This window comes from Pinus tabuliformis, chromosome X, assembly GCF_031772625.1.
Source record: "Pinus tabuliformis cultivar Carrire ecotype Pingquan chromosome X, CPIR1, whole genome shotgun sequence".
Classification (NCBI taxonomy): Eukaryota; Viridiplantae; Streptophyta; class Pinopsida; order Pinales; family Pinaceae; genus Pinus; species Pinus tabuliformis.
This window is the reverse complement of record NC_142308.1, coordinates 1,612,716,363-1,612,860,541: the sequence shown is the minus strand read 5'-3', so window position 1 is coordinate 1,612,860,541 and position 144,179 is coordinate 1,612,716,363. Positions and strand designations below refer to the sequence as shown.

The following is a 144,179-nucleotide window of genomic DNA, read 5'->3' as shown; positions in this document are numbered from 1 at the left end:
CCTCATCCTTTCTTGAGAGTGCATCTGCCACCACATTTTGCTTCCCTTTTTTGTAGATGATTTCAAAGTCATAACCCAACATCTTTGTGACCCACTTTTGTTGCTCTTCAGAGGATAATCTTTGTTCTAAAAAGTATTTAAGGCTATCATGATCCGTTTTTACCTTGAAGTGTCTTCCCATTAGGTAGGGTCGCCATTTCTTAAGTGCATGGAGTATTGCCAACATTTCCTTCTCATAAATAGCTTTGCTTAAAAACTTTCCCTTGATTGGACGACTTTCAAAAGCAATGGGTCTTTCATCTTGCATTAGAACAGCACCAATTCCATTTCCTGAAGCATCACATTCCACAATAAAGGTTTTTGTGAAGTCCGGTGTAGCTAAGACTGGTGCTTGGCACATTGCCTCTTTAAGATGTTTAAAGGCCTTTGTTGCTTCCGGAGTCCATGAAAATGAATCTTTCTTCAATAATGTTGTTAGAGGTGCTGCTATTCTCCCATAATTCTTAACGAACTTGCGATAATACCCTGTCAACCCAAGAAATCCTCGCAGATGCTTTATGGATGTGGGGATTTTCCATTCCTTAATGGCTTTAATTTTGCTAGGGTCTACCTTAACTCCTTCATGAGATACAATATGACCCAAATATTCCACCTCCTGGACTCCAAAGAAACATTTGGATCTTTTTGCATATAATTGTTTCTCCTCCAATAGTTGTAGCACCTTGTCAACATGTTCAACATGATCCTTCCAAGACTTGCTGTAGATTAGTATATCATCAAAAAATACCAACACAAATTTTCTAAGGAATGGTTTGAAAATTGAATTCATCAAACCTTGAAATGTTGAAGGTGCATTGGTAAGGCCAAAAGGCATGACCAAAAATTCATAATGACCCTCATGAGTTCTAAATGCCATTTTCGGAATGTCTTCAATCTTCATTCTGATTTGATGATATCCCGAACGAAGATCCAACTTGGTGAAGTAAATTGATCCATGCAATTCATCCAGTAATTCATCAATGACAGGAATGGGGAACTTATCTTTAATAGTGAGCTTGTTGAGCTCCCTATAATCTGGACACATGCGCCATGATCCATCCTTCTTGTGCACCAATACTACTGGAGCTGAGAAAGAACTTTGACTCGGTTGAATTATACCAGCCTCTAGCATTTCTGCAACCATACGTTCAATTTCACTTTTTTGGACATATGGATATCTGTACGGCCTGATGTTTGGAGGAACACTTCCTGGAATCAGATGAATAGCATGATCATGATCACGCATAGGTGGGAGACCTTTGGGAGTCTCAAATACCTTGGAATGATTGTCCAGGACTTTTTGGAGATCTGGAGAAATAGATGATTCCAATGTGGAAACATCTAGCGAACATAATTGTGCAATTACACCTCTTTGCTCCTTTTTTAGAAGCTTTTTCATGCCATTAGAGTTGATTATCTTTCCTGGTTTCCCTGCAATACCCCTTAATTCAACTTCCTTTCCTTCCACAGAAAATTTCATGAAAAGTTCTTGAAAATTAAAAGCTATTGTACCCAAGGATTGTAGCCATTGGACTCCTAGTACAACATCAGCACCTCCCATTGGAATGGAAAGCATTGGGCTAGTCAATACATATTCTCCCATGGATAGCTTGATATTATGGCACTTTCCAGAACAATTTATTGTTCCTCCATTTGCAATCATCACTTGACACTCTGGTGCTGGATATAGGAAGCAATTCAATTCTTTTGCTACCCTACAATGAATAAAATTGTGGGTGCTTCCTGAATCAATCAACACTATTTCCTTTTTCTTCTTGATTTGTCCTTCTATCTTGATGGTTTGAGGAGTGGTAATTCCAGCCAATGCATTACAAGATATGGTCGGATTTATTTGTTCTTCATCTAGGCTTTGTTCCTGGAATATATCCTCTTCTTTTGACCTTTCTTGCTCCTTTTCTTCTTCCTCTTCACAATCTATGTAGAATAATTTCTTCTCACCACATTTATGACCCTTTGTGTATTTGCTATCACAATTGTAACAAAGCCCTTTTGCTCTTTTTTCTTCCAATTGTTGTGGTGTCAACCTTGTAGGTTGTGGAAGACTATGGGCAACAACACTTCCGTCTTTATAGTTGTGAATGGTATGCTTCCTAGTTGCCATAATTTTGCTTTCCATTTTTCTTGCTAACCTGAATGCCTTCTCTAATGAATCAGGTTCCCAAAGGCGCACATCATGTTGGATATTATCCTTTAAAGACCCTATGAACACATCAATCCTATGCTCCTCTGGAATATCTTTTACCCTTATGTTCAATTTTTGGAACTCCTCAATGTGCTCCATTATTGAACCCTTTTGTTTGAGACTTATCAATTGGCTAAAAAAAGTGTTGTTTTTTGTATAATCATAATGTGCTATCAATTCTTCTGTAAAAATTGCCCAAGTGATAAATTGTTTACGAGAACAAAGCCATTGATACCATACAAACTGATTTGGTTCCAAATATAAAGTTGTCATACGTACCTTTTGTGTGTTTTGCACATTATTGAGATCGAAAAATTGCTCCATCTGTAATATCCATGTGGCGGGATCCTTGCCATCAAACTTCCTCATATCGATTTTTGGAACATGGTGAGTCTTCGATCCAACATTAGAGTCTATGGAATCATGATTAACATTTCTTTTGTTCTCATCATGAGTTTCCTTTAGTACTCTTTCACCCTTAGTGACCATTTCTTGTAGCAACTTATTCATATTTATCTTCAATTCTTCCATCTTATCATCCATGCCATCAATTTTAGCGTCCATGCCATTCACCTAAGCTTCCATGCCCTTTATCTTAGATTCCACGCCATTTATCTTAGCATCTGTTAGCTTTTGTGAGCGTGACATTTGTTGCACTTGTTCTTGTAATTTTGATATATCATGTAGCATTTCTTCCTCTTCTTCATGAGTCATGCTAGAGCTTTCAGGTTCCTTACTAGGTGTTTGCATTTTCTTTCCTCGGGGCATCAGTTACCGATAATAATGCTTTACTATGCCCTTTGAATTCCTTCAAACCAAGCTTATGCAAAAATTAAAAAAAAACTACACACCTTTTTTTACTTTGTAGAAGCCTGATATTGAATCTGATGTATCTCTGTAATTTTGAATCATCTAGTTCTGAGGTTGTGACCTGTAGTATCCTTCTATGTCCTCTTTCCAATGCCACTAGTTTGATCCAAATTGGATTCTCCAAGAAAGAGTTATGCACAATCCCCCGCAGTGACCTGATTATAGACTAGTTCAGTAGAGCGAATTTGTATGAAGTTCCACGTGTCACTGTTTCCACCTTTGACTCTAAAAAATATATAAAAGAAAACTACAGTCCGTCCTCTTTCTTTACCTTCTTACGAAATTTCAATCCGATGCTCAGAAATAAAGTTATGACGATTTTCCCCAGGTCACCTGTTTTGAGTGTAATTCAGGAGTCTGAAAAAAGACCAACTTCCTCAGATCATATCTCCGAAAATATCGCGCGAAAAGCTCTGAAATTCGGACACAAGGTTCAGCGCGATTTCTTCTCAAATGGGTTTTTTTTGCGACTTCTGAAACGTCACAGAAAAAAAGTTATAGCGAAAATTCCACGATGACCTGTTTGGAGCAGCGAAACCCTAGAATCCAAAGCTCTGATACCAAATGTTATGAAACCAGCTCAAGAAAAGATAGAAAAGAGAGATCAACGCCTTAGAATTCAGCCTCTTCGAGGGGGCAACCTCCTTTACATTACATGAATGAACAATTCTTGGATGATACAAATGACAAAACCTCCTTTCTATATGTAGGAGTCTAAGGAGTCACAATATAATCCAGCCGACCTAACAATAATAATATAAAGCCACAAAAATAACAATAGAGGGATTCTATGGGCACAGAAATAATAATATGGGGGTAATAGGGGCACAACAATATAAATAAGGGGTATAACTACAATAGTAATGGGGTAATTACTAGTATTATAGGGACCCAACATCGCGGGCCAAGGAAAAGTATAAATAGAGCAAGGCTCTATGAGGGAAAGGCAGAAAACTTTTGGGTTTTTGGTCTGAATATGTAATGGGTGAATAGTCTGGGAGCAGTTGTAATTCTGATTCAAGGGATTAGGGTAGAAGGTAGAGGCTCTGCAGCTGTGTGCGCAGAGGCCTGGAAAGTCCGCAGCTGTGTGCGCGGACCCCTACAACTGAGTGTGTAGGGTGGATCTGGATGTATTGTTAAAGAGTGATAATAAAGATAATTTCTTCTGAATTCTGTGTTGATTGCAACTTTACTCTTTTATGATAAATGAACTATTATGATTTCTGCATTTTCTACAGTTGAACACATGTGAACTGGGTTAATATTAATGCATGAAGTAACCAAAAGTAATAAATGTTTGCTTAAAGACCGTTTTAACTAGATCAAACCAGTAATAAGTGATTCAATCTGTAATAAGCGCGATAAGGGTATTCCGATATGCGTGGATCTGGCGTAGCGCGAGGCTGAGGAACAGTGCGCGAGCCCCATCTCACATCCAAGACATCCCCAGGGTGCGAAAACCTGGTTCCAACACCCTCCCTTGCTACCTCGGGTGAGACTTCAGTCTGCGCTTCGCAAGCTGTTGCCGAAAGGGCCGGTAGCTGCGGGATTTGTTTGGCTAAATAATTCTTCTGAACCTGGGTCAAGCCCAAATAAGCCAACAAATGGTTCCATTGCCGGGACCGGGATCTGCTTAAGGGGTGTCTAATGTGGGAACACTGGAATCCTACAAAGAAAGAGCTCGAAGATTGGTGGGATCTGAAGCTCCACGAGTTCGCGGTTCAAGAAAATAGGAACTCATGGGTATCAAAGGAACAGTGGTTGGATCACTATATCTTCACAGACATACATGAGATCTTCTTCGTAACATTCCCAATAGAATTGTATGAGTGGATCGCAAAGTTAGCTGATAGTGTGGGAAGGTGCAGATTAGACCAGCCGATAGTGTGGACCCCAGAACTGGTGCATAGACTAGAAGCCACTGAAGACAAACTCGTGTGCGCGGTCGATCACTGGGTAGATCGAATCATTGGAGGATTTATCACTGAATTCGCAATAGATACCACTGTAAGCTACAGCGAAGCGAAAAGAAAATTTCTCCAAGGACCGCGGGGTCGGTACATCAAGTCATTAAACACTTGGATTAAGATGTTGTTGTGCGAAAAACAGATTATGCGTATAGATTAATGTTTGGGGTAACGCGGAGTGGAAGAGGTTACCGAGGAACGGGAGGAGTGAGGAACATTCCTCTGATTTCTATCTTGCGGGAAAGTGAGGAAGATCTCGCTAGGTTCTTGCCTAGAAGTGCAGTCCAGTTGATTACATAACGTCTTCTGCTGATACCAGCTCCATCTACGCCATCACCCCCATCACCCACGTCACGTCCACCCACACCACCTCAACCCTCACCACCCCTTCCACCATGTTATAGACATATTTGGGCAATGCAACCCCAATCTTATATGTTGATAAAATAGGGCCCTTTAACCCCTAAAAGTGTTGTTTCATACCCTAAAGGATCATGGTCAACTGATTACATCAGTCCCCAGAAGTTCCACCTAAAAAACCACTCATAACTGGCCAAAACAGGACCATACTGACTGCTCCACTGTCAGGGTGCGATGCATACTAACTTCTAGACTAGCCAGGTGTGATGCATACTAAAGAGGCCTTCTGTAGGGTGCAATGGGCAAGGATGGACAAATGTCCGAGATAGTTTTCTAAGTGGATGCTCATGGAATCTTCCAGAAACTTCTCCTATGACACTTACCTCTCTGAATTTTCCCAAGGATGAGTAAGAGATCCAAGAAATCTCCAAGTGGAACCAAGAACAACAAGTGGAATGACACTAATCAAAAACCCAGAGATGACTCACACCCTTGCAGACATCTATAAATGGATCCCTCCTCTGAGAGATCTGGAGGCTGGAATTTTGTAATTTGTAAGGAAGTGTTGATAGTTTGTCTTTGAGAAAGAGCATTGTATTGTTGGGTGATTTTGCTTTTCATGAGGTGAAGAGGGCTTTGATTTTGGGAGGATGATGCTGGGTCAGACATCTGGGTTGTAATTCTCCCTTCTATTTTAATAAAGTTCTTTGAGTTTTCCTCCATACAATCGTGTATTTGTGAATCTTGTTATTTGTGAATGCTCTTGCATGTTCAATGTATTTTTGATTCTGCATTGTTTATGATAGAATAGATCGAGATGCTTTCATGGTGTTTTGTTACTTTGTTTCTACAGGTATTCTCTAAGTGGGACCAGTAAGAGAGGAGTTGCAAGCTCTATCAAGGGAGAGAGAAATCAAGCAAGGAGTCAAGCGGAAGATCCAGGTTGGTCCTTTGCTTCTCTCTTATCTATCATACATAGAGGAAATCGCAAATTGCTTTGATTGTTTGTTTCTAGGATAGCTGCCAATCCTAGGGGGGCTAACAAATCGAAAAGACACTAGTTTTCCCAGAAGCAAAATGGCGACTTCACTGGGGACCGAATATTTTGTTTGCTTCTTGTTGTTGTTTGCTTTATAAACTATAGACGGAGCCTGAAGTTAGCCAGATAGCCTTCGAACTGCTCTTGCTCTACAATTGCAAAGTAGATGAATGCTACTTCAGTCAATCTCCGGTTTAGTTTATGAATTGAACATATAACTTACAAGCATTCTAGATGCCCTATTGGTAGCTTAGTAACCTCTCGAGATCATTCCTTTGTACTTTTCTCTTTACTGTTCATCATGGCTCAGCGTAAATCATTGAAATCAGCTGCAAATTTGAGCCAAAACCCATCTCAGTTCCACTCCCTAGCCCATTGCGTTGTCTGTAACTGTTTACCAGTATGCATCGCGCCTCCCAAGTTTGAAAAGTGTGATGCATCATTGTTTCTGTGAAGCCCAAGTGCGATGACGGACTGAGCCTATTTCCCTTCTTGAAATTTGGGGTTTTTGTCCTTGTTTTCAGCTTTGTTTAGTTGTTTTGTTGCTTATGAGCAGTACCTCATTACTGAAGCCTCCTTGCGTCAGATAAATCAGCCTCCATTGATCAGGATTAGTAAATGTTTTTATGTATTTTTCTGTCATTTACAATCCTTTGTCAAAAAGTTGCTTAAATTGATCTGTTGTTTTGGTACAAAAAGTGTCGTAACTGTCGTTTTGTGTCAAAAAGAGAAGTGTCATGGAGTCTTCCTTCTCTAGATAGTCAGTGGAACTGTTGTCATGTACTTGATTTGATTTGTTGATGTTTTAAGTGTCAAAAGCATTTTCTATTCGAAATCGAAAAGTGTTGTTTAGTCTTCCTTTCTATTTTGAAAAAGAAATTGACAAAATGTCGCTTTGAGTAAAAATATTTCAGATCTTTGTTACATTCAGTTTTCTTTTTGGCATTTTCACATTAAAGAGAACAAAAACAAATACATGCATTTGCATTTGCATTTAGACTGTGTGTGAAAAATGATTTAGGAAAAGTGCATTTAGTGTGTGCTCTTTGCTCTTTGTTTGAAAGAAATTGAATCTTCTTTCCTTAGTAGCTAGGATTTTCATTGCTCAAAATAAACATTGATTGTTTATCATTGTAGATTGCATTTTTAGGAATTTTACATCTACATCACGCGGTGAACCATTGAAAGGCAAAATTCTAAACAAGATCAACTCTAAAATAAATTTCAATTAACTTAACAACGCTTTGGAACCTAATGCAACACATCGAGAGGTTTAGGCTAGAGACGTGTTCCGGCGTCGTAAAATCTAGTAACTATCGTTTTCTTTGAAGGTTGGGTGATTCCTCCTCCTTGATACGACAAGTGCTAGCACGGACTTGTGCTCCCCGTATCGTCGCATATATATTGGGAGACCATAATAGGCTTATATCCTTTATCCATAGGAAGCCGTGTCTGCCGCCCTATCGATCGCAATGCACTGAACACAGCATTCGCGAAGATTGACTATCGTACAGAAGTCCTTGGTAATTTCTCTTTAATTTATCACCAAGGTTTATTTTACAGTTTTTTGATTGGTTTGGTAATCCCTCTATCTAGATTTCCAGAGTAGTCACTTTCGTTCATTTTCGACTCTTTAAAAGAAAAGGTCCATCTGAGCACTTGTCACTTCAGGCTCATTAAAAATCAAAGGGGACTAGAGTCATCTTTAGCTTTTTCTCGACTCTTAAAAATTGAAAAAACAAAGTTGTGTCAAAGCGTCATTAAAATTTATTAAATTCGGAATAACATCCCTGTTTCCTTCGTTGATCTTAGGTTGAGATAATGGAGTCCACCAATCAAGGAATCCCTCTCGAGGGGAATCCTAGTCCCTTTACATCTTGGGGAAATATTGGTGCTCCTCATATGGCCACTTTTTCCCTTCCAGGACTTACCATTGGCCTGCCAGTATGGCTGTTCTCGACCTCTGGTTCAAAATAACGTGATTCCTCAGCAATCGAATTAGCATCCAATTGATACTAAAGTCGAACCCTCACCTTCCTTTTCATTTGTTTCTCCCTCCCCTTCTTCATCTTCGCTTGGCGAAAATAGTGATGCTAGTAACCAAGTGCCTGAGAAGAAGAAGAAAGGGAAGGAGAAGAATAAGAAGTCAGTTAAGCAAGGGGGAAACCATGCAGCGTCTGGTGAAAATCCGCACACTAAGCTCTTCAAACCTAAAGATCCGTGCATAGTTTGTAGAGGAGACCATTTACATCGAGAATGTCCATGCATTCCTCGGATCTTGAGAGAATGGTCCCCCGTTCACACCAAGTAGTGTCGTCAACCTCTGGTGATAAAGTTGACAGCACACAATCAACTAGTAATAATGGGTAGAGAAGAAAGGTCAAATTCCATGTAAGTTATGTGAAGGGGACCATACCTTTCCCCATTGTCCTTTTTTGGATGAAGGCAAAGGAGTCTTGCATAATTGTCCTGCTTCACCATAGCGACTTCCATCTGGATACAGGAAACTCTCCCCAAGTCCTTTACTAGTTGAAAATCTGATTGACTTAACTGAACTGTCGGTCGAAACACCTATCATTGAAAGTGAATCTTCTGAGTCCATACCAGACCAAAGTCAACAGGTCGAGATGGTAGTCGACCCAGCTTTACCTTCAGAAGATCATATCCTTCCCAAAGAGAATGAGAATGATACAGTTCAAATTCTTTTTGTTACTTCAGAGTCCAATGAACTTGGGGGAAATCCGCCCATTCCCTCACAACAGGAAGAGAATCCCACAGTTCCCGCTACTCAAGGGATTAATTCAATCGTTTATTCGGTACCCCCTCCAAGCAGTCTGGTCACTTCATTTGATTGGAATCGACTAGCAAGATCCCGCCTTCCTTCTAATGTACCATTCCGGATCATAGTACAAGTTTACAAAATGATCGTGTCTGGCACTATTATAGATGAAGGGGCTTCAGTGAGTATCCTTTCCTCAACTTCTTGGAAAGTGCTTGGTTCACCATCGCTTATGCCTGTTACACAGAATTTGTCAGGCTTTAACAAAGGAACCAGTCGACCGTTAGGGATCCTTCCTAAGTTACCAACTACTTTGAGAAATAAAACCATTCACTTGAACATGATGGTAGTCTAAGGGCCATTAGATCACAATCTACTCCTTGGGCGTGACTATGTTTACAACATGGAGGCTATTGTTTCAACACTCTTTCGAGTGATGTGTTTCCCACATGAAGGCAAAATTGTCACTATTGACCAGCTTTCATTTCCCGGTTCAAGCATAGCTCCAAGTCAATCATCATCCCTAAATGGTCCTTTTATATCAATGGTGTCTCTTCAACCTTCATTCCATCCACCTAATTACCGCGAGTATTCCGGTGAATGTAACGAAGCTTAGGGGGCATGCACCCTGGTCTGCTTCAGCGAATGAACCCAGCTGAAAATATAAGTTTCCCTATAGTTTATGTGATTGGAAGTGTTATCTCACACCATTCACCTTTGTCTATTTGATGGACAAAGCCCAGGAAGTGTTTTGACCACCGATTAAAACCATCCTGCTTAATGACAGTGATTTCCATATGGTTACTGGAAACTCTCCTTTTCTTGATGCCTGGGGGCATGCAAACCTTTTGATGCAAGCTAAAAACGACCAATTTCATTTAGCAGTTTTTTAGCTTTTTAGCTTTTTAGTTTTTTAGCTTTTTAACTTCTTAGGTTAGGTGATTGGTCTGACACACCATTCACCTTTGTCTGCGCCGCAGATGAAGCAAAGGAAATGTTTTGTCAAATTGCTGATGAAAACATCCTACCTAACCTCAATAGTTCATTAGCTTTCTAGTTTTTCTAACTTTTTTAGCTTTTTAGTTTCGTCATTTCTAGTTCGCATAAAAAGAAAAACCAAAACTGAGCATACTTTCCGCAAGGTTCGAGCTCGTTAAAAAATGAACCCGCATCCCACTAAGCATATGTTTCCACAAGGTTCAAGCTCATTAAAAAATGAAACTGCATCCTACTGAGCATATGTTTCCGCAAGGTTCAAGCTCGTTAAAAAATGAACCCGCATCTCACTGAGCATAGTTTCTCCCGGTTCAAGCTCGTTAAAAAATGAATCCACCCTCGGTAAATAACCTTTGTGATTGCCATCATATCAGCCTTTTGAGCCTTGGTTGTGTTCCTACCATCACCTCCATTCTTTTGGCTGATCATACGCTTCCACTTGATTGTTTACCTTTTTGAGAAACAGCTGCGAAGAGTGGTCCTGTTAGCCACCCTCTTCATTTCACCATGTTTTGAGAAGTTCCACGCTTACCCAGAACTAGTTGCTACCGTAAACGCCACTCGTTCCTCAAAAACGAGTCCCCTTTAAACTCTTTTCAGACTCGTTAAATATGAAAAGATTGTCAAGCTATTGGCCTTTCCAGCTCGTTAAAGTAAGGGGAAGTGCCATCCCTCCTATATATTTTAATATTTTTCAAACCTGAGGGATTATCTCATGAAAAAGTTCAAGCACTTGTCTTTTTCAGCTCACTAAAGTGATCGAAAAGTCATCCCTTTCGTATTATTTTATCCTTTTTCGGACTTAAGGGATTATGCTACGAAAAAGAATTGTTGGAGTTTCCTTTTCGTCCCTTTTCAAACTCTCTAAACATGAAAAGGACCGAGTTGTCTTTGTCGTTAAACTCATTAAAACAATAGCGACAAACTTGTCCACCCAGACAAGAACAAGTTTCATTGTCGCTAGGCTCGCTAAAACATAGCGACAGGTTTTCCCGAAGGGAAAATTATAGAACAAGCATATGTTATCCTCCTCAAGCTTGAAAAATAAAAAGAGGTACTAGTCAGCAATTACTGGGGAAAAATGGAAGAAAACTTGAAGAATTTTATTGGCAGCAGGTCGCTCTTGAACATGACACTTTCAATCCATCGCCATGATTGAGTCAGGTTGGGTTATTTCGTTCACCGGTCATATCACCATTGGTCCTCCACACCATCCATTTTTTGGGGTTAACACTACCAATCCATCTCAGTGGTGCCGATATGTTCAAGAGAAGTCATTCAAAGAATTCACCATCCAGTTAATGCCTCATCCACTACAATACCTTCACCCTCCATTTTTCATGACCGCCATTCCTGAACCTTGTGTCGTCAGATCGTTTTCACCTCCAGAAAATCATTTGCTTCGTTTCATGTCATAGATGTAGGATATATTAAGGCCCTCCTATGACGAGTCACTTCTTTTCAACATCAGTTCATTATCCAAGAAGTTGACTTAGAAACAACCCTTTCAGTACTTTGAAGCTTGCATGCCTCAATGGTAAGTTTCTCACTTCCGGCGACAAGTTGACACCAATGGCCTTCGACCAAAAGATTTTGCATGGTGTTTGACATCGGATCATATATTCACACCACGTGAATTATACTGTAGTACCTTGAGGGTCATTATCATTATTGGTGATTCCTCTCGCGTATGTTAATGGCTTACATTATTGGCTGGTAATCAGACGATGTCTTTCCATGTTCGACTTCAGGACATCTTTTCACATGGATTGACTTGTACATCGGGTGAAGATTGAACAAGTTTGAAGACCCCGGATCTAGTTTCATCCATCCGGGCTGTGATATATTCAGGAATATAAAGACATCAAATGTACACAGAAGCTGCACAGCTGGTCATCCAAGCCAAGGATGATGACTCTACACATAAAGAATCACCAGTTTGCAACTGCAGACGATTATTTGTTCTATGTACATGAAAATGAATTTATAAAGTTGAGCATGGGAATTCCCGCCTCAGCTAGATCATGAAAATAATATGATGATGATGTATTGTATTGTATGTTATACAGGTCACCTTCCAGTTCGAATACCTCAGATCCTCATGATAAAGCATTTCACCCGACATCAAAGATTTACGACTTCATGCTTTAGGGGGAAAGTGTTATAGACATATTTGGGCACTGCAACCCCAATCTTATATGTTAATAAACTAGGGCTCTTTAACCCCTAAAAGTTTTGTTTCATACCCTAAAGGATCATAGTCAACTGATTACATCAGTCCCCAGAAGTTCCACCTAAAAAACCACTCATAACTGGCCAAAACAGGACCATATTGACTGCTCCACTATCAGTGTACGATGCATACTAACTTCTACACTAGCCAGGTGTGATGCATACTGAAGAGGCCTTCTGTAGGGTGTGATGAGCGAGGATGGACAAATATCCGAGACAGTTTGCTAAGTGGATGCTCATGGAATCTTCCAGAAACTTCTCTTATGACACTTGCCTCTCTGAATTTGCCCAGGGATGGGTAAGAGATCCAAGAAATATCCAAGTGGAACCAAGAAAAACAAGTGGAATGACACTAATCAAAAACCCAGAGATGACTGACACCCTTGCAGACATCTATAAATGGATCCCTCATCTGAGAGATCTGGAGGTTGGAATTTTGTAATTTGTAAGGAAGTGCTGATAGTTTGTCTTTGAGAAAGAGCATTGTATTGTTGGGTTATTTTGCTTTTCATGAGGTGAAGAGGGCTTTGATGCTGGGAGGATGATGCTGGGTCAAACAGCTGGGTTGTAATTCTCCCTTCTATTTTAATAAAGTTCTTTAAGTTTTCCTCCATACAATCATGTATTTGTGAATCTTGTTATTTGTGAATGTTATTGTATGTTCAATGTATTTTTGATTCTGCATTGTTTATGATATAATAGATCGAGATGCTTTGATGGTGTTTTGTTACTTTGTTTCTACAAGTATTCTCTAAGCGGGAACATTAGGAGAGGAGTTGCAAGCTCTACAAAGGGAGAGAGAAATCAAGCAAGGATTCAAGTGGAAGATCCAAGTTGGTCCCTTTGCTTCTCTCTTATCTATCATACATAGAGGAAATCGCAAATTGCTTTGATTTTTTGTTTCTAGGATAGATTCCAATCCTAGTGGGGCTAGCAGATCGAAAAGACACTAGTTTTCCTGGAAACACACCACCTCCTAGAACAGGGATGGTGCCTGTAGTCAAGTTACCAACCTTTCAAGGTATAGGGAATGAAGATCCAAGCGGTTCTGGTTTGTGATAAACTCTGTATGGGACGCGCAAGGTATAACGGATGAAAACATCAAAAAGGCTACGCTGGTCAGTGCACTCCAGGACCGCGCGCTGACATGGTATATAAAACACTCAACCAACCATCCGAATGAAGGACTAGCAGCTATACAGGATGCGCTTAATAAGGAGTTTTGCCGACCAAATTCTGAGAACCAATCAATCAATGGGTTCAGGGAAAGAGCAATGCTGCCTGGTGAAACCCGTGGGATCTGGACCAAAGGTTAAAGAGTACTATTCGTGAATCTAATATGACGTTGACCGATGGATAGCATTGCGCATGGTTTATGGCGTCGTTAACACCCCATCTAAGGACGACTCTGTCACAACAGAAGATCTCAACCCAGGTCGAGGCACTAGAGACAACTATGAGGTTATATGCGACCCTAATTCCGGACCCAGGGTTGGGAGTTCAGCAACTCCACGCGCAACTTTAGAACCTAAGTTTCAAAGCAAGGATGAATGCCTCGATTAGGGGTACAGCCAGAGGCACGGTGTATTAAATGTAAAAGCCACACACACGACAAAGACCATTGCCCGATCTTCGCAAACTATTTGGCGGGAGGAGGCCTAATGCCATTACAAGTGGAAGTCCAGACAGGACAAAATGTCACGCCTGCGCTCTGGTGCGCGATTTGCCAGGTGGGAGGGAAACATGCAATAGATAACCGCCATCTATTACAGAAGTATACCCAGACCTCACAACAATTATATTGCATTTTTTGTCGATTAGTAGGACACGATGAGCAAAAGTGTCGAAGTTACGACTTAATGATGGAATGGACCCTGGCCTACAGGGTACAGGCTAAAACATGGGGAGGATTTCAAGGACGAGGTTGGGGAAGAGGATGGGGACCTGGCCGAGGTCGCAGACAAATAACTTGTTATAATTGTGGTGAACAAGGACACTATGCTAGCGAGTGCACGAACTCAACTAGGATCTCATGTCCTTATTGTGAACAGTTCGATCATGAATTGGTAGATTGTCCAACATTTCTTGCCCAATTAAACGAGAAAGGGGTGCTTCAACCTCCGCCAACCCAGAATGTCCAGATGATGCGTGTGGAACCCTGCAAAGAGGACACTAGTATAAATATGGTGCGAAGGAACGGCGTAACAGAAGGAGGGAACACAAGAGGGGCACAAGTCGACCCACCTATGGGGAACTGTACTGTTGAACTAAATCAAGGAAGGGCGAGGCCAAACGAAGATCAGCTGAGCTTCGCGAAAGCCGCTACCTTAGGTGAGAAGGACCAAACAGAAGCCAAAATGGACCCCTACATGATCACCTCCTTTCTTGACGCATGCATGAAATTACTGTGGAATCAGAAGGCTGTCCAAGGGCTACAGGAGTTGATTACCAAGAGCGTCGAATTCAGCAAACCCCAGGTGGTCCGGAGGATAGGATGACATGCTCTACGCACTGGACGAGAAATGAGAATGACGGCGCAAATAGGAGATTATGAGATGGATCAAGTCATCCTGGATTTAGGCTCGGATGCAAATATACTACCTAAGCAAACTTGGGAGTGTATAGGCAATCCCATATTGCAATGGTCCCCAATACAACTACGGATGGTTAACCAGCAAAAAATCTTACAAATGGGCCGATTGCAAGGGGTGACGGTGGATATCGATGGTGTAATGACCCAGACCGACTTCGAAGTCATAGAGCTTATCGATGATAGCAATCCTTACCCTGCTTTGCTCGGGATTGATTGGGCCACCGACATGAAAGGAATCATCAACTTGAAAAGGCACACGATGATTTCCGAAAAGAAGTTACCTCACATAGTAGTTCCGCTAGACCCAGCAGAAGGGGAGTGCTACACAAAACCCGTCTGTGATGAGGAAAATAATGATGAACTGGATTGCCTTTATCAGATAACGGCGCAAGACCCCGGTCAGATGCATTACAACGACAATAGAAGAACCTCATGGGAACGTGAGAGTATCTGCACTATCAATTTTGAGGAGGAAGCGAAGCACTGGTGGAATCGATTGCAGGGAGTTACAACACTCAACTGTAATAGGGTGACTCAATCGGCACGATGTGAAGAAAGACACCACCCAAAAGAGCAGGACGCGACCACTGAAGACCAGCTCACATGTGTAGTACAGGAACTGCCTAGTGCGTCGGCAGATAGGGTGCGCGCACCAATAGAAGGATCGAGGAAGCTCAGATCCACGAGAAAGTTTTGACTCCGAATTGGAAGATATGCGCAGTGGTTAAGTTGGCACAAAACGGTAGCACGAAGAATACGGGTGTATGGCAAACGACCAACACCTCAAACAGACCAGAGTGGACCACAGGATCATCAGGCTAGAGGGAACCTCCCCCATACGGCCCAATCAGCCACTATAGGCATAGCTTCTCCCACTAGAGACAGTGTCTGCGACACGGTTTAGCAATTGTGGACTGCCATTCGACGTGCAAAACGACGACTTGATGAGTTGGAACAAACTGAGGCCCGAATCCGTGACCATAGTGTGAAGTTGGACAAATCCATCGAGAAATTTCAATTAGAAGTAGCCACTCTAGATGACGAAAAGGAATGGCCCAAGGAAACCAACATAGCTGGCTTTCCTACCTTGATATGGCTGCACCAGAAGCCACAGGGGCGCGCACACCATAATTTCATGATAGAAGCAGGAGGACATCTAGGATGCTCGTGACTCGAGTCAGTGAGGAACTGGGGGACCCGGAGGAAGGGTTCACCCTTCTGACTAGCCATCGAGGGTTCAGTCCCAGCACCCCAAATAGTTGGAAGAGGGTGCGCGACTATAAAACAGGTTGTTGTACAATCGTGTGATATGACCACCGGCCCCTTGCAGAAACCGCATCTGCGACCTTAGGGATTCGTGGCTGCAAAGGAAAGATGGAAAGTAACCTTTAAAGATACTGCTCATGGTATGATGGCGCATTTAAAGCACCGTGAAGCAAGCGGCGAGCCATTAAGGAAAAATCATAACCATCCACATTGCATTTATGAGTTATCACAAGAACAAGCCGCTGGTTTTTGGGTTCAATCGATATATAAACAGCGCAAAGATCACACCACCACATCGTACTGTCTGGCAAGAAAATCAACCCATATTACCTACATCATGAGCAACAGGGAAGTTGAAAACAGTCCGTGGTTTCTGGCATTGCCACAACAATACAAAGATGTCATCTTGAAATCTCAAAGGCCTACCACCGATAGTCCACAACCAGAGTCACCGCAGGAAGCAGAACACTCTAAATCCCCATGGACGCCAAAGACCAAGAAGAAACCTCCACTCCCAGAATCAGTTCGGCGGTCACCACAACACTTGTAGGTTGGCAAGTCCACAATGAAGGAAAAAGGTAAAACTGTTATCATCGATATCGAGGAAGAAACATAAGAGTCTCCCACAAGGATCGAAGAGAACATCTCTAAGGAATACCCTGTATAGCCGGTGCGACGACCCGAGTATATGCCTCCAAGTAAGGGTATGAACAAGGTACCCACAAACCTGGACGAATTCAGCAGTATAATCACTACCCCCTCTCTCCCGAAAGACGTCCCAGTAGAAAATTCGGTGGTTGGTCGTGTCGCCACAATGAAGTTCGACAATTGCGACCTTGTAGATCAAACAAAATTTCCCCATCTAGCGACGGATGCCTTAATGGACCATACGATAGAAGGCATGGTGACCACTCTATAGCCAAAGGAGTGGCTGCAAAAGGTGGATGAAGCTGGATTACTTTGTCTCCTGGCAATTCTGCACTTTCTCCAGACCCCTCTTACTATGCCAGTCATCAAGCAGTTGCTTTGTCTAGTGCACGAAGATACACTATGGGTCGGTAAACCCGTCTGTATCACAGCAGAACTTGTTCACCTGGTCTCACATCTACCCTGTGTCGGACGGAACCCTCGTGAAATTACAACCAAAAGTAACGATGCGGGAATGATAGAACGACTAAAAAAGACGTATAAGCTTGCCAAGGGAACGCGAGGGTACGTCATTGACAGTATCTCCAACAACGCAGTTCGGGTGGCCACTCAGTTGCTAGCAGGAAAAGTAATGAGAAAATGTCAGAGCTTTGAGGTCTCCGTCGTAGTTATCACACTGGCTGAAGAATGTGCTGCTGGTGTATGATTCAATTGGTCACAGTTTCTTTGTGAAGTCCAAGAAGAAGGCAAATTGTTCTATTATTTATGGCTGCTACTATCCCTCATGCTGGTCGCTACTGAGTTGCCTGACAACAGCCAGTTTCCTATTTTAATCCCAGAATGGCCGAAAGCTGTGCAGTATGTGTCCCTCTGGGTGACCAAGGACGCAAGCAAAATTCAAGGAATTAAGATCTTTTGGGTATTGATGGACACGACTATGCATTAGTGGATCAATACGTTACCACGCTTAACAAATGAAGTTTATGAGAGTATGAAGCACAATGTGGAATGATATGCATCACGTCTACATCCGGGCGAAAGGACCTAGCCCAAACATGGAACACTCTCCGGTACATTGTCACTAACGACGTTGTTCACAAGATTGTCGAGGCTTGGCCTGCGGCTTAGCGAGGACCCGCGGCAATGGAACGAGACGAGGTTTCAATTCAGAAACAAAAAGAGGCAACCAAGCACGCCACACAACAAAAGAAGAACGAACGGTATGCTGCACAGGTTAAGGCAGTGCGAGAGGTAAAACTTGTAGCAATGGACAAAACAGTACTAGGCGCGCAGACACTAGCAAAGGACAAAGGCACTCAGAAGGAAACCACTCAGCCGGCCGCAACGGGTACCCCACTAAAGCGCTCAGCCAACCAGAGCGACTGAAGGCACGAAAGAAAGAAAAAGCATCTAAGCCTGACAGTGAAGTTACCACCCTAACGAAGGGCAATCTAAATGACATCGAAAACATTGTTCGCGAAGCTACTTGGGAGGCAGTCGATGAGGCTATGTCGGAACAACACATTGTGTTGGGGGAGCTCCGGACACAGTTACGTGAATTGGGATCAAGAATTGCGCAGGTAGGCCCTAGCATTTCTACAGAAGCCTCCAGTATGACAGCTACAGAACCATTGCTCAGAGCCCAGGTTGCTCAGTCTACTCCGATCCCGGCAGGCGCGTTGGTCACCAACCAACCGGAAGAACGAGCAATACTAGAATGTCTTACTGGATTGGGACTGAACGTGGCTGCACTCCCACGTGATAGTTTGCAACAACTCCACGACAGCATCACAATCGAACTTCGCACAAGGGCCGACCACGTTGACCAGATACTCCAAGAGTAGAAAATTAATATTGAACAGCTACAGCTCCAACACGATGAAGCAGTCACACAAAAACAGCAGATGGAAAAGGTAGTAGTCGAAGCCTGTTTGAGTGCTCAGGTGTTAGATATTACAGGGGACTTGCCTGTTGAAGCACAGATTCGTACGTTAGCTACAGAGTTCCGAAGGAAAAAATAGTAGGTCGCACGGCTGCAGCTTGAACTCACCGTGCAGATCGCCGAGTTGAAATTGCAGGTCCCACCACCAATGCCCCCAGAGGTCGTAGTACAGTGCAAGAACATTATTGATATGGGGCGTGCAATGCTTGCACGGTCACTCGAAGAATGTACCGAGTTTCTAACTCAGTCAATTGATATATTCACTGTTCTTCAGGAAGATCCCACACTCCGCAGGTTGGAAGCAGAGGCCCAGGAACTTCAGCACACCTATGATCAACTCCAGGGAATCGCGCAGACTGTTTTTATCCCGCAATGGTTGGCTAAGATGAGGGAGGTGCAGGACATGAAAATCCAAACAGAATCCGCAAGACAGAGGGAAGTCGTGGTAAAAGCTCGTATCTAGCCCATGGTTGGATGAGGCATTTGCAGTTTCAACCACCATAGAGCATAAGGTAGCACACATGAAGGCCGAATGTGCTACGATGGATACAGCCGAGATAGGGGCAGAAATATTGGCACCATAGGTGGAACGGATGCAGTGCATGACGGAAGAATTTGCTGCTAGTACCAGCAACGCATTGAAGTTATTGACCGACCTCTGCGCAAAGATGGACGCACCAGCTCAGTGACTCGTGATGAGTCACGATGATTGTGTTGGGGGACTGTTGGGTAGCGGAAGCCCCGCGGAACAAGTATGGGGTGCAAAGCCCGGAATTTTGGGTAATAATAGGGTAAAAGACTCCACAGAAAGCGCAGAGCACACACTATAGTAGGTTGAGTCAAAGGGTAGTCCGCCCGAAAATAATGTAAAGAAATAGTAATAGAGTCAGCCCGCGGTGGGATTGCGGGCCAAGGAAAAGTATAAATAGAGCGAGGCTCTATGAGGGAAAGGCAGAAAACTTTTGGGTTTTTGGTCCGAATATGTAATGGGTGAATAGTCTGAGAGCAGTTGTAAGTCTGAGTCAAGGGAGTAGGGTAGAAGGTAGAGGCTCTGCAGCTGTGTGCGCAGAGGCCTGGAAAGTCTGCAGCTGTGTGCGTGGACCCCTGCAGCTGAGTGCGCAGGGTGGATCTAGATGTATTGTTGAAGAGTGATAATAAATATAAGTTTCTTCTGAATTTTGTATTGATTGCGAATTTACTCTTTTATGATAAATGAACTATTTTGATTTCTGCATTTTCTACGGTTGAACACATGTGAACTAGGTTAATCTTGATGCGCGAAATAACCAAAAGTAATAAATGTTTTCTTAAAGACCGTTTTAACTAGATCAAACCAGTGATAAGTGATTCAATCTGTAATAAGCGCGAGAAGGGTATTCCGATCTGCGCAGATCTGGCGTAGCGCGAGGCTGAGGAACAGTGCGCGAGCCCCATCTCACATCCAAGACATTCCCAGGGTGCGGAAACCTGGTTCCAACACCGTCCCCTCTACCTCGGGTGAGACTTCAGTCCGCACTTCACGGGCTGTTGCCAAAAGGTCCGGTAGCTGTGGGATTTGTTTGGCTAAATAATTCTTCCGAACTTGGGTCAAGCCCAAATTAGCCAACAGGGTGCACTACCACGAGTTGTGAAAGCTAATGAGGAAGGATGTACTATAGGTTCGAGTGTTGTTGGGATTTTGATACCTTGGAATATTACCTTTTTGGAGTGATTTTTGGACCTTAGTGGCTTTAGGAATCCTTTTCCCTAGTCAAGTCATATCCCTATCTTAAGGGAGACCCACTGTTGAGAGAGTATGAGCAATAAAACCTATGGTTGGATGGAACATGTGAGTTTTATAGCCATTTGGTGCTTCATTTAGAAGGTAACTGTTATTATTATGTTTATTTGTTTTCCATGTGTTTATTTCATGTATTTACACATTTTGCATATGGTTAATGATTGTATATACATATATCATTCTTTTACTATCATGTGTGTGTGCATTGCATGATAGAATGCATTATACATGCATGATAGAGGGTGTATGAATTGAATTTAAGGAAGAATTTTATATCTTAGGTTTACATAGATAGTAATACACTCAAATTGTGGGAGTGTTACATTTTTGGAAACAAAAGTCTAAAGTAAGATGACTCAAATATGGTGACAAAAACATGCTTTTCTTCCATCACACTGCTATGAACATGAGGAATCACAATAAAATTTTATTCCTAATAAATGTGCAGGGAAATAGAGTAAAGGAGCATGAAGACAAGAAAAGAGCTTAAAAACTACTTCAACGACCTTCTCACTATCCTACAAATGACAAAATCCAAGCCATTGAGTATATCACCAACCCAATACCCAATATGTTTTTTGAGGAGCATAATGATCTAATATTGAATGTTAGTTTTGTTGTGCTAATTTCAATTACAGATTTATAAATATGTGCTTTTTCATTGCTTCCTGTGCATAGATTTTCTTAGGTTGTTTGGTGATTGAAACAGGTAAATTTCATCAAGTTTTACGTGATAGACTTGAACAAAATAGATTCAAATACAAGTATTGAACAGAAGACCTTCAAAGTACAACAAACCTTCAAAGAGACACTTTAACACAGTGTTTTAATGAAGGGGTTCACCACTCCTGGGCTACATCTCCTTGGTCCAGCTTCCATGGCTTGGGCCTCTATATTAGCTCAATATGGAAAAAATGTTTTTTACAAAGCTCTACTTCTCCTGATACCTGCACCAATGTGTTCAGAATGTCGAAATTAGCTAGGAACACCTTTTCCTGAGCTCAATTTGGTCGAAAATTGCTCCAGTTATGCCTCTGACAGTTTTTCCCTTGAAAAGCTCCTCCAAATCTGGAAAACTCCGATTAGGGCCACTAAATTTGGGGATGGCGCCGAAATTTTCGAAGTCCGCTAAAACAACGCTAGTGTAAACTTGGAGTTAATTAAATATGATACAGGTTTAATTAACCACTAATCCGCAATTAGCGCGCTAAGTGCGCGATTAGGGCTAACCGTAACCCGGCAGTTTAGGAGGAGCAGACACATGGCATAACAAATGTCAATGTTTATTAACCACATTGTCCATCGTTGGATAGACCTCCACTGTAGCCATCGAATCCGTTCACATGATGACCATTACAGTTTTGGACCCCGGCGGTTAACATAACCATAACTGCATACCTTTACACGCGTTCACATGTGGCCTAACCGTTGCGGTGAATGTTTGTGGAGCTGTTTGACATAGCCATTTTCATAAATGATTGTGGTGATTGTCGTTGTGTTCACATGGGGAGGGTTTGCCCTCCCCTAATCGCCAAACTTGAATCTGTTAAACGTTAAATATATGCGAAATACAATATGGTTAAGAAACACATGGTAGCGGAGACGGTTAAGACTTGTGGACTGTGTACCAGAGGTCGCAAGTTCAACCCCGACCCCCACCAAATTTTTGGTTGATCAGTGTCGAACCCTAGGTCATTGGAAGGTGTCACGTAGCGGCCTTCGGGCTTGCGACGTGGCATTCTTTCATTGGTCCACAAACTAACCAATAAAATTCCGCCACATCACCACCTTTGCAACCAGTCATATCACGACACTTGGTGAACCATGATTGACCTGTTGACCGAATTGACGCTTCCTAGTCACTTGCCACGTCAGCAGTACGCACTGCTGACTCTGCAATGACTCGGCATTTTTTTGAAAATTTCACATGTTTTGCAAAGCAAACAGAACAAAATAACTTCCTCATACGAACTCGGTTTTCAGTGAAACGAGTTGTGTTAGGTTCATTTTTCCGAGATAGGCGCGAGCATTCAGGTTTCAAGCCATTCTAATAACTTTGATTTTTGAGCTAAATACTCAGCGCCTAATCATTTCTCCCCACTAAAAGCCTTTTGGACCCCAAAAGATACTATCAATTTTTCAGCAGGTGAGGGTACAAATCCCGCACCTTCTCGATCTGCAGCCATTTGGCTTTAGAAGGCTTTTGTCCCTTGAGTCCCACTCTAAGGTATTCGACATTCCCTCTTTTCGAAGTCCTAATTCTTTTGTCAAGTATGAGATCCTGTTGAGGTTCATCAAGATATTCTGGTGAGAAATAATCTATTGATGGCAGCTGAACATGATCTCCTTGATCATCAATCAAAGGAGACTCAAACAATCTCAAATTCTCAACATTAACAACAGAGTATATTTGCATATAAGGAGGCAAATCAAGCTTAAATGCATTGTGACCAATCTTTTCTAGAATCTTAAAAGGACCATAACGGATTGGCTTAAGCTTTTTACCTTCTCCTTGAAGTCTCTCTTTGCTAATATATAACCAAAGTTCATCGCCAACTTGAAATTTGTGATCAACCCGGTGTTTTTCATGCCTTTCCTTGTAGCTGATTTGAATTTTCTCAAGTTGTCCCTGCACTATATGATGTATCAACTAAATTTTCTCTATGAACTTCTTGCCTTATCGATGTCACTATGACCATCAATTGCGAAATCTTTCTCATGAAGTCCAATGGAAATCTTGGCAAGTATCCATAACATGCCTCAAATGGCGATGTATTTGTGGAAGAATTCTTTGCCCTGTTGTATGCATGTTATATGCAATGAAATTGTTCATCCCACAACTTGGGATGTTTGTTGCAACATCCTCTAAGAAGATGAATGATTGTTCTATTGACCACCTCGGTTTGTCCATCTATTTTTGAATGACAGGTTGTACTCTTCTTCAACTTTGTGTCCATCATGTCCCACAAATTCGACAAAAAATTCCTGACAATTCAAGAATCTCAATCACTTACAATAGAAGTAGGAAGACCAAAATGAACCCAAATGTTTTGGAAGAAAAGATGAGTTGTTTGTTCAGTTGTAATTTTTTGTTTACATGGTATTAAAATGCACATCTTTTTGAACCTGTCTACGACTACATACAAGTAATCATGACCTTTCCTTGACAATGGAAGACCTCCTACAAAATCCATTGAGATACTCTCCCATGGATGTGAAGGTACCGGAAGTGGAGTGTACAATCCAAGTTTCCTATTGCTAGGCTTACTTGTTGCACACAAAGAACATCCTCTTATGAAACGAGAAACATTATCAAACATGTGTGGCCAATAACAATACCTTTGGAGATTCGCTATTGTCTTGCCTACACCAAAGTGTCCAGCAATCAATGAAGTGTGTGCCTCCCTTATGATATTGTTTCTTTCTCCCTGTGGAATACACAACTTGCCCAAATGATACAACAAACTGTTATGTACATGATAATCCAACTCTTCAATTTGGTTTCCCTAACTCAAGCTTGCATACACATCTTGAAAGTCACTATCATATCAATATTTTTCAATGTAAATTTCATGCAAAACAAAATTATGCTTGAGTATAACATATGAATTTACAATAGGCCTTGAAATCATATTAGCTACCTTATTGTAGATTCCCTTTTTATACCTGATAACCAAATGAAATTGTTGTAGAAAACCCATCCATCTAAAATGTCATGGTTGCTGCAACTTTGATTGTGATTGTAAGTACTGCAATGGTTGATGGTTGGTACGGATAATGGTCTCTTTCCCCATCAACTAGTGTTTCCATTTCTTAACACTTTATACCAATGCGTAAAGTTCTTCGTCATAAATGGGATAGTTAGTTACAGCGCCATTAAAAATTTCAGAATGAAATGAAAAGGGCTTACCATGCTACGTAAGAATTACTCCCATGGCGTAATCACTAGCATTCGTTTGAATATCAAATGGATGTCTAAGATCCAGAAGTGCCAATACCGGTGTTAAACTGATCTTTTGCTTCAAAGCATCAAATGCTTTCTGCTGTACATCTCCCCAATGGAAGACTTTCTTGACACTTTTCAATGCATGTAATGGAGCTGCAATTGAAAAAAATTAGCAATAAACTTTCTCCAATATTGTGTTGCCCCTAAAAAGCTTCTTACCTCTGTAACTATATTGGGCTTGGGCCAATTCAGAATGACCTCAAATTTAGAGGGGTCTATCTTCAGCTCACCTCCTCCAACAATGTGTCCCAAATACACTAAAGAAGTCTTGCCAAATTCACACTTTGACATCTTTAAAAACAATTGTTCTTTTCTCAAGACATCAAGTACTTTGTTTACATGCATGACATGTTCATCTCTGGATTTGTTGAATATGAGTATATCATCTAAGTACACAATGACAAAGTCATCTAGAAATGGTCTCAATACATCATTCATTACTCTCATGAATGTAGCTGGAGAATTTGTAAGACCGAAAGGCATAACAAGCCACTCAAACAATCCTAGTTTAGTTTTAAATGTGGTTTTCCAAATGTCCTCTTCAGTTATTCTAACTTGATGATAACCACTTCGTAAATCTAACTTAGTGAAATACTTTGCATACCTTAACTGATCAAGCAAATCATCAATTCTTGGGAGTGGATAACGATTCTTTACCGTGATTTTGTTAAGTGCACAGAAATCCACACATGGGCTAAGTCCCATCCTTCTTTGGCACCAAAACAATGGGTGAACCACATGGAAAAGTGTATGGGCGTATGATACCTTTGTTCAGCAGTTCTTGAATTTTCTTCTTGATTTCCATGCTCTCCATATTAGACATGCGATACATGCCAATGTTTGGAAGTGGAACATCTTGCTGCAGTTGTATCTCATGTTGAATTCCCCTCTTGGGAGGTAACCCCTTTGGTTCCTAAAACATCTCGCCATGCTTGTTTACCACATCAAACAAATCAAATTTCAATTTTTCATCACAACCTTCAAAAGATTCATAATCAATATCATTCTTTTTCTTGATCATGAGAAGCACAAAATTTTTACTTGCATTTACCAGCCTCTTCATCTTCCCTGCATTAACCAAAGAAATGTTCAGCTTTTTGCGATGGCCTCTCACAATGTACTCCACCCCATTCTTGAGCAATAAGTATTTTTTTTCATGGTGATAAAATATTGCCTTCCTATCATACAAATAATGACTACCAAAAATGATTCATGAGATGCCAAGTGGAACTACATCTAACTCAACTTCATCAATGAACTTTTCAGTAATGGCGAACTCAAACAAACACTTCTTTGTAACCTATAAATTTGCATTGTTAACTATCCAACCCAATGGACATGGCTCATGATGAGATACAGTTTTAAGGTTTAGTTTTCTTACCAAGTCTTCTGAAATTAAGTTTGATTGTGAACCACTATCGAATAATGCATCAATATTTGTATGATTTGAAATTACCCTCACATGAAACAACTCTATTCTTGATTCTGCATTTGGAGTATCGTTTTGAATATGTGAGGAACTAGTGCTTGCAACAGCTTCTTTCCCTTTTGTGACCATGGCTGAAATCTTGGTCTCATCACCAGAATCTGAACCAAGGTCATGTTGTGTGGTAGTGGTCGTCTTTTGTTTTCCCTTATTGTTTTGTTTCTTGGGCCTTATTTCGGGATGTAATTTCCAACAATGGGCTTCATCATGCCCAACTTTGGAACAATGTTGGCATATGGTTTTCTCCCCTTCTTTCTTCACACTTTCATTTTTCTTTCCCTTCCATTTTCCACCCTTCTCTTTCTCCTTACCCTTGAATGGCTTCTTCTTACTACCCTCTTCCTGAAGGTTCTTGCCCATTGCTTCAAGGTGCGTGGCTTGCACACATACCTCATCCAAATTGCTTGGATTGAACATAAGGATAGTATGTTTCAAATAGGAATGTAAACCCCCAATATATTCCAACAATGTATCATGGGAATTCAAATTTACTCCTAACAACAAAGCCCTCTTTCTAAACTCCTATGTATAATCTTGGACTGTTTGGCCTTTGAGCTGCCTAAAATTATGCCAACTCATAATGGAATTTTTCATATAGGTTAAAGGGTAAAACTGTCTTTTAATTGCAGAAACAAATTCAACACAAGAAATGGATATATTACCATGAATTCACATTTCCTCTTGAGTCTTTGCTTCCCACCAGACTAACGCTACTCCTTCTAGCCTCAATGAAGCCAACTAGATCTTTATATCATCTTCTTGAAAGTTCTGAATTCTGCATTATACCTCGAATTGTCGAATCCAATTGTCTAACTTTTCTACATTCACTTCACCATTGTACATGGGAAGTTCGAAACTATTGTCCAATTTGAGTAAGGGAGTTTTTCCTTTCGGGGTTTTTGAATGAGTATGGACAGTTTCGGTGGTTGTAGTGGAAGATGACATTGTGTGAGATAATGAAGATAATGAGAAAGATGATGAGGATGGTGGAGATGGAGGTGGCTTTCCACCATTACCTTCTGAATCCTTCTTATCATCTTTTTATCCTCTCAACTTCCTTCTCCATATGGAGGTTTATAACTCTCTCCAACCATTCTAGTGTTCCTCTCTGCATAGAGGACTTTAACCATGTCAGTTAAAGTGAAGAAAGCTTTCTTGAATTCTTCCTCTTCTGAAGAAGGACCTTCAGGCTCTCTTTCTCCATACATAATGGCTGTGGATTCAGGCTCAGAAACAGGTACTGCTTGTACCTCTTCAATCTCAGTTGAAGGAAAAAATTGAGGAGTTTCAAGTGAAGCTGGAATTGGAACTTTGGGTGGTGGAGATTGTGGCCTTGTGGCTCTCCTTCTTCTGGGCATAACCTCAGGAGTTGCAACCAATAGTTTCCCTTCTCCTCTCTGCAACTTTAACCTTGTAAGCATCACAATTTTGCAACCATTAAAACCCTAATTTCACAAAACTCAAGCAGTCAAGAAAATCAACCTTTGCTCTGATACCAACTTGATCTATTATTGAATGTTAGTTTTGTTGTGCTAATTTCAATTACAGATTTATAAACATGTGCTTTTTCATTGCTTCCTATGCATAGATTTCCTTAGGTTGTTTGGTGATTGAAACAGGTAAATTTCATCAAGTTTTATGTGACAAACTTGAGAAAATAGATTCAAAGACAAGTATTGAACAACAGACCTTCAAAGTATAGCAAACCATCAAAGAGACACTTTAACACAGTGTTTTGATGAATGAGTTCACCCCTCCTGGGCTACATCTCCTTGGTTCAGCTTCCATGGCTTGGGCCTCTGTATTAGCTCAATAAGGAAAAAAATGTTGGTTACAAATCTCTACTGCTCCTGATACCTACACCAATGTGTTCAGAATGCTAAAATTAGCTAGGAACACCTTTTCCTGAGCTCAATTTGGTCAAAAATTTCTCCAGTTATGCCTCTGACAGTTTTTCCCTTGAAAAACTCCTCCAAATCTGGAAAACTCCAGTTATGTTTGCTAAATTTGGGATGGTTCCCAAATTGTCGAAGTCCGCTAAAACATCACCAGTTTAAACTCAGAGTTAATTAAATATAACACAGGTTCAATTAACCACTAATTCGCAATTAGCGCACTAACTGCGCGATTAGGGCTAATCGTAACCAGGCAGTTTAGGAGGAGTGGACACATGGCATAACAAATGTCAATGTTTATTAACTGCATTGTCCGTCGTTGGATAGACCTCCACCGTAACCATCGAATCCGTTCACATGATGACCGTTACAGTTTTGGAGCCCGGTGATTAACATAACCATAGCCACATACGTTTACACGCGTTCACATGTGGCCTAACTGTTGTGGTGAATGTTTGTGGAGCCGCTTGACATAGCCGTTTTCATAACTGCTTGTATTTTCATTGCGTTCACATGGGGAGGGTTGGCCTGCCAGTTGGCCCTCCCCTAACCGCCAAACTTGAATACGTTAAACGTTAAATATATGCGGAATACAATATGGTTAAGAAACACATGGTAGCGTAGACAGTTAAGACTTATGGATTGTGTGCTGGAGGTCACGAGATCGACCCTGACCCCCACCAAATTTTTTGTTGAATAATGTCGAGCCCTAGGCCGTTGGAAGGTGCCACATGGCAGCCTCCAGGCTTTCCATGTGGCATTCTTTCATTAGTCCAAAAACTAACCAATAGAACTATGCCACATCACCACCTCTGCAACCAGTCATATCACGACACTTGAAGAACCATGATTGACCTATTGACCAAATTGACCATGCCTAGTCACTTGCCACGTTAGCAATACGGACTGCTGACTATGCAGTGACTGTGCATTTTTTTTTGCAAATTTCGCATGTTTAGCAAAGCGAACAGAACACAATAACTTCCTCATACGAACTCGGTTATCAGTGAAACGAGTTGCATTAGGATTGCATTTCCGAGACGGACGCGGTCATTCAAGTTTCGAGCCGTTCTAAGAACTTTAATTTTTGAGCTAAATACTAAGCGCCTGATCACAGAATTATTTCTTCATGATCAGTGTTTCACTTTCAAATGTGGAAGGAATGGTAAAAGATGGTGACAAGCAAAACCCAATCCTAGAAGATGCGATAGCATAATTCTTCCAAGCCTGCTAGCACATTTTGTGAAGAGGTTTGCAAGATGGTGTAATATTGAAGAAGATTTGGTGTCGTCCTTGAAGTTCTTAATGTTTTTTTTCTTATTCACCGCAAAGAAAGTGAAGCAAATTCTATTGAGAAGTTTAGGCCCATTAAGGAAACAAGTGGAGATTATTGAATTCAAATAGATGAACTTTGTAGTTGATGATTATTCTGCACATAATGCATATAATTGGGATAATAATTACATCTACAATGATATATGTAAATAAAATCCAAATAAGGGTAAATCAAAGGCCAATTCATTCATTTATAAATCATCACTAATATTTATCGAGAATGACATCCCAAGAGGAGACAAGGAAAAGACTAAGGAAAACGGAATAGAACACATACCAATGAAAGAAAGAACCCATTCCTAGCCAAATTCATGAACCTCAAACCCAACAAAGGGCTCCCAAAAAAATTAATCAGAGACAAAATGTAGGATCCATCAAAGACTCAAACATAGGGAAACCATTAATGAGCACAACTCTAGAAATGACTCTTGACTTAATCCATGTGTTGTCAAACTTGAAATGTTATTTCCTTCATGGAATTGGCCAAAATTCCTAAAAGAGAACTAAATAAATTATTAATGGAATAACATAATGAATATTCTCCTATAGTTTATATTCCATGAGTGAAATGAGATAAAATGAAAATTACAACCCTTTCTTCATTTCGTTGATGGTAAATTATTTGTTGCTTCCTAATTGCAATTGCATGATTCATTATAGTGTATCAACCAACTTCATGCCTCTCAACGTTATCAATCAATTGGGACTTAGGATCACATGACCTTATAAAAATGTATGTGGTATCAATTCAAGAGTTATTAAGGTGTGTCGTTTAATAATTTTTTTACAAGTGAAGTCAATTGCATACCCCAACATATCAATGTTGATGAATATAGCTTTTATAGATGTTCTTGATGCTTGAAGCTTGTTTTTATAATCTGTTATCACTCAAGTTGTCCCTTGGCTCCTTAAGGGATACGGCCGAGGTAACCACAAACCAATCTTTGGGCTGCAGGTCCTAGCCTACCTGCAGTCAGAGAGGGCTCTCTCTTTATGATTTAACTTTGTTTTGGGTTGATTTTAGGCTAGTTATGGTGTACATGGGTTTTGTTTTGATTTTGGTGGGAAGGATGATGTTTTCAAGCAGAGTTGGGATGCATAGTGTGAGAAGTTCAAACCATTGGGCATGGAGTCATGGATTAGGGCTTGTTGTTGTGTTTTCTTGGTCACAAGAGGAGTACAGAGCAGGATAGCTACACATAGAACAATATCAGGCTGGAATAAAGATGGAATGAAGGTCAGAGATGAAAGGCAACTAAGAATCTTTCATTAGCTAACAAAGAGGGAAGGTGGATGAAATTTTATCTAGGAGCAGTCAAGAATTCCTAAATAACAGTCATATGTGAAAGAAACAGGGTAAACATGATCATTTAAGTATGCATATTCATAACCATTTCTGAAGAAAACATATAGAAATAACAAGAACTGAGCATAGGGTGTAGTCAAGCAAAACCTAAGCTATTTTTCTTTCTTGCTATTTAGATGGTAACACAATGGTGCATAAACATATGTAAATTGTAAATAGAGGTAGGAAAACACTTATTGAGCCATGTAGTAGCACGGGAATTCCACAGTCACTCTTTGGCCATTTAAATGACACAACAGTCAGTTCTTCATCCAAAGCATTCCAGCAGTCTTTGATTATAGAGCTCTCAAAATATACAACGCAAGTCTAGAATGAGGATTATCAACCAACCAACCCCTTTAAACAATGAATTAGGGTGGTTTATATAGAGAAAATATCCAAAAATATCTATTACAGTAGATCTTAAACAGATCTGAGGGAAATGAGTTCTTTAATCTAATCTTGTCCTGAAATTAATGCAAGAAGATATTTATTTGAGCTGCGTTGGAGGCAGCTGCATCAAAATGATTTAATATGGTGTCCTTGGCGGCTCGGTGCAGTGTTTCTGCAATAACTGTGCCTTGTCTTTTATCTGTACCTCTTAGGCGGTTCTGCTGCTTTTGGGTGGCTTTAATGTGCACTAATTTCGATCCGATGAGCTTTGAATGGCCTTTACTGCTTCTTTGACTTGGATGGAGGCCTTTAATGTTCACCTGCTTTAGTATTGCCGATCTGATACTCTTTGTCGCTTCACTGATACTCTTTAATTTAATCTGGGCTTTATCTTTCCTCTGATACTCTTTAACACTTGAATCGGGCCACTTTCTCTTCCTTGATACGCTTGAAACTGTCAAATCGCCCCTTTTCTGCCCTTTCAAGGAAAAAATAACTGTTGCAAATGTTTTTCGTGGCCTCTAGAATGCTATCGGAGCTGGCCGATTGAATATGAACATACATGAAGAAATCCTGTTGCCTCCCGCTAATTTTTGGGTTTTGCAAATAGCCGAGCAAGGAAGCTCTCCATTTTGAGCAATTTTTCTTAGCTAAGCGCTAATCGCGCATCGAAAACTGCCTCAGTTTCTCATTCTGGGAATTCTTTGCTGCGATTTTCACCCTTCGCGCCTTTTTCGGTGATGACGTTAGCGGTGGATCCCGGTACGGTAGGGTGACGTGGCAGCGACGTGGTGCTGACGTCAGGGGCGGAGAGACAGAAGGTGATGCGTGCTCCTTAAGGGATACGGCCAAGGTAACCACAAACCAATCTTTGGGCTGCAGGTCCTAGCCTACCTGCAGTCAGAGAGGGCTCTCTCTTTATGATTTAACTTTGTTTTGGGTTGATTTTAGGCTAGTTATGGTGTACATGGGTTTTGTTTCGATTTTGGTGGGAAGGATGATGTTTTCAAGCAGAGTTAGGATGCATAGTGTGAGAAGTTCAAACCATTGGGCATGGAGTCATGTATTAGGGCTTGCTGTTGCGTTTTCTTGATCACAAGAGGAGTACAAAGCAGGATAGCTACACATAGAACAATATCAGGCTGGAATAATGATGGAATGAAGGTCAGAGATGAAAGGAAACTAAGAATCTTTCATTAGCTAATAGAGAGGGAAGGTGAATGAAAGTTTCTCTAGGAGCAGTCAAGAATTCCTAAATAACAGTCATATGTGAAAGAAACAGGGTAAACATGATCGTTTAAGTATGCATATTCATAACCATTTCTGAAGAAAACATATAGAAATAACAAGAACTGAGCATAGGGTGCAGTCAAGCAAAACCTAAGCTATTCTTCTTTCTTGCTATTTAGATGGTAACACAATGGTGCATAAACATATGTAAACTGTAAACAGAGGTAGGAAAACACTTATTGAGCCCTGTAGTAGCACAGGAATTCCACAGTCACTCTTTGGCCATTTAAATGACACAACAGTCAGTTCTTCATCCAAAGCATTCCAGTAGTCTTTGATTATAAAGCTCTCAAAATATACAGCACAAGTCTAGAATAAGGATTATCAACCAACCAACCCCTTTAAACAATGAATTAGGGTGGTTTATATAGAGAAAATATCCAAAAATATCTATTACAGCAGATCTTAAAAAGATCTGAGGGAAATGAGTTCTTTAATCTAATCTTGTCCTGAAATTAATGCAAGAAGATATTTATTTGAGCTGCGCTGGAGGCAGCTGCATCAAAATGAGTTAATATGGTGTCCTTGGTGGCTCGGTGTAGTGAGGCGGTTCTGCTGCTTTTAGGTGGCTTTAATGTGCACTAATTTCGATCCGATGAGCTTTGAATGGCCTTTATTGCTTCTTTGACTTGGATGGAGGCCTTTAATGTTCACCTGCTTTGGTATTGCCGATCTGATACTCTTTGTCGCTTCACTGGTACTCTTTGATTGAATCTGGGCTTTATCTTTCCTCTGATATGCTTGAAACTGTCAAATCGCCACTTTTCTGCCCTTTCAAGGCAAAAATAACTGCTGCAAATGCTTTTCGTGGCCTCTAGAATGCTATCGGCGCTGGCCGATTGAATATGAACATACCAGCATACCTTTAGTTCTCTAGTTCTGTTTATGTTGTCTTTTCTTTAGTTTCTCTGTTTTCAGCGTTGCCTCCCGCGAATTTTTGGGTTTTGCAAGTAGCCGGGCAAGGAAGCTCTCCATTTTGAGCCATTTTTCTTAGCAATGCACGATTAGCGCTAAGCGCACTAATCGCGCATCAAAAACTGCCTCTGTTTCTGGTTTCGGGCATTCTTTGCTGCGATTTTTGCCCTTCACACCTTTTTCGGTGATGACGTCAGCGGCGGGTCCCGGTACGGCAGGGTGACGTGGCAGGGTGACGTGGCAGCTGACTGGTTCAACGACGTGGCACAGGACATGGTGGCAGGGTAGGGACGAAGGCAGATGCGGTGGCTTTGACACGTAGCAGTGTCGTGGCGCTAACGTCAGGAGCGGAGAGACAAAAGGCGGTTTATGGTTTTATCGACCGCCTTCTGTACGAGGGCAGTATGTGTTAGAGGGGCTCCGATACAATCGCATGGAGACACGTGTCTTTTGTACGGTGGGGAAACCGCTAGCCTATCGGAGGCTAAGCGTCAGACGTCGGGGCGGCTCCGAAATGCACCTGGGCCGTTGGATCTGGGAGGGCGGATCGGAGGGCCGACGGAGCGCGGAGCTGGCGGCAGGTTAGTGTACAGGGGCCCGCCATATATTTGATTTATTTATGTGGTGGGGGGGGGGGGGGGGGGTCAAAACTTTGGGTTTGTGGGTTATGGTATGTGCGCCGGGGGTGGAGTTTGACTGTTTAAATCAAATAATTAAACAAAACCCGAAAATGTGAGCGCGCAGGGTAAAACATTAAGGTTTATGGGTAAGAGAGGGGAAGGAATGGTTATTAGTTTAACCAGAGGTTAAGCTAATTCCAGGTTAAGACGCGGAAGGCTAATGCTAAGCCCCAAATGAACTCAGCATTTCCCCAAACTGATGTTATAGGGTTATAGTGCCAGGGGATGGGAATATGTACATAGGGGAGCTATTTAGTGCTTTTTAGTAAGGGGAAGGGGAAATAGATAGGGATTTACGTAATAATGTTAGAAGTTAATATGAAAATGACAAGAAAGCGCTAAGTTCAGAGATCTTAGGCCACTTAAAAGGGGAAAATGACTTATAGAGTGAATAAGGGTACTCCTAAGAAAAGCAAACCTACTTAGGCCAATGACATGACAAATGATGAAACTTAAGAGATATCAAGCAGATCTTGACCTCTTTGGGGAGGTTAGTGAATGATTTGGGGAATAAGAAGAAGGGGGAGTTAGACATGTCTCGCTTGAGCTCCTCCAAATGAAAAACTGCCTCATAACTGTGATCTGAATAGATATAACACTTGAAAACATGAAATGGATCACATAGCTTGATTCTGCAACCACAAAACTACTTACCCAGCCTACTTACCTAGCATTTTTTCTTCTTTTTGGTTTGGGTGCACTTGAACTTGCAGACCCTGATTATCCTCTTTTCTTTTGATTGCCCTCCTATCTAAATCTACCCTTATCTCTTCCAAGGGCCCAGATTAAGCAGTTGGGCTCCTTCATTTCTCTACCTAGCTACTGATCTACCAAGCTTAAGCTGTTTGGATAGATATTCATTCTCTATCTTCTAAAACAAGCAATTTAAACCTAGGGAAGCCAAGATTAAGCTATTTGGCTTTCCATTATCTGTAAAACTCTTCAAAAATGGTATGATTCTTCAAAATGAAACTTCTTGGAAATATGGAACCTTGCAGCATGACAAGATGACATATTTGGCATGTAAAACAGTCAATCATGAAATATGAAACCTATTGCAATAGGAGGCTAACATAATCTATGAAATGGATTGCTAACTTGGGTGGTGGTATCCAATTAGACCTATCCTACACTACCATTCTAACACATGAAGGCACCTTTGTCATGTTGTATAGAGAGCCTCCTAGGAGATCGTGTGGAAGACCCCAAAGTACCAATGAACCACTTAGTGTGCACTGAGGAATATGAATCTAGTAATTAATTTATCCTTGCATATTCATAAGCCCTTGAAGTAAAATAAGAATCATGAGAGAAGCAAAAGAACTTGGAAAATGCAGTTTGATGGAGCACTTTCTAGATCAGGTTCTAGTGCAGCCAACATTTTCACCTCTCCACAAGGGGAATCACAAGGGGAAATGACATTAGTAAAACATAGCAAATACTAACCATGGCCACTAATCATTAGCCCAAAAGAAATGGAGAGTGGATTTAAATACATCTACACATATTCACGGTTCACTTCCTATGGATTTGCATGATTGTTTCTTCAATAGTCATGGGGATTTGTAGTAAGTGAACTATGTGCATATGCATTTAAACCCAATTTCCGTATTTTTTCCACTTCTTTTGGGTTTATTAATGATTCATGGCCATGGGTTACCTTTTCTATGATGTACTAATGTTGTTTTTTATGATCACTTGTATAGCTTTGTGAGGGAATTTTAGATGATAACTATTTTTTCTTATAGACTTGAATTTGACACCACCAAAAATGTGGTTGAATGTGAATTTGTCTTACTTGGTCTTGAGTTGGCAAGAGATATGGGAATTAGAGCGTTGGTGGTAGTTGGTGATTCTAACCTTATGGTTAAACAAGTAAAAAATGAATTTTCGGTAAAGAACAATAAGTTGAAATGATACCTTCATATTGTTTGGGACACTATAAATTTATTTGATGCATTTAACATTAATGTAGTCCCAAGATACCAAAAATCCCATGTTGATTCCTTGGTGGTAAGCACTTCTACTCTTTAACCTAGTGATAACCTTGTCTTAGGTGAATTCAAAATGGAAGTTGTTTTAAGACCTATTTTCCCTAATAGTATAGAACATTGGAAAGTGTTTTTTGATGATAATCAAATCATTAGATTCATGAGCAACTTGCAAGGATTTGAAAATTACATTTTTTTTGGAGGGATGAGAAATGAAAACCTTGAGATGGGGGAGATCGAAGAACATAAAGGAAATGAATTTCAAAGGGCCTTATCCCATTATAAAGAATATTTGATATATATGATATGTACAAAAAATGATGTGACCAAACCAAAGGATTGTGTCAAGGTTATAAGGAGAGTTCTAAACTCATCATCAAAATAGGAAAGAACCTTTTAACAAGGGAGAAGAAAATGATAGAAAACTTAGTGGGGGAGTATAGAGATGTACTTGCATGAACCTACAACAATCTAAATCCACATAAGGGGGATATTATTCAACATATCATTCCTCTCAAGGAAGATGGCAAACCATTTACACAAAAACTTAAAAAAAATAAAACAACTCTAAATTGGCTCCCTTATCCAAAAAGAACTCCAAAAGATGCTAGATGCAAAGATCATTGCACCAACCAAACATTCATCTTGGGTGGTGAACCTTGTTGTAGTGAGAAAGAAAAATTATTAAATAGTAATATGTTGACTTTAGAAACTTGAATTAGTTATTTTTAAGGACAATTTATCAATCAACCAATATGGAAAACTTGTTATAAAGGGTCATAAATTTGGATATGTTGTCTATGTTAGATGATTTTTCAAGTTATACTCAAATGTTGTTCAAGGATGAAGATCAGCACAATACATCTTTCACTAAACCATGGGGAACATTTGAGTATTTGAGAATGTCCTTGGGTTGTTGAATGTTGGATCCACCTTTCAAAGGGCAATGGATTTTGCATTCAAGAACTTAGTTCGAAAAATCATAAAAATATACAAAGATGATTTGATTGTTTTCTCTAAGGAGAGGGATGAACACATTCATTGTGTAAGGTAAGTTATTAAGAAATGGAGGAAAATATGGGATTTTTTTAATGTTGGAAATATTGAGAAGGGGGGTCAATTAGTATTTATTTTTACAATTTTTATTTTACACTAGTTAAGATCACTTAAAAATAGAACACAAATGAACAACAAAAAATAACATTATTAACCAAAATGGCAAGGACTCCAATCCTCTTTTTACATCAATCAATTTGTACAATAAGAATTCTAATATCTTCAGGGATCCAACCCAAGATGAAGACTCTAGTCTTCAAATACAAACCAAGCTCCAAGCTATACCTCACCAAGCTCCAACTTGGTCTAAATGAGGACTCCAATCCTCTCAACAATTCCGGCTCCAACCTAGTTTTCCACAAGGTTCCAAACTTGTGTGAGGACTCCAATCCTCTGCAGCTCCAACCCTCTGCTCCAATTCTTCAAAAAGGTTTTAGTACTACTTCAGGACTTCCAATATTTTCTTCAACAAGTCCTTAATGATATTTCCCACAAAGTCTTCAAAAAATGTCTCCAATAATGTCTGCAACCAAGGGAGTCTTCAATGGTTCTCCAAATAATGTCTCCAATAGGCTTCAACAATGCTCTATGGATTGCTTCAACAAGGTGTTAATTCTTCAATGGTTGCTTTAAAGGATCTCCTACAATTCTGCTCCAAAGATGAAATTCAACTCCACAAGGCATAGAAGGAATCTCCAAACATATTCATGTCTGCTTCAATTAATCTTCTATAAGGTTACATCACCAAGGCTTCAACAATATTTCTTCTAAGGTTGTCTTCAAAAATTTGATCCAAAGGATGTCCTTCAACATCTATGCACAAGGTACTTTAGAATTCCCTGCTCGAAATCTAAGTATAATTATGTCTTCAAGATCTCTTCTACAATCTGGTCTTCTATAATACTTCTCAAGTGTCCCCAAGGTTGCCTCCTCTTATAGTCACATTGTTGCTATGATAATAAGTCTATACCTTGATCAAATTGTCTTCTTCAATTCTTAGGGCTTACTCAATAGGTCTTTAACAAGCTTAAAAAATACTCCAATTTAGCCTTCAACAAGTCTGCTTCAACAGGTCATCTTCAACATCTCCTCTAGTTCAGCTTCTCAAGTGTCTTTCAATGATGCTTATTGATTTATGTTTGTGACAAACCTCTATGCAAAAAAAAAGAGACCAAATTACTTGTAGCATATTCTCTTTGAAAAAAGGCATAGAACTATGACATTTCTATAGAATTGAAGCAAGGAAATGCGGATTTGAGGCAAGTGTTCTGAGGAATTTTCTATGACAAAACTTTCAGACTAGTGCCTAATACATCAAGCTCAAACTTGTGCATCTTCGACCTTGTTGCAGAGAAGTTTGGACCTATAAACTATGCTCAGATCTGTGGATAGAATACCTCAAACCTACTTGTAGAAGCTCACAACTCATACCTTCCTGTAGTATATGTAACAATGCTCAGACCTATGTGCTCGCACCAATGGAAAACAATCCTTGAGCCTGTGGCAATTCTCAGACCCGTGCAATCAATTGTAGCTCAAACCTATGCAATCAACTGTGTCTCGGACTTGTGGTCACTTCTGAACGTGTAGAAACCTATGATATGTGGACAAAAGGAGCTCAAATCTATTATGTTTTACCTATCTTAAGGGAATACCTTTAAGTGTTCAAACCTCTGGCAGCAAATTTTTGATCTATTTGGATTCAATAGATCAACAATCCACTGCCAAAGGTCTGAACACTTAAGGGTATTCCCTTAAGATAGGTAAAACATAATAGGTCTGAGCTCTTTTGTCCACATACCATAGGTTTCTACATGTTCAGAAGTCACCACAAGTCCGAGACACAGTTGATTGCATAGGTCTGAGCTACAATTGATTGCACAGGTCTGAGAATTGCCACAGGCTCAATAATTGTTTTCCATTGGTGCAAGCACACAAGTCTGAGCATTGTTACATATACTATAGATCAACAATCCACTGCCAGAGGTCTGAACACTTAAGGGTATTCCCTTAATATAGGTAAAACATAATAGGTCTGAGCTCTTTTGTCCACATACCATAGGTTTCTACATGTTCAGAAGTCACCACAAGTCCGAGACACAGTTGATTGCATAGGTTTGAGCTACAATTGATTGCACAGGTCTGAGAATTGCCACATGCTCAAGAATTGTTTTCCATTGGTGCGAGCACACAAGTCTGAGCATTGTTACATATACTACAGGAACATATGAGCTATGAGCTTCTACAAGTAGGTTTGAGGTATTCTATCCACAGGTCTGAGCATAGTTTATAGGTCCAAACTTCTCTGCGACAAGGTCGAAGATGCATAGGTTCGAGCTTATTGTATTAGGCACTAGTCTGAAAGTTTTGTCATAGAAAATTCCTCAAAACACTTGCCTCAAATCCGCATTTCCTTGCTTCAATTCTACAGAAAATATGTCACAGTTCTATGCTTTTTTTCAAAGAGAATATGCTACAAGTAATTCGGTCTCTTTTTTTTTGCATAGAGGTTTGTCACAAACATAAAAACTTCCTAGAATTTATTCCTTCTTCAAAAATCAGAGTTTAGTTCATTCTTCCTTGTTTTATATATCAAATCTGAATCTTTTCTTTGTTTTACTGAATTGGTGATTGATTGAAGTAGTCCGACTATATATTTAATTTGCATATGTGAAAGGACATGTTTGTTGACTTGGATAGGGCCAAATTGGTAGGCTATATAAAAATACATTTTTGTCTTTATTCTTTCACAATTTTATTTGTTGGTGATTTAAACAAAGCATCTTGGGGAAGATCAATGTATGCATAGTCTGCTCCAATTTGGGATAAGCCTTAGATTTTAAAGCATGTAACTTTTTGGATTTGATTTTGGATTTTCAAACAACTTAAACTCTTCAACAAGGTCAAGAGATATGATAGAAGATAAGATTTTGATAGTAGTGTCGGGACCTGGTGGAAAGATATCTTGAATGACTTCTTCACAATTTTTTTGCACATTTGTACCAACTACAATGATCCAAGATAATCCTTTTGATGTAGCATCCATATCAATTATTTCAAAAACTTTTAGCACCATGGCATATATTGCTAGGGCTTCATTTATCATGCTTAGGGCTTCCTTCATGTACCTATGGTTTCATTACCATATATTTTTCATCTAGGGCATATTAACGCGTTCTTCAACAAGAGCTAGTTTCAACTAAGGTTTCAAAAATGTAAGGGAACTACACCATATTTACATCAATGACAACTTTATCTCCCTTGCAATGCTCTCATTAACAATGAGAATATTTTTTCTCCTCTCCCCCTTTGACATCAATGGCAAATGGGGTTCTTTTCTTTTCTAACAGTGTTTTCTCATCAAGTGCCTCCCTTATCATTACTCCCCCTATCTTCATCAAGGATAGCTCCCCCTGACAGTATGTTTCTCCCCCTATCATGATGTTGCTCTTCTTGTCATAGAGCTACTCCCCCTAATAGTATGCATGATATTCCTCTATCTAATAGGCAAAACCTCAACATCAAACTTGGAGGAACATGGTCTATGCCTATGATGTACACATTAGATAAGCAGTAAGGCTTAATGCCTTGAACATTCAAGGCACACATAAGATGTTCTTTTTCTGGTTCAACATGCTTCCTTCTTCAAACCTTTGTGAATATTTTTCCATGCTTGGTTGATAACCTTTCAGATTGTCTAGGAACCCAATTCAAGTTGCAATCTCGAGCTATATGTCCAACATTATGGCATTTGAAGCATTCAATTATGGACTTGAATGAGGGAGAATAATTTATGTTGTTGAACACATTGAAGTATCTCCCTACAATTTATTTCTAGGGAACTGATAGGAGTCTTCGTAAATGTATTTGTCATATGCTATCCAATCCTTTGCAAGGTGCCCAAAATTTGTACAAGAGTAACAATAACCAAAAAATATAGTTTGATACCTAGAAAATGAGGATTGTCTTGGTGCACTTTTGAAGTTGTTTTATCTTGAGATTATTTGATGATATTTATTGCTACTTGTATTTCTGACAGCATCAACATATCTTCTTGGAGCATAGGTTCTTCTAATGTTATTTTGACTTCTTTCCTTGCTTCTACTAGATTTGGGGGTACAAATTTCAAGCTTCTCCACATTCTTGTTCTTTGATGCTTTAGGGTTTGCATCACTTTTGCTAGAAGGCTCACCTACATATCCAAGACCAAATTTGTCAAGTGGTGATATTTGACGACTTAGGATGTCATCCAAGACTTGAGAACTCTTCAAATTCTTAGATAACTTGTTGAATTCATTTCTCAAGAAAATAATCCCTTTTTCAAGAATTTCATAGTCTTCTTCTCTTCGTTACCTGGATCTTTATTACTTGTTCTACTTTCTTTGCTTCCTCTAGGGAGTTGACTTCTTCTTCATGTTGACCAATTTTTGCTTCAAATTTACTCAAGTCCTCAAATATTTGTTTGAGATGACTTGTCAAAATGCCTTCCCTTCTCTATGCTTCTTCTAATTGAGTTTTCATGGAGATGACTTCTTCATTATGTTTCTTCTCATTCTGATGGAATTCTTCCTTAAGTTTGTTGAGATTCTCAGTTCTTTCTTGTACTTGACTCCTTAAAAGGACAACTTCTTCCTTTGTTTTGACATGGTCATGATCAACATCTTGTACCCGCTTCTTGAGTTCTTCATTTTCCTCTTTGAGTTAGGCTATTTTTTTAAGGGAAACTACAAGATCTCCTTTGAGGTCTTCTTCATTCTCTTCATCTTCTAGGTCTTCCTTGATTTTGGTGTCTTCAATTTTGTTTTCAGCTATCTTCTCTGGTTCCGGATTATCTTTGTGCTCTTTGTCACCATCTTCTAGATCTGAGGTCATGAGCAAAAGTTATTTTGAGTGAAGATATTGAAGATTCTCCCAAAGCTCTTTTGTTGATGAGCATTTCTCCATTTTAACTTTTATAGGGCCTCGTAAGCCACTTAGAATGGTTCTCATTTCTTTTGTATCAGATTATATTGTAGATGTGTCTTCACTAACAATTGTTCCCCATACTTCATACCCTAGGGTCGTCAAAAAGGTCTCCATTCTTCTTGTCCATATCTCAAAATTTGTTTCAATGAGTATGGGAGCATTGCACATCTAATTGTATTTTTATTTCTTGAGTAAGGAGGAGACACCTTCAAAGGGATTGGAGGCCTTCTTCCTTGATTTTTTCATATGTGTTCTAAGGATCTACCTTCAAACTGTTAGGTTGCGTATGAAGGTACTGGCTCTGATTCCAATTGATGGAAATACTGAGAGGGGGGTGAATCAGTGTTTCTTTTAACAATTTTTATTTTATACCAATTAAGATCACTTAAAAATATAACACAAAATGAACAACAAAAAATAACTTTATTAACCAGAATGGAGAGGACTCCAATCATCTTTTTACATCATTTAATTTGGACAATAAGACATTACTCCAGAGATCCAACCCTAGATGAAGACTCCAACCTTCAAATGCAAAACAGGCCCCAACCTGTACCTCACCAAGCTCCAACTTGGTCTAAATGAGGACTCCAATCCTCTCAAAAATTTAGGCTTCGGCCTAGTTTTCCAAAAGGCTCTAACCCTCTGCTCCAATTCTTCAAAAAGGTTTTAGTGCTACTTCAAGACTTCTAGTATTTTCTTCAACAAGCCTTGAATGATACTTCTCACAAACTCTTCAAAGAATGTCTCCAAGAATGTCTTCAACCAAGGGTGTCTACAATGGTTCTCCAAATAATGTCTCCAATAGGCTTCAGAATGCTCTATGGGTTGCTTCAACAAGGTGTCAATTCTTCAATGGTTGTTTTAAAGGATCTTCTACAATTCTGCTCCAAAGATGAAATTCAACTCCATAAGGCATAGAAGGAATCTCCAAATATCATCATGTCTGCTTCAAGTAATATTCTATAAGGCTAAATCACCAGGGCTTCAACAATGTTGCTTCTAAGGTTGTCTTCAAAAACTAATCCAAAGGATGTCCTTTAACAAATCTACACAAGGTACTTTAGAGTTTCCTACTCCAAATCTGAGTATAGTTATGGCCTCAAGATCTCTTCTACAATCTGGTCTTCTATAATACTTCTCAGGTGTCCTCAAGGTTGCCTCTTATTGTCACATTGTTGCTATGACAATAAGTCTAGACCTTGATCAAATTGTATTCTTAACTGATCCTCTGGTTCTCCAAATATTTCAATACTTAAGGGTTACTCAATAGGTCTTTAACAAGCTTCAACCAAACTCTAATTTAGCCTTCAACAAGTCTTCTTCAACATGTCTTCTTCATAGCTCCTCTAGGTTAGCTTCTCAAGTGTTTTCAATGATGCTTCAACCAATCTTCAATGAATGCTCCTATAATTCCTCCAATGGAGAGTTGGTCCAAATAGTCTCTCAAGTTTAGTTCAAAAAAACAAAACCAAACTCTGGTCCAAAGGTGTCACAAGGTAACCTTAACCAAATGCCCAATAGTCTACTCAAATAATGTATGGATTCATGAGATCAACAATCCTCTTCCAAAGGTCTCAACACTTAAGGGTTTGCCCACAAGATAGGTAACACAAAAGGTCTGAGCTCCTTCTGTCCATAGATCATAGGTTTATACACGTTCAAAAGTCACCACAAGTCCGAGACACAATTGATTGAACATGTTTGAGCTATAGTTGATTGCACAAGTCCAAGAATTTCCACAGGTTCAAGAGTTTTTTTTCCACTGGTGCGAGCACATAGGTCTCTTTACACAGGTCTGAGCATTGTTATATATACTACATGAAGGTTTGAGTTGTGAGCTTCTACAAGTAGGTTCGAGGTACTCTATCCATAGGTCCGAGCAAATTTTATAGGTCCAAACTTCTTTGCAACAAGGTCGAATATGCACAGGTCCGAGCTTGATGTATTAAGCATAAGTCTGAAAGTTTTGTCACAAAAAGATCCTTAGAACTCTTTCCTCAAATATGGATTTCCTTACTTCAATTCTACATAAAATATGTCACAGTTCTATGCCTTCTTTCACTAAGAGTATGCTACAAGTAATTCGGCTTTTTTCTGCACAGGGGTCTGTCACAAAGATAAAAACTTACTGGAATTTTGTCTGTTATGAATATAATTTATGTAAAAGTACTTAATATAAATAATAAATAATAATCATAATAATATGTAAATAAATAATAATTAGTTAAACAAAGAGGCATGTCTAAAGAGACATGACCGTTCATAAAGGGCACATGATTGGTATATAAGCAGGCCCCTCACTCTCATTTGTAACATATTCTTATTCATTTTTAATATATATTCTTGTATCTTCAATGGAGATCTTTATATTCAAAATCTTCTGGAGTAATTAACTTGAAGAACGAACTTTGTTCGTTACATTTGGTATCAAAGCAGTTCGATCCTCTGGCCGCTCAACCATTGCACAGAGCCATATTCTCCGATCCAGGGCTTTGGCCATCAACATTTCGTCAACCTTGTTGCCATACAATTGAAATGTTCCGCTCATAATTTGGGAGTTTCTCATCTTCTCTGATTCGCTAAGCCTTTGCTATTAAAATTAAAAGAACGAAAAATAATTAATTAATAATTTAAAAAAAAACAAACAAACTAAGATATTTTTTTACATTTATAAAAAAAAAAACAAAACAAAAAAAAACAAGAATTTAAATATATATATATATACAAAAAAGAACGGCATAGCCCCAACACTGTAACGCCCTCACAGTATGCATATTCGAAAATTTTCGTTTATCTATTTGACCAGACGAAAAACTTATGCGCTCAACTTATACTCACTGCCTGTCACAGATCCAAAAATTAAAATCACGGCAACATCAGGAGAGAATCTAAATCATTAAGAAAAATCGTGGATTGTCTGCAGTGGAACTGAATTACCCTTTATGTCCAACCTGGTCAATTGGAGTAAAAACCCGCTTCAGAAAAACTAGGCCAGGACTTCGCCGATCCTCAGACCCTCGAACTGCTTCAGAGTGAACTTTGCCTCAGAGTGACCCACGTCTAGCGTCAAATACAGGGAAAGAGAAACACGCTCTTGCTTTCTACAGGGTCAGTCTAGAGTAATTCGATGATCCAACGGATTTCTGAGAACCGATTGCAGAGCATCCTAGGGAAAGAGAAGGGGAAATTATAAATTTAATACTTACCATGTAAAAGTGAAAAAGTGAGTAAATGAAAAAGGAATAATTTCCAATTAAAGCATTTAAAAAAGGAAAGAAATGCAACTAATTGAATCAATAGAATATTTTAAAATTACAAGGGTATTTAACGTTTTTCTTGAAAGAGAGACAAATACAAAAAATACAAAAAGTATTATTTTAAGATTCAAAAGGGTCATTTTTCTTCAACAGTGAACTGGAGACTAGTGATGAAAGATTTCCTAAAACCTTTAGTATATGTATCAGTGCGCTACTTAAAATCAAAAAATCACTTGCGGGAAATGATGTTATCATCTCTATTGATCTTACTCAAAATAATAATTATGTTAGTACTAAATGTGCTAACCAATTAGTGATACCTGAATCAAATATAATCAAAACGAATTTTGTTGAACAAGTGACAAACAATATGACATAAGCAATTTACAACTAAGTATTGGAGGCTATACTTTTGTCTCGCAATTCATCACTAAAACCTTATTTTGCGACAATATTGATATAATTCTAAGTTCGCCTTGGATGGAATCACTAGGGTCCTTCATCCTAAATTACGAAAAAGAAGTTTTTGACATTTTCATACAAAAAGACAAAGATAGCATTACAAGATGTTACAATGAAGCCAGATTTCGTAACACCAAAATATATGCAAAATATCTCAAAAGTAATTTTTCAAGAAATTAAAAAAACACTGCAAAATATGCAAAAGAGAAGCTGATAAGATCACTATTGAAAAAAATGAAAATGTTTTGCGACTTAAAGACCATAGCAAAAAACCACTGACACAAATTAAGAAGTTTAAAAAGGACAAGAAGTCATTGGAAAATAATGTACAACAGCTTATCAAGAAAGAAGCATTGATCTGGAAGTCCAAGTTGAAGAGAAAGGAATAAATATTGATCCAATGAATATCATAACTCAAGAAGAAGGCAAACTGGTTCAAGAAAAGACGCACTTAGATGTTGCAATTCAGATGATAAACAACCCAAGTGAAGGCTCTGTAACCAACTCAACAACATCGTCCCCTGAAGTAAATCAAGATACCGCCACACACATAATAGGGGAAAGACATACCAAAAGTAAATCAAGATACCACCACACACATAATAGGGGAAAGACAGACCAAAAGAACACTTTATCTACATCCAAATCACAAGAAAAGACATCTCAATCAATCTACGAATCTGCATCACTTTGAACATAAACAACAAAATTATGTTCCGAAGACTACTAATGTCGATACAATTCAGTGTTGTAATAACAATTCACACGAAGTATCCAATAACCACAAAATTCCACAGAAGATTAATTTATGATGGTCAGATCCTTTCTCAGTTTGACAGTTTTATTTATCACTCCAAGGATCATATCAACTTGTATCAATGAAGATGACAGTTCTAAGACAAAAAAACATTCGAAACAAAAAAAAAAAGATCAAGCATTTTCATCAACAAGCTTTAAGCACAGAGCTTTTTGAAGATGAAAGCAATATTATGAATATAATTTATGTAAAAGTAATAAATATAGATAATAAATAATAATCATAATAATATGTAAATAAATAATAATTAGTTAAACAAAAAGGGATGTCTAAAGAGACATGACCGTTTGTAAAGGGCACATGCTTGGCATATAAGCAGGCCCCTCAATCTCATTTGTAACATATTCTCATTCATACATTCTTAATATATATTCTTGTATCTTCAATGGAGATCTTTATATTCCAAATCTTCTAGAGTAATTAACTTGAAGAACGAACTTTGTTCGTTCCATTTTCCTTCTTCAAAAATCATACCTTAGTTCGTTCTTCCTTGTTTCATATCTCATATCCGAATCTTTTCTCTGTTTTACCAAATTGGAGATTGATTGGAGGAGTCCGACTCTATATCTATACTTGTTTGCATATCTGAAAGGGTGTATTGGCTTGGATAGCGCTGACTGGTTAGGCTATATAAAAAAATTCATTTTGTCTTTATTCTTTCACAGTTTTATCTGTTGGTGATTTAAGCAAAGCATCTTGGGGAAGATCAACGTATGCATAGTCCTCTCTAATTTGGGATAGGCATCGGATTTCAAATTTAAAGCATGTAACCTTTTGGATTTGATTTTGGCTTTTCCAACAGCTCAAACTCTTCAACAAGGTCAAGAGATATGACAAACGCTGGGTTTTTTATAGTAGTGCCGAGACCTAGTGGAAGGATATCCTGAATGGCTTCTTCACAAATTTTCCACACATTTATACCAATTACAGTGATCCAAGATAATCCTTTTAAGGTAGAATCCATATCAATTATTACAAAAACTTTTGGCACCATGGCATATACTACAATTGCTTCATTTATCATGCTTAGGGCTTCTTTCATGTACCTAGGCTTTCATTACCATATATTTTTCATTTATGGCATATTAAGACATGCTTCAACAAGAGCTAGATTCAACCAGGGCTTCAAAAAAGTAAGGGCTTGACATCCTATTGACATCAATGACAACTTTATCCAACAATCTTGTTGGAAATCAGGATTATCGTTAGACCAAAACCCGCAAGTGTTAGCCAACGATCGCATCACTATATATGAGATTCCATGAGAGGCAATTAGTCCATGTTACAACACAAACGGAGAGTGTTGGTTTATGCAATGCCCAACAATCTCCCCCCACCGTAAGCCAGGTTGTATCGAACTCGTGATCTATGTTTTGATACCACTTTTGGAAAATCACGATTGTCATTAGACCAAAACCCACAAGTGTTAGTCAACAATCGCATCGCCAGAGATAAGGATCCATGAGAGGCAGTGATTCCATGTCATGGCATACACGGAAAGTGTTGGTTTATCCAAAGTCCAACAATTAAACCCTAAGAACTCTATTTTGGGGGTAGAGGAAGGAAACTTTTAGGCCACATTATCTCAAAGGATGGAATAAAAATCGACCTAAGTAGAAGCCATCCAAAATATCCCCTTTTCTGGGTGTAAGAAAGTTTTCCAAACTTTCTTTGGGAAAATCCCTGGGTGTAAGAAAGTTTTCCAAACTTTCTTTGGGAAAATCAAATTCATTAAAAGGTTCATACATAAAATTGTGGAAATCACCAACCCCATCTCAAACTTTTTGAAGAAAGACACAATTTTGAAATGGAATGAACTTTTTGAAGAAAGACACAATTTTGAAATGGAATGATGATAGTAGGGAGGCTTTTAACATAATCAAAGAAGTCCATGCAGCCTCAACATTAGTGATCCCAAATTACAATCAAGAGTTGTGTCATTTAAGGACATTATTGTAGGAGTGTGTGGCTCCAAAAGGATGATGAGAATATGGAGCAACCCATAGAATTTATGAGTAAAGCACTCAAGGATTTTGAACTAAAGTACTATATAATGGGAATCTATGCTTTAGTTCAATCCTTGAAACATTTCAGAAGCTATGTCAAGTACCCAAAAATTATAGCTTATGTTCCTTGCATTGCAACATGATTGTTTGCACATTCGAGGGAAATGTGTTTCCTCAATTCGGAATATGACATGAGGTTGAGCTAATAAAATTGGTAAAGGGTCAATGGCTGTCCAAGATGCTCATTGAACGGAATGAAAGAGTCTTGGGTCTAGAAGAAGAAGGTGGTAGAAAAATAGTGTACATTATCTTGGATGATTTTGATCATCATAATTGATATTTGAATATTGTGCGTTACTTAAAATTACATGTTTGAATGGTTTCGCAATCATCAAAAAAGGACCTTGAGACTTAAGACATTTTGATATTGTATGACTCAAGCAAGATTGTGTTAGGGAGATCTAGATGGGTTGGTCGTAAGGTGTGTTGATGACATTCAGTCTTAAATATTAACGTCAACGTTGCATGATGACCTTTGTGGGGAGGGCGGAGAGGGGAGCATTTTTCAACTAAAACCAAAGCATATAAAATCTTGAACGATGGATATTATTAACCTATTGTGTTCTCCAATGTGCATAAACTTGAATCAACACTTAGCTTCTTTGCCCTCGCAACATGTCACGATTTCAACAATTGGGCCTTGATTTTAATTGTGAATTTAAAGAAAAATCAAGCAATAATTTCACAATACATTACTTCACACAATGGGTAGAGGCCATTCCTACTAAGAGAGCCGAATAGTCATTAATTTCCATGAAGAGAAGATTATTACTATTCGATGTACCATCAAGAATTTACCATTGACAATGCCAACATTTTCAATTCTACAAAATTGCCCAAATTTTGTTTCAAATATGGCATTTTCCCATCCCATGCATCAAAAAACTACATACAGGGTAATGGTCTTGCCGAATCAAGCAACAAGAACATTATGATGATCATCAATAATACTGTAAGGGGAAATAAAAAAAAATGGAACAGTAAATTGAAGTACGCTTTATAGAACCAATACAACATAGAATAAACCAGTTAATTGAACTTGATGAGAAGAGGAGGGCATTTGATAACCTTATACAAAAAAGCCAAGAGAGACTAATGGAAACATTTAATAAGAAGGCTTGTCCAAGGGAGTCAAGGAAGGGAGATTTGGTTCTTATGTGGAACAAGAGGGATGAGAAACCTGGAAAACATGGGAAATTTGACAGTTTATGGTTGGGCTATTGCAAAATCGAAGAGGTTGCTGGTTTGACTCTTTCTACCTTCATCAATGATCTTGGTGGAGAAAAGTCACATTTCCCTGAAAATGGTGAAGTTTTCAAATTGTATTATAGTAATGCTTAGTATCATATAGGCATAGATAATAAAAAAAAAACATTCTAGAAAGTAAATGATATAGATTGTAGTTGCATTTCATACCAGGGTTTTGATTATGTTGTCTTTCATTCCTTTTGAGCCTTGCATTTAATGAGTTACAGTTCATCTGTTACGTTAACCCTTTATTTCATTTAGAATATGATGGCTCATCTGGTTACTTGACGTTGCATTTAATGAGTTACGATTCATCTGTTACATGAACCCTTTATTTCATTTAGAAAATGATGGATCATCTGGTTATTTCATGTAGAATAGATATCTTAGAGAAAGAATGTTTAGAATGGCTTTGTTGGACACCTAATCCTAAAGGGTTAGTGTGGAAGCCGAAAAGACTAAGCAGTCCAAGAGACCTTGGGATCTGAAACCCAAGAGTCAAATATTGTACTATAAATGTAAATCAATTGTTAATAAAAATTGCATTGCATGATTTATCCTTCATATCTTTTGTGTTGTCCATGTGTGTTTAACATGGTATCAGAGCCACTTGTTTTTCTGTGGCCTGTTATGTGCATGTCAGCCCTGGCCCTCTGCGATATTCTTTTCCAGCGCTCCTGACATGCTGCCTCTGCCATATAACGCATCTGTCCAAGCCGTTCTGAGATGTCTGTCTTCCATATTCTATTTATGAGACCTGCGTTCACTGTTCATAAACGCTTGCCAGTAGGTGACTGTTCGCTGCTCCTCTCTGCCATATGGTATTTTTTTCATTGTCTGCACTCTGCACTCACTGAGCTAAACATAATTGCCTGACTGCATTCTGGAAACGCTCTCTGACTCTGTCGTTCTGTCGCTGCCTCTGTCCTGAGAGACTGCGCATCCGTTTTCTCTGCACATTCCTGCCTCTGATCTGCCATATATGTCCATATGCCAACGCATTTGCCATTATTGTAATGAAGACTGCGTTTTTTATTTCTGCCAAATTCCTGTCATCCTCAGTCTTCGAGTGATTCTCGCTCCCTGGCGCGTATGAACGCCCGTTCTGCGTTTTTTGTTTTGGGCGTTTGAAAACCGGTGTGGAGACTAGGTCGAGGCGTTACAAACTATTGCGGTACGAGAATTGAACGTTGTACATTGAGGCTAAAGATGTGTTCAACTCACAATACTCTTCCCACAATTTGTAGTCATTTGCAATCGTTGGCATCTGTAACCCATCCACACGCAGGCCCACGACCTGGAATGCAGTGATCTGAGAATGCACAATTGTTCGTATGTGAAGTTCCAAGTATATGTCTTGTACCTTGAATGGTTTTTAAAACACCGTGAATGCTGTTGACAAGTCTCTGAAGCCCGTATGTTGTGATGCATTGTTGTTTTATATATGAGAGTTTTATTGCGCTACTGTCATAACAAGTTTGTGCATTGATTATATTGACGGAGATAGGCAGGGGATCTTCGTTTGATAGTTTGTCTGGATTAAAGAGAAGAAGATGGCATATAGTGCCATGGGCAGTTAGATATTTTTGTGGCTTAAGGTAATTTAAGATACCTGATTCAGTGCTTCGAATATGGGATCCGCGTAACATTTGAATGCTGGGATGTAAGATGGTTAAAACCTTGAAGTCGAAGAGTTGAAACAATGGTTTGCAAATTTGAATCTTTGTGTTCAAATACTGGTGCGTTGGTTGCATTTCGTGGGTTTTTGTAGGGTTGTACTGCATTCACCGCTTTTAGATCTGGGGTTGCCGCCAGTTCATCGTGAGGCTTAGTAGGTCACACCTCTGCTCCTCTCAAGGTTTTGATTACGGAATGTCTGCACCCATTTTCCTTATTATTTTCCAGCTGGATTTGTTGACCAATAATGCATGAGTGGGTGCCCTTCTTTGGCCTTTGTACGATGCTTCTTTGGGTTTTTTAAGCAAGTCTACATTCCTGTTTTTATTTTTTCACAATCTCGTGGCCTAAGGTTTTGAACGTAAAACATTGTCCCTCAATGTGGATGTTGAATGCTTACCAGAATGCACTCACTTTGTACATAAGTTAAATGTAATTTTATTCTTCTATGATGAATACAATTACACACCATCATACCACGTTCCCTTTCGAACACTGGTATTAAGAGAGGCAGCGGTATTAAGAGGCACGTTGACGCAGTTTTTGAGACATTGTTTGGTGCAGTTTTTGAACGTTGTCCATATCTATTTCTGAGTTGTCTACTTCTTGCGAGGTGGGTTCTCGAGGATCCGTTGTTCAGAATTTTCGGAATGAAAGTATCATAAGTATCAGAAAAATGTGGAACGAAATCTAGTCCCAGGGATTGACCAATCACAAATATATGAAGCCCAAGTCCATTCACAATCAAGACATTCTTGACAATTTCTCTGATGAGTATCTTTATCTTTCCTGCGTGGCTTTTGTGAAGAAAGTGAAGAAGGGTCATTTGGCGGAGCATTCGCCCATGATCGATGATATCAGCGCTGTGCCGAATTGGGGCAAGGTGAATAGTGGGATGCTGAAGATGTATAAGGCTGAGCTGCTGGAGAAGGTGCCCATCATGCAGCATTTCTTGTTTGGATCGCTTATTAAATGGTGAGTTTAATCAGATAGTGTTTTCTTTTGGATGTTTATAAAGAAACTACTCCAGCGGGGCTGCACATTCTTTGGTTTAAGTGCCAGGTCTGAAAGGCATGCATTCCACCAAAATCATCAGGTCCTATGCCCGTGGCGCAGCGGAAACCTGGTGGACGGCCTAATTCTCTGTTGATCACACTAGTAAACTGACATCGGTTGGCAATTAAAACAAAGTTTTGTTTTAGACAGAATCTTTGATTTTTATGGTCACCAGTATCTGTTGTTTTTGTTTCAACAGAATCCGGCATATCACGGTCACCGTTGACCGATGGACTGATTTCTTATAAGATATAACAAAGTTGCCCTCGATCTTTAAGTACCAGGACTTCATGGACAAACATTAGAATATGCCTTTTGTACATTTTAGCAATATCTTACTATTTCCAACTGATAAAATATTGTCAAAATGGTCAGTGACAGCCTGACAGGTATAATGCCTACTAAATTCTAAAAGCGATATATATTTCCTCCATTAGAAAGGCCGAGTGCATACTTTGGTGGTTGATAAATCACTGTTGGAAAGTCGAATGCTTTGTATTTTGCACAAGTCCATATTATCTTTGTTGTAGCAGACTTTTTTAGAGATGCCAAGTTGAATTGGTTAAATGATTTTGGTGATTGAAGTCGAGGAGTTCTTGCCTGTTCATTTTCAGAAACTTTGTTTCAGTCCTGTGGCTTTAATTTGAGAAGACAGTTGGTTCCAGGCCTAAAGCAATCTTTCTAAAGTTGGTTCGTGACCTGCATAGGCCAACTTTGTATTTTCTACAGCGACTTCCATAAAGAATGATCTAGCCCAAGGCTACAAACTTGTGTTTTCTGTGGTTGTTTCAGTTGAGCAACATATCTATTGTATCTGTGTTGGAAGGACTTTGAGCCTCTCATTCTTGCTGTGAAATTTCTACAGAATTTAAAGAACAGAATCTCTGAAAGTCTGGTGATATTTGTATAATTTTGACAGTTTCAAGATATCTCTGGTTGATTTTTCCCTTTAAGCTATAGGGCTCTCTTGTGCAACTTGAAGATATTTAGCAGCTTACATTTTTCTGTGGGATTTGGAGATTTTTAAGGTGTAGAAAAATGGCTAAGCTTGAAAGAACATTAGAATTATTGAGAACTCTAATCATGTCCACTGCTAACAGCACAGTCAAAATTAACAAAGCATCTCTTTCAGACATTCAAACATGTCTGCAATATGCACAAGAAAAGATAGAGTTTTTGCAGCTTGAATCACAACTGCAGCAGGAAGAATTACAGCAGTGGAGTCATCATTCTGAACCTGTTTCTGTTCAGAACAATGAAACAGACTCCCATGAACAGCATGTTAATAATGGTACAGTTCATTCAAATAAAGCAGCAGTTGTACATGCAGATGCAGAAACTCAGTCTGCATTTCCCAAGCCCATCATCAGACCTTGGGAACAGCTTGTCCACAACAAGCACAGAACTGGTCTTGGATATGACAAGGACTTGTCCTTTCATATTCCAGACTATGCCAAGCCCATTCAGTTTCAGAGTGCTGGATTCATTCATGACAGTTCACCTGCTTCTCATGACAGCTCACCTCCAGCTGTTCCAGATTCTGCCCCTCTTCCACAGCAACAACAACAACAAAAACAACAGATCGTGAAATGCCAACACTGTGACCGAGTTGGCCATCTGAAAGATCACTGTTTTGATCTTCATCCATGTGAGCACTGTCATAAAACCAGCCATTCTTCACAAAGGTGCTTCAAAAACAAACGTCCTGCAAGAACAAAGATTCATCTTGGATGGATCGCTTCTTGGCAATGGGCATCAACAGCCAAGAAGATATTCCAAACACATGTCAGAACTTGTTCCAGAGTATTGAACAGTCTTGCAGTTGAGTTTTCTCCATCTTCTCACCTTGTATCTGACAGGGGGGGAAATGATGGTCATCTACAAGCTTCAAAGCCACATCAAGCGAGCCTGAGCCACAACCTGCCACACCAGTTTCAGAGTTGCAGCCAGAGACAAAGATGCCCAAATTGAGAACACTTCCTCTAGCAGAAGACTCCAGCTTCTTGCCAGTTTTGGAAGAGTTCCAGAGTTGTTGGTCATCCTTAAACCATCACAGATTGAGAACACTTCCTCTAGCAGAAGACTCCAGCTTCTTGCCAGTTTTGGAAGAGTTCCAGGAATTGCATTAAGCATTCCAGAGTTGTTGGTTATCCTTAAACCATCACAGGTTGAGACTTCCCTTTTCAGGTTGAAGTTTTACCTTTTATGCGGGGTGAGACCTCCCTTTTATGGTTGAAGGTTTCCCTCTTTGAAACAATAGGATCACTTCCTCTAGCAGAAAACTTCAGTTTCTTGCCAGTTTTGGAAGAGTTCCGGAAACTGCACTAAGCGTTCCAGTGTTGGTGGTCATCCTTAAACCACCGCCCTTTTATACCAACATTTCATAGAGCACATTCAGCCTAGTGCTGCCATGTATTTTTTGCACATTTTGTATTACAGCTCTCTTCTTGGACTCATACATAACCCTTCGGATTAAGGGGGGGAATGTTGGACACCTAATCCTAACAGGCTTTAAATTGCATCTTTCCTATTATATGAGCTTTGCATTTTGGCATCATACTGACATGTCAGTCTGAGATTTCCACCTTGTCACTTGCTCTTATTTTGTCATGCTAAGCTTCAAAAAGTACCAGATATTTACGGTTCTCGTGTACTCCAAGAAAGACTACATAGGGTATGTCCCTATGTTGGACCCTATTATTACACCATATATCATATGGGGTGTCTGAGGTGCAATTTATGACACTCTGCAGGATAACACCTAAACTTTATATGTACTAGTTGTTAATCTTGGGTGCTTGGGGGCACTTTGTTATGCACATGGTATTTTGTGCTACATTCATTGGATGTGTAACCCTTGGCCAACCAAGTGGGAAGGTGACATTGTCACAGGATGACCTGGCAATATCATTTTCATGCTCCTTTGTTCATTTCATCTTATCTGATCTGGTGGTCATGTATTGTATCATTACTTGGGGTTTCATCAATGACGAACATACTCATTCCGCTTGTTGCAAGTGTTCATGATTTATCACTGGTGAAGAAATCTCCCATCTCCTTGTGCTTATGATACTCTTATCACTATTTTCTCTTGGTTGTTTCATGGTGGGTTCAATCCTTTCCAACTTACGAATATATGAATGTTTGCAAAGGTCAATCCAGTGTTATTCGTGCATTAATAATAATGCATAGCAGAAGAAAAAAGGAACTTGATAAGAAGATATGGACCTCCTGCAAAAAATGTGACGTTCTCATGCATACTTCTGCCTTTGCATATTAAAGATCAAATGGCGCCTCCTGCAGCACCACTGTAGAAATGATAGCACCAGACTTTCAAATGTAAAGCAGTGTGGAGAAGATGCTCACACTATCAAATAACACTCGAAGAAACGAGTCATGCATGCCAGCCTCCAATTACAGAAACTTAGATGTATGTATCAAAAAGTCTCCAGCAGAACCAATATAGAAATGATGCCAAAAAAATTTCAAATGTATGGCAGTAAAGGGAAGATACTCATTTTATCTACCAAAAAGAGAAACCATCCAATAAAAATTAACCCGTAATTTTAGTGAAATGCATACGCATCCCCTTTTTACTCATAAAACAACTTTTGTTCCTTACGGAGAAAAAAAATTGCTTTTACAATTGAAAAAAGCCCCACGGGTGTCTCATACTTTTTATATGAATTATAGATTAAACAGATGATGCTAGTTATAAGGGTCTTCCACTCAGCCATGCATGTACAATGCAACAACTTTAGCCTTTGGCTTTCTCGCTCGTCTTACCATTTCACACAATAAAGTCATGTGAGGTGGCTATAGATCATAAGATTACCATGAAAACTATAGTAATTTTCTATACCTGGTACACTTCAACTAGAAAATTATCCATGTCACTTGCCTTAAGATAAAGGCATGTGGGATGCTTACATATCATCATATTTGCATCTAGCAACTGTTCAAACTCGAGACTTCAAATGGAAGACTTTAAATGTCATCTAAAAATCCACTGGATTATATTTGATAAGATACAGAAAATTCATGTGCTTGTTTACAATCACAAGAATTGAAAGGATTGTCTCAATATGGAACATTGTTGGGAAGGTTCCTAATTACATTATTCTTAAGACCTACTTTTGTCCGCATTGCCTCCACTCCAGAACGTTGTATTTTCTTTAATGCATTGCGCCTCAATATCTTCTCTTTTGATTGCACAGTTGCCAAACCCATGCTTCGATACCTGCCAGATAAAATCCATTCAGTTTGCCATGCGAGGAACAAATTTTCAGCCTTGAAACTCAGACTGTATTCATGTGCACACTACATTTCAATATATTATCAGAAATTGCCCTGGAATATATCACCTTGAGACTAATGCACGAGAAAGAGCAACATCTCTCTCAACTGTTGGGCGTGGCCTCTGACGGTAATAACGAAGAAATTCACGAGAACCAAGCATCTTGCATGTTGTTCCATTTTCAGACTTTCTTTGGATTACCAGTTCAGCCCCTCCAAAGCCAAGTTCAATATTGACATTGAGATTTTCTTCTGTGGGGACTATTTGCATCCCACTTTCGTCCGCGTAACTATCCAGAAACAAAAAGCAGTTCCAAACCATAGCATAAATAATAAATAACCATGCAGTCAGTAACAATGTCCTTTGACATCACAGACAAGAAATTGAAAAGCTGGAAAACATCCTATGAAATAAACCAATTACATAATACAAGAAACCACAAACCTGCTGCTGTAGTCATAAAAGTCGTCTAAATCACTATCTTCTTCTTCATCTCCATCTCCATAGTGTAATTTGCAGTGGTTTTTAGAAATCATATGCTTCCTAACAGCTTCTAGACTTGGAAATGGTTTTCGTTTCTCATTGCAATACAAACACATAAAATCGTCGGTCACCTGTGATGGCAGAGAAAAAACAGTCAATTCTAAGGATTTTGAATAATTCTGCCAAAATGTGCAATGGAAACTTGAAAAAGAAACAAAAAATTATATATTTTTTCTTGTAAAATACCTTGAGGCCAAGATAGCTTAGTAATCCACGGAGATCTTTCAAATATTCAGCATCAGGAACAAAAAATCCATGCATCTTGTGCATATGCTCTACACAACTCTCAATGGTCCCATCTGGCCTGAAATCACATATGAAGCAGCAACTGGCATCCCACTCTAACTTCTCTGCTATCGACTCAAAACTGCCTCCAGCATTTCCTAAACTTGATTCATTAACATCCAAACTCTTCATAGATTCTGATGCTACACTAACCATGTCATAGGTCTCGACCTCCTCCCATTCTTCACTGCCTTCAGATTCTTCCGATTTATCTTCATTCAGAGAAGAAGAAGGTTTGCTGACAAAAGAGGACTTGTTTGCTGCACGTTCTGGTAGTGGCTTAATGACAGTAATGCCAGCACTTCGAGAAGCTGGCGTTTCAGAAGCACGCTGAATGTGAGCCTTTGACTTAAGATGTTGAGCATGTGCTTCGACACTTCTGTATTCTTTTCCACAAAGTGAGCAGCTATACAACATGCGGTTGCTTTCCAGCCTCTTCTGTTCCTCAGCCAAAGCTTGCTGTCTTGCTTGAAATAAGGCTTCTGTCACTCCAGGAACACCAGCAACCTAATTATCCAGATATAAGAAATTAAAATTGTTCACAATCAGATTGTAACAACAGAATCGATTAATCATTTCAAAATTAAAATGTATAGGTGAAAAACATGCAAATACCAAAGAAGATTGTGTTCCAGGATAGAAAGTGAAAATCAAAGATGATAGAACTTTGAATAAGTGTAAAAGACAGATAAATATTAAAAACACTTCCCATTCAGGACAGAAGCCCATTTTGATGTAAGTGGAAGAGATTCAATTGTATGCTCCAATGAACAAAACTCAAAATGCATTGAAGAGAGAAAATCACTGAATAAAGGAGTCAGAACCCTATGTCTCACGGCAAGTAGTAAGATTCATCACCACTGCAGCTTCTTTTAAGCATTCTTCTTTGCTATGTAATAAATATTACAAGTAACAACTGATAAATTAGACTATATTGACTAGTAAAAAGGGCCACTAATGGCAGGGATACATTTGAGAGCCCATTGCAGTCATTTGAGTAACAAAAATTGAAACTTTACATGTGGGCATATTAAAGGGATTACTACTGGAACCAGTTAAAAACATGGTATGCTTTGGAACAAACACAACATAGGCTTGGTAAACCATAAACTTGTGGTACGATAGGAGTGCCTCCTGCATCTTCTAAAAACTTAACAAATCTATGCTAGAAACAGTCACGAAGATAAAGAGGGAATATCATATCACCAACAATGACACGAAAAAAAAGAAAGAAAGACAATAATAAAGCTGACTTGTGGCTGTGTAATGAATGAAAAGCTTATAATTCCGGATCAATTTTGAACAGGAATTCTCTCCCACCTTTTCCAATATATCAAAGGGACCATACCATAGAGCCTTGATTTTCCTACTGGGACCTTGTAGCCTCTCCATGTTCAACTATAACCATACTCTATCTCCCACTTTCATTGAATTCTTTTCTTTTTTCATCATGCATGGCCTTGTATTTTTCATGTGACTTTTGCATTGTCTCCTATACTTGTATATGTATATGTCTAATCCTCTCAACAATTTTTTTCAACCCTAAATGCATAACTTGTAGAATTGACAATGTTCCAACAGAGAGTAGTTCTACCTCTAACCTGTTAAACCTATGCCTTCAGAGAGTTCAATATTTCTTGCACTCTTCCTGAATTCGATACTCAGTAACCCCGTGTCAAGACAGAGACTAGAACTTATTCCGTAGCTAATGAACAATATACAATTGCAGGCCAACTTCAACACTAGATACATCTCGTACCTGGCTGTTATGAATACCGCACTGCTGTATATGATCCATCCTCAAGGTTACTCGTCTGCCAGAGGATCTACACGGAGTAACCTTAGAAAGGCTGTCTACCCTTCTGAACTCGGAATCTGTCACAGATTTGTTTTGAGAAGTTTTGATCTAAAACAGGGACCTTGTTCTCACTTCGTCCTAGATACTTCGGCCTTACAGAACAGAAGAAGAAACCCTAGATCAGACTTCCGCTTGCCCTTAGAATAGTCAACCTGCTTTAGGAACAGACTTCGCTTATCACAGGAGGCATTCGCATGTCTTCAACAGCCACATCTAACTCAGGAAGAATCCCTCGCTTCGACTTCTTTCCAGAATTACAATGAACATCCACACATAATCTCACTGCCTCTCCTATGACATTTCTGTGCCCAGAACCAGGGATCAAACTAGTAGAAAATCTCGCTGCCCTTCCAGGTAGTATTTATATGCCAGAACAAGAACAAATCCACAAGTTTTGCCGCCCTTTTAGATGACCTTCCTGTGCCAGAAAACCCAAGCTGAATTTTGCAGGCCTTCTTCAAGAGTTGCCCAGAACAGGAATTCGCTTCTCCTTCAAATACAGGAAATTAAATCCTTGCTGCTTCCAAGTGCCTCCTGTTCATTAACCAAATCCAGACCCACAGAATTCGCTGCCCAGCCAAAACCCTTGTACCAAACCAGAGAGAAGAAATAGGGATGTCAACTAGGGTGGAATCTTTCACCACTGAAATTGACAAGATAGAATTGCTCTTAACACCCTCAGAGCCAATGCTCAAAAACATTTGAGGTGATCTACACTTGACGATCCAAAATGAATTCATCCCTCATATTTATAGATTTCCTAGAGGGGTCTCTTCTTCTAAAATGATTGAGTAAACTTTACTCCAAGCCCCAACTTTGGGTTTCTTCACCCAGCTGCCCCAAAACTTGCCCAACAGTGGGAATTTTGGGGGTTTTCCCCTTATAGAGGACTATAGCCTACGGGGATGGATAGGCTATTTCATCCCATTCGTCCTCAATTTGTAGAGGACGTTACAGTCCCCCCTGCCTGAAATTGCTTGCCCTCAAGCAATTGCAAATTCGGGTGTTGCAGAATACATTCTCCTTCCCATGAAACATCCTCCTCTGGCAAATTCTTCCTCTTGATAAGGGATTATGGAATTACTCTCCCTCTTAATTTCTTTTCCCACACGGCCATGATCATCTCTGGAATCAAATTCCAGCTGTCCTTCGTCTAATAGTGGCAATTCAATAGAGGTGGTAACCTGTCATCCCACAGACTTCTTGAAGCATGACACATGCAATACATTATGGATTATGGTGTCACTTGGTAGTTCTAGTTTGTATGCCACTTGGCCAACCTTCCAGAGACCTTTGTAAGGCCCATAAAACCTAGGCTTCAACTTTTTTGTGTCTCTCTTCTGTAGTGTAGACTACCTATAGGGCTGCAATTGTAAGAAAATGAGGTCTCCTATCTCAAAACTGTGTTTTGTTTGATGCTAGTCTCCGTACATCTTCTGCCGATTTTGAGCAAACTGCATTTTTTCCTTCAGTACCCTAAGAATGTCCTAACTCTCCTGTATCCAATGTTTGGCAATGGGTGTTTTGCCATCTCCAAAAATTCTATAGATAAAGGGTGGTACATCACATCCATATAGAGCTTTGAATGGTGTCATCCCAATGGATAAGTGGTAGGTAGTGTTGTAGCAATGTTCCCCACGGTACAACCACTTGATTGTTAAAATTTGGGTCCCAGAGGACAAGTGGTTCCCTAAGGCTTTGATCTTTGGCCCAAGGAAAAGTGTCCAAATTTATTTTTTACTCTTCTCCTAAAGTGACTTTATAAGTGGTAAAGTCAATTTAATTTAAAAGTGACTTTATAAGTGGTAAAGTTACATTCTAATTTAAAGGTGACTTTATTAAAGTGAATGAAAAATTAGAAAGTGACTATGGAAATAAAAAGCCAAATAGGTCTTTATTTAAGTGGGTGAGTTAAAAAATAGAAAATGAGAATTAAATGCACATTTATTCTCAGCCATTAGATCTTAGGGTAACCCAAAAGTTCATTTACAAAATAAAAGGAGAAGAGGAGGAAAAGATCAATTTATTCTTTCGTGAGCATTTGAGAGAAAAAGAAGAGAGAGCAAGGAGATTCTTTCATAAGCATTTGAGAGAAAGATAAGAGAGAGCAACGAGAAAATTTCTGAGTAATGAGGAAGTGAAGGAGAGCAGCAAGAAGACATTTCAGCAAATCTGGGCAGCAGCATTAATAAGCACGCATCCCAAAGAAAAACCGTACAGCAGGGGAAAGGCACAGAAATCGAGAAAGAGGGACAGCAAATTCTGGGCACATTTTTCGAGGCTGGTCGTACAACATTTAATGTTGTTTTATTGCTGTAAAAATTTATGTTTTGGCTATTTGCTGATCGAGTTGTCTACCAAGGCGAAGGAATTGCCCGGACGATCAAAAGTAGCCGGAATCCGAGCAAAAAAATTTCAAAAAAATCTTGTAGAGGCAGTGTTTGAATCGTGATTTTGATAGTGGAAATGGATTCAGCGCCATCAAAAACATCTAGGACACCTAAAATTTTGAAGTTTAACAACTTTAACTTGGATTTTCTTAAAATATGACTGGAATTTCCATAACTTTCCGGGCAATTCCTCCGGCTAGTTAGACTATGGCTTCGCTGATTGGCATGATTTCGGGGTGGAGTTCAAGCACGGAAATCGAGATAAGTTGTAATTTGTGGTTGCTGGAATTTTTACTGTGTATTTTAGTTTCTCTGTGAAAGCATTTTTAGAAATAAAGAAGAGCTCTCAAACTGGTTTTCCCCAAGAGTTGTAGGGGGCTTTTCCAAGGTCACATTGACCAAAAATCACTGTGTTATTTTCTGTGTGTGACTGTCATAATTTTGCTGTGTTCTATTTCTACAATTTTTGCAGTTGTGAAATTTTTAAATTTGTGTTTTCAAAAAAATATTATCATTTCCAGATTTTAGAATTTTTATCATGCTTGGATTTAAAACTAAATGCATGGAGTGATAAGGAAAACTGAAAACCGGAATGGGGGTTGAAATTTCTTCATGGTATCGGAGCTTGGTTGGCTGAAAAGTGCAGTTTGGGACAGCAAAGTGAAAATTACAGCACGCTGATTTTTACACAGAAAACAGAAACCTTTACCACAGATTTGAAAATTTCAATTTGGTAGGACAGTGAAACATGTCTTTGGGTTTGAGAGTTGAAGACAGGTTGGATGGGCAGAACAACTACAGTGCATGGAAGGAGAGAATCTAGAGCATCTTTGAGGAAGCAGAAGTCTGGGGCATTATGGTAAATACCACACAAAACCCAGTAGTAGTACCTGCTGACCCTGTACAGTTGGCAGAGTTTAACAAAAAGAATGCTAAGGCAAAAAGATTGATTCTGGAAGGAATCAAAGACCATGTCATTCCTCATGTGAGAGGAAAGACTTATGCACATGAGATGTGGACAGCCTTGACCAGTCTTTACCAGAGCTCAAATGAAAACAGAAAAATGGTCCTAAAGGAGAAACTGAAGGCCATTAAAATGGCTAAGACTGACAATGCTACAGCGTACCTCACAAAGATCACTTCAATGAGAGATGAGTTGGTAGCCGTAAGTGAGATCATTGCACCCACTGAGTTGGTGAGAATTGCTTTGAATGGTCTTCCAAGACTTGGGAGAATTTTGTGGATGGCATTGTTGCACAGAAAAACCTTCCCAATTGGGAGAGGTTGTGGGATGATTGCATTCAGAATGAGATCAGAAAGAACCATCTTGGGGCAGCCAAACAGGTTGAGGAAGATGACAATGTTGCATTGTTAGCAAGAGGCAAGAAGGGCAGAGCAAAGAAGCAAGCTTCCAACAGTGGAGGCAAAAGCAAAGGTAAAGGCAAGCAACATAACAAGGAGAAGGACTATTCCAAAGTCAAATGTTGGAATTGTCAAAATTTGGGACACTATGCTGTTGTGTGTTCGGAGAAAAAGAACAAGAAAAGGAAAGACAAACCCATGGCAGCTTCTACAGAGATAGAGAGCTTCTCAGAAAGATTTGATCGGGAGTTTGGGTTCATAGCTTGTGAGGCCACTAGTGCAGGATCACCTGCCATACAGGTTCAGAGGGAGTGTGCATTCCTCGCTACTATCAGAGCATCTTCTAACATTTATGACAGGAGTCAGAGAGTACTTCTCAGAGCTTTCAGAGGGTGATACTGATATGGAGGTAGTACTTGGTGATGACAGCATTGTTAAACCAGTCGGTGTGGGGACATTGACATTTGATAGGGGACCCAAACCTCCCTTGAAAGTGTCAGATGTTCTATATGTGCCTAGAATGAAGAAGAACCTGATATTCGTCTCAACACTTGAGGATAGAGGGTATGATGTGTTGTTCAGGAGAGGGCAGGTGCTTATATATCCTAGGGGAACTCCAGCTTCTTCAGCTAGAGAGATTGGTGTGCATCATGCCAAGGTGTACAAGTTCTCATTCTAGCCCCTGATGGCATTGAGTAGCAGCACCCGAGACAGGACCGACAACAAATCTAGCAGTTCAGAGTTGTGTGAGATTTGGCACCGCAGGATGGGGCACATGTATCATGGGGCCTTGAGTACATTGCGAGGGATCACTACTAGTGTGCCAGATTTCAATTCTGATCACCTTGATGTATGCAGAGGATGTGCTATGGAGAAGTTTGTCAAATCCCCTTTTACCAGTAGTGACAGCAAAGCGACCGGGATCCTTGATACATACCAATGTGAGTGGTCGGATGTCTCATGTATCATTGAGTGCCTATGAGTACTATGTTTTATTCATTGATGACCACTCCAGGAAGACCTGGATTTATTTCTTGAAGACCAAGAGTGAGGTCTTCAAGCAATTTCAAGAGTTCAAAGCTCTTGTGGAGACCCAGACAGGTAGGAAGATGAAGGTCCTCAAGTCGGACAATGGAGGGGAGTATACCCTTGGTGAGTTTGTTGATTTTTGTGTTGAGGCAGGCATTAGGAGGGAGTTCACAGTTCCTTACTACCCCCAACAGAATGGGGTTGCAGAGAGGAAGAACAGATCCATTGCAGGGGCTGCCAAAGCCATGCTTCATGATCAGGGGTTACCTTTATTTTTGTGGGCAAAGGCCTGCAACACTGTTGTGTACTTGCAGAACAGGAGTCCACATCGTGCCTTGGGGAATGTGACTCCGAAGGAGGCTTTTTCTGGGAAGAAGCCTGATGTTGGGCACTTTCATATCTTTGGGTGCCTTACATATTCCTATGTCCCCAAGGAGAACAGGACCAAGCTAGAGCCCACTGCAGACAAGGGCATCTTTGTGGGTTATAGCGAGACCTCGAAAGCTTATCGGATTTATATTCCTGCGCAGAGGAAAGTGGTTGTCAGGCGGGATGTGAAGTTCGAGGAGGAGAGAGCTTTCAGGAGGTCACAGGAGTTAGAGTATCCAGAGTCACCAGACCCTCAGGAGCAGCTGAGTCAGTCACAGGGATCCAGTGGTCAGGGATCAGGAGGTACATCGATTACAGTGTCAGGTCCATCAGTGAGCAGTGGCTCTCAGAGTTAGGTGGGTGGTTCTTCGGGCAGCATGTAGGGCAGTCCACAGAGCAATTCACAAGGTAGTCCACTAATGGACAGTTTGCACGGTACTTCAGCATGCACCGATTCAGGCATGAGGTCAATTGGCAAGCCTTCAGGAGTTCAGGCTTCTGATGATGATGAGGATTCGTTCACTTCGATGGGAGAAGTATGCTCAAGGAAGAGGAAGCCCAAGTGGCTTCAAGATACCTTGCGTGAGGCCACATCAGTTGCTGGGCCAAAGAGACAGGTTAGAGAGAGTAAACCACCTGAGCGGTTCTGTAGTTACATGGCATTGGTAACGAGCATTGTTGACTCTGAGCCTTCTAGTTATGAGGAGGCAGGCAGCCAGCCAGCAGGTCTGGAGAGAGGCCATGAAGAGTATTCTTCTATTATGAAGAACGATGTTTGGGAGGTAATGCCGAGGCCTGAAGGTAAATCAGTTGTTACTTCCAGATGGCTCTACAAGATAAAGCATGCTGCAGATGGCAGCATTGAAAAGTTCAAGGCTCGATTTGTGGCGAGAAGGTTCTTACAGGTAGAGGGAGTTGACTATGAGGAGACCTTCGCTCCCGTATCTCGGTATACATCTATTCGCTCCATTATATCGATTATAGTAGAGATGGGTTGGAAGATCCACCAGATGGATGTGAAGACCGCATTTCTCAATGGCTTCATTCAGGAGGAGGTTTATATTGAGGAGCCGCAGGGCTTTGAGGTGCATGGGAAGGAGTCCCATGTATGCAAATTGAAAAAGGCACTCTATGGCCTGAAGCAACCTCCTAGAGCTTGGTACTCGAGGATTGATACATACTTGCAGCAATTGGGTTTCACAAAGAGTGACGCTAATCCGAACCTATACTTCATTGTGGTGGGTGAGGAGCCTCTCATTCTGGTGTTGTATGTTGATGACTTGATCATCACTGGTGCAAAGAGACTCATTGAGGGTTGCAAGAGAGATCTTGCTTCAAAGTTTGAGATGAAGGATATCGGCTTGATGCATTATTTTCTGGGATTGGAGGTTTGGCAGGAGGAGGGGCATTTCTTCCTGGGACAAGGGAAGTACATTGTGGTTATTCTTAGCAGATTTCAGATGGAGGACTGCAAACCCATGTCTACACCTATGATCACTAACTAGAAGAAGCTTCACGCTTCTGATTCCAAGTTGGTGGATCCTACTCTATACAGACAATTGATTGGTTGTTTGATGTATTTGGTCAACACTCAACCAGATATATGTTTTGCAGTTAACACTATGAGTCAGTTCATGTGTGAGGCCAGGAGAGTGCACTAGGTAGCTGCAAAACACATTCTTCGTTACTTACAGGGGACTGTGGATTTTGGACTGGATTATAGACAGGGTGATGGAGTGACACTGGCAGGGTACACGAATTCAAATTGGGCAGGCTGTGCTTGTTGACACCTAATCATGACGATTGGGTAAATATAAAGTAAATAAATAAATAAGTAATATGAACAGTCATCGAGAGATGAAGTGAACAGTCTCTCCCTCATGTATATAATGAAGACCTACCTGAAGGAATGAAATATACGAATCAATTTTGCTTGAGGAGTTACTGCCTAGTCTGACATGGTATCAGAGCCAGCTCCCAAAATAGTTGTAACTCCCTTCTACCTACTGCTCTCTGTCCACTGTCTACTGTGCTCTCTATCCTCTCTGTCCTCACTACCTCTCTGTGTGCCTACTGCGCAGTCTATCTACTGTTCTTATTGCCTAAATTCGGAAAGCGTTGAGTATAGCAGCGATTGTGAAGAACGCTAGTGCGATGAGCGATTGTGAAGAACGTTGGTGCGGTGAGCGATTGTGAAGAACTTTGCTCCTGAGATTAGATTGAAGGACATGGCACATGACCTCTCTGTGTGCCTATTGCGCAGTCTATCTACTGTTCTTACTGCCTAAATTCGGAAAGCGTTGAGTATAGCAGCGATTGTGAAGAACGCTGGTGCGATGAGCGATTGTGAAGAACGCTGGTGCGATGGGCGATTGTGAGGAACGCTGGTGCAGTGAGCTATTATGAAGAACTTTGCTCCTGAGATTAGATTGAAGGACATGGCACATGCAGAACACTGCGTTTAACTGTTTGAAGAACGCTGCGTTGAACTGTTGCTTTTTACATGTAAAACAATTCAAGTTCTCGTCTGATGCAGAAGGACATGGTATCAAAGCGGAAGCGTTGGTATATATATGTTGAGTGCTGATGCAGAAGCGCTGGTATATATATATGTTGAGTTTTTTTTGCTATACGCTGTTTTGGCATTGTATTGAGTTGTTCATGGCATATGTTAAATGGTGTGCGTTGAATATTAAACCATTTTGAACGTTGGTCCGTTGGTCGAATCACATGGTATGCGTTGAACTGTTTTGAAGGGCGTTGAATATTGAATTGTTCATGGCATATGTTAAATGGTATGCGTTGAATAGTGAACTGTTTTGAATATACTGGCTGCGTGTAAATTGAAAGTTGCACTATTCATTACGGTGAATTTAAGTTGGGAGTGCTGCGTGAAGGACCACTATCACGCTGCTGGAACGCTATTGGAACTCTGATATATATCTTTGTTGTATGCGTTGTAAAGCTTTGTGTCCAGTGCTGTACAGTTTTTATATATTTATGGTATATTTAGGCTGCCATATATATATATATATATATATATATATATATAGTCACTCACCATATATTTCGGTTGTCTCACCCACATATTCTATATTTTAACGCTCTCCAGATGACTGCCATTTGACATTTGCATTTGCTGTCCCGTCTTATTTTTTTCCCATTAAGAGTAAAAGTTTTGCAGTAGAAGTTTTTTTTGTTACAGTATGCATTCAATCATATCCATCGTGGGAATAGTTCTTACTGGCAAAGAGAACTATCCTAAGTGGTCCTGGATGATAAAACACACGCTCATTTTCAATGAGCTGTGGAAAGGAGAGTGTGTCGGAGACGGAGACGAAGAGCCAAAACAGCCTACCTCTGACAAAGAGCTCATCATTTGGGAAAACAAGAACTGCAAAGCTTATGCATTAATCGCAGCATCTGTAAATGAAGAGGTGAGTCGCCATATTTCGCCATTTTCAACTGCTTTTGAAGCCTTACAAAAGCTGAAAGAACTCTATGACTCGCATTCTGCACTTGAAGTTGTTCAACTCATGATTAAACTCTTCACTCTTGAACTGCAAAATAATGATCCTCTTGCTCTTGCATCTAAAGTAAAGTCTATAATGCATGATATCAAATCCACTAAGGTTGAATTGGATATTCCTCTTATCGCTTTTCTCAAGGCACTTTATCCAACTTACTCCAATTATCTTGAGTCATTGCAAACAAATGGAAATCTCAAAGATATCACCTTTGACTGAAAAATTTTGCTGAAAGAGAGAAAGCTTTTGGAAAGAAGACAGCACATGAATCTTCTGAAGAGGCTGTGCGCCTTGCTCATAAAGAAAAGCATCCTGCTCAAGATTCTTCAAGAGGAAGAGGTGGTTGAAGACGAAGAGGAAGAGGAAGAAATTTCAGAGGCAGGGGGGTAGACACTCTCAAGGAGAAAAGGCAGATTTACACTGCATATGCTGCAAAAGAAATGGATCACACGATGCCTCTACATGCAAGCTACCATGGGACAAAATTGCGCAGCAAAGAAACCAACAGAAAGGTAAAACCAGTGTTGAAAATATCGCCGATATTTCGGCGAAAATCGTAAATATCGCGAGATTTTGACCAAAACGATATTTCGGCGATAATTTCTCGCGATTTTTTCCAGTTTTTAATTTCGCGCGATATATCCGAAATCTCGGCGATTTTTTGATAAATATCGCGCGACGACCCTAAAAATCGTCGGCAGCATTTATAAATTGGGGTTTTAATGTTTAATGAACCATTTCTGTTTCGACCTGGAGACGCTGCGGACTGCGGAGGGTTTTGGCTGCGGAGGGTTCCAAATTCCAGGTATGCGTGCAGCTACGTATTCCCCATTGCCCAACCGTTAAACTTAAAATTTAATACGTTGGCTGCGCAGTGCGGAGGGTTTCCGTTTAATATTTGACGGTTGACCATAATGCCCAGCGTATAACTATATACAGTTACACAATGCTCAACATATATACATAAAACTTTCATGAGACATTACCTATCATTCTTATCTTTTATATGCTGCAGTTGGAGAAATGCGATAGTTGCAGAATTCCGATTTGCTCATGGCAGTGTAAACATTTTGGAAATTTTCCTTGCTGGTTCATTTATGTATAGATGTTCAATAGTTAGCGAGTTTGACAGTTAGTATTTTGTAGCTTGGTTAGTCATCAGTTAAGCAACTGTAAACAGTTACGAACAATCGGCTTTCAGTAATGTTTAAAGTTATATATAGTTCAAACTTCTAACTATTCTTGCTGCTGTGATGAACTTGCTGTAGAAGTGATAATGATTTGCTTTTGTTCTTGATGCACTGATAGTTTGTCCTTTCACTGCTTCATTACTTGAGTTCTTCTTTAGTCTTCACTGTTTACTGATTGTGCCTTGCTTCCTTTGATAATGTGTCCACCCTGTCTTTAATGGTGTGGCTATATACTGAAATGAAGACAGTCCTGTAGGTCTCATTGCTTGATGGGTTGTAGTTGTTGGGGAAAATTCATTGCTTAGAGAGACAGTAGATATTGTAGGTGATGAGAATGTTCTTCTCTTGAAGAGTGCTTATACCTGCATTGTGCAATAGAGAATATTCCCAAGCGAATCCCAATTCCCAAAATAAAAGAAAATCACCCTTGACTACATGCAATTAGGCTTATGACAAAATTCTTAAACAAATTGGGCCTATATGTGACTTTACTTATGCCTAATACAAATCCAAAATGCAGATGCGAGTTATAAATTATCTGACCTGTGGATGCATCTCCATGTGATCTCTTCTACCTGCAACAAAGGACACAAGACAAATCCAAAATAATATATATATATATATGCCAAATAAGGCTTACCTTGATGAAAAACAATCTTATGCCTGAAGAGATGAAATGTTGTTGATAACGCTGGAGTAATATTGACAGATCCTCAAAACAAATGTGCCTTTATTGTTTGAGATTCGTTGAAGTAAACTGCTCCAGGATGTCACAGTCCAGGATATTGTCAACTGAAGGTAAATGATCAATTCTTAAATCTGGAACAACAAGATTCGAAATACTTCAAGGTAGAGCTCGGCCTTTTGGATAGACCAATTAGGTGTGTGTATCTTGATTAATCCAGTTGCTTGAGGGATCAATGATAGGACTGTGTGGAGACTTAGTGTGACGGATTGATCACTTGCGACTTTCTTCTCAAGCTACAGAACACTCAACTATATAACTGCTTATTAGCCCAAAGTTTATACATGGTACAATTGGGACAGCAAAAGCCCTTCTCTCTGTGTATCACAGTTCACTTGGGTTTGAATTGTAGCAATATGTAAATAGAGTTAAAAAGAGAACAACATTCATTGAAGGGAAAGTACATTAGATCAAAAAATTTAATCAATTGGGATATATCTTTAGCTCTCAACCACATACAACAAACTTACATACCTGTTGTATAGACTCTAGAGTCCAAACAGTTCTCTGAATTTGATAATGTGCTACCAAATTACCAATAGTGTTCTCCCTATTTATGGATGCGAAAGAAAATAAAATCTGAGTCCAGCCACCTATTTCTACTCATTAATACAGAGATATACACTTATTGGCCCAAAATTTATGTTGATTTCTTTTCTTTGTCCATGGTCTTGTTTGTCAAATTGATTCAACTGTGTTGAAAATATTGGATGCAACTATTATTGTAAGACATATCCATTGTGCCAACTTCGCTAAAATACTTTTCCCAAAATTTGATAGGAGTTATGGTGCCCTGCTACTTTACAGTCCACTAAAAATGAGAAAGGACAAAGGGGAATTCCTATATAGGTTTACTTGCCAATGGGATGTTGATTTAGTAGTGAGAAAACAATAGTTGGTTATGTCATAAGCCATACACCAAGTCTCCTATCGAGGGAAAGTCCTCCCATCATCGACTATGTAATTAGGATTGGATGAAACTGCCAAGTGACTTTGATGGAACAACTCCCCCTAATTTCTTTTAGATCTTAGATAAATATAAGTTTTTAAGTTTTTGATTGCTGTCAGAGCTTTTCTTCATAATTTTATAAATTTATATATTAAAAAAACAAGGGTTATATATTACTTAATAAGTTATTAAGTTACTAATTCCAAATTTGTTTTGGTGCTGTAGGTTTCCTTTTGAGTTAGCGGCTAACAGCAATACAAAAATACAAATATGCCAAAAAACTTGGACCCATTTTGGGAGTATGGGATCCCTGATGGTGGGACAAATCGTGCATATCTTTCATGCAAATTGTGTGGGGACAAGATGACAGGTGGGGTTACACGACTGAAATACCATCTTGCTAGACTCCCTGGACATGATGTTGGCATTTGTAGAGTTTCTAGTCCGGAGCTTATACGAAAAGCTCTTGAGGCAATTGAAGAAAAGGACAGAAAGAAGGAAGAGGTGGAAAGAAACAAAGCTGAACGTGCAGGTAGATCCCTTGGGATATCTTCTCATGATTTTGATGTTCAGGGTAGTGGCCCTACTGGCGCTAGTGGGAGGGGCTCCACAACTGGCACACCATCACATGCTAGTGTGAATGCGAGGTCATCATTTTTTGTTCCACGAACAGGAGCTGGAGCACAACCTGGCATAAAATCGCTTGTCAAAAAAAAGGAGAAGGAAGAAGCAGATAGAGTCATGGGGAGGTGTATTTATTGGAGCGACTTACCTCTCAGCATCACAAAAACCAATCCATTTTGGCAACCAATGTGTGATGCTATTGCTGTTGTGGGCCCAGGGTACAAAAGTGCCACATATGAGGAGTTGCGGGGGCCAATTCTTCAAGCAGAAAAAGAGGACATCAACTCTAGATTGGCGGAGTTGAAACAGACATGGGAAGTCACTGGATGCACAGTGATGTCTGATGGTTGGACAGATAGGAAGGGTAGGACCCTTCTAAATTTCTTGGTACATTGTCCTAAAGGTACCATGTTTATTAAATCGTTGGATGCATCAGAACATATCAAAGATGCAGCAACGATATGTGAGTTGTTAGATGGGTTCATTCAGGAGATTGGTGTGCAGAATGTGGTGCAAGTCGTAACAGACAATGCAGCTAATTATGTGTCTGCCGGCAGAATGCTTATGGAGAGGCATCCCACATTGTTCTGGACTCCATGTGCAGCGCATTGTCTTGATTTGTTGCTTGAGGATATGGGGAAACTCTCCTTCATCAAGGAGGCAGTTCATATGGCTAGGAGCATCCCCAAGTTTATTTATAACCATGCTATTGTTCTTAGCCTTATGAGGAGGTTCACAGGAAACAAGGAGTTGCGGCGTCCTGCCATCACACGTTTTGCCACAACCTTTATTACTCTTCAGTCTTTGCTTCGATGTCAGTACGAGTTGAAGCAAATGTTTGTCTCTAATGATTGGCGTGGTTGTAGATACAGCAGGAGACCTGATGGGAAAGCCATTGAAAAAATGGTGTACTCTGAGACATTTTGGCGTGGAGTAGAAGAAGCATGTGCAGTTAGCGAACCTATAGTAAAGGTTCTTAGATTGGTGGATGGAGAGAAGCCTGCAATGCCTTATTTGTATGAGGCCATGGATAGGGCCAAGGAGGCCATTCGTTCCTATTATGCAGACAAGGGTTCTGCTGGCCTTAATAGGCAGATGATGTTATGGGATGTGATCGATAGTCGGTGGACAGGGATGCTTCATCGACCCATTCATGCAGCAGCACTCTTCCTCAACCCTGCATTTGCATACAAATGCAATTTTCGTTTTGATGGCGAGGTGATTGAAGGGCTCCATTCCTGTATTGAGAGGATGGTACCTGATTCTGAGGTTCGTCTCAAAATCAACCGCGAGATACATAATTATCAGGATTGTGTTGGCCTATTTGGCTTTCATAATGCCATTAAGGAAAGGGCCCTCTTCATGCCACGTAAGTGACAATTCATCACTCATTAGAAATTATAAATTTGAATTTAATTATGTTTTAACTTTTAAGTTTTTGAATTTTTTATTTCATTATTTTGTTGTAGATCTTTGGTGGCGAAGCTATGGTGCAAGGGTACCAAATTTGCAAAATTTGGCTATGCGAATCTTGAGTCAAACATGTAGCTCTTCAGGGTGTGAGCGCAATTGGAGTGTATTTGAGAAAATACACGCCAAAAAGCGCAACAGGTATAACTTTGAACTCAAGCCTTCAGTTGAGCAATTACACTTATTGTAATTTTTAATTTTTAATTTATGACCTTCAAGTGTCAAGACTCAAGAGTCAAGAGTCAAGACTCATTACTTTTTTTGACACTCTTACAGGTTGGAGTTCGCACGCCTCAACGATTTGGTGTATGTGCATTACAACATCCGACTTCGAGTGAGGCAAATAGAATCACCAATGGATCCAGATGCCATTTCCTTAGACAATATTGATGTATTGTCTCCGTGGAGGGTGGAGTCTCAGGAGCCCATATTGGAGGAGTCACCTTCATGGTTGGAGGAGCCAGTGGCAGATGATCCATTAGAGCAGGGGCAGCAAGAGGAGGACTCGGAGTCAGAGGAGCAGCAGCACTTAGAGGAGGAGCAGGAGGAGCTGGAGGAGGACACTGCGGGAGCATCAGCATCAACACCATCTGCTATAGATATAGGAGAGCATAGCTCCATGCCTATCACTCATTATTTGACATTAGGTGCAGAGGCAGTGTCAGGGCCTTCTACTACTAGGGGCAGGCCTGACAAACAGCCCATCATGTTTTCCCGTAAAAGGGGGAGAGGGCAGTAGATAGATAGCTGCTAGTTTTATTTGTTATGCTACATGTAACTCATGATGATGAGATACTTTTATTATTATATGTGATGTTATTTTGTATTGGTTCTCCACATTTGAGTCCTTGAATGGACAATTATCAGGGATTAGCACGATTTGGTATCGCCTTTGATATATCATTTCTATTTGACATCATATATATCAGTGTTTTCTTCATATTTATGTGCCAATGTGTTTATTAACTTTATTTCATGTTGTTATTGCTTTATATGTTTAAAAATCTGAAAAAAATGAATATAGTATGCATTTTTTATGCTTGCTTTTGTTGTTTAAATTCTGAACATGAAGATGTTGCTTTAAAAATTAAAATAGTTTCTTGAGTGTTTGTTGGGCACTGTATAGTTATACTCATTTAATGCCAATTTTTTGTTTTTTTTGTGCCCTAGGTTTGAATTAGTTCACTACAAGTACAAATGTCAAATATGCCAAAAGCTTTGGACCCATTTTGGGAGTATGGGGAGGCTGTTGGTGGGGCAAATCAGGCACTTATATCATGCAACTTGTGTGGGACCAAGATGTCAGGAGGGATTACACGATTGAAATACCATCTGGCTAAACTCTCTGCATATGATGCACCAGATGTGATGCCTTGTATGGTTTCTAGTGCAGAGGTTATACAAAAAGCTCGTGAAGCAATTGCTGAACAAGACAGAAAGAAAGCTGCTAGGGAGAGGCCAATGGTCTCAGATAGATAGCTGCTAGTTTTATTTGTTTTGCAACTTTTGCTACATATAAGTTTATAACTGATGATGATGAAATACTTTTAAACTTTTATATATGTGATGTTGTTTTGTTTGAGTCCTTGATTGGACAATTATCACTATCAGGGATCAGTAGGATATGTGATGTTATTTTAATTTTTGTTTGAGTCCTTGATTGGACAATTATCAATTTATCACTATCAGGGATCAGCAGGATTTGGTATCGCCTTTGAAGTTTGATGTATCATTTCTATTTGACATCATATATATCAGTGTTTTCTTCATATTTATGTGCCAATGTGTTTATTTCATGTTGTTATTGCTTTATATGTTTAGAAATCTGAAAAAAAATGAATATATTATGCATTTTTTATGCTTGCCGATATTTGCCGATATTTTGCCGATATTTTCGCCGATATTTCCGATAAGATATTTTCCGGACCCTCGCCGATATTTTCCCGATACCGATATTATCAACACTGGGTAAAACTGATGATATAGACAAAGGTAAAGCACCTAAATCTGCTCACTATGTTGTGGCACAATGTAATATTAGAGTAAATAAAGATTTATTTAATGTTTCACTTGCTTCTTGGAAAAATGATTGGTTGCTTGATTCAGGAGCAACTTGCCACATGACTCATAGAAAATATTTTTTTGAAGAATTTACTGACAATATTGATGGAGCAGTATACTTTGCAGACCAATCAAAAATCAAGCCATCGGGGCTTGGCACAATCACGCTTAAACTACTTAGTCTTCCAGACTTTCTTCTGCATCATGTTCTATATCTCCCACAGCTCAAGAGAAACTTGTTGTCCTTGGTTCACATCCGGCAGCAAGGTCACTCCATTCATATGTTTAATGGCAAGCTTGAGGTAAGAAAAGCATCTGACCACTCACTTTTCATGAGGGGAATAGAAGAAGAAAGGCTTATCAAGCTGCAAGGTACCTCTGCTCGTGCACAACATTTCTCATATAATTCTCATTATGAAGAAGGTACACTTCCATCAAGTTTATTATGGCATGCTAGATTTGGACATTTGAACTATGACAGCCTCCGCTTGTTGAAGAAAAATGGTGTTGCTAGTTTGCCTACAATTCCTAGGAAACTTAAGCAATGTGATGCTTGCATTCTAGGAAAGCATAGCAAACAGTGTTTTCATGATTCACATTCAAGAGCACATAGAAAACTTGAACTCATTCATTCAGATTTATGTGGTCCAATAATTGTTCCTTCTACAAATGGAAATAAATATATGATGACATTTATTGATGACTACACCAGAATGTGTTGGGTCTATTTATTGAAGAACAAATATGATGCTTTTCAAATATTCAAGAATTTTCATAAATGGATTGAAAATGATGCACAATCTCATATTGGGTCTATTCGCATTGATAATGGAAAAGAGTACACATCAAATGAATTTGAAAACTATCTTCGCCAACATGGGATCAAACATCAAACAACTGTGCCTTATAATCCCCAACAGAATGGTGTAGCTGAAAAAATGAATAGGATAATCTTAAATATGGTATGATCCATGCTCTTCTTCAAAAATGTAAATATAATGTTTTGGGCTGATGCTATTCTATGTGCTGCATATATAAAGAATAGATGTCCATCTAATGCTATTAGAAACAAGACTCCATATGAAATGTGGTATGGACATGTTCCTTCGGTAAAGCATCTCAGGGTCTTTGGTTCCCCCTGTTATGCCTTGATACCAAAGGTACATAGAAACAAACTTGGTGCTAGAAGTCGTAAATGTATCTTCCTAGGGTATTCAAACACCTCCAAAGCATACCATCTCTATGATGAAGTAAATAAAAAGTTTGTTGTATCTAGAGATGTATTTTTTCTTGAATTATCCAAAACTGACAATGTTGTTGAGCGGCAACTTGATCGCTTGGATAGATTCGCAAAAGCAAAATCATTTCAAGAATTTGATAATCATATTCCACATCTTAAAGGGGGGATTCCTATACTAAATCAACATGTGGAATCTTCTTCTGAAGAACACTCTCCCCCGCATGAAACTCCAACAAATGATGATGCTTTAAGTGATGTGATTGATAGAATTGGGAGACTCAATCTTGATTCAATCCCAACTCAATCAACGGAGCAGCCTGGACCATCTGAGAAAGGTCCCCCAAAGTGGCTAACAAAGACACTTGAAAGTGTTCATCCTGATGAGGTTGGAAAGACAGGAACTAGAAATTCAAACCGGCAAAATGGAAGCGATGTAGATGACTCTAATTTACCTGTTGATATGGATGTTTCTTATGATTGTGAATTGAACTTGTCTACAGATTTTGAACCAACTTCCTTCAAAGAAGCTGCTTCTCATGATGAATGGAAAGAAGCGATACAAAAGGAGTATGATGCCCTCATAAAGAATGGCACTTGGAAGCTGGTTGATCCTCCATTAGGAATGAAACCAATTGGCTACAAGTGGGTCTACAAGAACAAGTATAAAGCTGATGGCTCACTTGACAAGCACAAAGCTAGGCCTGTGGCAAAAGGTTTTGCACAGAAGGAAGGGGTTGATTATGAGGAGACTTTTGCCCCCACATCAAAATGGGCTACCATCCGGACACTCTTTGCCCTAGCAGCTCAAAACGGTTGGAAAGTCCATCAAATGGATGTAAAAACTAATTTCTTAAATGGAAATCTAAAAGAGAATGTTTTTATGTGCCAGCCCGAAGGATTTGCTGTGAAAGGACATGAACATAAAGTATTCAAATTAGTGAAGTCCTTGTATGGCCTCAAACAAGCACTGCAACCCTGGTATGAAAATCTAACTGAGCATCTTCTGAAACTCAATTTCAAACATTATGATCTTGATAATGCAACTTTATTTGTCAAAAAAGTTGGCAAAACAGTTGTATATCTTGTGGTATATGTAGATGATATTTTTAATGATAGGGAACAATGAAAGCTACATTGCATCCATAAAGAAGGAATTGGGAAAAAGCTTTGAAACGACTGATTTGGGCTATGTTCATTACTATCTTGGTATTGAACTAACCCAACATCCGAAGTCCATATTTCTTTCTCAAAAGAAATACATTGGAAATCTGTTGAACCAGTTTGGCATGACAGAATGCAATCCTCTTACTACTCCAATGGAACAAAACTTAAAGCTCACATCTATTGAAGGAAAAGAATTTGAGGATGCAACAAAGTACAGACAGCTTGTAGGAAGTCTCAACTACCTAACTAGTACCAGACCAGACATTTCGTTTGATGTTAGAATCTTCTCCAGGTTTATGCAAAAGCCTTGTGAGGGACATTGGTCCGCTGCAAAAAGAGTTATAAGGTACTTGAAGGTAACTCAAGACTTTGGAATCAAGTATATTATTATGAAACCAGCTCACAAAAATATAGAAAAGATAGTTGAACGCCTTAAAATTCAGCCTCTTCGAGGGGGCAACCTCCTTTACATTACACAAATGACCAATTCTTGGATGATTCAAATGACCAAACCTCCTTTTTATATATAGGAGTCTAAGGAGTCACAATATAACCTAACCAACCTAACAATAATAATATAAAGCCACAAAAATAACAATAGACGGATTCTATGGGGCACAGTAATAACAATATGGGGACAATATGGGCACAACAATATTAATAAGGGATACAACTACAATAGTAATGGGGTGATCACTAGTATTATAGGGACCTAACATGCCCCTCTCTTTCAAAAAAGTGTTGTCCTCAACGCTTGAGTAGTTTTGGATGCTTCTGTATAAAATTCTCATCCTCTCATGTGGAATCTTAGTGGATAAGTTCTTCCACTTGATGAGGTACTCCGAAATTGATCGATTTCGTAGCTGTCGAGTTCTTGTTTTTGTGACTGCTTCCGGTTCCAATATAATTTTTCCTTCCTCATCAAATTCTGGCAATATTGTTTGAACTGGGAGCTTGTCGCCTATAACCTTCTTTAAACATGAAACATGGAAAACTGGGTGCACTCGAGAAGTTACAAGAAGCTCCAATTTGTATGCCATAGTACCAATCTTTCGCAACACCTTGTACGGACCATAATACTTTGGTGATAATTTATTATCCTTCTTAGCTTGCTTGAGGGACATTTGTTTATATGGTTGTAGCCGTAGGAATACCCAATCCCCTACATCAAAACTTCTTTCGCTGTGATGCTAATCTGCCTATTGTTTCATTCTATTATGTGCCAACACGAGGTTATTCTTTAAAAGTTGGAGGACTTGTTGTTGATGTTCGATGTGATGTTCCACTGCTTGAACCTTAGAATTTTCTCTTAAATATGATGTGATGGATGGTGGCTGATATCCATAAAGTGCCATAAATGGGGTCATTTTTGTTGACGTATGGAAGGAAGTGTTATACCACCATTCATCCATAGGCAACCATTTCACCCACTGTGTCTGTTTATCAGATACAAAGCAACAAAGATATCCTTCCAAACATTTGTTTACTATCTCAGTTTGCCCATCAGATTGAGGATGATAAGATGAGCTATGAGCTAATTGAGTACCAAGACAAGAAAATAATTCTGTCCAAAAATTTCCAGTGAAAATGGGATCTCTTTCACTTACAATAATCTTTGGATTTCCATGTAGCTTTTGAATTGTTTCCATAAATGCAGTAGAAACTGTACTGACTTTAAATGGATATGATAATGCACAAAAGTGTGCATACTTGGTAAGTCTGTCAACTACCACCATGATGACACTCTTTCCCTCAGACTTGGGTAAACCTGTGATAAAATCCATTGAAACCTCCTCCCAATGTTGGCTTGGAATGGATAAAGGTTGTAATAGACCCGGGGTCTTAATTGTTTCAACTTTATTTTGTTGGAAAACTAAACATTCCGCCACAAACTTTTGAATATCTGATTTAAGGCCATCCCAAAAAAATTCTTTCTTAACCCTGTGGTAAGTTTTTAAAAATCTTGAGTGCCCTCCTAAGGGAGAAGTGTGCAATTCCATAGGAATCTTTTGTTTGATATGGGAATTCTTACGGAGGTATAAGCAATCTTTGTACCATAACGAATCATTTTGCTAGCTAAATGTATCAGATGTACTGGAATCTTGTTGTAACTTTCGAATAAGTGCCCACACTTCTTCATCATTCTTCCATTCCTCCCTTGCTTCGTTAATCCAATCTGGTTGGATAATAGAAATGGCGCACAACAATGCTTCCACATCCTCATCCTTTCTTGAGAGTGCATCTGCCACCACATTTTGCTTCCCTTTTTTGTAGATGATTTCAAAGTCATAACCCAACATCTTTGTGACCCACTTTTGTTGCTCTTCAGAGGATAATCTTTGTTCTAAAAAGTATTTAAGGCTATCATGATCCGTTTTTACCTTGAAGTGTCTTCCCATTAAGTAGGGTCGCCATTTCTTAAGTGCATGTAGTATTGCCAACATTTCCTTCTCATAAATAACTTTGTGTAAAAACTTTCCCTTGATTGGACGACTTTCAAAAGCAATGGGTCTTTCATCTTACATTAAAACAACACCAATTCCATTTCCTAAAGCATCACATTCCACAATAAAGGTTTTTGTGAAGTCCGATGTAGCTAAGACCGGTGCTTGGCACATTGTATCTTTAAGATGTTTGAAGGCCTTTGTTGCTTCTGGAGTCCATGAAAATGCATCTTTCTTCAATGATGTTGTTAGAGGTGTTGCTATTCTCCCATAATTCTTAACAAACTTGCGATAATACCCTGTCAACCCGAAAAATCCTCGCAGATGCTTTATGGATGTGGGGATTTTCCATTCCTTAATGGCTTTAATTTTGCTAGGGTCTACCTTAACTCCTTCATAAGATACAATATGACTCAGATATTCCACCTCTTGTACTCCAAAGAAACATTTGGATCTTTTTACATATAATTGTTTCTCCTCCAATAGTTGTGGCACCCTGTCAACATGTTCAACATGATCTTTCCAAGACTTGTTGTAGATTAGTATAACATCCAAAAATACTAACACAAATTTTCTAAGCAAGGGTTTGAAAATGGCACTCATCAAACTTTGAAATGTAGAAGGTGCATTGGTAAGGCCAAAAGGCATGACCAAAAATTCATAATGACCCTCATGAGTTCTAAATGATGTTTTTGTAATGTCTTCAGTCTTCATTCTGATTTGATGATATCCTGAACGAAGATCCAACTTGGCGAAGTAAATTGATCCATGCAATTCATCCAGTAATTCATCAATGACAGGAATGGGAAACTTATCTTTAATGGTGAGCTTGTTGAGCTCCCTATAATCCGGACACATGCGCCATGATCCATCCTTCTTGTGCACCAATACTACTAGAGCAGAGAAAGAACTTTGACTAGGTTGAATTATACCAGCGTCTAGCATTTATGCGACCATATGTTCAATTTCACTCTTTTGGGCATAGGGATATCTGTACGGCCTGATGTTTGGAGGAACACTTCATGGAATCAGATGAATAGCATCATCATGATCACGAATAGGTGGGAGACCTTTGGGAGTCTCAAATACCTTAGAATGATTGTCCAAAGCTTTTTGGAGATCTTGAGAAATAGATGATTCCGATGTGGAAACATCTAGCGAACATAATTGTGCAATTACACCTCTTTGTTCCTTTTTTAGAAGCTTTGTCATACCGTTAGAGCTGATTATCTTTCCTGGTTTCCCTGCAATACCCCTTAATTCAACTTCCTTTCCTTCCGCAGAAAATTTCATGAATAGTTCTTGACAATTAAAAGCTATTGTACCCAAGGATTGTAGCCATTGGACTCTTCGTACAACATCAGCACCTCCCATTGGAATGGAAAGCATTGGGCTAGTCAATACATATTCTCACATGGATAGCTTGATATTATGGCACTTTCCAGAGCAATTTATCATTCCTCCATTTGCAACCATCACTTGACACTCTGGTGCTGGATATAGGAAGCAATTCAATTCTTTTGCTACCTTACAATGAATAAAATTGTGGGTACTTCTGGAATCAATCAACGCTATTACCTTTTTCTTCTTGATTTGTCCTTCTATCTTCATGGTTTGAGGAGTGGTAATTCCAGCCAATGCATTACAAGATATGGTCAGATTCATTTCTTTATCTAGGGTTTGTTCTTGAAGTATATCCTCTTCTTTTAACCTTTCCTGCTCATTTTCTTCTTCCTTTTCACATTTTATGTAGAATAATTTCTTCTCAACACACTTATGACCTTTAGTGTATTTGTTATCACAACTGCAACAAAGTCTTTTTGCTCTTTGTTCTTCCAATTGTTGTGGTGTCAACCTTATAGGTTGTGGAAGACTAGGGGCAACAACACTTCCATCTTTATAGTTGTAAGTGGTATGCTTACTGGTTGCCATAATTTTGCTTTCCATTTTTCTTGCTAACCTGAATGTTTTCTCTAATAAATCAGGTTCCCAAAGGCGAACATCATGTTGGATATTATCCTTTAAAGTCCCTATGAACACATCAATCCTATGCTCCTCTGGAATATTTTTTACCCTTATGTTCAATTTTTGGAACTCCTCAATGTGCTCCATTATTGAACCCTTCTGTTTGAGACTTATCAATTGGCTAAAAAAAGTGTTGTTTTTTGTATCCTCATAATGTGCTGTCAATTTTTCCGTAAAAATTGCCCAAGTGATAATTTGTTTACGGAGCAAAGCCATTGATACCATACAAACTGATTTGATTCCAAATATAAAGTTGCAATACGTACCTTTTGTGTGTTTTGCACATTATTGAGATCGAAAAATTGCTCCATCTGTAATATCCATGTTGCGGGATCCTTGCCATCAAACTTCCTCATATTGATTTTTGGAATATGGTGGGTCTTTGCTCCAACATTAGAGTCTATGAAATCATGATTAACATTTCTTTTGTTCTCATCATGAGTTTCCTTTACTACCTTTTCACCATTAGTAAGCATTTCTTGTAGAAACTTTGTCAATCTATCTTTAAAGCTTCCATGCTTGTCTTCAAATCTTCCATGCCTGTCTTCACATCGTCCATCTTAGTTTCCACGTCATTCATCTTAGCTTCTACGCCTTTCTTTAAACAATCCATATTAGTTTCTACGCCTTTCTTTAAACCATCCATCTTAGCTTCTACATCTTTCTTTAAACCATCCATCTTAAGTTCTGTTACTTTTTGTGCAAGTGACACTCGTTGCACTTGGTCTTGTAATTTTGATATATCAAGTTGCATTTCTTCCTCTTCTTCATGAGTCATGCTAGAGCGCTCAGGTTGTTTACTAGGTGTTTGCATTTTCTTACCTCAGGGCATCAATTACCGATAATAATGCTTTACTATGCCCCTTTGAATTCCTTCAAACTAATTTTTCAAACCAAGTTTAAGCAAAAATTAAAAAAAAACTACACACATTTTTTCACTTTGTAAGAGCTTGATATTGAATCTGATGTATCTCTGTAATTTCAGATCATCTAGTTCTGAAATGTGATCTGTGGTAGCCCTCTGCGTCCTCTTTCAAATGCCACCAGTCTGATCTAAATTGGATTCTCCAGAGAAGAGTTATGCCAAATCTCCCACAGTGACCTGATTATAGACTAGTTCAATAGAGAAAACTTGTACGATGTGCCACGAGTCACTGTTTTGACCTTTAGCTCTGAAAAATATACACAAGAAACTACAGTTCATCCTCTTTCTGTACCTTCTTACGAAATTTCAATCCAATGCTCAGAGAGAAAGTTATGACGATTTTCCCTAGGTCACCTATTTGGAATGTAATTCAAGAGTCTGCAAAAAGACCAACTTCCTCAGATCATATCTCTACACATATAGTGCGAAAAGCTCTGAAATTCGGACCCGAGGTTCATTGCGATTTCGTCTCAAATGGGTTTTTTTTTTTAGCTTCTGAAACATCGCAAAAAAAAAATATAGCGAAAATGCCACGATGACCTATTTGGAGCAGCGAAACCCTAAAATCCAAAGCTCTGATACCAAATGTTATGAAACTAACTCACAAAAAGATAGAAAAGATAGTTGAACGCCTTAGAATTCAGTCTCTTCAAGGGGGCAACCTCCTTTACATTACACAAATAAACAATTCTTGGATGATTCAAATGACAAAACATCATTTCTATATATAGGAGTCTAAGGAGTCACAATATAACCCAACCGACCTAACAATAATAATATAAAGCCACAAAAATAATAATAGAGGGATTCTATGGGGCACAGTGATAACAATATGGGGACAATAGGGGCACAACAATATTAATAAGGGATACAACTACAATAGTAATGGGGTGATCACTAGTATTATAGGGACCTAACATATACATAGGTGGACGACTTCAGCGTGATTGGATACTTTGATTCAGACTTCGATGGAGACAAAGAAACTGGGGTATCTACTTCAGGATATCCTATGAGTATTGGATTAGGAGCTGTCTCCTGGAGATCACGCAAACAATCAGTTCCAGCAGATTCCACAACAGAAGCAGAATACATGGCAGCAGTTGAAGCAACAAAAGAAATTGTGTGGCTCAGGCCAATTCTTGAAGATTTGCAGGGAAAACAAGTACAATCAACTCCACTCATGATTGACAATACCTCTGCAATAAAGTTGGCCAAGAACCCAAAGTTCCATGATCGAACGAAGCACATCAATACTTAATATCATCTGATTCGACATCATGTTGAGGCCAAAACAATCCATCTCCGTCATTGTTCCACTAATGAGCAAATTGCAGACATCTTCACCAAAGCGCTTGGAAGAGAAAAGCTTGAACAATTTAGAATGATGCTTGGACTCACCAACAACCCTTCAGATTAAGTGGTAAAATTACATTCTAATTTAAAAGTGACTTCATAAGTGGTAAAGTTATATTCTAATTTAAAAGTGACTTTATAAATGGTAAAGTTACATTCTAATTTAAATGTGACTTTATTAAAGTGAATGAAGAATTAAAAAGTGAAAAAGTGACTATGGAAATAAAAGGCTAAATGGGTCTTTATTTAAGTGGGTGAGTTAAAAAATAGAAAGTGAAAATTAAATGCACATTTATTCTCATCCCTAGATCTAAATGAATCTCAGCGATTAGATCTTAGGGTAACCCAAAAGGACATTTAGAGAATAAAAGGAGAAGAGAAGAGGAAAAGATCAATTCATTCTTTCATGCGGATTTGAGAGAAAGAGAAGAGAGAGCAAGGAGATTTTTTCATGCGGATTTGAGAGAAAGAGAAGAGAGAGCAAGGAGATTCTTTCATGAACATTTGAGAGAAAGAGAAGAGAAAGCAAGGAGAAAATTTCTGAGCAGTGAGGAAGTTAAGGAGAGCGGCAAGAAAACATTTCAGCAAATCTGGGCAGTAGCATTTATTGGCACACATCCCAAGGAAAAACCATACAGCAGGAGAAAGGCACGAAAACCGAGGAAGAGGGACAACAAGATCTTGGCACATTTTTCGAGGCTAGTTGTATAGCATTTAATGTTGTTTTATTACTGTAAAAATTTCTGTTTTGGTCGTTTGCTGATTGGCACGATTTTCGAGGTGTTGTTCGAGCACAGAAATCGAGATAAGTTGTAATTTGTGGTTGCTAGAATTTTTACTGTGTATTTCAGTTTCTCTAAAAAAGCATTTTCAGAAATAAAGAAGAGCTCTCAAACTGGTTTTCCCCAAGAGTTGTAGGGGGTTTTTCCAGGGTCACATTGACCAAAAATCATTGTGTTATTTTCTGTGTGGCGGTCATAATTTTGCTGTGTTTTATTTTTGCAATTTCAGCAGTTGTGAAATCTCTAAATTTGTGTTTTCAAAAAAATATTATCATTTCCAGATTTTAGAATTTTTATCATGCTTGGATTTAAAACTGACAACCGGAGTGATAAGGAAAACTGACAACCGGAGTGGGGGTTGAAATTTCTTCATTGATCCATGCCTTTTGTTGGCCTGTCATATAGTTGCGTAGGTACCCCTCAATCCACTTATTCATGATATCTGTTTGAGGATGATAGCTAGTGCTAAGGGTTAATTCAGTTCCTACTAGCTTGAAGAGCTCCTGCCAAAATGCGTCCATAAACCTGTTGTCACGATCATTAACTATATTCTTCAGATTCCATGCAATCTAAAAACCTCTCTAACAAACAGTTCTACTACTCGTTTGGTTGAATAATCAACTATGATTGCAAAGAAGTGCGTGAATTTCATCAATTTGTCCACCATGGTACAGATACAATCTTTGCCTTGTGCTTTGGGTAGCCCAGTGATGAAGTCCATTAAGATGCTCTCCCATTTTTGTTCTGGAATTGGTATAGGTTGGAGAAGCCATGCAAGATGTGCGTGCTTGACCTTATTATGTTGGCATGTCACCCATTCCTTGACGTATTTCATCACATCTTCCTTGAGAACTTTCCATGAAAATCACTCCCTAATATATTGGTAGGTTTTGAAGAACCCCTGATGTCCAGCTATGGGAACGCCATGCATAACCTTCAAAATCTTCTCCTTGAGGACAGATTTAGTGACTAGGTATATCCTGTATTTGTAGTAAATAATATCGTCGACTATTTTGGGCCTGTCATCTTGGATGAGTCTATCAGTTAACGCACATGCAAACTGGTTCTTGGCATATTCTACTGAGAGATGAGCCTTCCAATCTTCTGCAAGATCTATGAGAAAACATGTTGTCAGTTTCTTGGAATGTGCGTCGGCCACAACATTCCTTTTCCCCTTTACATACTCAATATCAAAATGATACGCTTGAACTTTACTTACCCACATCTATTGTCGTTCGTTCAGGTTTTTTCGCTCCAAAAAATGACAAATTGTTGTGGTTTGTCCTGACTATTTACTTGTTTCCCACCAAATACCAATGTTATCATAACCGGATGGATCATCGAACTAATAGACCCTTCAAATCGGGAACTAGTCAAAACTAGACAGAAATTGGTAAAAACACCGAACCAAAAACCGAACAACCAAAAACACACAAAATATTCAAATTTTAAAGAAAAGCACATATATTCATGTGCATCCATAAATATTCAAATTTTAAACAAAACCACATATATTCATGTGCATCCATATGAATCCAAACCATTTATACACAAATAAGCAAAATTTTTCATTTATAGAGCATGTAAGGGTGCACATAACCAAAATAACATTGACTGCAATCCATATTTGAACCGAAAATACATCAACAAACAAGACCTAGATGGCCTCTAGCATCCAAAAAAAATCATGCTACAACAAATACCTACATATCATCAAAATATTTGCCTATATTGGGATCTTTGTCATCAATATCACCCTCTAAGCATTAAAATAAGATAAAAAATTCTTAGCATGTCAATTCAAGATTTTGTTTGAGTGATGGGTACATTTTTAGTAGGAGCATGATAGAGGAATTCAACAAACAATGCCACTAACATCAAGGTACATAGAGGGATTTATGCTCTTGATTAAAAGTTAGTTCAATACCCTCATACATGACAAAATCCAATGGAAACGTTGCAATCCCCCCAATCCCAAAATCTTAAAAAACTATTAAGTCTATTGGATTTTGAGTGAGATCTAAAATGATGCTTTCTCCGTATGAAATCCAATGAGGTCAAAGCCACTCTCAAACATCCTGACTCATTTCATGGTAATGTTAAAAATTGAAGTAAAAGGATAAAAATGAAAGATAAAGGAGAATTTACAATTGCCATGAATTGCATAGCAATAATAGGGATTTTATTTTAAAAATTGAACATTGCCATGAATTGCACAGCAATAGTAGGGCCATAGGCTTGAATATTAGCCACCTATTGTGGGCTAGTGCCCAACAAGACAAAAGTTAAAAGAAAACAAACCAAAATAGGCCCCACTTGTTGCATTCTATGCAACTTTACTGAATCGGTATCGAACCAGTCAATTCAGTGAAAATGGTCGGTTTGGTACTGAACAGATCAATTCCAGTACAAAAACGCCCAGTTTGTTGTCGAACCGGCCAAAAACGGTTCAAATCATTGGTCCCAACCAGTTTTTTCCTTTACCTCAAAAACAGTCGAACATACCAGTTCGGTCTGGTCTTGTTAATTTTAGTTAACAATGGTAGGTTCTATGCTCAGCGAAATTTACTTCAATGGTCCTTTAGTAGCCCAATAACAATTTCCAATTTCCAGTAACAATCACAATAATCACATTGACAATAAATGTAGATAGATCATAAAACAAAATGCAGAAGACAAGCCGAGACAAGAGAAAACCGGATTTGGCAGATGCCTGAGAAGAAACCCCAATGATTGTTAGGATATTCCGACACATAGGAAATAGTTAAATATAACTTGGTCTAGTGTAGAGTTAGGTAAAGCGTGTTTCTTTATGTACTTTTGTAACTTACAATCCGACAGTCACGATATGTTCTAGACATGAAGTGATCCGACTGTTCATTTTCTCATTGGTATTACCGACACTTGATCTGTGGCTTAACACACGATTGTTCCATAATCTCTATTTAAAGAGCATGGAGGGTCATTTGTAAGGTGATCGTTCATGAGAGAAGCTTACGTAAATTTTCTTTCTTTCACATTAATAAATTCTCTGAAATGCCCACGTTGGCTGAGGCCGTGAACTGTTTCCCTCTTTGAGGGTTTTAACCACGTCAAGAATACCGGTGTATTCATATGTGATCTGTTTGTGAGCAGTGGCATTTGGTGTTCTATCTGAGGAACTCACCCTGTAAATTCCTACATGGTATCAGAGCTATTTGAGGGTCGCATCTGTTGGTGATCCAAATCGGAAGTCGGTACAACTGCATCCAACTGTCATTTCCTAGATCTATTATTTTTTACCGCTTTCTGGCCGAGAGGACTGCTCTATTGTGTTAGGAGCATCTGTTCCAATGAGAAACCCCTTTCATTTCACGCGAAAAGGTTTCTGGTAGCCCTAGGGACGTCATTTTTAAGATTTTGAGGTATACAGTCTTTATTTGTAGTTTTGGTTATTTATCTCTCTGTTTATTTCGGCTTATTTATCTTTCTGTTTTTTATTACCAGATCTATACCTTTCATTTTTGCATATGCTCTTCGCCCCGCAACTCTATGCGATCTGGGCAAATCAGAAACAAAAAGGAAGGATTTTTCTCATGCGTATGCTCTTTTCCGCTGCACTTTAGTGTGATCTCGGAAAATCAGAAACATTGAGGAAAATATTTAATTCCCGGCGAAAGCTAACTTCAAGCCATAAGTTTTGGTTTTTTTTGTATGTCTGTATTGAATTATGTGGTTTTTCGTTTTGTAGGCAAAAAGAGATTTTTCAAGTAAGCATGCACCCCAAAGCTTCAATGACTTAAAATAAAAAATAAAACCCCTTCCGCTTTTCCAAAAATTACTAACTTTTTAAACTAGCTCACTTGGTCAAAAGTTACTTTATGAGAATGAGTCTTGAGTTCAAGTATTTCTTTTTGTTGAGTTACTTTTTCAAAAAGCACATATAACTTATGTTTACAGTTTTATAGGTAACTTTATGTAAAAGTGTTCTCACCCATTATAAAAAGTGAGTCACTTATAATTCTAAAATCTCTTTATTTTTTGTTTAAGTTGCAATTTAGTAAGTAGCTTATAAAGTACCATTGTAAAAGTGATTTTCACTTATTTATAAAAGTGGGTCACATAAAATCCTTTTTTTTAAAGAAGGGTGGGGGGGGGGGGTTTAATATAACATTATCATTCACTTCCGCACATTCACGCACTCCGTCGGCATCTTCAACAACTTTTCTTCAAAAAGCCATAACTTCTTCATCCAAAAGCCGTTTTCAAAGCTGTTTTTTTTAATCGGCCTAATTTTTCGAGATCTTTCCATTGGAACACTTAGTTTCAGTATTTACAGCTTCAGTTTATGTTAAAATCTATGTTGCACGAGTTGCCGAACCCGGGGGTGGGGTTCTCGAAACCGACCCAGGTTCCCGTCCTTAAGCACCGGATTCGGGTACGAGTTCTTCTATGAAGAACCCGTAAGAACCGTGTTCTTCTATGAAGAACCAGGTTCTCCAAAAAAAAAAATGGGTTCTTTTCCTTTAACGGGTTCTTTGGGTTCTTCGGGTTCTTCAGAAAAAAATTTATATTAAAATTTAAATTTTCAAATAATTTTTTTTATTGAAATTTAAAAATTAATAATATGATATTTATTATTAACAAATGTCAAAAACCTAAAAGTTAAAACCTAAACTTTTAACTAACGCACAACCATCGAATTTCATTTTTGTTTTTGGTTGAGTTGTTCCGATTTACCCATTTCGGCGGCAATGGACAGATTCGACGGCACCTTTAGACGGACAGAGCACCAGTGGCGTTAGGCGTTCCATCACCAACGATTGGCAGAGGACGTTGTTTGCGCAGGGGAGACGTCGGCCAGTTTGAGTTGGTGTTTGCGCAAGGGAGACGTCAGGCAGAGACGTTGTTCAGGTGTGTTCTCGGAGGCTGCATATGTTTATTCTGTGAAGCATTCTATCATCTATGTATATTTTATTTCCCTGTGCGGTGACTTTCTTTGTATTGTGGCTCCGTGTGGTTGGTGTTTTTTTTTATTCCGTAATTTGACATTTATCAATAGATCAGTGTGAGAAATGTTGGAAATTGCCATAGTGTTGTATTTCTTAATTTGGGTGTGCAGGGTTTTGTCCATTCGTGTATCTCAATGCACTTAAGCGTAATATCAAATATGAAACATCAACTATGATTAGCTTAACTTGGTTAGTGAGTGCAGGATTACTGCTCCTTTGCACATTTTGCCTTGTTGTCCAGGCCTGTATCTTGTCAACTTTGAATGAACCCACTCAAATTAACATTTGATGATGGGATGCAAACTGATGATGTGTGTGGACAAGGAGATACAACCAGATGGCCTTATTGAGCTACCTCCAATTGCTATGGATGAGCAAGAGCCTCAAGATGAGAGTGATTCCTACCTGGAGAGCATGCTACCTGAAGATCTAAGTGATGTTGGTGACATGGATGTTGATGACATGGCTTGAGGAAGCCATTGTTCATTAGGCTTTAGCTATTTTTATTTTAGTATTCTAAAATTTCCTAGTTCATGTTTGAAGATGCCTTAAGGCAAATTTTGAATGTAGTATGACAATGGACATATATCATGATTCATGATTCTTATTAATATGTAAACACTGAACACTTTTTTGGTGATAAATTTTGAAATATCAATGTGAATGTTCAATGTTCAATGATGTGCATGTTTAAATGATTAAAGTTTTCTTGTTTAAAGTTGAAAAATATACAAATTCAAATTTCATATATATTATTTATTATAATTTATAAATTTATAATTTATAAAATTTAATTATTAAAATTTAATATTATTATATTACCCAACGAACCCACGCACCCTGTTTCAAAAAATGTCGTCCCCGTCCCCATCCCGTCCCAATCCCCATTCCCAAACCCACGTTTCCTGGCAACATAGGTTAAAATGGAAAGTCCATGCCAAGTTATTCTTGACAACACCAACTTCCAATGGTGGTCCTACATTGTGGATTTACTTCGAAGTAAAGGTCTTTACAATATAGCCTCAAGCCAAGAAACTAAACCTAAAGATGAAGATAAGGCAGCCAAATGGGAAAATAGGCAAGATCAAGCACGTGGGTTGATAGGGATGTCTATTTATCTAGACCTTAGATTCCATATCGCAGAACTTAATACCCCTAATGAAACAATGAAACAGCTCAATAAAGTTTTTGGAATTAAAAATCAAATTAGAGCCCATCAACTCGAAAATGAGTTGCTTACGTTGGACCCCAATAATTTTTCTTCCATTGAAGATTTTTTGTCCAAGTTCAAGACCCTTAGACTTCTCTTGGAAGGTGTTAAGGTTAAGAAAAAAGATGGTAGCCTTATCTATTCCATTCTTACTAAGTTGGGACCAGCGTACTCTGTGTTTGTTTCCACCTTCCATTTTACTAGAGAAGCCTTTATTTCTCAAGGACAAGACTACAAGTCACCTTCTTTTGATGTCTTTTGTGATTCTTTAAAAAGAGAACAAGAAATATTCTTACATCTTGGTCTTTTTAATCTTGGAAACTCTTCTAAGAAAGCCTTAGCCGCCCAGCAACAACCAAATTCAAAGAATCCTAAGAAACAGTATCCTAAAAAGAATGGTTCTAAACCAAACAAGGGTCCTAAGCAATTTCAGTCTCAAAATGAAAAATCAATTCAACAAAAGGATAAGGCAAATAAAAACAAATGGAAAAAAGACTGATAGACATTGCAACTTTTGTAATCGAGATGGCCACTTAGAATCCAAATGCTTTAAGAAGATGGAAGTCTTGGAAGCAGCAATGAAGAAGCATAACATCCATTTGGAGCACTCTTCAACTTCAACTTCATCTTCGGGAATAGCACTTTTTGCATGTGGTTGTCAAGCATCTCAGTCTAGTTATGCACTAACGTATCTTCTTCTTTTCATTCTCATAAGTGGCTCATTGATTCTAGAGCTTCTTATCACATGGCCAAAAACAAAGCCATGTTTTCTTCTTTGAATCATTGTAACACCAAAAATATATATGTTGGTAATCATAGATCTCTTAGTGTTATAGGGACTGGAATTGTTCATCTAGACAATGGTCAATTTAATGATGTATTACGTGTTCCAACCTTATCCTGCAACCTTCTATCTGTATATCAGATAACTCATTCAGGTGAAGGTAAAACCATTGAATTTTCACCTCACGATGTTGTAATTAAGGACTTAAGAGATCTTAGACAGATTTTAGCTACTAGCATTGCTGATGATTCTACAAGGTTGTACAACTTTAACAACTTTGGATCATCAACTCTTCCCTCGGTATTTGTTGCTCATAATGATGAAGTGAGCAAACTTTGGCATGAGTGATTTGGTCACTTAAACTATCACTCCCTTCAAAATCTATGTAAAGAAAATATGGTAACAAGTCTTCCTATGGTATCTTGCAGAGATGGTGTTTGTTCCAAATGTGTACTCGGAAAACATCATCGGGATAGTGTTGAAAAACGTGCCTCTTGGCACGCCTCAGCCCCTTTACAGTGTGTGCATAGTGATTTATGTGGTCCACTTCCAGTGGTTTCATTCTCTGGCTACAAATATTTCTTAACTTTCACTGATTTCTCCAAACGCACTTGGGTATACTTCTTAAAACTCAAGAATGAAGTATTTAACATGTTCTTGGCCTTTAACGCCTTTGTTGAGAAACAATCTGGACATCAAATTCTTAAGCTAAGATCTGATAATGGCAAAGCATATGTTAACAACAAATTCATCAACTTTTGCACTGAGCGTGGAATTCAAATGAAACATATTGTTCCATATACTCCACAGCAAAATGGTGTCGCTAAAAGGAAAAACCGCACCTTAAAGGAAATGGCTAATTGTATGCTTTAATCTAAAGGACTTAGTCTTAATTTTTGGGCAGAAGCAATTCACTGTGCAAATTACATAGTAAATCGCACTCCTACTAAGGTTTTAAAGAATATCACTCCAGAAGAAGCATGGAGCTCAATTAAACGAAATGTAAGTCACTTTCGTGTTTTTGGAAGTGAAGCATGGGCCCATATTCCAAATGAGAAACATAAAGCTTTAGAACCTAAGAGTGAAAAATGTATTTTTGTTGGATATTCTGAAGATGTCAAAGGATATAGACTTATTTCACCTAAGTCCAAAAATGTTATCATTAGAATAGATGTGAAATTCGCTGAAAATATATATTGGCCTACGAGCCTAGCTCGACGGATGTGCCACCTCTCTCTATCCCTTCTACTTCGGAAAATATTTCTTCTTTAGATGATGACAGTGAAGATGAAAATCCTCCCCCACCTTCTCAAGATCCTCCTTCAGCTCCTCAACTTCCAAAATGGGTCTGCGCTACTCGAGATGCAGCAAGTGCTCTTACAGGTGATCCTACAGATTAGCGACGTACACGTTCTCAATTCAATAGAGCCTCTTCTTTACTAACTCAAGCTTCAACGAATTATGATCCTGATACCTTTGTAGAAACTTCAGGCCATCCAGATTGGGACATAGCTATGAATGAAGAATATCGTTCATTATTGGCTAATGATACATGGGATCTTGTTCCTCTTCCAAAGGGACGAAAACTTGTTAGATGCAAATGGGTTTACAGAACCAAGTTTGGACCAGATGGAAAAGTTGATAAACATAAAGCTCGTCTTGTTGCTAAGGGTTTTTCACAAGTTGAAGGCATTGACTATACTGAAACCTTCTCCCCTGTTGCCAAAATGAACTCTATCCACCTTGTCCTTTCCCTTGCTGCCTCTTTCAAATGGGAAGTCCATCAGATGGATGTTAAATCTACCTTCTTGCATGGGGACTTCCATGAAGAAATCTATATGGAACAACCTCTTTGCTTTATACAAACAAACTCCGGCGTTGTATGTCAGCTTAAGAAATCCCTTTATGGTCTCAAGAAAGCCCCTCGAGCTTGGTATGCCGAAATGGATAGCTTTCTTTTAGATACTGGCTTTTCTAGGTGTCATTCTGACAATATTGTCTACACCAAGAAAGTGGGTAAGTCTCTTATCATTCTTGTTCTTTATGTTGATGACCTTATCCTTACTGGTAGTGATCCCAACCTTATAAACCATGTGAAGTCCAGCCTTAAAAAGCAATTTGCAATGACAGACTTAGGACACTTGCATTATTTTCTTGGTCCTCAAGTCTTGCAATCCAAGGAAGGTATTTCCCTTTCCCAGTCCAAGTATGCTTGTGATCTTCTACACCACTTTCACATGGAAGACTGTAAGCCAACCCCTTCTCCCTTTCAGTCTGGAGTCAAACTTTCAGTCACTTGTACTTCCCCTGAAGTTGATGCTACCTTATACCGTCAACTTGTAGGAAAACTTTTGTATCTGACCCATAGCTGTCCTGACCTTTCCTTTGTTGTTGGCCTTATTGCTCAGTGCATGCAAAACCCACATGAAAGTCATTCGAAAGCAACTAAAAGAATACTTCATTATGTTCGAGGTACAATTCAGTTTGGGATTCATTATAGTGCAGAAGCATCTCCTCTATTGGTTGGTTTCACTGATTCTGATTGGGTTGGTGACCCTAATGATCGGAAGTCTATTGCAGGTTATGTGTTCACTCTTGGTTCTAGACCTATTACATGGGCTTGTAAGGAACAAAATGCCATTTCTCTTTCTTCAGCAGAAGCAGAGTATCATGGCGTCATAAAAGCTAGTAAGGAAGCCTTGTGGCTTCGTCAGATCCTGTCAAAGTTTGGCTTTCCACAGCAGCATCCAACTACACTTTGCTGTGATAAACAAAGCGCCATTCAACTATGCAAAGATCCAGTCCAACATCAGCACAGCAAACACATGGAACTACACATGCACTTCATTAGATAGCTCATTCATGACCATGTTCTTGAAGTGCAAAATTGTTCAACCGATGATCAAGTTGTAGACATCTTTACAAAGGCTCTCACAGAGGCGAAGTGAACTAAAATTCGATTTATGGTTGGAGTTCAGGGAGTTGTCACTAAAGGGGGATAGGCTCTAATGCCTCCTTACTTCTCCTATTGTGTCATATTTGTACATCCTTCAATCCCTTCCCAAGTTGTTCTTAAGGGGGGATGTTAGGATATTTTGACACATAGGAAATAGTTAAGTATAACTTGGTCTAGTGTAGAGTTAGGAGGTAAAATGTGCTTTTTACTACGTACTTTTGTAACTTACAATCCGACGGTCACGATATGTTCTAGACATAAAGTGATCCAACGATTCATTCTCTCCTCAGTATTACCGATACTTGATCTGTGGCTTAACATCCGATTGGTCCATGATCTCTATTTAAAGAGCTTGGCGGGTCATTTGTAAGGTGACCATTCATGAAAGAAGCTTATGTAAATTCTCCTTCTTTTACACTAATAAATTGCGTGAAGTGGCCAAGTTGGCTCAGGCCATGGACTGTTTCTCTCTTTGAAGGTTTTAACCACATCAAGAATACTAGTGTATTGATCTGTGATCTGTTTGTGAGCAGTGTCCTTTGATGTTCTATCTGAGGAACTTACCATGTAAATTCCTACAATGTGGGGAAAACCCTTTGATCAGTTCTTCTTATTATTATTTAATAGTTTAGGAGAGTGAGAGAGTAGAAAAGTCAAATAGACTTGCCCAATACAAAGTCAATAGCCCTATAAATTTCTGCAGTCAAACTTCAGGCCTGACCAGAAAGTCAACGCTGGTCAAAACAGTAGTCAAACGCCTCCTTTGAAGCTCAATCAAAGGCAGTCAAACTCGGCCTCCATTAGTGGTCAAATTCAATGCAAAACAGTCACAAAAGCTCTAGTCAAACTCGATCAACCAGCGGTCAACACAAGTCAAACAACCCAGAAAACCTCTATTTCTGTGCCAATCAATGTGGCCTAAGGGAATCAAGATTCTGCCCCAAAAACCGTAGTCAAAACTGGTCAAAATCACCTTGATCAACGCTGGTCAAACTGTCTGAAACTCTGCAAGTTCGGTTTTGCAACTTAGCCCAGAAATTTTGTCCTCCTAGCCACACGTGTGAGAGAGAGAGAGAGGATGCCCAAGATGTACGAACCAATCTAATGAAGAGAGAAAGAAGAATGTGTGAGTGATGGATATCCAAATGAGGTGTGCGGCCTCTTGTATTTATACACATTGTTGTGGGTGAAGAGACACATCCACTGGGCTTCCTGAGCATACATAATGATGAAGCCGACATAATGATGAAGTCAACTTGATCAATTTGCACATGTGAAGGCATAAATTCAAAATCACACTTTTGCTTGTCCGAATGAGATGATATTTATATCAATCTTGGACCTCTCGAAAAAAGGAATCCAATGAAATTATCATCTCCATCAAATGAGTTGTCCCAAGGTGGAATTTGGCCCTAGTTGCCAATTTTAACACTCCCTCTCAACTAGGGAGAATTCCACTTGCCAATCCATTTGTCATCATGTACCATCTTTGTCATCTCATCTCTGCTTTCCTGAACCATGAAGTAATAATGAAGAAGAATTGATCGAAAGTGAGTCACAAGACCTTATCACTCCTCACTGACAGAAGTCAGTCCAGAGGTAGAACCTCAAATGATCCCAGATCAAGTTGTTGAACACCATGCATCCTAGACATAGGGAATACAGCAGTACATGATACGTCCATCAGTAGTGCTATGGTCCCTATCCACGTTTCCCAACTCAATGGCCAGATGAGAGGTACATCCCATGAGTCCCGGACTCCATGGGTAGGATGCATGTTGGGGCATCAGCAGGAGAAGGTGAACTAGTCATCCTGCTCATATTCCATAGGAGAAGGTGAACCACTCATCCTACCCATATGTCATAGGAGAAGGTGAACCACTTATCCTATGCATATGTCAATCGTAGGGGAAGGTGAACCACTCACCCTACATGCATGTGTCTAGTAGGGGAAAGTGAACCACGCACCCTACACACATGTCACCATGGGGTATCAAACGGGAAGGTGAACCACTCACCCTATGGTCACTCATAGCTCCAAGAAGTACCCCAAGCCCCCAAGAGCTCCCAGAGCTCAATGTCCAACTCAAATGGGAACCTCATGGGAAGGTCTTTCCACGACTCCAAGTCTCTTGGAAGGTTAAGAATCTGACCTTCCCCAAAGGCTTTGTGAGGATATCTACAACCTGTTCATTAGTCCTAACGTGTTGGAGACTTATAGCTCCCAGTTGTACCATATCCCGGATAAAGTGGTACGTAATATCAATGTGTTTGGAGCAGTCATGGAACACCGAATTCTCTGAAAGGTTAATCCCACTCCGGTTGTCGCAAAAGATCATGGTGGTATCCAGCACGTACTCAAATAGCTCACTGAAGAGCTTCCTCAACCAAACAACTTCACAACAAGCCGTAATAGCTGCAATGTATTCGGCCTCAGCGTACTTAGGCCAACCGATTTCTGCTTCTTGCTCATCTAAGAAATAGAAGCAAATCCCAATGAGAAGGTACATCCAAACGTGCTTTTATGTTCCACCACACTTTCAACCCAATCAGAATCATCAGTATATTCCATGCAGCCTCAAATTCCCGGTAGTGTATCTTAGTCCATAATGGATTGTGCCTCGGAGATATCTCAAGAGATTTTTAGCAACAATCCAATGTATGTGATGAGACTCGACCATAAATTACTCAACAAGTTCATAGCAAAGCATATTTCAAGACAGGAGTTTACCAAGAACATCAAGCCCCCAAAAGTTGTCTATGTTCAGAAGAGTTCGCCAAAACGAGCCCAGCGACACTTCCACATAGCTCCTTGAAGATGAGTTCCATCAGAGTAGACTCGGACTTGCAATCCACCATCCCACATCTCTCAAGCAACTTCATAATGTATTTTCCTTGAGAAAGGAAAATCTCACCTGGCTTTTGCCAAACCTCCAAGCCTAGGAAGTAGTGCATCAATCCTAGGTCCTTCATCTTGAACTCGGAAGCCAACTCCCTCTTGCATTGATAAATGAGAGGGTCTACACCTGACAGAAAGAGATCATCCACATAAAGGACCAAAATGAGAGGCCTATCATTCTCAACCTTGAAATATAGGTTAGGGTTAGCATCGCTCCTTATAAATCCTAGCTTCATAAGATAGCTATCAATCCTCTCATACCAAGCTCTAGGGGCTTGCTTCAACCCATAAAGGGCTTTCTTCAACCTGCATACGTGTGTCGTTCGATCTTGTACTTCGAACCCCTCAAGTTGTTCCAAGTAGACTTCCTCCTTAAGCGAGCCATGCAAGAAAGCAGTCTTGACATCCATTTGGTGTAGGCTCCATCCCTAAGAAGCAGCGAGAGCTATAATCAAACAGATAGTGGTATCTCGGGCAATTTGTGCAAATATCTCATCATAGTCCACCCCTTCCTTTTGAGAGAAGCCTCAAGCAACGAACCTGGCCTTGTATTCTTCGACACTTCCATCAGGGCCATGTTTGATTTTGTAAAGTCATTTAGGGGTGACCACAGATTTGTCCTTGAGTCTAGAAACCACATTCCAGACATCATTCTTCATGATGGATTCATACTCCTCATTCATCGCACCCTTCCATACTTGATGTTGCACGGCTTCTTCAAATGTACAAGTGGCAATTTTAGATAACAATTGCATGTTATATGCTTAAGAGCAATTTACTTCAATTTTCCTAATTAGCCCAATATCAATTTCCAGATTAGCAATCACATTAACATGATAGTATATGCAAATAAAACATAAATAATAAACAGAAGACAAGCCAGGACAAGAGGACACAATATTTGGCGAATGCTAGGGAAAAACCCCAATGTGGGGGAACCCTTTAATCAAATCTTATTATTCTTCAAAAGTTCAATGGAGAGAGAGAGTACAATATACAAAATTCACTTGCCCAAACACATTCAAATCTGCCAGTCATACTGCAGTCAACAGGACGCCCTAGCCAGAAAGTCAACATTGGTCAAATAGGAAGAATTATTCCTCCAAATCAACTCAATCAAACTCAGTCAATTCGGACTCCAAAAATAGTCCAAATCAGTCCAAAACAATCTTGAGGAAATCGGTCAAACTTGGTCAACGCGCAGTCAAACCTGCAATCAAAGGGCCTGCGATCAACGTTGATCAACCTGCCCAAAAATCCTCGGAATTTGTGCCAAAGAATGCGGCCTGCACAAACAAAATTTCTCCCAAGAAAATTGCAATCAAACAAGCTCAAACGTTGCCCAATCAACACTGGTCAAAAAATCGTTGCAACTTGGTCAACACTAGAAAACAAAAATTGCAGTCAACCCTTTGCACGGGTGGAGAAGGGTGTCCTAAAATTCATACGACCCAATGAGATGAGAGAGATATGTGTGAGATGATGAATGTTCAAATGAGGTAGATGCTCCTTCTATTTATATGCAACGTTGAGGGTGAAGAGACATGACTTTTGGGCTTCTGAGCTTACACTAGATTGTTGGCCGACTTTGACAATTTGTCCATAGAAAAAATCAATTCATAATTCCTTTTATACATGTCAAAATGAGATGATCTTTAAATCAATCCTACACCTCTCAGGAAAAGGAATCCAACAAAAATATTATCTCCATCATATGAGTTATCCAAGGTGGAGTTTGGCCCTAGTTGCCAAATTTAACACTCCCTCTCAACTAGGGAGAACTCCACCTGCCAAACCATCTGTCAATTTGTTCCATCTCTGTCATCCCTACTCTACTCTGTTGAACTATGCAGAAAAAATGAAGAAGAAATGATCGAGAGTGTATCATATCACTCTCCACTAACCCGAAGTCAGTCTCCATGGATCCTAGATCAATATCAAACATCCTAGCATAGGGAGTACAATAGCACTTGATGTTTCACGGCTTCTTCGAATGTACAAGTGTTAATTTTAGATAACAATGGTATGTTCTATGCTTAAGAGCAATTTACTTCAATTTTTCTTATTAGCCCAATATCAATTTCCAAATTAGCAATCACATAACATGATAGTAAATGCAGATAGAACATGAATAAAAAACAGAGGACAAACCAAGACAAGAGGACACAATATTTTGTGGATGCTAGGTAAAAACCCCAATGTGGAGAAACCCTTTGATCAAATCTTCTTATTATTCTTCAAAATTTCAGCAGAGAGAGAATACAATATACAAAATTCACTTGCCCAAACACAGGGAAATATGTCCAGTCAAACTACAGTCAACAGGATGCCCTAACCAGAATGTCAACGTTGGTCAAATCAACAGAATTATTCCTCCAAATCAGCGCAGTCAAACCTAGTCAATTCAACCTCCAAAAACAGTGCAAATCAACGCAAAACAATCCTGAGGAAATCGGTCAAACTTGGTCAACGCACAATCAAACCTGTAGTCAAAGGGCCTGCGGTCAACGCTGGTCAACCTGCCCAGAAATCCTCGAAATCTATGTTAAAGAATGTGGCATGCCCAAACAAAATTTCTCCCAAGAAAATTGCAATCAAACAAGGTCAAACGTTGCTCGGTCAACACTGGTCAAATTTGCTACAACTTGGTCAATGCTAGAAAACAAAAATTGCAGTCAACCCTTCGCACATGTGGAGGAGAAGAAGGATGTCGTGATATTCGTACAACCCAATCAAATGAGAGAGATATGTGTGAGATCAAGATGATGAATGTCCAAATGAGGTAGATGCTCCTATTTATATGCAACGTTGACTGTGAAGAGACATGAATTTTGGGCTTCTGAGCCTACATTAGATTGTTGGCCGACCTTGACAATTTGTCCATAGAAGAAATAAATTCATAATACCTTTTATACATGTCAGAATGAAATGATCTTTAGATCAATCCTACACCTCTCGGAAAGAGAAATCCAACAAAAATATTATCTCCATCATATGATTTGTCCAAGGTGGATTTTGGCCCGAGTTGCCAAATTTAGCACTCCCTCTCAACTAGGGAGAACTCCACCTGCCAAACCATCTATCAATCTGTACCATCTTTGTCATCCTTGCTCTGCTCTGCTCTGCTGAACTATGAAGAAATAATGAAGAAGAAATGATCGAAAGTGTATCATATCACTCTTCACTGACCCGAAGTCAATTTTTATTGATCCCAAATCAATATCAAACATCTTAGTATAGGGAGTACAGTAGTACACGATGCGTCCATCGGTAGTACTATAGTCCCTATGCTCATTTCCCTACTCATTGGCCAGATGAGAGGTACTTCCCATGAGTCCTAGACTGCATGGGTAGGATGTATTGACAGGAGAAGGCGAACCACTCATCCTGCTCATATACCATAGGAGAAGATGAACCACTCATCCTATGCATATCTCAACCATCAAGGGGCATCACAAGGGAAGGTGAACCACTCATCCTCTACACAGCACACCACTAGGGGAAGGTGAACCACTCATCCTCTACACAGCACACCACTAGGGGAAGGTGAACCACTCACCCTCGCTCATCGCTCCAAGAAGTACCCCAAGCCCCCCGAAACTCCCAGATCTCAATATCCAACTAAAACAGGACCTTCATAAGAGGGTCTCTCCATGACTCCAAGTCGTTCACAAAAGGTTAAAAATTTGACCTTTCCCAGGGGCTTCGTATGAATATCTGCAACCTAATCATCCATCCCAATGTGACGAAGCCTTATTGCTCCCCATTGTACCATATCTCGGATAAAGTGGTACGGTTACCTGATATCAGTATGCTTGGAGCAATCATGAAACACGAGATTCTCAAAAAGACGAATCCCACTATGGTTGTCGCGGAAGATCACGATGGTATCCAGCACATGTCCAAACAACTCACTAAAGAGCTTCCTCAACCAAACAGGTTCACAAGAGGCCATACTAGCAGCAATATATTCAGCCTCAGCGGTGCTCAAGGCAACCGATTTATGCTTCTTGCTCATCCAGGATATCGAAACAAAACCTAGTGAGAAGCAACATCCAAATGTGCTCTTGCGATCCACCACAATGCCAGCCCAATCAGCATCAAAACAACCCTGGGGCCTCACATTCCCGACAGTGTATCTCAGTCCATAGGTGATTGTGCCCCAAAGATATCTCAAAATATTCTTGGCAGCAATCCAATGTATGTGATGAGGCTCCACCATAAATTGACTCAACGTATTCACTCCAAAGCATATGTCCGGAGGGGAGTTCACCAAGAACATCAGGGCCCCCACAAGTTGACGATAATCAGAAGGATTTCCCAAATTAGGCCTAGCAGCATTTCCGCGTAACTTCTTGAAGTTTAGTTCCATCGGAGTAGTCACAGACTTACAACCCACCATCCCAAATCTTTCAAGTAGCTTCACAATGTATTTTCCTTGAGAAAGGAAAACCTGGCTTTTGCCAGAGCTCCAACCCTAGGAAATAATGCATCAGTCCTAGGTCCTTCATCTCGAATTTGGAAGCCAACTCCCTCTTACATTGATGAATGAGAAGGTATGCACCTGTCAAAAAGAGATCGCCCACATAAAGTACCAAGATGAAAGGTTTATCATTCTCAACCTTAAAGTAAAGGTTCGGATTAGCTTCACTTCTTGTAAAACCCAGCTTCATTAGATAGTTGTCAATCTTCCCATACCAAGCCCGGGGAGCTTGCTTCAACCCATAAAGGGCTTTATTCAACCTGCATACATGTGTCTCCCGATCTTGAACTTCGAACCCCTCGGGTTGTTCAACATAGACTTCCTCCTTAAGTAAGCCATGCAAGAAGGCGGTCTTAACATCCAATTGATGTAAATTCCATCCTTGTGAGGCAACAAGGGCAATGATCGAACAGATGGTGATATATCGGGCAACTGGTGCAAATATCTCATCATATTCCACACCTTCCTTTTGACAGAAGCCTCGAGCAACAAACCTGGCCTTGACCTTTTCAACACTTCCATCAACTCCATGCTTGATCTTGTAGAGCCATTTCGAGGTGACAACAGATTTGTCCTTGGGTCTAGGGACCACATCCCAGACATCATTCTTCGTAATCGACTCATACTCTTCGTTCATAGCATCCTTCCAGACTTGGTGCTTCACACATCCCAGACATCATTCTTCGTAATCGACTCATACTCTTCGTTCATAGCATCCTTCCAGACTTGGTGCTTCACAGATTCTTTGAATGTGCAAGGCTCAGTTTGAATGATGGTGCTCATGGCAATTAAGTACCCTTGGTACCTATTCGACTTCTTACTTTCACGAAAAATTCCCCTTGGTACAATATGTCTCTCGGCATCTTCGAGAGTTTCCCTAAGCCATGAGGGTCTCCTTTTTGAGGAGGAGGGCTCATGAGAAGGTAGATGAATGGGGTCCATTGGTCCTTCAACATCAAGCATTGGCTCATCATGCGCTTCTCCCTAGTTTCCTGTATTTGCTTCTTTGTCCTTCCTTGGAATAGGAAGGTTCCTAATCTTCCCAAGGGCAACATCTTCATCGAAGGTGACATCATGACTTATCTCCACTTCTCTTTTGACCAGGCACAGATTCTATATGCCTTTGAAGTTTCATTGTAGCCCACAAATGTTCCTTTCTTCCCAGATGCATCCAATTTGCTTATCTTTTCTTTCAGCACATAAAAACACACGGGCCTACCAAAAATTCTAAAATGAGAAACATCAGGTTTCTTACCAGTGAAAACTTCTTCGGGAGTTTTGGAGTCCAATGCTTGATGAAGGCATCTATTTTGAACGTACACGGCAGTGTTGGTAGCTTCTCCCCTAGGAACTTTGGAAGGCTTTGATCATGTAGCATGGCACGAGTGGCTTCTATAATAGAACGATTCTTCCTTTTAGCAAAACCATTTTGCTCAGGAGTATATGCGGTAGTAGTCTCCCTCTTAATGCAAGCTTCTCTACAATAGTCATTGAACTCATTTGATTCATATTCGGTTCCATTATCGGTCCTTGATATTTTGATTTTCGACCAAGGCTTTGAAAAAGCGAAACCATGTGCCCACTTCGTCCTTCTTTTTCAAGAAATAAATCATAAGTTTTGCGAGAGAACTCATCCACAAAGATAGCATAATATAGATATCCTCCCAAAGATGTCACGAGCAACATACCAGGTAGATCAGAATGAACCAATTGCAAAATGTATGTAATCTTGCTATCACTTGAGGGGAATGGTCCCCTTGTATGTTTTCCTTCAGCACATCCCTAACAAACATCTTCATGTTCTACTTTAAATTCGGGCATACCTGTCACCATCTTCCTTGCATCAGGTAGAGCCTTATAATGTAGATGAGCAAACCACAAGTGCCATAATTCAAATTGAAGAGATGTGTCGCAAGCCAGCTCCCAATGGACTTCCTCCAACTTGATATAGGCTATCAACCCTAAATCCAAGAGTAAATGCTTCTTTGAAATTTCTTTTCCAAACACGTACCTTTCCATCAATGAATGCCACCTTGAATCCTTTGTCCTCCATTGTCGAGATGGATACCAGGTTCTTCTTTAGATCGGGTACATAGAGTACTTCTTGTAGATGAATGGTGCTACCTTGATTTAATTGAAGAGTAACATTTCCAACTCCTTTCACGGGATAGGTGGCATTGTCTCCAAGAATGATTTCCAAATTTGTATCTTTTTCTATCAGATTTGAAAGAGCTTCCTTATACCCAGTAAAGTGCCTTGAGGCACCACTATCAATCAACTAATTTCCCAAGGTATCCGAAGGAGAGGCAGTAGAGAGGGCAGATATAAGATAAAATTATTTTTGCTTGTTATCTACAACATTAGATTCATCATACCTGGAGTTTCTTGATCTTTTGGGAGGTCGGCCATTTCCATGTTGAGTAGCAAGAGCATTGATTTTTCCTTTGTTGTTGAATCTGCCATTCCTTTGATTGTTGTTGCCCCTGAAATTGTTGTGGTTGTTGTTGTCATCATCCCGAGGTGTATCCCTTCTATTAGGACACTCCCTAGCATAGTGGCCAAACTTGTTACAAATGAAGCATCTTCCCTTTCTTCCATCTTTGAATCCCGATCTTCCTTGACATTGCTTCTTTGAACCTACATTGTTCTTCTTTTTAGCATGAGCAAGAATGCAGTAGGATCATTCCTATTTGAAGGCATGTCTCTCTTCATCATCCTTGTTTCTTCTAGAGTACATCTAGTCAACAATTCATCAAAACCTGGAATCCTATCATTGTTCAGGATAGTAGTGTTGAACACATGCCATTCACGAGGGAGACCTCCAAGGGCAATGAGAGTGAGATCCCTATCAGCAATAACTTCTCCAATTGAAAGAATATCATTTTTTATCTCGGTAATCCTCATGAAGTAGGATTGGATATCTTCACTTCTTCCCTTTTTTATGTCCTTCAACTTGTTTTAAATCGGAGATGTAGGCAACCAAATGCTTGTTAATAGAATCCCTGATGATCTTCTTAGCTTTGAATTCACCTTTCTTGTACTTTGTCTTAGCGGCAACCAATGCATTTGAAGGAGGTTCGGTAATATTTCCCTGCACATAGTCCATAACATCTGCTCTTCCAAACTCAAATCAAGAGACATCTTCCATGCATGATAATTAGACTTATCATTGAGCTTGTCATCAGGTTTGAAGTAAGATGCGGAGGCCATTGAATCTTGTCCTTGTCCAACAAATCTCTGTGATTGATCTTTTCACTCTTTCTTGGGCTTTATCTTCACCTGAGGACCGATTCCATTTTAATTTTAGATAACAATGGTACGTTCTATGTTTAAGAGCAATTTACTTCAATTTTTCTTATTAGCCCAATATCAATTTCCAGATTAGCGATCACATTAACATGATAGTAAATGCAGAAAGAACATAAATAATAAACAGAAGACAAGCCAAGACCAGAGGACACAATATTTGGTGGATGCCAGGGAAAAACCCCAATGTGGGGAAACCCTTTCATGAAATCTTCTTATTATTCATCAAAAGTTCAGCGGAGAGAGAGTACAACATAAAAAATTCACTTGCCCAAACACAGTCAAATATGTCCAGTGAAACTGCAGTCAACAGGATGCCCTAACCAAAAAGTCAACGCTGATCAAATCAGTAGAATTATTCCTCCAAATCAGCTTAGTCAAACCCAGTGAATTCGCCCTCCAAAAACAATCCAAATCAGCCCAAAACAATCTTGAGGAAATCGGTCAAACTTGGTCAACGCACAATCAAACTTGCAATCAAAGAGTTTGCGGTCAACGTTGGTCAACCTACCCAGAAATCCTCAAAAACTGTGCTAAAGAATGCGGTCTGCCCAAACAGAATTTCTCCCAAGAAAGTCGCAATCAAACAAGGTCAAATTTTGCCTGGTCAACGTTGGTCAAACTTGCTGCAACTTGGTCAACAATAGAAAACAAAAATTGGAGTCAATCCTTCGCACATGTGGAGGAGAAGAAGGTTGTCCTGGAATTCATACGACCCAATCAAATGAGGAGAGAGAGATGTGTGAGATGACGAATGTCCAAATGAGGTAGATGCTCCTTCTATTTATATGCAACGTTGAGGGTGAAGAGACATGACTTTTGGGCTTATGAGCCTACATTAGATTGTTGGCCAACCTTGACAATTTGTCCATAGAAGAAATAAATTCATAATTCCTTTATACATGTCAGAATGAGATGATCTTTAGATCAATTCTACACCTCTCGGAAAGAGGAATCCAACAAAAATATTATCTCCAGATCTTTAGATCAATTCTACACCTCTCGGAAAGAGGAATCCAACAAAAATATTATCTCTATCATATGAGTTGTCCAAGGTGGAGTTTGGCCCTAGTTGCCAAATTTAACAACAAGGCTCAGATTGAACAATGGTACTCATAGTGTCAAGGTATCCTTGATATTTGGTGGGCTTCTTACTTTCAAAAAATGTCCCTCTTGGAGCAATATGCTTCTCAACATCTTCAAGAGTGTCTTTGAGCCACAACTGTATTTTCCTTGAGGTAGAGGGATCACTATGAGGTGGATAAATGGGATCCATTAGACCTTCAACATCGGGCATAGGGTCATCAGACTGAGGTTCTTCTTGCCTTCCTGTAGCATCATCATTTTCTTTTCCTGGAATGGAGAGATCTTTGGATTTCCCAAGAGCAGTGTCTTCATCAAATGTAACAGCATGGCTTACTTCCACATCTCGTTGACCAGGGACATAGATTCTATATGCCTTTGAATTTTCACCATAGCCCACAAAAATTCCTCTCTTCCTACATGCTCCCAACTTGTTTCTCTTCTCTTTCGACACATGAAAATATACAGGACAACCAAATACTCTAAAATGAGAAACATTAAGTTTCTTACCAATGAAAACTTTCTCGGGTGTCTTGAAATCCAATGCTTGATGTGGACACCTATTTTGTAGCTTCTCTCCAAAAGAACTTTGGTAGACCTAGATCAGGTAGCATAGCATAGGTGGCTTCCATGATCGTTCAATTCTTTCTTTCAACAACTCCATTTTGCTCGGGAGTGTATGCAACAGTTGTCTCCCTCTTAATGCCAACTTCTCTACAATAGTCATTGAATTCATTTGATTCATATTCGGTCCCATTGTCGGTCCTCAATATTTTGATCTTCTTCCCTGTTTGATTCTCCACCAAGGCTTTGAAAGCACAGAACCATTTGAATACTTCATCCTTCTTCTTCAAGAAATAGATCCATGTTTTGCGAGAGAGGTCATCCACAAAAAGAGCATAATATAAGTATCCTCCTAATGATGTTACGGGCAACATACCAGATAGGTCAGAATGGACCAGTTGAAGAATATCAGAAGTTTAACTTTCGATTGAGGGGAATGGTCCCTTGTAATTTTGCCAGCTGCACAGCCCTGACAAACACCTTCATGATTCATGTTGAAATTGGGCATACCTATGACCATCTTCCTTACCCCAAGTAAGGCTTTGTAATGAAGGTGGGCAAATCTTTGGTGCCACAATTCAAATTGAAGAGAAGTTTCCCAAGACATGGCTCCCAAAGGACTTCCTCCAACTTGATAAAGACCATCAACCCTAAATCCAAGTGTAAATGCACCTTTAGGGTTTCTTTTCCAAAGATGTACTTTTCAATCAACGAAACCTACCTTGAAGCCTTTCTCTTCCATCGCAGAAATAGACATCAAGTTCTTCTTCAAATCAAGCACATAGAATACTTCTTGTAGATGGATGGTTTGACCTTGATTCAAGTGAAGAGTGACAGTACCTATTCCTTTCACGGGATAGGTGGCATTATCTCCAAGTATGATTTGCAAGTTAGTCTTCTTTTCAACCAAATTCGAGAGGGCCTCTTTGTACCCAGTGAAGTGCCTTGAGGCTCCATTATCAATCAGCCAATGATCCAATGTATCCAGAGGAGAGGCAATAGATAAAGCGGAAATAAGATAAAATTCATTTTGTTTTTCTACAAAATTACTGTCCTCATACCTGAAATTTGTTGATCTTTTTGGAGGACGACCATTTCCATATCGAGCAGCAGAAGCATTCCTCTTTCCTTTGTTGTTGAGCTTCTTGTTCCTTTGATTGCCATTGCCTTTGTAGTTGATGTGGTTGTTGTTGTCATCGTCACTTGGAGTATCCTTCTTGTGAGGACACTCTCTAGCATAGTGGCCAAACCTGTTGCAATTGAAGCATCTTCCTTTTCTTCCTTCTTTGAATCCCAGCTTAAATCCTTGACCTTGTCTTCTTGGACCAACATTGTTCTTCCTTTTAGCATGAGCGGCGAAAGCAGTAGGATTATTTCCATTTGAGAGCTTATCTCTTCCATCATCCTTATTTCTTTTTGAGTGCATCTTGCCAATAATTCATCAAAACCTGGAATCCTGTCATTGTTGAGGATGGTGGTGTTAAACACATCCCAATCTCTTGTAACACCTCCAAGTGCAATAAGAGTGAGCTCCCTGTCACCAACAACTTCTCCAATAGATAGAAGATCATTCTTGATTTTGGTAATCCTCATGAAGTTGGATTGAATGGACTCTCCTCTCTATCCATCTTGATGTCTTTCAACTTGCTCTTTAGAAAGAGAACATGATTTGCATTGTTTACTTTGAACATCCTAACCGGCTTGTCATACATCTCCTTAGATGTTTCCAAATCAAAAATATAGGCAACCAACGGCTTGTGAATGGAATCTACAATAATTTTGATAGCTTTCACCTCACCTTTCTTTTACCTTTTTTTGCAGCAACAGGTGCAATTGAAGGAGGCTCCACAACTCTTCCCTTTACGTAGTCCATAGCATCATTCTCTTCCAACGTCAAATCCAGAGGCAACTTCCATGCATGATAGTCAAATATGTCCTTAAGCTGGTCCTCGGATTTGATGTATGATATAGTCGTCATTGAAGCTAGTTCAAAATTCTTGCCCAACAGTTTTCCTTAGTGATTTCTTTTCTCACTCTTTCTTGGGCTTCGTTTTCACCTAGGCTCTGATACCATGTTACTTTTAGTTAAAAATGCTATGTTCTATGCTTAGCACAATTTACTTCAATGTTCCTTTAGTAGCCCAATAACAATTTCCAGTAGTAATCACAATAATCACATTGACAACAAATGCAAATGTAACATAAAACAAAATGCAAAAGACAAGCCAAAGATAAGAGGACACCAGATTTGGCGGATGCCAAGGAAAAAACCCCAATGTGGGGAAAACCCTTTGTTCAATTCTTCTTATTATTATTCAATAGTTCAGTAGAGAGAGAGATTACAAAAGTCAAATAGACTTGCCCAATACAAAGTCAACAGCCTTGTAAATTTTTGCAGTCAGCTCCAGTCAAACTTCAGCCCTAACCAAAAAGTTAACGTTGGTCAAAATAGCAATCAAACACCTCCTTTGAAGCTCGGTCAAAGGCAATCAAACTCAGAGTCCAATAGTGGTCAAAGTCAACCCAAAACAGCCACAAAAGCTCTTAATCAAACTCGGCCAACTTGCGTCAACACAAGTCAAACAGCCCAAAAACCCTTGAATTTTGTGCCAGTCAATGCAGCCTAAGGAAATCGAAATTTTGCCCCAAAAACCACAATCAAAACTAGTCAAAATCACCTTGGTCAACTCTGGTCATACTATCTGAAATTCTGCAATTTAGCCCTGAAATTTTGTCCTCCTAGCCGCACATGTGAGAGAGTGAGAGTCTGTCCAAGCTGTATGAACCAATCTCATGAAGAGAGAGAGAAGAATGTGTGAGTGATGGATGTCCAAATGAGGTGTGAGGTCTCTTGTATTTATACACTTTGTTGTGGGTGAAGAGACACATCCATTGGGCTTCTTGAGCCTACATAATGATGAAGCCGACCTGATCAATTTGCACATGTGAGGGCATAAATTCAAAATCACACTTTTACTTGTCCGAATGAGATGATCTTTATATCAATCTTGGACCTTTCGAAAAGAGGAATCCAATGCAATCATCATCTCCATTAAATGAGTTGTCACAAGGTGGAGTTTGGCCTTAGTTGCCAATTTTAACAGGTCCTGATAACACTGCCAAATATTGTTTGAATTTAGCCAAAGTGTGCATGATAGCGAGCATCTCTTTATCGTATATGGAGTAAAGTTTCTCGGTATCCTAGAGCTTTTGACTTTTGAATGCAATGGAGTGGCCCTTTTGCATTAAGACAACCCCGATCCCTTCTCTTGATGCATCACATTCTAATACAAAGCACTAACTAAAGTCGAGGAAGGCCAAAACTGGACAAGAGTTGATTACTTACTTGAGCTTGTTAAACGTCTTGTCGGATTCGTTTGTCCACCTAAATGATCCTTTATTGGTTAAATCTGTCAAAGGTGCACTTAACTAAGAGAAGCCTTTGACAAATCGTCGGTAATAGCTGCAAATCCCAAAGAATCCCCGTAACTCCATTGGGCTCTTGGGTGTAGGCCAATCCCTGGATCTTCTCTTGATGAACCCGTACTCCCCTTGCACTGATTATGTGTTCCAAGTAAAGAAACCCTGCCAATCCAAACTCACACTTTAATGCCTTGATATAAAGTGATTGTTCCTGCATGATGCTCAAGATTTTATCCAAATGTTTCAAGTGATCATCCCATGTCTTGATGTAAATGAGAAGGTCATCAAAAAATACTAATAAGAACTTCCTTAGTTGCTTGTTGAAGATGTTGTTCATGCAAGATTGGAAGGTGGCAGTAGCGTTGGTTAGCCCAAAGCGCATGACCAAAAACTCAAAGTGTCCATAGAGGTAACAGAATGTTGTTTTTGGCACCTCCTTCTCTCGAACTCAAATTTGGTGATACCCTAATCGTAAGTCAATCTTTGAAAAATATACTGCTCCATGAAGGTGATCCGAAAACACAAGATTGACTATTTGCTCAATTTCACTGAATATTAACTAAGGTTGCTTTTATGTGAATGAATGAGAGAAAATTGATTTTTCCAAGTGCCTTTAAACATAAACTTGAAATCTGAACATAAGCATAAACAGCAGAGAAATTAAAAAGCGAACTCAAGATATTTGATGACGGAGTTCGTCCGTCCTGGACTACATCTCCGGGTCCGCTTCCAAGTGGGCGTCTGCTATATTAGGAATGCTCAAAAAGTCTCTTTACATAAAAAATAGTCATTTTGGATTGTGCACGTAGGCACCAATGGCTATTGTTAGAATGAAGGACTCGGCCTCTGCTCTCCAACACAACTTTCCGTTCTCAAAAACGCTAAAGGATGGCCAAGTTATGCCCAAAAGGCATTTACATGCACAAATAACACACAGTTCTGAAACTCACATTACAACTCCTTCAGCATGGGCGCATTGGTATGGTTTTTTATACAGCCAACGGCAGGTCCCGAGATCAAACCCGCGGACCTCCCAGACCTTGGTTGTAATACATGTCAATAAAATATCAAATGGCGCAATACATATATAGTTATTCTACAATAGTTAACATATTGTGTTTTTAACATTGGACTGTGCCAAATATATGATATGATTCTTATACCAAAGTTTTAACGAACTATATCCCAGCAGTCTATTGGTTAACATCCCTATGGTATATCGGTATAACCAATGTTTAAACTTAGGATTTAGGCGTTGTAACATATAGCTCGAACACCAGTGGTGAAATGACATTACAACCCGTGGCATTTGTTGACCTTCGCGGCATGTGACCGGTCTGACAGTTACGCATCTCCGACAGTTTGTGATACAACCCGTGGTTTGGCATTGGACCGTAGGTACTCTGCATGGCATTTGGATAATGGATCATAGCTCCACCTGTTATAACTCTTGTGCTATCGTGGCATATATTGTTATTACAAATGTGAACCTCTGCGCTGCTGACAGAGCGTATGAGCTGTGTGGCAATACATATATATATATGTGTGTTGGGTTTGGCGAGGCCGCCGAATATGGCGGGCTCCACCAACCCTATCCCCTTTACACCTTATTACAAACCATAAATATATAATAGTCCGCCAATGCTTTAATAGAACACCTGCATAAACCATTGGTAAGGTTTTGTGATAATGCAACGGAGGTCGTGGGTTCAACTCCGATCCATGCCAATTGACCTGCACCTTGGTTTGACTTTCACTGTTATGCGTTGACTTTGACTTGCCACATGTCATGCTGAGAGACTACCACTTAGCCTGCAATGCCCATTTTTTCCCTGTTTGATCCGAATTGGATCCATGAAAGATTATCAGAGTTTTATGACTGTACCAAATCATGACAGAGTTCAAAAAACTTGTGAACAAAGAGCCATCAGGAAGGACCTCTGGACAGTGGCAGTTTGTAACCAGCAAGGAACGACGAGGACCTCGGTCAAAGCGCGCTAACCGAGGCCCATGGAGACTGCGCAAGACGCAAAACTAGCAGTTAGGAAGTCCAGATCAGAAAACAGAGGCCGTTTTTGATGCGCGCATTGCTAGGCAAAACCCTTCGAAAAGGAAAGGCCCCGAGCGCTCGGTCACAAGGGAAGCCGAAAATCGTGGGAAAAGCGCTAAAGCAGATGGCGGGTCCCGCGCTCCAAAACCGACGGAATATCGAAGGCGTTTTAGGCAGTAAGCGGAATTGTCAGGAGACCCAGCGATTCCATACAGCGAACAACGCATGTCCGACGGATGAGAGAGAAAACTGCCTCTCATCACGGGCTAACGTCCGAGCAAGTCAACCGCGCGATAAGAGCGAACACCGTTGAATCTGGGGGCTCCAGATCTAACGGCGAAGATTGCACCCGATGGATGATTGGATTTGACAAGGGAAAATAAACCACGGCACATAAAGGTTTGAAGTCCGATTGGACCACTGAGTTGGCAAATGAATCATTACATAGAGTAACTGAAATACCGAACCGTTTAAGGAAGAGCTGGCGCAGTTCATGAGAGGACAAGTGGCCACTTCCCTGTGAGACATTACACAGTGGTGATGACGCAGAGGCAAGGAACTCCAAGCGAATAACATCAGGCAATCCAAAGGGGTGGAAGAGGAAGCGAGCAGTCAGAGGATGGATTAGCTTTAAGCCATGAACGAACAGACAAAGACAAAGAGGACAAGAAGAAAGAAGGCGACAGTGAGAAAAGGAAGAAAGAGACAGTAAAGCAAGAAGTAGAGAATAGAGAGCCGAGCTGACCTACAGAGTTAAGGCAGCATCAAGCAAACAGAAGGCTTGAGAGATTCAAGTAATCCCTGAGAGGATGTCTGAGTACCAAATTGGACTCATCCCATTAAAGACCAATGAGGTCGAAACTTGGTAAGGAAGAGTCTGTGCACTCTAGTGGCTTGGGGAATCCAAGAACCACCCTACTAAACATCATCTGTTCTAGGAGACTCAATTTGAGCTCCTCGTTGTAAAAACTTTGCTTAAAGACACAATAAAAGAAGGCCACCACTGAAAGCTGGACCAGAGACGTAGCCCTGGAGGATAAGGTGAACTCCTTATTAAATTGTTGTGTTTTGTATTTACTTACTGTGTTTCTCTTATTGTTTCCCATTTTCCAGTGTCTATGTATTTTGCAATCTTATCGATCCGTTGCCTAAGATAACATAGACACACACCAGCACATGAGTCTATAATACCTTCATTCATTAATTAATTCACTGAGATCACTCACGAGTGATTTTCAGATCAAGTGGTATCAGAGCTTTAGGCTATTAAGGTTAGACAAGCTTGTGTTGGATTTAGTTGTTGAATGCTAACTAAACAAAGCTCAAATTAAGAGAAGGGGAGTTGGTCGAAACTAATCCTAAGATTAAGAGAGTCTATCCTCAGAAGACAATGTTAGAGGAAGGTTCTGTGGGGCCAGACCCTCAATTCATAGATAGTTTCCTAGCCATAAGGTCCATGGTAGAGGAAATGTATAAGGACTTTAGAAAACACAAGCATGAAGATGCATCAGGCTCCAAACAAGACAAAGGAGAAGATGAGTCTCTCCTTCATGACCACTCAAAAGGCAAAGGGAAAGAAGAAAGCGTTCTCACACCTCCTAATAGCCTTGAACATAATAAGAAGGCATCTTTGATTAAACTAGATGTTAAGTTTGATTTACCTATATGTGATGGAGAGTTGAATGCAGAAAAGCTGGACAATTGGATTAGACAAATTGATGTTTATTGCAGAGTACAAAGTATTGATTCAGACAAGAGCAAGCTTCCGCTGGCAAGCCTACGCGTTGGAGGCACTGCCATGGTTTGGTGGGAAGGTAGGACCCAAGCTGATATGAAAAGACATGGTAAGACTATTTTTGTCTGGAATGAATTTGTTTCTGCAATCAAAAAGCAGTTCTATCCATTGGCCTATATGCAGCAAGCCATGATTAGCTGGCAAACTCTTCGACAGTTGAAAGGGCAAAATGTACAAGGATACACCCAAGAATTTAGAAAGAGAACATTGATTCTAGGAATCTCATTAGACTCACCTGAGACTCTGTTGAAGTACATTGGTGGTCTACACAGCTACATGAGGCACACTATCCTCATGTTTAATCCCACTAGTATAGATGAGGTATCTGTACAAGCTACTCATCTAGAAGCTAGAGGAAAGAATGGAAGTCTTGAAGTTGGGGGATCATCCCAACCCACTTCAAGCAAGAATAAGGAGAAAAGAAAACAGAAATGGAGCAAGGAAGGCTAACACTGCGCAAAAAAGAAAATCTTCATGCACTCACTGTAAGAAGGATGAGCATGATGATGAGCATTGCTGGATTCTGCATCCGGAGCTGAGACCTAAAAAGTTCGAGGGCAAGAAGAAGAAGACTGTTGCAGCTATTCAAAAAGATTTGGGTTCAAACTCAGGAGATGAAACAACTATTGCAGCCACAGGTACAAAAGGTAAGAATTCTGAAGCATCTACTAGTAATTCTGCACAATCTACTATTGATGAGGAAAATGAGAGAAAAAGACATGAGCTTTTCCATATTCGAGTTATTTCCAAACATCAAAAGATTGATACTTTGTTTGATAGTGGCTCACAAGTAAATTTAATTTCTGAAGCAATTGTAAAGAAATTGGGATTACTGACTACACCTCATAAGAAACCATACCCATTAGTATGGTTAAGTGATAAAGCACAACTACAAGTGACTAGACAATGCAAACTCAAGTTTTCTTTTGGGTCAGCATTTATAGATGAGGTTGAGCTAAACATAATTCCTTTGGATATATGTGGAATTGTTTTAGGAAGTTCTTACTTGTATGACAAAAAAGCTATTTTCTATAGAGCTGAGAACAAGTATCTTCTCGTTAAAGATGGAATCGAATACTTAGTAAGAGCTCATAAGCTCAAGAATAGTTATACTCTCGTAAACTCAGGGCAGATGAAACGAATGATAAATTCATGCAAACAATTCTTACTAATGGTTGTAAAGGAAAAGAAACCTGATAAAACCAATGTATTTGAGGGCTGTGATGCTAAACAGCAAGCTGATTTAGAAAAAGTTGTTTCAGAGTATGATGTTTTGTTTCAAGAACCTAAAATTCTGCCACGCAAAAAGGAAATAGTGCATGATATTATTTTGCAGCAAGATGCTCCATTGCCTAACATTGGAATGTACAGGTTGTCCGCTTTAGAGAATGTTGAAATCAAGAAGCAGGTGCAGGAGTTGCTTGAGAAAGGGTTCATCAGACCTAGCACATCACCATGTGGGTCACCAATCGTTTTGGTGAGAAAGAAAGATGGCTTGTGGAGAATGTGCATTGATTACCGAGCACTGAATAAGATAACAATCAAAAATCGTTATCCCCTTCCTCGCATAGATGATCTTTTAGATCAATTGAAGGAAGTTGTTTATTTTTCCAAGTTAGACTTGCATAGTGGATACCATCAGGTCAGAGTTGCAGAACAAGATGCATGGAAGACTGCTTTCAAAACAAAGCAAGGATTGTATGAGTGGTTGGTTATGCCTTTTGGCTTAACTAATGCTCCTGCTACTTTCATGAGATTAATGAATGATGTACTCAAACCTTTTCTTGATGATTTTGTTATTATGTATCTAAATGACATTCTGATATTTAGCAAAACATGGGAAGAACATTTAAAGCATGTTAAGCAGACACTAGATGTTTTGAAAAGAGAAAAACTCTATGTTAAACTCTCAAAATGTGAATTTGGCAAAACATCTTTGAATTATTTGTGACATATAGTAGGGGGTGGTGAATTGAAGATAGATCCCTCTAAAGTGGCAGTGATTGTAAACTTACCTAAACCCAAATCTGCTACAGAAGTTAGGAGCTTCTTAGGCACAGCAAAATATTGGAGAAAGTTCATTTCTAACTTTTCCTTAATTGTAGCTCCCTTACATGCTTTAACAGCATTGAACAAGGTGTTTCAATGGGGAGGCAAACAGCAGAAAGCCTTCGACACCTTGAAAGAAAAGATTAGTACAGCACCCGTACTAGCACTGCCTGATCTTCAAAGACCGTTTGAGATTCAAATGGATGCCAATGACTATGCCATGGGCGCAGTGTTGACACAGCATGGTAAACCCATACATTATCATTCTGAGACATTTAATTCTGCAGTAGTCAACTATCCTACATATGATAAAGAATTGTATGCATTAGTACAGAGTGTGAAAAAGTGGAAACATTACTTAATGGGCAAAGAAACAGTCATACAAGTTGATCATCAACCACTTCAATATCTACACTCCCAAACTAAGTTGTAGCAATCAAGACACTATAGATAAATGGGTTTTCTACAACAGTTTCATTTAGTCATCAAATATAAAAAGGGCATACACAATAAAGTTGTAGATATGTTATCTAGACCTATTATAAATGCATCTACTATACTTAAGCATAATTTTGTGTTACATGAAAGCTACATTGAACAATATGCTCAAGATATAGACTTTAAAGATGTATATGCAACTAGGGCCAAACTCCATGTGGGTCGGCTTATTTATGGCAGCTGATATTTTTATTGGATCCCTCTCGTCGAGAGGTGTAGGATTGATCCAAAGATCATCCGATTCCGATAAGTATTTATGGAGATATGAATTTATTTTGTTTATGTAATTATAGTCAAGCCGACCAGTTCTTATGTAGGCTCTAGAAGCCCAGTCGACGTGTCTATTCAACCTCCTCGTTTTTAGTATAAATAGAGGAGGATTTGAAGTCATTTGAGAACACTCTTCATATGATCTCTCTTCTCCACTTGTTTGGGTTGTCCTCTCTCAAGGAGGACGTAGTGGAAAGGGTTTTCTATGAGAGCCCTAGACGCAGTCAACTAAGTTCACTTAGCCGCAGTTGAAAGGAGAGACACCTGTACGCAGTTGAAGAAGATCTGGCCGCAGTAAAGGAGGCCGCATACACAGCTAAAGGGAAGGCCCTATCTGCAACAAAGGAAGGCTTGGGTAAGGCTAGATCCACAGCCATTGAGGAGACCCTAATACGCAGCAAAAGATGATGCCCTTACCACAGTAAGCCGCAGGCTTATAAGGATGATCCACACAGCAAACAGAGACCTTATACGCTGTTCATGGTTAGACCTTATACGGAAAAGGAACTCGAACTTCTTACCTTAGATTGGGCTTCAGGCAAAGGACACTTCAGCGGTATTGAAGTCTGTTCTCACTTGCTGAGAGGCCGAGTTAGGTAAGGAGTAGGGCAGGTCTATTGTGGCACGTTGAAAGGGTAAGAGAACTCTGTTTGGGCAGAACGTAAGTTACAGGTAGGCTGTGTGGTAGGCCGCAGGCCATACCACCACAGCTAAACACTTGCGTGGGTCTGTTTTGGGGCTGTATTGTGCCCTAATCTCCAGCGTAGAAGTAGAGGGATCACACTAAGGTGGGCCGCAGGTATTGAAGGCTATTTGAGGACTGTTCATGGACTGTTTGAGGGCTGTTGCAGTGTGCTAAAGTGCCCTAACCAGGAACAGTCAAGAGCAGTGTGGGACAACAGATTTGGAGGCAAGGTTGTTGTGTATTGAGTCAATATGTAGACCTTACTTGCTGTTGGGCTAAGCCACAGGCCATAGCCAGCAGCATAGATTGTGTTAAGGGTTGCGCAAATTAGTCTTGCAAGTATGGCAGTACTGAAACCTCAACTTGGAGCATGACTGAATAAAGGAAGAGAACTGAAGTTTGATGCACCAGCTCATATAGCAGTGACAGCTAGTACTGCCGGAAAAGGACAGCATTCTGGAAGATGTAGCATGATTGGATGCAGCATGGTTGGATGCAGTACGGTGATGAAATCACCTTGAAGAAATATGTCGTCACCTAAGTTTAGATCTGCAGTCCTTGTCATCAGAGATTCAGATCTGCAACCTCATTATATCATCTTCATGATGAAGATCTCTTCTCTTATCTTGTCAAGTCAAAGTTTTGACTTATGATGTATATGTACTCTCTCTCTCTCTCTGCTGAACTTTGAAGATAAAAGAAGATTTGATCAAAGGGTTTCCCCACACATTGTGGGGTTTGTCCCTGGCTCGCGCCACATCTTGTGTCCTCTTGTCTTGGCTTGTCTTCTGCGTTTTATATTTATGTTCTATCTGCAGTTTATCGTAATGCTGATGTGATTGCTAACTGTGAAAATGAAAATAAATTGCTCTAGCATAGAACATACCAAAACTTAATATGGTATCAGAGCTGAGGTGAAGACAATGCCCAAGCAAGAGTGAAAGAGCAATCACCGAAGACAGTTGGGACAAGAGAGAAGGAACAATGGGTTCCTCATAATTCACCTAGGGTGAAGTCAAAACAGATAATGTTATCAGAATGGCGCAGTGGAAGATTCTGATGGTCCATCTTAAGATCACTTCATTGGGAAGTTCGGATCTAAGGGTGGAAGGAAAGGCGGATGCCTTGTTGAAATAAGTTCGGCCGTTATGCGAAGGAGTGTCCAAATGGCAGGGACACATCTCTTGATGAAGATAACAATCATTCCTGGGACATCTTCAATAATCAAAGGAATGACTGGTAATGCAGGTCATCAAGGAAGTGGTCGACTCCTCCACGAAAGCAAGAAACCCCTGAATCTCTTTTATGTACCTGATCGTAAGAAGATCTAAATGCAGATAAGAGGAGACTTATGTGCAGCATGAATAAGCCCCTATACGCTGTCTCAAGAGGCTCAATCCGCAGATGAGAGGAGGGCTAATATAGGCCCTAAATGAAGGTCTGAATCCATTGTCTATTGACCCTATATGCAGCAAGAAAGAGACTCCTTATCCACAGTCATAATCTGCCTTAGCCGCAGTCAAAACGAGGAGGTTGAATAGACACGTCGACTGGGCTTCTAGAGCCTACATAAGAACTGGTCGGCTTGACTATAATTACATAAACAAAATAAATTCATATCTCCATAAATACTTATCGGAATCGGATGATCTTTGGATCAATCCTACACCTCTCGACGAGAGGGATCCAATAAAAATATCAGCTGCCATAAATAAGCCGACCCACATGGAGTTTGGCCCTAGTTGCCAATTTAACACTCCCTCTCAACTAGGGAGAACTCCATCCGCTGATCCATATGTACGACTGTACTATCTCTGCCATTAGTGCCTTGCACTACTCTGCCTAGCTCTGCTGGCTCTGCTCAGCTCTGCTGGCTCGGCTCTGCTCTGCTCAGCTCTACTGGCTCTGCTCTGCTCAGCTCAGCTCTACTAGCTTTGCTCTGCTGGCTCTGCTCTGCTCTGCTCATCTCTACTGAACTATGAAGAAGAAGAATTGATCGAGAATGAGTCATATCATTCTCCACTGACCTGAAGTCAGTCTCAGAGTGCATACCACTAGTCCCAGACCAGTCTCAACTGACCCGAAGTCAGCTTCATAGTAAGTACCACTCCTACTACTGGTCTGGGACCAGTGGTAGGAGTTGTACATGCTATGACACTGACTTCGGGTCGGCTGAAGCCTGAGACTGGTCTGGGACCAGTGGTACATACTCCGAGACTGACTTCGTGTCAGTGCAGTACTGGTCTGGGACCAGTGAGAGTGGTACATACTATGACGCTGACTTTGGGTCGGTTGAGACTGTTCTGGGACCAGTGGTACACTCTCTGAGACTGCGATACTGGTCCGGGACCAGTGGTAGGAGTGGTACTTACTATGAAGCTGACTTCGGGTCAGTTGAGACTGGTCTGGGACTAGTGGTATGCACTCTGAGACTGACTTCAGGTCAGTGGAGAATGATATGACTCATTCTCGATCAATTCTTCTTCTTCATAGTTCAGTAGAGATGAGCAGAGCAGAGCAGACCCAGCAGAGCAAAGCTAGTAGAGCTGAGCTGAGCAGAGCAGAGCCAGTAGAGCTGAGCAGAGCAGAGCCGAGCCAGCAGAGCTGAGCAGAGCCAGCAGAGCTAGGCAGAGTAGTGCAAGGCACTAATGGCAGAGATAGTACAGTCGTACATATGGATCAGCGGATGGAGTTCTCCCTAGTTGAGAGGGAGTGTTAAATTGGCAACTAGGGCCAAACTCCATGTGGGTCGGCTTATTTATGGCAGCTGATATTTTTATTGGATCCCTCTCGTCGAGAGGTGTAGGATTGATCCAAAGATCATCCGATTCCGATAAGTATTTATGGAGATATGAATTTATTTTGTTTATGTAATTATAGTCAAGCCGACCAGTTCTTATGTAGGCTCTAGAAGCCCAGTCGACGTGTCTATTCAACCTCCTCGTTTTTAGTATAAATAGAGGAGGATTTGAAGTCATTTGAGAACACTCTTCATATGATCTCTCTTCTCCACTTGTTTGGGTTGTCCTCTCTCAAGGAGGACGTAGTGGAAAGGGTTTTCTATGAGAGCCCTAGACGCAGTCAACTAAGTTCACTTAGCCGCAGTTGAAAGGAGAGACACCTGTACGCAGTTGAAGAAGATCTGGCCGCAGTAAAGGAGGCCGCATACACAGCTAAAGGGAAGGCCCTATCTGCAACAAAGGAAGGCTTGGGTAAGGCTAGATCCACAGCCATTGAGGAGACCCTAATACGCAGCAAAAGATGATGCCCTTACCACAGTAAGCCGCAGGCTTATAAGGATGATCCACACAGCAAACAGAGACCTTATACGCTGTTCATGGTTAGACCTTATACGGAAAAGGAACTCGAACTTCTTACCTTAGATTGGGCTTCAGGCAAAGGACACTTCAGCGGTATTGAAGTCTGTTCTCACTTGCTGGGAGGTCGAGTTAGGTAAGGAGTAGGGCAGGTCTGTTGTGGCACGTTGAAAGGGTAAGAGAACTCTGTTTGGGCAGAACGTAAGTTACAGGTAGGCTGTGTGGTAGGCCGCAGGCCATACCACCACAGCTAAACACTTGCGTGGGTCTGTTTTGGGGCTGTATTGTGCCCTAATCTCCAGCGTAGAAGTAGAGGGATCACACTAAGGTGGGCCGCAGGTATTGAAGGCTGTTTGAGGACTGTTCATGGACTGTTTGAGGGCTGTTGCAGTGTGCTAAAGTGCCCTAACCAGGAACAGTCAAGAGCAGTGTGGGACAACAGATTTGGAGGCAAGGTTGTTGTGTATTGAGTTAATATGTAGACCTTACTTGCTGTTGGGCTAAGCCACAGGCCATAGCCAGCAGCATAGATTGTGTTAAGGGTTGCGCAAATCAGTCTTGCAAGTATGGCAGTACTAAAACCTCAACTTGGAGCATGACTGAATAAAGGAAGAGAACTGAAGTTTGATGCACCAGCTCATATAGCAGTGACAGCTAGTACTGCCGGAAAAGGACAGCATTCTGGAAGATGTAGCATGATTGGATGCAGCATGGTTGGATGCAGTACGGTGATGAAATCACCTTGAAGAAATATGTCGTCACCTAAGTTTAGATCTGCAGTCCTTGTCATCAGAGATTCAGATCTGCAACCTCATTATATCATCTTCATGATGAAGATCTCTTCTCTTATCTTGTCAAGTCAAAGTTTTGACTTATGATGTATATGTACTCTCTCTCTCTCTCTCTGCTGAACTTTGAAGATAAAAGAAGATTTGATCAAAGGGTTTCCCCACACATTGTGGGGTTTGTCCCTGGCTCGCGCCACATCTTGTGTCCTCTTGTCTTGGCTTGTCTTCTGCGTTTTATATTTATGTTCTATCTGCAGTTTATCGTAATGCTGATGTGATTGCTAACTGTGAAAATGAAAATAAATTGCTCTAGCATAGAACATACCAAAACTTAATACAAACGAGTAGAAGAATTGGATTATCATGTAAAGGACCGACTCTTATATCATTGTGGGAAGTTATGCATTCCACAAACTAAGAGAGTAAAAATAATTCGAGAAGCACACACTTCTCTAATATCAAGTCACTTTGGGGTAAGTAAAACAGTTGCATAGCTGCAAAGATTTTGTTATTGGCCAAAAATGAACAAGACAGTTTCTAGATATGTAAGAGGCTGTACTATGTGTGCTCAAAGCAAGCCCAGCAATAGAAAACTAGGCTTGTACACTCCATTACCAGTTCCTTCTCACCCTTGGGAAAGTGTTTCCATGGATTTTGTTGGAGGACTGCCTAAATCTAGGAAAGGTCATGATTATCTATATGTTATTGTGGATAGGTTCAGCAAAATGTGTATTTTGATACCTTGTAATAAACATATTACAGCTGAACAAACTACAAAACTATTCTTTTAACATGTATGGGTTCATTTTGGATTACCCACTTCTATTGTATCTGATCGACACACCACATTTGTGGGAAAGTTTTGGTCAAGTCTATGGGAACTGATGGACACCAAACTGAAGAAAAGCACAGCTTTTCATCCACAAACCGATGGCTAGACCGAAGTAGTTAACAGGACAGTGATCCAGTTACTCAGGGGATATCGTAGCAAACATCCTAAGCATTGGGATGAACATTTGTGTTATGTGCAGCATGCTTACAACAGAGCAAAACATTCTTCTACACAGAGATCTCCTTTTGAGCCCTGTTTTGGTTTTACACCCAGGTCACCTTTGGATTTTGTCTTTGGTAAAGACACCACAGTTGAGGGACACAGTGCTGTGGACAAGGCAACTAGGTTCATTGAACAAATCCAAGAGATCCACCAGGCAGTACAGGAACAGCTAGAAAAGAGCCAAGCCAAATACAAAGCAAGGCATGACAAGCATCAGATGGAGCATAGTTTCCAAATTGGTGACCAAGTCTGGCTGTATATCAGCAAAGACAGAATGCAAGGTGAAGGTAAAAAGCCAAAACCTATCAGGTATGGACCTTTCAAGATACTTGAGAAGATTGGTGAGAATGCTTTTCGCCTTGATCTACCAGCTTACATGCGCATCTACTCAGTCGTAAATGCAGATTGCTTGAGATTATTTGAACCTTCACTAATTGAAGATCCAGAAGAGCAGAGTCAATTGCCTTCTATTGATGACCTGTTACCTGAATATCTTAATGAATTGCAGGAAGACACAGTTATGGACAGGAAGGTGAGAACGACGTGCATGGGAGATGTTGAGTACCTCAAAATTGGGCTCAAGGGTTCAAAGTTGAGCAGTGCAAAGTGGATAGAGATTGGACAAGTGAAACAATTGTACCCTCACTTAGTCGATGCTTGAAAACCAACTTTTGGTGGTCCAAAAGCTTTTTCATTGGGAACGAATTGGATCCATGAAAGATTATCAGAGTTTTATACTGTACCAAATCATGACAGACTTCAAAAAACTTGTGAACAAAGAGCCATCGGGAAGGACCTCTGGACAATGGCAGTTTGTAGCCAGCAAGGAACGATGAGGACCTCGGTCAAAGCGCACTGACCGAGGCCCATGGAGACCGTGCAGGACGCAAAACTAGCAGTTAGGAAGTCCAGATCAGAAAACGGAGGTCGTTTCTGATGCGCAATTAGCGCTAAGCAAAACCCCTCGAAAAGGAAAGGCCCCAAGCGCTCGATCACAAGGGAAGCCGAAAACAGTGGGAAAAGCACTAAAGCGAATGGCGGGTCCTGCGCTCCAAAACTGGCAGAATATCGGAAGCGTTTTAGGCGGTAAGCGGAATTGTCAGGAGACCCAGCGATTCCATACAGCGAACGATGCATGTCCGGCGGATGAGAGAGAAAACCGCCTCTCATCGCGGGCTAACGTCCGAGCAAGTCAACCGCGCAATAAGAGCGAACACCGTAGGATCTGGGGGCTCCAGATCTAACGGCGAAGATTGCACCCGATGGACGATCGGATTTGACAGGGGAAAATAAACCACGGCACATAAAGGTTTGAAGTCCGATTGGACCGCTGAGTTGGCGGATGAATCATTACACAGAGTAACCGAAATACCGAACCATTTGAGGAAGAGCTGGCGCAGTTCGTGAGAGGACAAGTGGCCACTTCCCTATGAGACGTTACGCAGTGGCGATGACGTAGAGGCAGGGAACTCTAAGCGAGCAGCAGCAAGTGATCCAAAGGGGCGGAAGAGGAAGCGAGCAGTCAGAGGATGGATTGGCTTTAAGCCATGAACGAACAGACAAAGACAAAGAGGACGAGAAGAAAGAAGGCGATAGTGAGAAGAAGAAGAAGGAGACAGTAAAGCAAGAAGCAAAGAACAGAGAGCCGAGCTGACCTGCAGAGTTAAGGCAGCATCGAGCAAACAGAAGGCTTGAGAGGTTCAAGTAATCCCTGAGAGGATGTTTGTCAGGAACTGAGTACCAAATTGGACTCATCCCATTAAAAACCAGTGAGGTCGAGACTTGGTAAGGAAGAGTCTGTGCACTCTAGTGGCTTTGGGAATCCAAGAACCACCCTACTAAGCATCATCTGTTCCAGGAGACTCAATTTGAGCTCCTCATTGTAAAAACTCTGCTTAAAGACACAATAAAAGAAGGCCACCATTGAAAGCTGGACCAGAGACGTAGCCCTGGAGGATAGGGTGAACTCCTTATTAAATTGTTGTGTTTTTATTTGCTTGCTGTGTTTCTCTTACTGTTTCCCATTTTCCAGTGTCTGTGTATTTTGCAATCTGATCGATCCGTTGCCTAAGATAACATAGACACACACCAGCACATGAGTCTGTAATACCTTCATTCATTAATTAATTAACTAAGATCTCTCACAAGTGATTTTCAGATCACAATAACTTCAGAACGCGTTTTCTCGCTCATACAGAGGCCATTTTCGAAACCGAATATACTGTCAGAATCAGCGCAACAAGCTCTTCTACTTGGTGTTGGTTTTGCGAACATATGTGACTTTTGAACTTTGAGCATTTCAAGGATCCTCCTGGATCAAAAGCTCGTCCAGTAATTCACTGATTCTAGGAATAGGATACTGGTTTTTGATGGTTTTCTTGGTGAAAGCTCAGTGATCAATACTCATCCTCCACATGCTATCCTCCTTAACCAAAACCATGGATGAGGCGAAAGGACTTAAGCGAGCCATTGATAATAATTCCTGGATGGTCTTCTTTATCTCGTTCTTGAATTCTTCGGATGTCGATATGGCGTGGTGATTACGGGCTTGGCCCCTCTTACAGTCCTATAGTATGTTCAAATCCCCTTTTAGGCGGCAATCCGGGGGGAATATCACCAAATACATAACCATGCTTGTCCAGCACTCATTGAATGTTCGCTTTGTACCATGGTTTGTCACTGTCAGGAGTCTTTTGGCTTGTAATCTTGCATTTTGCTGCATATGCTACATCTTCGTGCCTAAATATGGCCTCCATCCTTTTGGCGGAAACGACTTGTGGTTAACCAATTGCCATACCCCTCAAAACTACCTTACTGCCATTCGGTGCTTTATGTTCCATTTCCAATGTTTAGTAGTCCATATTGTGCTTTCCCAATAAATACAACCATTGAACCCCCAAAACCATATTAATATTTGCCAAATCAATTACGTAGAAGTCACTAGTGAACATATAATTACCAAGTGTTACACTCAAACCTAGGATCATTTGTGTACAATCCAAGTTGTACCCATCTATTACATTAAGGCTAGACCTCTCTTTCAGGATTTCTTTTCTTCGCAGGGTTTTTCCTCCTCTATAGCTTCTTCCTGTGGGTGTTCTTCCTTGGGACTGTTAAGCTCAGCGAGTTCATCATTGCTAGGTGTGGGTTCTTCTCCTTCTTCTTTGTCATCAAAGAGCACTTCGATGTAATGAATCTTCCCCTTTCCTAAAACAACAATGTCCAGGTTCCCTGCAAATAAAACATAGTTTTTTTGTTAATTTTAGGTGTGTTATATGCTTAGAGCAATTTATTTCAATTTTCACAATTAGCTCAATATCTTTTCCAAATTAGCAATCACATAAACATTAAAGTAAATGGCAAATAGAACATAAACATAGATCGCAGAAGACAAGCCAAGACAAGAGGACACAAGATGTGGCACTAACCAGGGACAAACCCCATTGTGGGGAAACCCTTGATCAATTCTTCTTATATGTTCTTCAATAGACTAGCCCTCTAAATGACTGCAGCCTAGTCAAGGTAGAGTGTTGCCTCCTCATACTGTTGTTCTGGGCATATGGTAGCCTCTCAAGTCTACACGCAGCCCTGTTTTGGAGTGGCTAGGCCTGCGGCCTACCACAGATCTCTGCGGCACCCTAACAGCCCTCCAAAACAGTCAATCCTTACCTCTTGCTGCCCTCAACCAATCCGCAATTCTTCTTTCCTAACTCGGCCTCCATGCAAGTGTGAACAGTCCTCAAAATACATCCACTGCACCTTCAGCAACTCGACCTTCAACCACAGATTTCTCCCACGTTGTCCCAAAATCTCCTCGGCCTCCTTTACAACAACTCGGTCCTCCAAAAGACCCATGACTTTGCTGCGGCTAAGACCTATTTGGGCAGCGTATAGGTGTCTGCAATTAGGGCTCTTTCTGTCACTGCGTCTAGGGTTAGATCTCCCCTCTAGGACTGCGGCTAGGGCATCCTCCTTAGGACTATGTTTTCCTTGCTAGGGCATCATCTCTAGGGAAGCTCCCTTAGTCTCCTTTCCTCATGCGCCTAGAGCTTCATCATCTAGATTTCTCTTGCCATTAAAACCCAGAACAAGTGGAGCGAAATCAAGAGTGAAGTGTGTGTGGAAATGACTATCAAGTCACCTCCTTTTATACTAAAACGTCGAGCACATGTGGGGTTATTTGGTTGTTCGCTGACCTTGATGAATTGTCCCATAACACAAATAAATTCATATCTCCATGAATATTTATCAGAATCGAATGATCTTTAGATCAATCCTACACCTCTCGATGAGAGGGATCCAAGAAAAATACCAATTGCCATAAATAAGATGACCCACATGGAGTTTGGCCCTAGTTGCCAATTTTAACATTATTCCTCCTCAGTTTGCTTTGGGTTTCCTCATCTAACCTATCTCTTTTGGGCCAATGACAATGAGGGGCCCTCTTCTCCTTATCGTTTAAGGAAATGAAAGGTTTGGGTGGAGCTTTAGATTTCACTGTTGCATTTCCCATATCACGAGTCTTCTTGATAGCCTCTTGAAGGGCTTTCCATTTTTGCCCTAGTTTTTTTTCCTTCCAGTGATTAGAGTTCCAATCAAGTTTCATGTATTGGGTACAGTCAAATAATTGTAGTATATAAGTAACAATACTGTAATAATTTCCGCAGTGCAATTCAACAATCCGCATCAAATAACCCAAAATCTAATCCATTGGCTATAGTTAAATTTGAAACGCAACAATGCTCCAATAAAGAGTAATCAGTTCAACAGTTCATCACAAATGGAAACCAATACCAATCCAACATACTACAAAAAGTTATGAGATTTGACAATGTTCCAACAGAAAGTAGCTCTACCTCTAACCTATTAACCCTATACCTTTAGAAAGTTTGATATTTCTTGCACTCTTCTTGAATTCAATACTCAATAACCATGTGTCAAGACAAAGACTAGAACTTATTTTGTAGCTAATGAATGTTATACAATTGTAGCCAAACTCAACACTAGATATATCTGGGACCTGGCTATTATGAATACTGCATTACTGTATATGATATGTCCTCAAGGTTACTCATATGCCATAAGATCTCCATTGACACTAATAAGCACAAATGAGCCCCACGAGGGATGGCATAACAAAGGTCGATAGCTTATACATGAGGGGTGGCATAACAAAGGCCATTGGCCCATAGACACTAATAAGCACAAATGAGTCCCACATAAGGGATGGTATAACAAAGTTTATTAGCCTTTGCATGAAGGATGACATAACAAACACAATTGACCTATACATGAACATAGATATTAAGACGCACAAATGAGAAAGAAACTATGAAGCAAAAATGAGAATAAATGAGCCTAACATGAGGAATGGGACATCACAACCATTTGAAACAAGTCCCCATTCATTAATAGTTTCATCTTCAACAACATCGAAAGTATTGGTGACAGTACCAATATCATGCTACATATATATGGCAAGAGAACATGTTGAGAATTTATCACTTTAAATCATGAGGCCACTTGTTGCCCATCGTCCTTCTATGTGTTTTCCCTTGTAGATGCATAGATAGTGGCCTTGTGTTTTCTCTTGTAGATGTGTATTCAATGGCCCCCTTATGAAGAGATCTCGATCATATCGTCCATGGACTTTGGACGCATCTTCATCAGAGACAAATCACACATTCTCATCCTCATTTTAAAATTCTACAACCAAATCAAGCATAGAAATTTAATTATAACAAAATCAATGGGATAACTTGATCAAGGACTTTAATGACAACTGGGTCAAGACAATTTGTGCACTTCAACATTCATTTCTTGTGATTGTTCAACATGTTTGAACACCAATATGGGTTGGGAATGTGAATTTCTTTAGCTATCAGTAAAAGTGAACCAGAAGTTGTTTTAACCATAGTTCCCAGATTCGCTCGAATCATGGCAAGCAATTTGAAAATTTGATAATGCAATTCAAATGTGAATAAATTCAATGCAATTCAATATGGTTCGCTCATGTGAAAGTTCGCAATTTAGATAGCAAGTGGCTACAAATTCTCCAACGGGGGCAGGTAGGTAGTTTAAAGAAGCAGCAGGCTCCTTTGGTTCCCAACCCTAAGGTTTCTCCCTCCAAATGTTGATTGACTGTGGAAAGCCTCTAGTCTAATCTTTAATTGTCATTACAAATATAGAAAGGCTACAGGAACATTGATGTTGAATCAAGTGGGTGAACATATAAGATCGCTCGAGCACCAATACAAACCAACCCATCGCAACCAAAGGTACTTATCATAGAACCTTTGGTCCAATGGGGAGGTATTTAGATAATAAAGTGAACACAGCTTTGAAGATTGTTAAACAAGACATTCTAAGAGGTGATAGGGTGATGATGGGTCATTGAGAAAGGAAGAGGGCTTTTGGAGGGATAGGGTTAAGTGATGGGTGTGGCTTCTCTTAGTGGATGAGGATGAAAATTAATGGGTGCGGCACCTCTAGGACTGTATCAATGTCCAAAGTTATAACAAGTTATTCCAATTTCAAAGTGGATGAGGGTGAAAATTAACAAAATACATTGAAGACAAATTAATTTTGAGAATGGAATCATATATATGTGTACTCTCGAATTTTTTCCAAATTGAAATTTTTTACAGAATTCAAATTCAAACATGGTAACTATCGTTCTAACCGGTTCTACTAGCACACTTTGAACCAATGTTTTAAAACTCTGACTCTGACTCAGCGAGGGCCGACTCTGACTCGGTATCGACTCGGCCGGTGCGATTTCAATGACTCGGTCGTTGTAAAAAATACATTAAATATTTATTTTTTTTATTAAAAAAAAACATAATTTTAAAGATTTTCATTCATGCTTCCAAACACACAGCATTAGAACATAGATAAAAGACAACATACGATCTAAGTAGGCTCATGTATATATCTATTATATCAAAATGGCACCCATTGCACTGTCGAATACATACATGATGATGATATAGAGATCAAAACAAAAACACATAACCAAGGAGGCTAGAAATAGCCTCTACAACAAAAGTAAATTGTGACCAATACTACTGGCTACTGCTAGAGGATCCAAGATCATCTTTATCAACCTCTAGATCAAAGTTACAGAGCGGCCCCATGGCTCCTCCTCATCATCATCTCCAACTGCAACTGTAGAGCTGCAAGCTGAGATAGACGAGATGTGTTTCTGTTGTGGCTGAGCAGAGGAAGCGCCTGCAACTAGAGGACTTGTTGGCTCTGAGGCTGAGGCTAGTACAAGTGGATCAGGATTTGCATTCAACTTAACATTATGTTCGAGTGATGCTATCATCTGTAATTCATAATCAATATCCTCATCAGAAGCAAACTCTGTTGGATGACTCTCCACTACCCTTTCTGATGTTGGATCGATGTCTTCCAACATAATGGATTCTGAATCAAGTATTTTGTTGAACAATTAGTTGTGTCTGAGCCGAAGGTTGTATTGGATATAGACTAGATCATTTAAACGTTTTTTATCCAAACGATTTCTCTTCTTTGTGTGAATCCTCTCAAAGACAGACCAATTGCACTCACACCCAGTAACGCTGCAAGTTTGACTCAAAACATGAATTGCAAACTTCTGCAGTTCAGGACAATGGCTACCCAAAAGCCTCCCACCATTGTGCTGCAAAAAGCATAGGAGTGTAATGAGTTAGCTCAACAAAATTACAAATTATATCCAACTTTCAAATTATAAACGATTTAACAAAATAAGTATTAAGAATTTGAAAATTGAAATTTTTGTTTACCTGGCTCATCTGCTTCCCTTGCAATATTTGTTAGGTTCTTCCCAAAGGTACCTGAGGCATTGCTGAAGGTTGTGACCTGTCAGTGTATCTTCAGCTGATCACACTCCATTGGGATCATGCAATCAATGCAGTCAATCAATCCATCTTTAACCTCCTCCTTCAAAGCTCCTGTCTCCTTAGCTTTATAATGATACCGTGGGTTCAAAAAATACCTAGTTGCATGTATAGGGCAATGGAGTTGATTGTTCCATCTTTCATCAATGATTGCCCAAATGGGCCCATACTTAGCCACTTTATCCTTGTATGCCCTCTTTATTTGCTCCTTTGCTTGATCCATAGCCTCATAAATGAAGCCCATAGCCAATCTTTCCTCATCCACCAACCACAACACCTTAACCAGTGGCTCAACAAGCTTCACAATATCTGCTGCCTTTCTCCAAAATATTTCTTCATTAACTTTCTTTTTCAATTTTTTGCCTTCCAATTTGTGAGACCATTGGCTTTGATTCCATTCTTCACTGGAAAAAACCTTTTGCAAGTTTCTATGTTGTGAAAGCATAGATTGCAATGTCAAAAAATGAGTAGCAAATCTAGTAATGTCAGGCCTAAAAATATCCCTGCCCCCTGTGTGTTTCCTTATCAGGCTCAAAATCCATTGAATGATTGTCGATAAATTTTGTTATGCTTTTGGCATGATCTACAGTGTTTTTGACCCAATCTAATTTGCTAATATCCTCGAGCATGAAGGCTATGAAATGTGCAGCACATGGGGTCCAAAAGATGGTTCTATGTTTTTCCTGTAATAGTTTACCAGCAAGAACATAGTTAGAGGCATTAATCATGATGACTTGAACAACATTAGCCACCCCCACCTCCTCAACAACCTCATCCAATAGCTGAAACAACAATTGTTCATCTTTTACCTTATCAGATGCATCAACTGATTTTAGAAACATGGTTCCCTGTGGGCAAAAGATAAGAAAGTTTATGATGGTACGGATTCTTTGATCAGTCCATCCATCTAACATGGCAGTACATCCTGTTCTTGCCCATGAATTTTTGAAATCTTTCAAATACTCATTAATGGAGGCAATTTCCTTCTGCAAACGATACCCCCTTATCTCATACATAGTAGGGCCTTTGAAGCTTTTTCTAGCAACATGTATGGCATCAAACATAGGCTCATAATATGGTGAACGGGAAGCATTTAAGGGATATCAGCATCATACCACCATCTACATATGTAATCACAAGCAGTCTCCCTCAATTCTTTTTTCCAATGGTCATCTAAAGTGGGCTGCAAAGTTCTACTTGAGGACCACTTGCATTTGATGGAGAGAAGGGTGTGACAGTGAAATAACTTTTGATATTCATATCACCCTTCTTTTTCATTTTACCCTTACCCTTTTCTTGAATAGACTCCAAAGAGGGAGGAACATATCTAAAGGGGTTGGATGTGTCAATACAAGGGATAGAGGAAAAACCCTCAAAATCAAAATGGGGGTTGGTAGCCAGCATTTTTTTGTATATTCCTCTTCCTCCAAATTTCAGCCTCTAACTCTTTTTGCTTAGCCTTTTCTTCTTTAAACTTCTCAAAGTTGGCTAACAATTCCTTCCCAATCTCCCCAATTTCATCTAATTCACATGGAGTAATTTGGCCTCTAATCCCCGCCAAGTTTTGTTTCAGCCTATTAATGCCCCCAAGACCTTCCTTAATTTTTCTATGGCAAAATTTGCAATGCATTTGACTATCAACCATTTCAACATATGCCCAAGCAACATCTCTCACTCTAAGAGCCATTTTTTGACTTGGAAATGAAAGCAAAAAATCTGAAAATGAAAACCAAAAAAATGGCATTGCTTCAATGTTCATTTCTTTCACAAAAAACACTCTTTTCAATTTCCAGATTTGCACATAAAGATTAATAAGCAAAAACAGAATTTTACAAGTGAAAAAAATACTTCCAGGCACAAACTGCCTCCTCAAGGTTGCTCCAAGAAACCAACCCCTCAATGCTGCTCCAAATGGCTTCCCAAGAAGCTCCTCACTCCTGCCACAACGCTTGCCCAAGACTCCTCACTGCTACTCCAAAAACAAACTCCACAACTCCTCACAAACTCTCACTCAAATGCATGAGATGGTTGTGAGGATTGAGGGGTTGGGTGGGTTTTATAGGGTTTAGGAGAGGGAAATGGACCCCAAATACACTATAGGCAAATTAGAAACCTGTTTGGAGTCCCCCAAAAGCAGACAATTTAAAAAAATCCGTTTTTTTTGGTGCACGGGCTGCTGTCATCCAACCCGACCGAGTAGGCTCGGACTCGGCCGAGCCGACCGGGTTATTACTGAGCCGACCAAGTTGTTACCTAGTAGGCTCGAACTCGGCCGAGCCGACCGGGTTATTACTGAGCCGACCGAGTTGTTAGACAACTCGGCCGGCTCGGTAATAACCCGGTCGACCGAACCGATTCACATGCCGAGTCGAGCCGATGAGGCCTTGACTTGGACCAACTCGGCCGAGTCAGTTCCAAGCCAGTCGAATCTTAAAACACTGCTTTGAACCTTTGGGGACAATTATTAGCATATCTTTCCACCTACTTTAACAAAATGCAATGCGAGAACTGAAACCAATGGACTTTTTCTCTATGGTAGAATAGAATCGAAGTACCCATGGATGTTGTAGCCACTGAATGACCGTGAACCACAGTTGAAAAAAAGAATAGAATCGAAGTCAATGAAACTCACTCTCCCCGATAAAATAGAATTGAAGTTTGTGGGCTCATGTCTTCTGATATAATAGTTGAATGATTTTTTTATGAGGATGAAGTCAGGTAAAAGACCTGGGTGACTTTGAACTCAATGAAACTCACTCTCCCCGATAAAATAGAATTGAAGTTTGTGGGCTCATGTCTTTTGATATAATAGTTGAATGATTTTTTTATGAGGATGAAGTCAGGTAAAAGACCTGGGTGAATCGAAGTCATTGAAACTCACTCTCCCCAATAAAATAGAATTGAAGTTTGTGGGCATGTCTTTTGATATAATAGTTGAATGATTTTTTTATGAGGATGAAGTCAGGTAAAAGACCTGGGTGACTTTGAACTCACTCCCATGATAATGATAGTCGTTTGATAGTCATCACTTTCCAATGATAATAGTTTAGCAGTCTTTTATGAGAACATGCCTAGGTAAAAGGCGTAGGTCACTTCGATTGAACTGATATGCCACAGTAACATCTCTTGCCCAAAGGTAATAATCTTTTATGAGGATGGGGCCAGGTAAAAGGCCTGGGATTTGGGCTCACTCGCCATGATAATATTCTAATATAATAGTCTAATAATCTTTTATGAGGATGATGCCAGGTAAACGTCCTGAATGACTCTCATAAAACCGACAGAGTCAACTAAAAAATGTAGAAGAAGTCAACTAAAATTAAAATAAAAGCAAATTGAAATTAAATGAACGCCACATAAAATTGTCCGTGGAAGTTTTAGTTTCCAAAACATCTTCCACAATCACATCTCCAGGAAAGAAACTACCCATACAGCGAAAAAATCAAAAAGCCCCAGAACCCGGGATGTCGCAGTCGATTAGGGTTTCAAAAACTTCAAAATTTACAAAACTTTTAATAGAAAGCAGAACCCTAAAAACTTTCAATACCCTAGAACAGGTGAATCTGCAGCAAGCAACCAGGATTCTGGGGTTTCAATTCTATCAAAGCACCAATGAGCTGTCCTCGTTTCAAATGCCTCCTAACCACAAAAAAATAAGTAAAAGCCCAGCAGCCTCCATGAGCATTTAGAAGAATAAAGACAATCCTTAAACTTAAGGATCCTTGCCCTTAAGTTAAGGGCACTTTGTTCCATCAAGCATCTGATGAAAAACAAACACATACCTTTCTCCTAAGATTGTAGCGGTGCCATTCGGACTTGTAATGAAATTTCTGGGCCGCCTCCTCGTTGAATTCGGCATTGCAGGCGTTACAGGTCAAGACTGGCATGATTGTTTATGAGAAATCAATCAATCCCTCCAATATTTCGAATGAATTACTGAAGAAACGTTCCGCTAAATTCGCAACGCTTTGCTGCAGTTGGATTGATGTTCTGTTCTTCGTCTACACTATAGTAAGGCTTTGCTGCAGCCGCGTAGATATTATTTTCTCCGCTTAACCTTTCTGTGTTTTTTGAAAATATAAAACTGGCCTTGATCATAACAATTGCAATCCTACTTTTATACCACAATAATTTGATACCAATCGTGATTCGTTCTTTATGAAGATAAAAAAAAATGTCATGTTAAAAGCAGAGAAATTCAAGTAAAAATTCACCTCTTTTAATATATTTGTTTAATAAAATTTGGAAAAAAAATAAATAAATAGCAATTTGTAATTATATATATGATTTTTAAATTTATTTATTTTAATTGGTAAATTTATTTATTTATTTTTAAAATATATATTTTGTTTTCTCTTTAAAGTTTTTTGGGTGTGAAGCTTAATTGATTTTGGATGTCTTTTGGTCCTCAATCCTTTTCTATGAGATTTGAACATTTGACCTAGTGGTAGATAAACCTCACATAAATCAATTGGTCCACACTTCATGGGTTAATCTTTAATATATTAATTAAGGTTAATTGAAGGAATTCAATTGTTTTCAATATATAGAAAATGCATGTCCTTGTGAGCAATATGTAAAGTGAAATTTTACTTGTACATTGTTATCAAGTTAAAGAAAAGATTGAATACTTTTGTACTGGAAGATTGAGAATGTATATTCTATCCAATTTAATAAAAGATTGAAAGCTTCGAGCTTTTTGCTTGGATCTCATACCGAAGTTCTATTTCTGAAGTTCTAATACAAGGAAAAGCTAATTCATGGCTAGTTCTTTTAATTCTACATTCCTGTCAATTGATTATTTTATCGAGTTCTTTTCATTATTCAGATTGCTTGGTGAAATGTGATGATCTAGTTGTGGGTTTGATTGCAGGGAGATGTACAATATCTTTTTATGTAAGAATTTCTTCTTGCAAATGAGAATTGTACATGCTAGTAAGGTTTATGTTAAAAGTTAAGAATTCTTTCTTGCTTTCACTAGTTACTTTTTACTTGCAATCATTTTTTTTTATCACTATTAGACTAAGATTAGATATAGATTAGAATAGGATTGCATTTAGGAGTTAGAGAGCTTTAATGAGAAAATCCATTTTGAGGAGCAATCTATTTAGTAGCAACTAGGACCACATATTGATGGAAATTGCCATACCAAATGAGAGTGGATCTAGTTAAGATTTGACATTAGGGAATTCTCCCCCTTGTTAACATGGCACATTTTTTCGCATCCACAAAATGGTGTTGGAAGGAGGGAAGATAATAAGCTAACGATATGGATTCATCTTGTTCATGTTTTTTAATTATTAATGACTCCTTTCAAAACCCCTACATGGAGATGTGTTTATGGTCGGGTACTTTGTACTACTCTTTTAAAGATAGTTACTCTAGTCAAAAGTTAAATATGGTAAGGGGGGAACACCTGCATCTTAATATGCTTTTCATTTTATTCAAAATTGTTCTTCTCATAATATTACTCACAAATTCCTTAAATAGAAATATAAATAAATGTGCTCCTCTTCGTTCTAGCTCTGCGATCCCCCTGAAACCTGCAGAAACCCTAGCCTCCCATGGCTCCCCAAAGGGGGGCGCTCCTCCTCCCCTCCCTCTTCCTCCACCTCCTTTTTCGCCTAAGGATGAAGTAGCGGCCTTTCAAGCATTGGTTGTTTCCATTCCAAAACACGTGTGCACAGTTGATTCTCAATCAAAATTTGTGAGGAGAAACGATGAGGTTTGCGACATCGCCTTGCCAACAAGTGCCTAAAGAACTTATTTAGCCTACTATGAACAAGCTTCAATAGGGATATTTACCAGGGTGCGGCCATCTCTGATGTCAGTGGAGGTTTGGATCGATCAAACATGGAAACCAAAAATGGGAGGTAACATAACTTTGTATGCAGTTGGTAATGGATTTTTTGTCTTTCGAAATGGACCTTAATTTTTTGGATCTTGTGGAATGTATTTGAATAAATGAACTCTCGATTTTAATCTTAACAAGGACATTCCCATGACGATCCTAGTTTAGGTCAAGCTTCCTTGTCTCCCTTTGTCCTGTTGGAGTGATGATTGTTTGAGAACCATTAGGAATGGGGTTGGGAAATACTTGGACAAAGCAAAACCCAAAGGCTCTCAGTTCGCCTATGTAAAGATCTGTGTGGAGGTTGATCTAGAAAAGGGTCTCCCCACGAAGATCAAATTAACCCTAGGAGAGTAGAAACACCATCAAATTCGAGATTATTAGCAAATCCCATTTAAGTGCCGGTTCTATCACAAATACAGGAACTTTGCTTGAGATTGCACAAAAATCTTCAAGAAAGAAGGGGCCAGAGTAAAACCCCCTCCTGAGGAGCAGTGGCAAACTCAAAGGAGATGTGGGAACAAAGGGAAGGGTGCAACTCAAAAACCCCAGGCCCCAGGGGAAATAACATGACATCTACCTCTGCAAATCTATTTAGTGTCCTCTAGAATCAAGATCGGGATAAATCAATGGAACCCATTATCAATAGGAATGAGGAAGCTCAAGAGAACAATGTTGAATCTGAAGACACTAAGGAAGGATAAATTAATGAGAATGTGCCTCTCCAACGACCTTCTAATCCCCTGAGTCTAGCACAATGGCCGCAGCATAAAGATTCAGTTTGGCCTTCTCAACCTCATGTTAGTGTCGCAGAAGAAATCAGCGGAGTAATAACCAGACATATGGCTCAAAATCTAGTATGCACTGATGAAGAAAGTAGACACAAAACAGAGCTCCATAAAGAAGGGATGACCCAAGCAAAAAGTAGTAATAGAAAAGGAAGCGGAGAAAAACAAAAAACTGGGAAATCAACCAGTAATAACAAAAATTCTAAAAGCAAAAGGAGGCAAAACTCGTGAAGGAAATGAAGGGGGGGCATTCCTCAAAATCCCTCTTCCAAATGACAATTCTATCATGGAATATTAAGGGTTTGAGGAGCCCTCCAAAAACCCTAGCAGTAAAAGATATAGTGAAGCAAGAAGTACCTTGGGTTTTGTTTCTTCAGGAAACAAAGTTAGAGGAACAAAAAGTTTTTAAAGCCACAAAAGTATTCTGGAAAGGAAGTGTGGGAATGGTTCAACAATCAAGAGGAACATCAGGAGGGTTGGGCATATTATGGTCTGGCTTGCACTTCTCCCTTGTGGAATGCTTAAAATCTTCGTTTTGGATCATGGTGTTACTAGAGTCAAAATCTACAAGAGATCAAATTCATTTTATTAACATATAGTCCCCCCTCTTGTATAGTGCGAAAGTGGAATTTTGGGACTCTCTTGATGATCATAAAAGTCTAGATTTGCACCTCAATTGCATTATGGGTGGAGACGTCAACATAATTTTGAGTGCCTCTGAAAAATGAGGAGGAAGTATAGTGAGAGACCCTTTTAGGGACCGCATGGAAGACTTAATAGAAAATTGGGACCTAATTGATGTGGTGCCGAAAGTAGGAAAGTTTACATGGTTGAATCGAAGAACAAGAAAAAATCATATTGCAGCTTGACTATATAGATTCCTAATTCATAATAGTTGGATGACAAACAGGTTGGAGTGTCTATCCTTTATTAAAGCACAAGGGGACTTGAATCATCGTTTAATATCATTGTATTTGGACAAGGCTGAAAACCTAGGTCCAATCCCTTTTCGTTACAACTCATACTGGATCCAAGAGGATGGCATGATGGATATGATCTTGCAAGCGTAGAGGCTCCTAGTTCAAGGGTCTCCATCATTTGTTTGGGAATCCAAATTGAGAAATGTTAAATTTGTCCTTTAGAAATTGGTAAAGGAATCTTATTAGCCCCCTGGCCATAAAAGAAAGGATCTTATTAGACAATTGGAAGACCATTACAAACAATGTGAAGTTAATCCAATAGAAGACTGACACTTGCAAAAAGAAAAGGAGTTAACGAGAATCATTTACAAAGTGAGCAGGGAGGAGGAACATCTATAGTGTCTTAAATGAAGGAGTATGTGGATCAAGGAAGGTGACTCAAATACCTCCTTCTTCCATAAGAAAGCAAAGGCGAGGGAACTAAGAAATTGAGTCAAGGAAATAGCTCTAGACGGAAACTTGAAAATTACATCATTTGAGGACATAAAAAATGAGGCATTTCTCCATTTTAAATCCCTATACAGTGCAGACCCCTTTGGAGAAATCGAATGAATTTCTAAGAGATATTCATCCTCTGATCTCTTCTCTCTCAAATGTGTAGCTACTTAAGGAAATTGGTGAAGAATAAGTCCTAGAAGCAATCTGGGCTCTATACCCTGATTAGGCTCCAAGCCTTGATGGATTTCCCATTTGTTTCTATCGAACCTTTTGGCCCTCGATCAAAAGAGATTTTCTTTGGATGCTCAATCAATCTTGGGTGAAGAAGAAATTGGGAGGAGGAACAAACTCATATTTTTTAGCCCTTATCCCAAAAGAAACAAATCCTGTTAATTTCTCTCGCTTTCGTCCCATCTCCCTTTGTAACTCTTCTTACAAGATTTTGGTAAAAATCATAGCTAATCGATTGAAAACTTTGCTTCCCCCTCTCATCTCTGAAAATCAAGGGGGTTTTATACAGCATAGATTGATCTAAAAATTCACTCGTGAATGATCTCAGTTAATTAATGAAGGTATTACAGACTCATGTGCTGAGGTGTGTCTATGTTATTTTAGGCAACGGATCAATAAGATTGCGAAATACACAGACACTTGAAACAGTAAGAGAAACACAATAAGCAAATACAGAACACAACAAATTTAATAAGGAGTTCACCCAATCCTCCTGGGCTACGTCTCCTGGTCCAGCCTTCAATGGTGGCCTTTTTTATTGTGTCTTAAAGCAGAGATTTTACAATAAGGAGCTCAATTTGAGTCTCACTTAACAGATGATGATTAGTAGGGTGGTACTTGGATTCCCCAAGCCTCTAGAGTACATAGACTCCCCCTTACTAGATCTCGACCTCAACTGGTCTCAATGGTATGAGCCCAATTTGGTACTCAATACCGGACAGGTATACACAAAGGAGTTGCTTGAACCTCTCAAGCCTTCTCTGGAGTTCACAGACTCTCGGACTCTCTCTGTCTCTGTCTGCTCGATGCTGCCTTTGCTCTGCAGGTCAGCGCAACTTCTTTGTTCTCTGCAATTCGCTTCTTTCTCTACTTTTTTCCCCCTGCTCTTTGTCTGTTCATGGCTTAAAGCCAATCTGCTCCCTAATTGTTCGTTTCCGCTTCAAGGCTCTCTAGATCGCCTACCTATGTCCGCTGGAATTCCCCTGCTCTGCGTCGTCATCGCTGTGTAACGCTACACAGAGAGGTGGCCACTTGTCGCCTTACGGACTGCATGTCAGCTTTCTTTTGAATGGTCATTATTTTCGTTACTCCAGGATTTGCCTGCGAAACTGATCCTTCTACCAGCTCATCAGTCATGCCGGACCTCAAATCTTTACCTGCCTCAGTTTATTTTCCCATCGAATCTGGTCATCCATCGGGTTAATTCTCCGCCGTTGATCTGGAGCCTCCAGATCCTATGATCTCTGTTTATATCGCGCAGGTAAGTTGCTCAACCGTTACTCACGCGATGTAAGTGATTTTCTCTCTCATCCGTTGGACACGTGTCGTCCGGTGTATGGCTTCGCACTAAACTCGGCCAAACCCGCTTACGGCTCGAAGTGCACGCGATATCCTGTCGGTTTTGGGCGTGGGACCTGCCTTCTGACGTTTTCTGCACGGTTTCCTATTTTCCCTCGTGACCAAGTGCTCGGGGCTTTCCTTCTCTGAGGGTTTTGTCCTGCGATATGAGATTAGCGCAAAGCTGGATCTGGGCTTCTGATTGCCAATTTGCGTCCATGCGCGGTCTCCATGGGCCAACGGTTAGCGCGCTTTGACCGAGGGTCCTCATTGTTCTGTGCAGGCCACAATTGCCATTGTCCAGAGGTCATTTCTGATACTTGTTATTCATAAGATTTGATCTGACATAATTTTGAAACAGTCATGAGAAATTTTTAAGGATCCAATTCGGATCACGGCCTTCCCATTAAAAAAGCTTTTGGACCACCAAAAGTCGATTTTCAAACATTGAGTAAGTGAGGGTATAGCTCTCTCACTTGTCCAATCTCTATCCATTTTGCACTGCTTGGCTTTGAACCCTTAAGTCCAATCCTCAAGTACTCAACATCGCTCCTGCGCGTCGTCCTCACTTTCCTGTCCACAACTATGTCTTCCTGCAATTCATTGAGATATTCAGGTAACATATCATCAATAGAAGGCAATTAACTTTGCTCTTCGGGATCTTCGATTAATGAAGATTCAAATAGTCTTAAGCTGTCTGCATTAACGACTGAGTAGATGTGCATGTAAGATGGTAAATCAAGGCGAAAAGCATTCCCACCAATTTTCTCAAGTATCTTGAAAGGTCCATACCTTATTGGCTTTAGCTTTTTACCTTCACCTTGCATTTTGTCTTTGCTGATATACAGCCAGACTTGATCACCAACTTGGAAACTATGCTCCATCCAATGCTTGTCATGCCTTGCCTTGTATTTGGCTTGGATCTTTTCCAGCTGTTCCTGTACTGCCTGGTGAATCTCTTGGATTTGTTCAATGAACTTGGTTGCCTTGTCCACATCACTGTGTCCATCAACTGCTATGTCTTTACCAAAGACAAAATCCAAGGGAGACCTTGGTGTGAAACCAAAACAGGTCTCAAAAGGAGATCTCTGTGTAGAAGAATGTTTTGCTTGGTTGTAAGCATGCTGCACATAACACAAATGTTCATCCCAAAGTTTGGGATGCTTGCTGCAATAGCCTCTGAGCAACTGGATCACTGTCCTGTTGACTACTTCTGTTTGGCCATCTATCTGTGGATGAAATGCTGTGCTTTTCTTCAGTTTGGTGTCCATCAATTCCCATAGACTCGACCAAAACTTCCCAACAAATCGGGTGTCTCCATCAAATACAATGGAAGTGGGTAATCCAAAATGAACCCATACATGCTGAAATAACAACTTTGCAGTTTGTTTAGTTGTATTATGTTTATTACAAGGTATCAAAATACGCATTTTGTTGAACCTATCCACAACAACATATAAATAGTCATGACCTTTCCTAGATTTAGGCAGCCCTCCAACAAAGTCCATGGAAATACTTTCCCAAGGATGAGAAGGAACTAGCAGTGGAGTGTACAAGCCTAGTTTTCTATTACTGGGCTTGCTTTTAGCACACATGGTACACCCTCTTACATATCTAGAAACTGTCTCATTCATTTTTGGCTAATAGCAAAATCTTTGCAGTTGTGCAACCGTTTTACTTACCCCAAAGTGACCTGATATTAGAGAAGTGTGTGCTTCCCGAATTATCTTTACTCTTTCAGTTTGTGGAATGCATAGCTTCCCACAATGATACAAGAGTTGGTCCTTAATGTGATAATCCAATTCTTCTACTCGTTTGCCTTGACTTAAAGTTGCATATACATATTTGAAATCTATATCTTGAGCATATTGTTCAATGTAGCTCTCATGCAGTACTGAATTATGCTTAAGTATAGTGGATGCATTTATAATAGGTCTAGATAACATATCTGCAACTTTATTGTGTATGCCCTTTTTATATCTGATGACTAAATGAAACTGTTGTAGAAAACCCATCCATCTATAGTGTCTTGATTGCTGCAACTTAGTTTGGGAGTGTAGATATTGAAGTGGTTGATGATCAGTATGTATAACTGTCTTTTTGCCCATTAAGTAATGTTTCCACTTTTTCACACTATGTACTAATGCATACAATTCTTTATCATATGTTGGATAGTTAACTACTGCAAAATTAAATGTCTCAGAATGATAACATATGGGTTTACCGTGCTGTATCAACATTGCTCCTATGGCATAGTCACTGGCATCTGTTTGGATCTCAAATGGTCTTTGAAGATCTGGCAGTGCTAGTACTGGTGTTGTGCTAATCTTTTCTTTCAAGGTGTCGAAGGCTTTTTGCTGTTTGCCTCCCCACTAAAGCACCTTGTTCAATCCTGTCAAAGCATGTAAGGGAGCTGCAATTGAGGAAAAGTAAGAAATGAACTTTCTCCAATATTGTGCTGCTCCTAAGAAGCTTCTTACTTTTGTAGCATATTTGGGTTTAGGCCAGTTTATAATGACTGCCGCTTTAGAGGGATCTATCTTCAATTCACCACCCCCTACTATATGACCCAAATAATTCAAAAATGTTTTGCCAAATTCACATTTTGAGAGTTTAACATAGAATTTTTCTCTTTTCAAAACATCTAATGTCTGCTTAACATGCTTTAAATGTTCTGCCCACGTTTTGCGAATGTCATCCAGATATACAATAACAAAATCATCAAGAAAAGGTCTAAGTACATCATTCATTATTCTCATGAAAGTAGCAGGAGCATTAGTTAAGCCAAAAGGCATAACCAGCCACTCATACAATCCCTACTTTGTTTTGAAAGCAGTCTTCCATGCATCTTGTTCTGCAACTCTGACCTGATGATATCCACTATGCAAGTCTAACTTGGAAAAATAAACAACTTCCTTTAACTAATCTAGTAGATCATCTATGCGAGGAAGGGGATAATGATTTTTGATCATTATCTTATTCAGTGCTCGATAATCAATGCACATTCTCCACGAGCCATCTTTCTTTCTCACCAAAACAATTGGTGACCCACATGGTGATGTGATAGGCCTGATGAACCCCTTCTCGAGCAACTCCTGCACTTGCTTCTTGATTTTTGCATTCTCTAAAGCGGACAACCTGTACATCCCAATGTT

General features: G+C 39.7%; 2 protein-coding genes across 2 annotated transcripts; one reads left to right on the top strand and one right to left on the bottom strand.

Annotated features, from left to right (window-relative positions):
- Positions 1-56,488: 56,488 nt before the first annotated feature.
- LOC149146218 (Zinc finger protein 622) lies at positions 56,489-135,507 on the bottom strand. The gene is made up of 5 exons (XM_089447539.1): positions 135,181-135,507; positions 57,684-58,289; positions 57,399-57,568; positions 57,022-57,243; positions 56,489-56,897 (listed from the first exon to the last, which is right to left on the bottom strand). Exons 1-5 carry the CDS (start codon positions 135,283-135,285, stop codon positions 56,738-56,740), a joined length of 1,263 nt encoding a protein of 420 aa, XP_089303665.1. The 5' UTR covers positions 135,286-135,507; the 3' UTR covers positions 56,489-56,737.
- On the top strand, positions 70,179-74,877 carry LOC149146219 (uncharacterized). Its single transcript, XM_089448613.1, has 3 exons — positions 70,179-73,194; positions 73,295-73,436; positions 73,572-74,877. The coding sequence occupies exons 1-3, from the start codon at positions 71,472-71,474 to the stop codon at positions 74,032-74,034; spliced, it is 2,328 nt and encodes a 775-aa protein (XP_089304739.1). The 5' UTR covers positions 70,179-71,471; the 3' UTR covers positions 74,035-74,877.
- Positions 135,508-144,179: the final 8,672 nt, after the last annotated feature.

Coding starts and splice junctions, on each gene's coding strand:
- LOC149146219 (XM_089448613.1), top strand. CDS start 71,472: ATGCCAAAAAACTTGGACCCATTTTGGGAGTATGGGATCCCTGATGGT. Junction 73,195..73,294: donor AAGGGCCCTCTTCATGCCAC/GTAAGTGACAAT, acceptor ATTTTGTTGTAG/ATCTTTGGTGGCGAAGCTAT. Junction 73,437..73,571: donor CACGCCAAAAAGCGCAACAG/GTATAACTTTGA, acceptor ACACTCTTACAG/GTTGGAGTTCGCACGCCTCA.
- LOC149146218 (XM_089447539.1), bottom strand. CDS start 135,285: ATGCCAGTCTTGACCTGTAACGCCTGCAATGCCGAATTCAACGAGGAG. Junction 57,244..57,398: donor TTTTATGACTACAGCAGCAG/GTTTGTGGTTTC, acceptor GTTTCTGGATAG/TTACGCGGACGAAAGTGGGA. Junction 56,898..57,021: donor TCTCGTGCATTAGTCTCAAG/GTGATATATTCC, acceptor TTTATCTGGCAG/GTATCGAAGCATGGGTTTGG.